Source organism: Pelobates fuscus, chromosome 3 (genome assembly GCF_036172605.1).
Source record: "Pelobates fuscus isolate aPelFus1 chromosome 3, aPelFus1.pri, whole genome shotgun sequence".
Lineage (NCBI taxonomy): Eukaryota > Metazoa > Chordata > Amphibia > Anura > Pelobatidae > Pelobates > Pelobates fuscus.
Window position 1 is genome coordinate 210,130,915 of NC_086319.1, and position 121,896 is coordinate 210,252,810.

Here is a 121,896-nt window from a genome sequence, read left to right on the forward strand (position 1 = left end):
GATAAGCCATGCCAAGAGACACAGAGTGATCCTCGGACGGAGGAGCACCCTGCGAAGTTCCTTGCGAATTGTCCGAATCTTGGAGGATGGAAGGCTTAATGATTCCTCCTCCGAATCTACAAGGAAACCCAGAAATTACATGAGCCTGATGGGTTCAGGTAGGATTTTTCCCTGTTGATGATGAACCCCAGATGACTGAGCAGGCCCACGGTCCATTGCAGATGGTGCATGAGGATGGAGCACTCCTGAGCCATGATCAGGATGTCGTCCATTTAGATGATTAGGCGAAAGCCTCGACTGTGTAGCCAGGCCATCACCAGGCGCAGCAGCTTTGTGAAACACCAGAGTGCTGAGGAAAGACCACAAGGTAGACATGTAAAGTGCCAAACTCTGTCCTTCCAACAGAATCGAAGTAGATCTAGAGAAGTTTCGGCTACCGGCACTGTCAGGTACGCGTCCTTCAAATCTAGTTTCACCAGCCAATCTCCGTGCAGGAGAAGGTCCTTCAGAAGATGGATGTCCTACATCTTGAAATGGCATTAGCGAACCATAGCATTGAGCGGGCGCAAGTTGATGACAGGGCGCATTTGCCCACCTATCTTTTCCACTAGGAATATATTGCTTAATATCCCTTTGGGGTCCAGAGGGACCAGCTCGATTGCCTCCTTGTTGTGAAGGGCAGACAATTCCTCGTTGATCAACTTGTGTTCTCTGAGTGAGAAACAGATTGGCTGAGGAGTTGGAATATTGCAAGGCGTGCTCATGTTGCGGTCGCCGGCCCGCCGCATCACACGGCCGTGCCCGACCAGCACAGCCTCGCCGACAACACGAGCTTACCTGCTCGTCGGCGAGCCGGCAACCGCTCCCCCAGGTCTTCCGGGCATCGCGCCCAAATCCAAGATGGCGCTGACGGCGTGGTCGCGTCCATCTCTAGCTACGCCCCCGAAAATTATACTAACGTGTGCGTGACGTCACAACGTCAACGCACACGCACGTTTTGGGGTCAGAGGTCGCCCTCTGACCAATCAGAGCATAGAGAGGGATATTTAAATCCCTAACTCACCCCAGTACCTTGCCCTGTCGTGGTTTCCTTTTCCTGGTTTCCTGAGAGTGCTTTATATTTGTTAATCTGATTTCCTGGTATCCTGATCTTGGCTTTTCCCTGGTTATTCTGAATTCTGGTTTCCCTGACTTGGCTTGTGTAAACGGTATTGTGTATTTTCTGGCTTCCTTGACCTCGGCTTTCCCTTTGACCATTCTCTATCTCTAGCGTATTAGTCCGGTCATTCTAAGGTCCGGTTTACGCTCTGTCCTTTTATTTTCCATTTCTTGTATATGTATATGTTTACATAGTTTCTGCGTGCTGGACCACACTAGTAGTCGTGACAGTTCATGAGTCCTGTATGAAAACCTCGAACTGCCCTGGTAGAGGCCCGCCCCTGAAACACCCTTCTCATGGAAGATTGGGCCTTGTCAAGGGCAGTAAATTCCTTACGAAGCAACCCAGATCCTTAATAAAGGAATCACCAAATTATAAGCCCTGGGCATCTTTACAAGCTTCAGTGAGGGCGAAATTGGCCAACTTGGGCTCTATTTTAAACAGGAGGGCTTTACACTGTTCCATGGACAGAGAGGTATTGACTGTCCCGGGGATGCAAATCGCTCTCTGGACCGAACCATGGAGTTCCACCAGTTCTACCATACGGTTTTCGTCTCTGGCGTCCTCCGCCAAGTCAAATGATTTTGCAAGGGGACCAAACACATCAAGGTGTTTGTCTTGGCACGATCTAAGTGTCGAATCCAGTCTTTTGTGTGGATTCCAACCCAATTTAGACAGAAACTGGGTCATCTCAGGATCTACCTCCAGGGTGACACATACCTTGTTAGGCACTACAGGCCTGGGACACTCTGCCCTAAGTTTGTTTTGGGCCGCCTTGCTAAGTGGGCGCCATACCCAGTTCTCAAGGTATTGGGCCACATGGTCCGCAGGGAGCCACTCAGCTGACCTCTAATGGAGGAGCTCATCTGGGTCGAATAAGGCCTCGCCCAATGGGTCCGTGAGGGCTGTCACCGTGTCTGCGGAAGGAGCAGCCCCCAGATCGCCTCCGGACATCCCAGTCTGAGCAGAAGACAAGAGGTCAAGGCCCAACTCAGCGGAATTACTCTCAGAGTTGCTCACAGACTCCTCACCAGCCTCCTCACTAGACCCGATTTCTGAATCGGAGTCGCTCTCTTTTTGTGCTTGCGCACATTTCCATCGCTGCTTCCGTTCTGCCTGATGCATAAAGGCTCTCTTGCGTGTATTGGACATGCTTTCTGGGTACATCAGTCATAGGGGCTCTGGAGGCAGTGGAGGAGGTATTTGCATAAAGCCTTCCTGGGTGCCACTCCTGAAGCATCCATTGCCTGACGAGTGCGGCACGCCGTGGAGCCAGTAAATGGAGCGTCCGCCTGACACGTGAGTAGGGTCTGTGAGATAGTTTGAGAGAGGCCTGATGACATGGATCCCATGGCCGCCATAATGGCCTCCAGACAGGTTCACCAACGGGGACGGGGAGCCCAAGGTAGCGGGGCTCGTGGGGTATCTATCTCCCCAGTGGTAGGTTAACAGGCAGGCACCCTAGGTTTAGGCATGATACAATGCCCCACACTGAAGAGTTATAAATATATATTAACTGACACTCCAACAGCTGTAAAGTAATCAGTACAGTAAGGGTTTTTCACCAAAACTAAGCAAACCAGGAAAAAATGGTAAATAGGAGAGATCTCACCAGGGCCCAGACCAGCAGTAACTACACGAGGCAGGCAAGGTAGAATGAAGGAAAAACACAATCCCTAAAGCTTGCGAGACTCGCAGGAGCAAAACACCTGTGAACGTGGCTAAAAACGATCCTCGAACGTGTGTGTTCGGCTCGTGAATGAAGCTCATTTGTGGGATGAAAGCATCCAGTAAGTCAAAACCCACTAACGGGTCCAAACAGTCGAACGTGCGGTTACAAGTCCGTGAATGCGAAATAGCATTTGCAAACGGAACGCATCCACGAAACAAGCGGTTCAGGCGTTCGTTCAAGCAAACGGCCGAATGCCAGCCCCACACTGGTTGAACAGAGCCAAACAGTGGGGCCAAAAAGGGCGCCAAAATGGTCCTGGACTTCCAGGGAGCCATAGAAACATAGGGAAAACATAGGGGCACCAAAAGAGAACCGAGCAGGACAAGACAAAGGCAGAAAAAAATTCAGACAGCAGGTACCAAAACAGAAAAACCGCAAATATAGATGAAAGGAAAAATAGAAAAATGAGAAGGTAAAAAGAGAGCCTTCAGCTGGTCTGGGACCCCTAATCTACCATAAACATAGTAAATACAAACTGAAAATACATGTAATATAACAGCAAATACTAACAAATCACCAAGTTAGCAAAAAAAACCACAGAACAGAGAAAATTAGATACTTATCTGACTGTGGAGCAGCAAATAAAGAGGGAGATCTGAGGGTGGTGCCTACTATTATACTGGGACTTGGCTGGAAGTGGCCTAGGTTATTATGTATGCATTATTTTTTCATTCTGTTTTGTATTCTTTGCTGCTATTGGTGGACAGTAAAGAAAGGGATATGCAATATAAGCCTTTGTGTCTTTTAATAAAATCAAGTATCCAACACACTGTTTTTTTTTTTTCAAAAAAGGTACCAATGGAATGCAAGGAAGTACGTCACAGAACACGCAAGAGATCCCGGCAAGTTACAAGTTAGATTCCAACTGGCGGTAAGGACAAACAGCTGTGAAAAGGATCCATCAATGAATCGGGAGCCGAGAGGGAGAAGACACCAACTATTCTACCAATGAACTTTGAGGGATTAGCCCTATTTAAAGAAGACTGAAAGAAGGGGGCTTTAGGTTGTTATTGCGGGTGGCATTTCAATATTATTTTTATGCAGTCTGGTCCCTCAGGAAGTTCTCAAAAGAGAATGAAACGCGTAGGACCTATGTACTTTTTTATACACTTGTTGTAATTTTTTATTACCTCTTATGTGTATAAACATTCATTTAGATCTTGGGATCTTTGAAATCAACATACCCGCCAAGGTGCCCCACGGTTATCACTCAAGGATGAGTTTCAGCCCCCTAACAACATTGAGGGTGGCACCCATAAAGCGCTTTGATCAGCTGAAATTTGTGAGTGCAACATAACATCTGATTAGTGATGTCCCGAACGGTTCGCTGGCGAATAGTTCCTGGCGAACATAGCATGTTCGCGTCCGCCACCGCGGGCGAACACATGCGATGTTCGGTCCGTCCCCTATTCTTTATCATTGAGTAAACTTTGACCCTGTACCTCACAGTCAGCAGACACATTCCAGCCAATCAGCACCCTCCCTAGCAGACCCTCCCACCTACTGGGCAGCATCCATTTTAGATTCATTCGGAAGCTGCAACCATTTTATTTTATTTTTTCAATTTATTATTTTATTTTTTTCAGTGCATATAAATGTTACAAGCAGATACTCCCCCCAGACACTCTGTATTACTGCAGATACTTCCCCCAGACACTCTGTGTTACTGCACATACTCCCTCCAGACTCTCTGTGTTCAGGGGCGGGCTGGGCCGGGGGGCAGGGAGGCAATTGCCCCCCAGGCCGCCCAAAATTATTTTAGGACCGGCCGCGGCGGGCCGGCCCTTTAAATGCTGCAGCCGCCGAGCGCTCTGTAAAGAGCGCTCGGACGGCTGCAGCTACTTTTCCCTCCCCTCCCCTGTAGGTGGCCGAGCTGCACTCCAGTCCGCGGTCCCGGCGGGAGTGATGGGAAGGTGCACACTGAGTGTGCACCTTCCTGTCAGTCCAGCCGGGTACAGGAAACAGAAACTCCTGTTCCGCGCGGAACAGGAGTTTCTGTTTCCTGTACCCGGCCGGACTGACAGGAAGGTGCACACTGAGCACCTTCCTATCACTCCGGCCGGGACCGCGGACTGGAGTGCAGCTCGGCCACCTACAGGGGAGGGGGTAAGAAGGGGGGGGGGAGAGAGAGAGTAAAAAGAGGGGAGGGGGGGAGAGTAAAAAGAGGGGAGGGGGGAGAGTAAAAAGAGGGGAGGGGGGAGAGTATAAAAGAGGGGAGGGGGGAGAGTATAAAAGAGGGGAGGGGGGAGAGTAAAAAGAGGGGGGAGAGTAAGAAGAGGGGAGGGGGGAGAGTAAGAAGCGGGGAGGGGGGAGAGTAAGAAGAGGGGGGAGAGTATAAAAGAGGGGAGGGGGGAGAGTAAAAAGAGGGGAGGGGGGAGAGTAAAAAGAGGGGAGGGGGGGAGAGTAAGAAGAGGGGACGGGGGAGAGTAAGAAGAGGGGAGGGGGGAGAGTAAGAAGAGGGGAGGGGGGAGAGTAAGAAGAGGGGAGGGGGGAGAGTAAGAAGAGGGGAGGGGGGAGAGTAAGAAGAGGGGAGGGGGGACTAAGAAGAGGGGAGGGGGGAGTAAGAAGAGGGAAGAGAGGGAGTAAGAAGAGGGAAGAGAGGGAGTAAGAAGAGGGGAGGGGGGATAATAAGAGGGGGGAGTAAGAAGAAGGGGGAAGTAAGAAGGAGGGGAGATAAGAAAAAGAGGGGGGTAAGAAGAAGAAGGGGGGAGTAAGAACAAGAGTGGGGAGTAATTAGAAGAAGGGGTAAGAAGAAGAGGGGGGTAAGAAGAAGAGGGGGGAGTAAGAAGAAGAGGGGGGAGTAAGAAGAAGAAGGGGGTAAGAAGAAGGGGGTAAGAAGAAGAAGGGGGTAAGAAGAAGAAGGGGTAAGAAGAAGAATGGGGTAAGAAGAAGAAGGAAGGGGTAAGAAGAAGAAGAGGGGGTAAGAAGAAGTAGGAGGGTTAAGAAGAAGAAGGGGGTAAGAAGAAGGGGGGAGTAATAAGAAGAACAAGGGGGGGGAGTAAGAAGAACACAGGGAGGAGGGGGGTAAGAAGAACACAGGGGGGGTGAGAACACACAGAGGGAGGAGTGAGAAGAACACAGGGAGGGTGGAGGGGGGGATGAGAAGAGCACAGGGAGGGTGGGTGAGTGTGAGAAGAGACCGCTAGGGGAGGGTGGGGGAGAGGAGAGACCACTAAGGGTCAGGGGAGAGCTCTAAGGGACAGAAGGGACAGCTCTATAGGACAGGGGGCAAGACAGGGAGCTCTTTAACACTACGCGCACACACACACACACAATGCATCCCTATACATACACAGAAACACACAATGCACCCCTATACATACACAGAAACACACAATGCATCCCTATACATACACAGAAACAGAACATGCTTCCCTTACACACAGAGAAACACACAATACATCCATTACACACCATAGGCGTGCGCACGGGGTATGCCGGGTGTGCCTGGGCACACCCTAATCCCCGCGGCACGCACTATGGATTGAGTCCTGCAGGAACAGCGTTCCTGCACTTTTCTTTTAGCAGGAACGCTGTTCATGCAGGCACTCAGCGCCCCAAATGCCCCCTTCCTCCCCGTGTTCCCCCGTCATCCCCCCTCTCTCCATATCAGCCGCGGAGAGGGAGCTGTGTGCTCTCTGCTTCCTCTCGCCGCGCGGGCTGTCTACAGATGCCGGGAGCCGGAATATGACGTCATATTCCGGCTCCCAGCTACAGCAGACAGCCCGCGCGGCGAGAGGAAGCAGAGAGCACACAGCTCCCTCGCCGCGGCTGATATGGAGAGAGGCACCCTCCCCACTGCACCCCAGGGACAAGTCCACACCAGCTCTCCAGGTAAGGAGGCTGGGTGGACATTTTTTTTATTAAAAAAATAATAATTTGTGAGTGTGTGTCTGTGAATGTGTGTGTGTGTGTGTCTGTATGTGAGTGTGTGTGTGTATGTGAGTGTGTGTGTGTGTATGTGAATGTGTGTGTGTGTATGTGAATTTGTGTGTAAGTGAGTGTGTGTGTATGTGTCAGTGTATGTGTGTCTGAATGTATGAGTGTGCGTCTATGAATGTGTCTGTGAGTGTGCGTGTGTGTGTACGCATGTATGTATATATGTATGTGTATATATGTGTGTGTGTGTGTGTGTGTGTATATATATATATATATATATATATATATATATATACACACACAAGTGTATATTATTTTTTTTGGGGGGTGGGAATCTTGGGAGAGTTCCCACACATTATTCCACAGCACTTGTACCCTTCCGATCTCCCCTGTCGGCTCACACAGAGCCGGCGCTATCTGAGTGCCGGCTCTGCTCTAAGCCTCCATGGGCCGGCAGGGAGATCAAAGATCTACCTCACCGGCCCACAGCAGCATGGAGGGAGGCAGGAGAGGACCCAGGGAGCTCTAGACAGCAGCTCCGCTAGGTTCCTCTCGCGATATCTGAGCTTTGCCGCAGCAACGCTCAGATCTTGCAAAAGTTAACTCTAGCCCCGCAGGCTAGAGTTCACTCTCCACTGGACCACCAGGGATGGCACATGGCAGCAAGGATCCCCCCTCCCTACATAAGGTCAGAAGGGAGGGGGGATATTTACTAATCTGCCCCCACCTCCACAATCCCTCCAAACATACAGCGCACACACACACACATACAGCACCTACACACATACAGCACCCTCACACACAGCACACTCACACATACAGTACACATACAGCACCCTCACACACACAGTACACTAACCGCACCCTCACAAACACACACAGCACCTTTACAAACACACAACACCCTTACACACAGCACACTAACAGCACCCTCACAAACACACACACAAACCGCACCCTCACAAATACACGACACTCACACAAACAGCACCCTCACAAACACACACACACAAACACCCTCACCCACACATTACACTAACAGCCCCCTCACACACACATCACACTAACAGCACTTGCACACACACACACACACACAGCAGTGTGTGTGTGTGTGTGTGTGTGTATATATATATATATATATACACACACACATATACATGCGGCGTGTGTTTGTGCTTTAGGGTGCACACCCCAATGCAATAGGCTGCGCACGCCTATGTTACACACACACACAATGCAACCCTTACACAAAGACAATGCATCATTTGCACACATACACAGAAACATACAATGCAAACCCTTACACACACATGCAAACACACACACTGTTTTTCTTACATACACACAGAAACACAATGCATCTCTTACACTCAATGCACACACATACAGACACACACCTTGCATCCCTTATGCATACAAACACAGATTCACACAATGCATCCCTCACACACAACCAGAAACACATAATACATCCCTTATACACAAATACACACTGCTTCCACTACACACAAACACACTGCATCACCTGCACAAACTGGTATCCCTATACACTACATACCATAAGCACACATATGAGATAACACATAAGACATCCCCTACACACTCCACTCCCTGTGAGCGAGCTCATGGGTGGGTGGAACAAATAAGTGGACTTATGAGTGGGCCTTATGGGCATACTCACCGTCAGGCACTGGGGCCCAGACCTTGAGCTGTGTAAGAGGCCCCCAAAAAATGGAGCTGCTTCCAATTCTCCCAGAACGTTGAATTTTGTGACCACAGTTGCAAACAGCCTCCAGAGGTCCTGTTCTACACCAGACCAGTGGAGCCAAACTGCAGCCCATCATCATCCTCATCTAATTGTAAGTAGGCAATCTAGTATATTATTAGTGACACTAATCTATAATTTACCTCACATTAAAGGGACACTATAGCTTAATGAAGTGGTTCTGGTGTCTATAGCTGGTCCCTGCAGGCTTTTTAATGTAAACACACACTGTGTGCAGCACTGGCGTTAGTTCATATGGCAGATCATATGGGTGGGGCATTGTGATGTCACATGGGGGGGGGCGGCAAATTTATATTTTGTCTAGTGCGGCAAAAATCCTTGCACCGGCTCTGATCCTGGGCAGGTGCACCAGTCTACTGGTGACCCACAGGAGGGGAGTGCACTGATTGCACTGCACTCTCCTCCTGCCCAGACCCGTCTTGACCGCAGTGCAAGTGCCCTCTGCCCCTAATTTACAGTGGCTCACACTCACAACAAGCAGTGCCTAGAGCCCTTTGCAGAGACGGAAACAAAGAGGTTCTGCGGCAGCTGGCCGTCCTGCAAGCATTACATTAAACAGCTGTTCCCCATGCAGCCACAGATGGCTTTGTGCTGGGAGACTGTGATTACTCTTCACTTCCTCCCAGCCTACAGAGCAGCGCATGGGGGAGAGAGGAGGAGGCATGATTTAATCTTGAATAAATCCTCTAAGCAAACCTTTATAAATTTGGGGGGATCAGCTCTGTTTCCACAGTTTATTGGTGTTTACTCTCATCTCTGTATTAATATTGAGGGATGTCTAAGTAGTAACATCAGTGTGTGTCAGCAGGGCGAGCCGTTAGGGTGGGCAAGCTGTGCGGTCACGCAGGGTGCCATGACAACAGAGGCGCCCGGCGGCCAACACAGCTCACAAGTTGGGTACACCAGCATATTTAATTTAAACGATTCGCTGGTGGTCCACTGGTGCGCACCAGCAGTAGGTGCAGTCAGATCATATCCTCTCCCTCGTGGTTCCGGCGCTCAGTTAGTGAGTCAGAGCACAGGCTCAGAGATTCTCAGCCTGTGCTCTGACAACATTGAAAGTCAGAGCCGTGAAGGAGCGGGTATGGCAAAGAGCTACTGATTAGCATAACATCAATATCCGTTATAAAACCAGAAAAAGGTGGGCATGGATGGTGAACTGATTTGGTGGCGCAATGGGCCACTTGACTGGTTTTGCCCCCTAGGCCTGAGGCTGTCAGCCCTCCCCTGTCTGTGTTACTGCACATACTCCCTCCAGACACTCTGTGTTACTGCAGATACTCCCTCCAGACACTCTGTGTTACTGCAGATACTCCCTCCAGACACTCTGTGTTACTGCAGATACTCCCTCCAGACACTCTGTGTTAATGCAAATACTCCCTCCAGATCTAACCAATCAGAGTGTTCTGTGTCATTTTACACAGCGTGGGAAAGTTCTTTGGAATTTTCCCACGCTATGTAAAATGACGAAGAGCACTCTGATTGGTGGGCTTGGAATCTAACCAATCAGAGTGCTCTGTGTCATTTTACACAGCGTGGGAAAGTTCTTTGGAATTTTCCCACGCTGTGTAAAATGACAAAGAGCACTCTGATTGGTGGGCTTGGAATCTAACCAAACAGAGTGCTCTGTGTCATTTTACAAAGTGTGGGAAAGTTCTTTGGAATTTTCCCACGCTGTGTAAAATGACAAAGAGCACTCTGATTGGTGGGCTTGGAATCTAACCAATCAGAGTGCTCTGTGTCATTTTACACAGCGTTTGAAAATTCCAAAGAACTTTCCCACGCTGTGTAAAATGACAAAGAGCACTCTGATTGGTGGGCTTTGAATCTAACCAATCAGAGTGTTCTGTGTCAATATTCTGTTCTGTGTCAGTGTGTATCAGGGTCTCTGAGGACAGGTGTCAATCCATATGTCAAGGTGTCAATTTGTCATATGTCAGGTGTCAATCAATATCCATTGTGATTTAGGAAAGTTAGGTGATTTCTGCCCTTTATGGATTAAAACCAGACTCTGCATCAACTGTGTAATTTTCCATGGAAGTTTTGCCATGGATCCCCCTCCGGCATGCCACAGTCCAGGTGTTAGTCCCCTTGAAACAACTTTTCCATCACTTTTGTGGCCAGAAAGAGTCCCTGTGGGTTTTAAAATTCGCCTGCCCATTGAAGTCAATGGCGGTTCGCCCGGTTCGCGAACATTTGCGGAAGTTCCCGCTCGCCGTTCGCGAACCGAAAATTTCGTGTTCGCGACATCACTACATCTGATTGTTGGCTATTTTCAGACAATATTGTCCTATGTTTTATCCTTGTTTTTCGGTAGATTAGCTGAATCCCAAAATTAGCCACGTTCTATAGCTGTATAGCTTGTATAGCTGCAGTGGCATCTCCAGCATTCATATTTAGGGGGGGAAAATGGGGGGAAAGGGATAGAAGTAGGGGGGCAATTACAAAACGTGTGTGTGTGTGTGTGTGTGCGTATGTATGTATATATATATATATATATACATACACACAAACGTGGAGAACATTTAAAAGTTAACAAAATTCAGATTTCCAGCACCTTGTTAAATATGCTAAAGTCTGCTTTAGATATGCAAGTGTAACAATATCTTATGATGCCAGAATTGTTACAAAACTACGGTAGTTGTTGTTTTTTTAAATATTTATTTTTAAAATAATTTACAACATGCAATTTGAAGGAAATGTAAATTAACACTTCTATATAAATATTTCACATACATAGAAAATGGTCACTTAACAGTGTATTCTCTACACTACAGTTTAAGCATTTTAAAGTGACACAAAGTTGTATTTTGAAATGCTAACTCAAATGAATTTTTCATGTAAGAAGAGCAGATTTAGCTCTACTTCCATGAACAACTAAAAATGGATGGCACTAAAGTTTGTGCCCTGACCTATAGTTGGTGAATACTATACCAACACAAACTAAAATGACTTGTTTCATTCTCACGCTCACAATATGGAATCCTGGGTACATACAAATAATTTACTCAAAAGCTTCAATTAAAGTTCACGTTACTTACAGTAGTAGTGCCACTGTCTGGAGTGTCCGCTCCGTTCACTCAGTCCCTCTGCAAATTGCACTCTTAGGTAGTTAAGGTTTCACACCTTACGTGGGGCCGCACTGCAAACTGTCTGCAATCTCTGGTAAGTAAGGTGACACTGTCACAACACTGTCTGCAATGTCAGGAGTAAGTGTCACTGTCATACCACTCACTGTTTGACACAAAGGTTACTTACCCCTGATTGCACTCACACCACTCGCTGTAATCACTGCAATTAATTCACTTTTCTCAGAACCTAGATGTGGCAGAGGCCGCGGGCCACAATACCTGCTCCTCTCTGCTTGCTCTGTTCTGCCTCATTTGCTCTTTCCCCTCTATGCTTGCTCTGCTCCTCTCTGCTTGCTCTGCTCTGCCTCCTCTCTGCATGCTGTGCTTCTATTTGCATGCTCTGCTTTGGCTCCTCTCTGCTTGCTCTGCTCCGCTACTCTCGACTTGCTCTGCTTCTCTCTGCTTGCTATGTGATGCTGCTCTCTACTCTGCCTCCTCTCTGCTTGCTCTGCTGTGCCTCCTCTCTGCATGCTGTGTTTCTATTTGCATGGTCTGCTTGCTCTGCTCCGCTACTCTCGGCTTGCTCTGCTCCCCTTTACTAGCTCTGCTCCTCTCTGCTTGCTCTGCTCCGCTACTCTCGACTTGCTCTGCTTTGCTCTACTTGCTCCTCTATGTTCCTCTCTGCTTGCTCTGCTCCGCTCCTCTCGACTTGCTCTGCTCCTCTCTGCTTGCTCTGCTCCGCTCCTCTTTACTTGCTCTGCTTTTCTCTACTTGCTCTGCTTCTCTGTGCTCCTCTCTGCTTGCTCTGCTCTTGTCCTCTATGCTTGCTCTGCTCCTCTCTACTTGCTTTGCGCTGCCTCTTCTCTGCTTGTTCTGCTCCTGTCTGTTTGCTCTGCTCCTGCACACATATTGCCCAATACATACACTGCCTAATACATCCATCCATACATTTATACACACATATTGCCTAATACATAGACCCATAAACGCACACTGCCTAACACATGCTCACTGATTAATACTTGCCTCCATACACACATACTGCCTAATACATCCATCTGCACACACGTATTGCACAATACATATATGGCCTAATACATACACCGATACACGCACACTGCCTAATACATACATCCATACACACATGCTGCCTAATATTCTACAACACCAGACATCCCAAGTCACTCTCACATGTTGAATGCGGCTCCCTGACACCCGCAGATCATACACAATATCCCGGAAATCACACTCACAATCAAATCTATAAAGTATGTCTTCTGTGCATGTCAATATGTGTGTGTTTCAGTGTGTGTATCTGTGTTTTAGTGTGTGTATCTGAATGTATGTGCTAGTGTGCGTTTCAATGTGTGTCAGAGTGTATGTGCCAGTACGTGTATCTGTGTTGGTGGGGGGAGGGGGATTAGCGCAAGCGTGTCAAAGGAAGGCGGAGTGAGCGCACATGTGCACAGGGGTGGCGTAGTAACTTGTGAAGCCACCTCCCTGAAATGCATTTTTGCATGTTGGGTTGTCTGTAATACATACATTTTACATGAAATATATACTGTTAAGACCTGCAGGGGTGATGGTACTGCGGTCTCCTGTTCCTGTCCCAGCTGCTGAGTATTAGTGATTATAGCTATAGCAGAGGGTAGAGATGAATACAGCTTCCCAGACAATCTTTCCCAGTAGATAGAATGTTCTTTCCCCAAACATGAGCCAAGACAGAACTGTAACAGAACTGAAGGGTGTAACAGAACTAAAGCTTTATTGAAACAGGCTGGATTTTATGGGGGATCCTCATGCAAGAGGACCTCCCACAACAAACAAACATTTCACCAATCACTGTACAATATTTTCTTAATACACGCACTCCCTCTGCCCGGGAGATATTGAGATAAGTTAAGGGGTAAATCAATTAACTCCAGGCAAAGGGCACACAGTTTCCCCAAACGTTGGAACACCCCTTTCCCCACAAGGTACCCCCACAAAATACATCTCCCTGGATAGCCCCGATCTGGGAGGTGAACATGTCCAAATTTCACCCAGATCGGTTCAGGGGTTCTTAAAAAGTGTGGAAGTCTTGTGTTACCGACTACACACGAGGCTCCTGCCCAAAATAGTTCCACGAATTCAGCGGGTGCGGTCGGTCGATTGGGAAAAAGACGAAAAACTGTCAAAATACCTAATATACCCTCCTGGCTCATAGTAGCGATTGTTCCCCTGGTCTGTACGAACATAACTACCGAATGCCGCTCTTCTGGCTGTTCGGTAAGTAGGGAAAGCGGGCGTTCGGTAGTTCTCAGCGGTACTTTGTGCGGTCGAGTGTCCGATTTTAGTTCCAGACACTCGGCGACCAAGTCCCGCTGACTCTCCTCGTGCGAACAAGATGGCCGCCGTTTTCTTTTCCACGTGGTGTTCGGCTATACGAACAGCAGCCACCCAGGGAACATTGGACTGACGGTGTTTTTGATCATACTAAGCCAGGAGGGAGGTCGAGGTTCGGTAGTTGCAAACTGCCGAACTAATAATCCATTGTAGGCAGGAAAAATGAAACAAAATACAATAAACCAGAAGAAAAGGTCGGATAGAGTCCCTTTTTCTTCACATATACTTTATAGCTGTGATAATATTTTCATTCATTTGGTGGGATTTTATTTATAATATTGTGGGATTTAATTTATAGTAATGGGTTTGCGTTAATTAATGTTACAGTGAACCTGTCTGACAGGTTCACTGTAAGAAACATTTTTTTCATTATAATCTATAAAATGTATTATGGATATAATTGGTCGCATGGTCACTCACACAGTCTTCAGTAAGCACACAATGTCACTTACGCACTCTAACACACACTCTGCTGAAGTATTCACTAACACACACTTATTAAGTATATACACAATGTCACTGACACACTCACTAACACTCACTATTATTAAGTATACACACAATGTCATACACTCTCGCTAACACACACTGTTAAGTATACACACAATGTCACTGACACTATTAATTACACACACAATGTCAAACACACACACTAAGTATACACACAATGTCACACACTCTCACTAACACACTCTTACTGAACTATACACACACACAATTTCACTCACACCAGTTTAGTCACACTTTATACATATACACACACACACACACATACACAAAATCAGCCCCCTTGGGCTCCATGTGGGCCATACCTGTGCTTGTGCTGTGGAGGAGGATTCTGTGAAGTCCATTCTGTACTTACTGCTCGCTGGGCTCCCTCCAGGTTACTGAGAGCCCAGCCCCTGAGAAGATGGATTCTGCAGGCGAAAATCCCCCTACCTGTAAACACAACCAGACATTGGAGGGAGGAGGGAGCAGGAAGCAGGCTGTGCTCTCTGTGCACTGCTCTCCTGCTCCCCCAGCAGAAACAAAGGGGAGACTTCCTGCAACCTGGAGTATGGTTCCTCCTCCACAGCACTAGAAGTCTCCCCTTCAGCCTGCTTCCTGCTCCCTCCTCCCTCCAGTGTCGTGTTTACAGGTAGGGGGATTCCCCTGCCTGCGGGATCCATCTGCTCATGGGCTGGGCTCTCAGTAACGGGAGCCCAGCGAGCAGTAACTTCACTTTCAATTGGGGGGGCACAGCCTGATCTAGGGGGGCCATGGCCCCCTCTGCCCCCCCCCCCCCCTAGTGACGCCACTGTATAGCTGTGTACCTAGAAGTTGTTTATTTAAAATTATTTTATTATTTGCACAATTCACTGAGTCACATATGGATTTGCTATCTCTTAGAAATTTGTTGTGTTCCCAATAAATTACATTAGTCTGCACTGTATCATTCCATGATTTGTGAACACATTTACATTATATTTACATTATATTGTAAATAAGGTACCCCATCTCACATTGATATTGCAATTCGCTGAAGCTGTCTGTGATCATTGTGAGTCATGAGGCCACAGAATGAGTATTTACATATTACATAACTGAAAAGAGACTTGCGTCCATCAAGTTCAAATAGTGAAAAGTGTTCTGTGTGTTCAATTAGGCACTTAAAAAGGATTGTTAGAAATGTCGTTATTTATGCTGCTGCAATACTGTTGTGCAACTCTCGCTTATCCACCAAGCGTAGGATATAATGTAAATAAGATGTTTGAAGAGGTAACAACCAACCACAAATCTTTAAGTGGAGCACTAAACTATATCAACTCACCCTTTAACTTAGGAGTATATAGAATCCAACGTACATGAAAAATGAAGTAGAGAGAATCTAATGATACAGTATGAATGATGGAAAAATGTGGTGATTGGTAGAGAACACACTCACAAGTAAAGAGCCAAATGAAGGACTGGCTCAGATTTCGATCACTTTGGTTGAGTTATTGAAACTCGTATACGCCCCCACCCCAAAAAAAAAGAGGGACTTCTAGTGTAGTATATAACACCAATTTTGAGAGGTAGAAGTAACAAAAACTTAGCCTATAAAGAACCTGGCTCTGGGTGTAAATGCTTATTACCCACTAAAGGGGGGTAGCCCTTCTTTGGCTGAAGTAGATGGAGTTGCAGCCAATAGGACTTAAAATCAATTTATTTAATCTAAACACGAAAATAATAAACAAAACCATTAAAACAATGTCCACAGTAGGGCTGATGCTTGCTTCGAGACGCGTTTTGCAGGTCGGCTTCCTCAATCAAAGTTCTCCATTTTTCTTCCGTTTTTTTCTTTTTAAATCCATCCTCTTTCTTCTGATTTGTCCACCTTTAATTGTCCAGCTGTCAGGGTTTCTATGCTGTTTTAAACAGCAACCCTTCCTTGTTCTGTTGCTGAGTTTTTAGCTGATATTAACGATCAGCTCCTTCGGTATGTTGCCACAGTCAGGGCCAGCGCTACCATAAGGCGGCCCAGGCGGACACCTTAGGGTGCACCAGCCCTGGGGGCGCAACATCAGGCTGACCGGAAGGAGGGAAGCGCACTGCGCTCCCCTCCAGCCGGTTAATACTTGTAGCGTGGCCGAGCCCAGAGATTCCCGCCCGCGGAGCCCAGCATCGGCCCGCCCACCTCCTACACTGGTGTCTGCCGACTGTCGCAGGCTGTGTGGAGGGGGCGGGGATATGACATCATATCCCTGCTCCCTGTGTACCGCACAGCGCGGCTGGCGCCCAGTGATGGGGCTGGGCTGCAGGACGGGACTCCACAGAGCCGGACAGCATGCACCCCAGGGACAAGATTGAACTGATGTAAGTATGAAATTATGTATGTATGTATGTCTATGTATGTCTGTCTCTGTATGTATGGATGTCTGTCTCTGTATGTCTATGTATGTATGTCTCTGTATGTATGTATGTATGTATGTCTGTCTGTCTGTATGTCTCTGTATGTATGTATGTCTCTGTATGTCTATGTATGTATGTCTCTGTATGTATTTATGTCTGTCTGTCTGTCTGTATGTCTCTGTATGTATGTATGTCACTGTATGTATGTATGTCTCTGTATGTATGTATGTCACTGTATGTAGGTATGTCTCTGTATCCATTTATGTATGTATGTATCTATCTGTATGCATGTATGTATGTTTGTCTCCGAATGTCTGTATATATGTCTCTGTATGCATGTGTGTAACTGTGTGCCTTTATGTCTCTGTATGTACGGATGTATGTACGTGTCTGTGTGTCTCTGTATGTCTTTGTATGCATGTTTCTGTATGTATGTATGTGTCTGTATCACGGTTTGCCTCTGTATGTATGTATGTATGTATGTTTGTATGGGTCTGTATGCCTGTATGTCTTGTATGTATGTTTATGTATGCCTGTATGTACATATGTATGTGTATGTATGCCTGTATGTCTTTGTATGTATGTTTCTGTATGCCTGTATATATGTATGTGTCTGTATGGCAGTATGTCTCTGTATGCATGCATGTCTTTGTATTCCTATATGTATGTATGCCTGCATGCCTGTATGTCTCTGTATGTATGTATGTGCCTGTATGTCTTTGTATGTATGTTTCTGTATGCCTGTATGTGTCTGTATGACGGTATGCCTCTGTATGTATGCATGTCTTTATAAGCCTTCATGTCTCTGTATGCATGTATGTCTCTGTGTCTGTATGTCTCTGTATGATTATTTCTGTGTTTGTATGACAGTGTACCTGAATGACTTTGACTGTGTGACTGAAAAATGATGGCTGTGGCTTGGGAGGAAATACACACAGGTGAATATGCATTTTTTTTTTTTTAAAGGAGGGTAAGGGCGCCAAAATGCAACTAAAAATCCTAGCACCGGCCCTGGCCACAGTTACTCACCTGATAGTAGTAACCGGCCCTGCTGCTAATCAGTGCAATGCAGTGCAGCAAATCCCAGTACCTCCTTGCCCTTGCACGGCTTCCTGTTCCCCAGAAGTCTCCTTGTTCCTGTGTTTCCTGTTTGTTCCTGGTTCCTGACTTTGGCCTTGTTCCTGACTCCGCTGCTCTCCGTTCTCCTGATCCTGGCTCGTCTGACTACCCGCTCTGGTGACTGACCCCTGCTTGCCTCCTGGACTTTGCTTTTGGTTATTTCTTTATTTGTTATTTATTAATAAAGGTGTTTTTGCATCTAGTTCTGTCTCTGTCTGGTTCCTGGTCCCTAACACCAGCCAATCATATCCGTTGAGAGTGTGGATGTTGTTCCCACAGTTGGTGCCATTTGTCAGTTGACGTGCTGGAAATGACGTAGTTTCGTTCGTTGCACGCTACTCCTCCGTTTTACTTTCTGGAGTTCATTCACTCTACCCTTGTAAGGGTTTGAACACATGTAAAGTGTCCGGAAGTTCGTATATTGCCATTTTGGGATAGGACAATGAATCGTTCTTGTTCAGATCACATTTAATCATATAAAAAACCAAAATATAATAGCAAGAGGTCAGTTTGATATAAAACTATGTCAATACATACATAAATTATAAAGAACATAGGAGTCCCCATTTTGCACATGATAGTACACTTGAAAATTTTCTATAAATATATATATATATTAAATTTAAAATATATTTAAACATTTTTGCATTTCTCTACATTGAATGTCATCTGCCATTTTAGTTTTGATATTAAAATATATATATTTATATCAAAATACACTTAGAATGAAATTGTATATATATCTATGTATATATAAATAAATAAAAATAATACGAAATATACATATGTCCATATACAAAATTACATAAATAATTATATAAATATACACGTAGACTTCAAATATATAAATATGCATATATATTTAAATTCTACGTGTGTATTTATGTAATATTTTTACATAATTAAGTCATTTTATTAATTGCAATTTGAGGGACCTGCCTGCCAACCCAGGCCGAAATTCCAGAGAATTTAATTTGCTAGCACTGTATTTTACCCTGTAACTTTCTGACATCCTAAAACCTGACACCCTAAAACCTGTACATGGGGGGTACCATTTTACTCAGGAGACATCACTGAACACAAATATTAGTGATTCAAAACAGTAAAACCTATCACAGCAATGATATTGTCAGTGAAAGTGACTTTTTTTTGCATTTTTCACACACAAACAGCACTTTTACTGATGATATAATTGTTGTGATACGTTTTCCTGTTTTGAACCACTAATATTTGTGCTCAGCAAAGTCTCCCGAGTATAACAGTACCCCCCATGTACAGATTTTATAGCGTTTTTGAAAGTTACAGGGTCAAATATATGGGTCAAATATTTTTACATTGAAAATGGCCAGATTGGTTACGTTGCCTTTGAGAGCGTATGGTAGCCCAGGAATGAGAATAACCCCCATGATGGCATACCATTTGCAAAAGAAAACAACCCAAGGTATTGCAAATGGGGTATGTCCAGTCTTTTTTAGTAGCCACTTAGTCACAAAGTCTGGCCAAAATTAGCGTTCAATTTCGTTTTTTACTTTTTTCACACACAAACAAATATGAACGCTAACTTTAGCCAGTGTTTGCGTCTAGGTGGCTACTAAAAAAGACTGGGCATACCCTATATTGAATACCCTGGGTTGTCTACTTTAAAAAAAAATATGTACATGTGGGGTGTTATTCAGAGATTTTTGACAGATAATAGTGTTACAATTTCACTATTGATAAATTTGAAAAAATGTATGTTTTGAAACCGCAATATCCTACTTGTACCTATAGCCCTATAACTTGCAAAAAAAAAGCAAAAAAGCATGTAAACACTGGGTATTTTAAAACTCAGGACAAAATTTTGAATCTATTTGGCAGTTTTTTTATTTGCTTTTGTAGATGAGTAAAAGATTTTTCAAGTAAAAGTCAAAAAACATGTATTTTTTAAAATTTTTCAGCATATTTTTTTTAAATTAAATTACATGAGATTATATAAATAATGGTATGTAAAGAAAGCCTTTTTTGCCCTGAAAAAAAATATATAGTTTGTATAGGAACAGTAAATGAGAGAGCGGAAAATTACAGCTAAACACAAACACCACAAAAGTGTAAAAAGAGGCCTGGTTGCAAATGTACAATATCGCAAAAACAGTCCAGTCCTTAAGGGGTTAATAATTATAATAACAATTGAATGAAAGCATAAAGAATTCATATTTAACTATGCAAGCAAAAACAGCCAAATGCAATGAGTCACCATTAATAAACTGCAGAATAGCAATATTGTTTAAATTTGCTGTGCTCTATTAGGATGAGGTAAAGAAAATTAAAGGGATACTCTAAGAACCAAAACAACTTAATAAAACAGCTTAATACAGCAGCTTTGCTATCTAGAACATGCCCTTGCAGTCTCACTGCTTAAGTTTAATTAACAAACCATTTATTTCAAAGTTCTTATCTCCTTCTCTATTAATTTAACTTTAATCACACACAGGAGACTGCTACATGCTCTTACAGGCAATTAACAGATCAGATAAGAAAGTCTAAATTTAAACACAAAACAATTGAAGGTTAAAAATCAAACCTTTTCAGAAGTTGTGTGGACAGGCTGTATGAATCACAGCCATGGTAGATTTAAAAAAAAAAGTGATTTAACTCTTAAATGGCAGATTATTGAGAAGTGAGACTGCAAGGGCAATAGAGACAAAGTTAGACAAAGTTGCTAAGGCTCACAATAGTATGGCCACCCAGATGCAGGAGATGGAAGCGCTATTGGAAACATATGAGCGAAAAATCATAGACCTGAAAGAACAGTTTGTGCAGAAATAACTTCCACTTAAGGGACCTCTCTGCATACACATTACAGAGAAGACATGCATTTAGAGACGTTTCAGCCATACTGAAACCACAGCACATCCAATACCACTGTGTATTAATAATCATCAGGAGTGGCACCATGACAGCAGCCTCTTCACTGGAGTTAGCCATGCGACTGCCCTACACCTGGGGATTCACCCAACAGAGGCTGGCTGGAGAATCTTTGCCACCGCTATGTCTTTCAGTGGAATGGAAGAGAGCAAAACAGATGGGACAACTTGAGTGGATCTCTGCAATCTACACTTGAAACTCAAATCCCAGGACTCATCAAGTATCTTCCTTTACTCAGATTCTTGTTATAGGTTATAGGTTATACATATTCTCCTGGACAGAGATTTTTATTGACCCAACCTAGTATATTTTGACCACTAAGTCTAATGCAAAATGCTAGGGAGTATTGAGTTGTAGAGTACTAGTTACAGCTTACAGTTGTAATCAAAATTATTCATCCCCCATGCGAAATCAGGTTTATTGACAATATTTAAAGACTTTCAGCTGTTTGCAATGAAAAAATCAAATGCAAATTAAATAGCTCGACACAACAAATGCTTCAAGTGGTTTTCCCAAATTCAACTGAAAAAGCAACTTATAAATTACTTCCATGGATGCGTAGAAGAGTTTTGACAGAGTAGGGTGGGACTTTTTGTTTGCAACTCTGACAGAGGTGGGGATGGGCCAACACATGCAACACTGGATGCCATCTCTATACTTATCACTCACAGTGTGGGTATGCATCAATGGGGCATATACAGAGTAATTCCCTATACATAACGGAGCCAGACAGGGTTGCTCCTTGTCACCATTTATCTTTTCCAAATCCATGATACTGATTGTGGGCACTCAGTGATGGTGTGCTGGCCCGATCAGCTAGAGCTTTCCATTTCAATGGAGTGATTCGGTAATTAAATACCTTGGATTTCACCTGTTTATACGAAACTAATTTTGTACCCTTACTGGGCACTATCCACAAAATACCTGATGAAGTGGGTATTACTCAATTTCTCCTGGTTGGGATGGGTTGGGATTCCACAAAAATGAATGAACTGCTGAGGGTTTTGTGCATTTTTCAAACACTTCCAATTGCAGTCCCCACAGCTTTCCTCACATATTCTCCAAATTCAGTACATATGGAAGGGCAATAGGCCCAAGCAGAGGTTCTAACAAATGACAGCCTAAATCCCCCCAACAACCTAATAGAGACCTTATTCCATTCAAATTATTGTGCCAGTATCTGGACCCCTTGGTCAATGGCATATCCTATCTGTACACAATTCTAAAACAACAGGGACTCCCTCCCCCTCCTTTTTCTCTAAATCGGAGCAGGCTTTAGGGGAGACATACACGGAAGCCCAATGGCACAAAATGTGTGTTCTGGTACAGTGCTATAGCCAATAAGAGCCAAAAAATGGCATATAAAATCCTCCCCTGGTGGTACATGACAAAGGAGAGTATCCAAAGGCTCCTTCCTATAATGTTGCCACTGTCACTGATGAAGGAACTGAGAATGACCTATCCTTTGAATATACTGTCCAAGCCACTACAGCTCAGTATAAGCACCTTAACATGCATACATGTAAAACTCTCACTGAACTCCTAACAGCTCACACATTATATGATATTTGGAGAATTCTACATCCCCAAATAGAGACTTTCCATACTTTAAGGTACACAATTCATATTCACGCATAGATATTTTTTTTTTATGTTCAGCAAAACATTTCGACGAGGTAATAGCCTGTACTATAGGGATGATGTCTTGGTCTGACCACGCTCTAGTTACTTTTACACTGAAAGATCATTATGACTAAACATAGGAACCCATGGAGATTAAATTAATCACGTCTGAAAGACTAGCCTATACAGCTAAAAGCCAAATGCCTAGAACTATAACTACTTCAAGGAGCTATAACCACTGCAAGGAGCTATGATCACGGCTGCTCGATCCAGGCCAGTGGTATCCAGATACCATTAGTCAAGTTTCAGCTACTGGGTCTGAAATACTCCTTATAATTTAAAATCAGATGCTCAAACTCGACACCTATCAACAGAAACGGAGCAGGCCCATAAATCCCAAAAGCAGAAGTCATCCTCCTGCTACCAAAATGTGGGAGACTGGAGGGTGGCTAAAATTTTAACTGGTATGTATGTTTTTGTGTGTCTGTATCTATGTCTGTATGTATGTGTATATGTGTGTGGCCAATTACCTCTTTTTCCTGGGTTTCACTCTGCTGCTGAGGAGGGAGACTAACTACCTCCCCTCCATGTACTCTAGTACTTGAACTCTTTCTGTCCTGATCATCTTCCTTCTCTTTTGCTCCCATCCACTCATACTTATCTAGTCCAAATGACATTCCCAATGTCCTTGTTGTATATCCTACTTATTGTCAAGAGGAAGTAAGTGTCATAACTATTTAGTATATATATATATACACAAACATACACCGTATGTTGCTGCATTACTAGAACATTGCCTCTTTGTACACACATACACGTATAGTTTCACATTTACAGACATACACATGTGTGAAAGCTGAATCCAAAGCTTCCCTAGTGCCCTGTTGTGGATTATGAACAGCTGTATTTTTATGTATGTATGTATGTATGTATTTAGGTGTGTGTTTCGGAGTCTGTGTGCATATGTGTGTTAAATTCCACAGAAAGTAAAATAGTAGGGATCAGAGAATGAATGGAACTTCAACTGCTATGGTGCAAACACTAAAATAATATTTTAAAATATATAAATAAATCCTGCAATTTTCAAAAAATAGAAATTTAACTAAAATAGAAATGTGTATTACATGGATTTTGTATATAAAATATATTATAAAACTATTATAATAAATAGAGAGAGAGAGAGAAAAGGTCTGATGGACGGATAAGCAAGCAGACAGTAGTCTACAAGGAAAATCTTGAAAACAGTTGTGGAGAATATAGTCAGCCTATAGAGGGCACCCACATTTCAAACATAACAACAGAGCCAAAACTATATAATAGCCACAAATATAACAATATGTTAGCTTTGTGTTCCTTTATATTTTAATATAATGGTTCCAGGGAAATTATGGACTATAATACTGAATCCCAATAGCACACATTTCAATACAATTTTTTTTTAACCTATACATTGCAAGTCAGACCTTGGATAAAAATCTGCATCAGACACAGCATCTCTGAGACATCCCTAATTCTTCCAGACTGGTCTTCTAAATATGCGAATACCGTTTACAATTTGTAAGTACCCTTAGCTATAGGAATTTTAAACACTGTCTTTTTTTTTTTAAACCAAAGGATTTACTAGAAAAGTGTTGGTTCCTGGGGTTGCATTTTTTTTCTAGGAACATTTAGCTTAGTATTGAAGAAAGTTGTGGTAAGCGCAAAAAATATTTAAAAAAACTCTCAACTGATTAATGTACATTTTTAACCCCTTAAGGACTGAGCCAAATGTACATGTTGTGAACAAAACAAAATGTAAACAAAACCTGGCATTTGCGCTACATGTCTTTCCAACCGTAATTCACCTCTTTCATATTAAATGCACCCACACTTATTATATATCATTTTATTCAGGGGAAACAGGGCTTTCATTTAATATCAAATATTTAGCTATGAAACATAATTTTATTAAGAGGCTCCTATTATGCTGCACTCTTTCTTTATTTACCTCAGCAGCAAAGAAAAATAACATTAAATCAGTATAAAAGAAACCAGTAAATAACATGAGGTATATCTTCCTAGCAACAGGAACAGCCAATCAGCATCCTCTTTGTAGCATAATAGGCAGTGTCCAGTATACTACTTCCTCTTTCTTTGCTGCTACCTCAGTTAAGTGACACTGGGTCCCATGGTTCTTAACTGTGGTATCTTTTACTTTATTCATATCATGACTGTGGTTAATATAGTTATTACATTTTAATTATAATATTTTCATGTTTATAAATATATTTAGCTACTTCATTTTTACTTAATTTGATGTATTTACTTCATTTGCTTCAGTTATATGCTTTATTGTATATCCTTTGATAATTTCTTTCCCCTCTGACCGCCCTGGCCCCAAGATTACCATCAATTGGGGCTCAGGGGCGTCTTTGAGGATCTTTATCCCCTGTAAAGTACTATTGTGCTGTTTTTTTTTTGTTTTTTTTCCTTCATTTATCTGTGTGGCTGCTGCTCTGCCACCAACTGCCAGAAATTCAAGTTGGGGTTTAGGTATAGTGGCAGCTCCTGAGTTTTTATATTACAATTGCTATTTTTTTTTCACTATTGTGAGTACTTTCATTTCTTTATCTTTAAATAAGAAATGTTATTGTTTTAGTTCTACATGACATTTTAACTGTCAGTGTCATAATACTGTTTGCTTTTACTGCAATAAAATACACATATTTGTACTCAGCGATGTCTCACGTGTAAAACAGTACCCCCTATGTACAGGTTTTATGGTGTTTTGGGAAGTTACAGGGTCAAATATAGCACGTTACATTTGAAATTGAAATTCGCCAGGTTGGTTACATTGCCTTTGAGACTGTATAGTAGCCCAGGAATTAAATTTACACCCAGAATGGCATACCATTTACAATAGTAGACAACCCAAGGTATTGCAAATGGGGTATGTCCAGTCTTTTTTAGTAGCCATTTGGTCACAAACACTGGCCAAAGTGAGCGTTAATATTTGTTTGTGTGTGAAAAATGCAAAAAATGCCAATTTTGGCCAGTGTTTGTGGCTACTAAAAAGACTGGACATACCCCATTTGCAATACCTTGGGTTGTCTACCCCGATTGCAAATGGTATGCCATCATAGGGGTAATTTTCATTCTTGGGCTACCATAGGGTCTCAAAGGCAACGTAACCAATCTGGCGAATTTTAATATGAAAAAAAATGAAACACAAGCCTTATATTTGACACTGTAACTTTTGAAAACACCATAAAACCTGTACATGAGGGGTACTGTTGTACTCGGGAGACTCCGCTGAATACAAATATTTGTGTTTCAAAACAGTAAAAAGTATCACAGCAATAATATCGTCTGTGTAAGTGCTGTTTGTGTGTGAAAAATGCAAAAAACTTCACTTTTACTGGCGTTATCATCGTTGTAATACATTTTACTGTTTTGAAACACTAATATTTGTGTTCAGCGAAGTCTCCCGAGTAAAACAGTACCCCCCCATGTACAGGTTTTATGGTGTCTTGGAAAGTTATATGGTTAAATATAGTGCTAGCAAATGAAACTCCCTATACTTTCGGCATGGGTTGTCAGGCAGGTCCCGCTAATTGTAATTAATTAAAATACCTAATTATGTAAAAATATTACAGAAATATATATGTAGAATTAATATATGTGTATATATATATATAAATATATATACGTATGTGTATATATATATATATATATATATAATGTTTTTAAAATACTTTTATTTATATATAGGTATACATATAGTGATATATACGTATATATTTATGTATATAGATATATATATATTATTTTGTTCTTTGTGTATTTTGATATAAATATATATATATATATATATATATGTATATATATATATATATATATATATATATTAATATAACAATACAAAATAGCACACCTATATATTTTTTTATTATTTATTTTTAATTTTAATTTTTTTACATATTTACATATTTATTTTTTATATTATATATAAATATATATATATAACAATAATTATATATATATTTAATCAGTGTCAGTCTACGTGTAATTTGATATTAACATAATTATATATATATATTAATAGTAAAATACACCTAGACAGTGTATGTATGTGTATGTATATGTGTATATATATATACTTAGATCATATATATATTATATATATATATATATATATATAATATAATATATATATATGATCTAAGTATATAATTTTTTTTTTACACTGATTTTAACTTTATTTTATTTCATTTCCAGCCAGCAAGGGGACTAACTGTCATTACAGGCAGTCCCCCTGCTGGCAATGCAGCAGCCAGCTAACCCGGCCATGTGATTGTGAGGTCCTCTCAAGGACCTCACCCTCACATGGCCGGTGGGGCCGGAGGAGGCAGGACCGGCCGCGGGGACTCCCTGGGATCCCAGGTGAGTCCCCCGACCGCGATCGCCGGCGTGGGATCGCCGGCGACCTGGTAAGTAAGAAATACCGTGAGGGCGTACTATTACGCCCTGCGCCGTTTAGAGACGCTTAGAATAGGGCTTAAAAGTACGCCCTCCAGTTTTAAGGGGTTAAATGTACTGTAAAAGGAGACTTATGCATGACTGCAAAAATTGTGTACAGTTTTTCTGTATATTGTAATTTATAGTTTTTCCTCCTTTAGTATGAAGTCTTAACACTGTTTGGAAAATATGCCCTTGTTTAGGATAAGAGTGTGATATGGAGCACAACTGCATATCTTCTCACTTTACTAGTGATTTTATGAATATTTTCATTGTGTTTATTGTTGACATGGTTACCCTCTGGTCATGTGATTTATTATGGACATTGTGCTGTCATGTGATTTGTCAAATGACCTGGAATTGATCATGTGAGCATTTTCAAATTTCCTGTATAGAGGTATTTATTGAGAACATTCTGTGTGTTGTATTAGCTTGATAAAGACCGTTGTAGTTCTCAAAGTGTAAGGGACAAGAGAAAAGGGAGCACTATGGGACTGGTGGAGAGGGGAGAGCACTGAGGGACAGGAGGGGAGGAAAGATCACTAAGGGATAGGAGGGGAGAGCACTAAGGTACAAGAGGGGAGACGATAGCACTAAGGGACAGGAGGGGAGGGGAGATCACTAAGGGATGGGAGGGGAGAGCACTAATGGACAGAAGGGAAGGGGATATCACTAAGGGACAGGGGGGCAAGGGAGAGGACAGGAGGGAGACCTCTAAGGTACAGGAGGGGAGTCCCTCTAAGGTACAGGGGGGGAAAGGAGACCACTAAGGGCCGGGGTGGAGAGGAGATGAGACCACTAAGGGACGGCAGTGGTGTATCCTGGTTTTGTGCTGCCCTAGGCAGGGCAAAACTCAGGTGCCCCCCACCCAACCCGTCATATTCCGGCTCCCAGCCTCACTCTGCGGCGCGCGAGGGAGCTGAGCAGACAGCTCAGAGGAAGTCCTCCCTCGCCAGCGCCGCCCGACCGCCCAGCAGCCCGACGGCATGTCTGTTAGCCGCAAGGCTAACAAGGCATTTGGGGGCAGCGTTTTTTAATGCCGCCCAAGGCAAATGCCTTGTTTGCCTCGCGGCTAAAACATCCCTGAGGGACGGGGGGAGTGTAAGACAAACAGAGAGGCTGAGGAAGGGGTGAAAGAGAAGCACAGAGGGGCTGGTAGGGGAGACAGACACGCAGAGGGGTTCAGGAGAGAGACACAGAGAGTTACTTGTGAGGGAGACACGCGGAGGAGCCTGGGCGGAAAAGAGACACACAAAGAAGCTTGGAAGAGTAAGACACAAAGGGGCTTGGGGGAATAAGACACACAAAGGGGTTGGGATGATGTAGGAGACATACAAAGGGGGGGAGTAAGAGACACAAGTGGCTTGTAAGAGATAAACTAAAGGGGGTGTAAGCAGGGCCGGATTTAGATGAAAAGAGGCCCTAGGCTATTCCACTTATGAGGCCCTTTCACCTCCCATTTTTAAGTTTCTAAATTACATGAGAGACAATAAAATACATAATTACTGTGATATATATCAATATGTTAAATGAAACATGTTGTGATTGGTACTAACCTTTATAAAAAATGTGGCACGGATAATAAATAAAAAAAAAAGTCGAGATGAGGAGGGGGGGTGATTGTGAGAGGGGGGGTGATGAGGAGAGGGGGGTGATTGTGAAAGGGGTGGTGATTGTGAGAGGGAGGGGGTGATGAGGAGAGGGGGGTGATTGTGAGAGGGAGGGGGTGATGAGGAGAGGGGGGTGATTGATTGTGAGAGGGAGGGGGGTGATGAGGAGAGGGGGGTGATTGTAAGAGGGAGGGGGTGATGAGTAGGGGGGGGTGATTGTGAGAAGGAGGGGGTGATGAGGAGAGGGGGGTTGATTGTGAGAGGGAGGGGGTGATGAGGAGAGGGGGGGGGTGACTAAACAAATTACCTTAAATCCCTGGTGGTCCAGTGGGGGCTGCCTGGTGGTCCGGTGGGGTCCTTGGTGGTCCGGTGGCCCTCATTTCTGGTCTGCAGCTCCGCAGAGCTGCAGACCATGGATCTCGCGAGACCCAATCAGAGCTTTACCGTGGTAACCCGCGGCAACGCTCTGATTGGGCAGTGCACGCGAGATCCATGGTCTGCAGCTCTGCACATTGCGGAGCTGCAGACCGCCGGTCTCGGCGATCGCGGCAGGAGGGGCATTGCAGTCTGCCCCGGGCACCCCCCTAGTAAGTGGCACCCGGGGCGGACCGTCCCCCCCCCCACCCCCCCTTAGTACGCCACTGGTCATATCATATGCGTAGAATTTCTCCTTATTTTCGGTTCAGTGTTTTAGTGTTCACTGTTTTTAGAATAGTGTAATTTTAATTTTGCTAACAATTTGAATGTAGGCCCCTCTTGATCTTGAGGCCCTAGGCTGAAGCCTAGTTAGCCTATAGGAAAATCCGGCCCTGGGTGTAAGACACAAAACTTAAAGAAAAAAATATACAAAACAAAGTATATTAACAAAATAAATATAATAATATAAATAAAGAGCTGCTCCCCTCTCAGCCCCTATCCTACCCCACAAACCCTCCCTTTCGCACTACACACATGCACAATGCATCCTTACACATACACAGATACACACAATGCATCCCTACTCACACAGAAACACACAATGCTTCACTTACACACAATGCATCCATTACACACAATGCATACTACAGAAAAACACACACAATGCATCCTTTATACACATAATACAACCCTTACGCACACACACTGCTTCTCTTGCACACACTCAATGCATTGCATTACATAGATACACAGAAACATACCCCTTGCATTTCTTACACATACAAACACAGATTCACATAACGCATCTCTTACACACACTCAATGCATTGCATTACATTTCATACATACACAGAAACATACCCCTTGCATTTCTTACACATACAAACACAGATTCACGTAATGCATCTCTCTCACACACACACACACACAGAAACACACAATGCATTCCTTACACACAAACACACATTGCATCCCCTATACACACACTACATCCCTTACACAAATTGGTATCCCTGTACACTACATTCCATAAGAACACAAACACATTACATCCTCTACAATAACACAAAACACATCCCCTACACACATACATTCTACTCCCTGTGAGCGAACTCATGGGTGGGCCATGTAGGTGGACTTATGGGTGAGCCTTGTCGGCATACTCATGGTCAGGCCCTGGGGGCCCAGGCATTGAGCTGTGTAAGGGGCCCCAAAAAATGGAGCTGCTTCCTGTTCGTTGATTTTTGTGAGCAGTGTTACAAACAGCCTCCAGAGAGCCTGTTCTACACTAAACCAGTGGAGACCGACCGACCTCTCAGCCTGAATTCATGGAACTAAGCCCATCATCAGCCTCTTGTCCTCATCTCTGTCACGGTAATATACCCCAACACGCAAGAATAGTCCAGATAGTCTAGAGGCAAGAAAACAAGATACGTCTTACCGGACCTTAGAATGGCCGGACTAGACGAGGACAAGAAAAGACAGCGTCCAGAACAAGCCGAGGTCAAGGGGACAGAGAGACAGCGTAAACTAGAACAAGCCAAGAACTGGTACACAGGAGAGCAAACCGGCAAACAAGACAAGCAAGGATAAAGAGAAAAACGGAGTCAGGAACAAAGCCAAGGTCTAGCACCAAAAAACCACAACTGAACGATACAAGCACTAAAGGGAACTGAACCAGAAACCACGATAGGGCAAGGTACTAAGGAAAAGGTGAGTATAAATACCCTAGATTTCAATTTCATTGGCCCCTGTCATAACCACGCCCCCAAAACGTGAGTGTATGGGGAATGTGGCATGACAGGGGCCAATGGGAGACCGTTTCATATTTCGGCTCCCACTGTCCCTTTAAGAGCTCGCCCAAGACACGCGGCGCGCTCTTAGAGTCAGGCGGGACACGTGACCGCTTCTCGTGGTCACTGCCCGCCTTTCTGATTTTGCCGTCGGATGAGCCGCGCGCGGCTCGTGCAGAAGCAGGACCGCACGCAGCGAGAACAGAGGACCCCGGCCGGCCCCTGGAGAGGGTAAGTACTGCTACAATCTGGTGGTAAGTTGGCAATCCAGTATATTATTATTGGCAGTAATCTTTAATTAAGCTTGGCTCATGTGTGGATTATTTGGCGATACCAGCGATATTTATTCCTGTGGATTATTGGGAATATTCTTTTATGGGGAAAAAGGGAATATTGGACGGTGATACAAACTACAACCGTCACACCCTGCACTCATTTTTCTTCTCCCTCTCTCCTACCCACAATCGATCTCATCCTAGACCCCATGCACATAAAACCCACACCTCACACCTCCTTTCAATATCTTCACACCTCACTACCTCCTTCTTCTAGCAGCTGGTGATGTCTCTCCTAACCCAGGGCCCTTCATCTACTCTGCACACACTAAGACAACCAGAAACCACACAAACCTCATAACAATACCCTGCCCTTTATCCTCATTTGGCAACATTCAGTGTGCACTCGGAACGCCCGTTCTGTCTGCAACAATCTGAAATCAACAGCCATACACAACCTTTTCATCTCAAACTCACTCACTCTACTAGCACTCACAGAGACCTGGCTTTCCCCCTCTGATAGTGCTACTCCTGCCTCTTTACGTTTTGGTGGGCAACAATTCTCCCACACTCCCAGACCCAACAACTGTAAAGGAAGTGGTGTAGGCATCCTTCTCTCCCATCAATGTACCTTTCAACCAATCTCCCCTGCCCCTGCCCTATGCTTTACTTCCTTTGAAGTTCACACGGTCTGCCTATTTAAACCTAATCCTTTAAGAATTGCTGTCATATATCGCCCCTCCCGGTCATTCTAGGCTATGTATTGAGCACTTTTATTCCTGGCTACCTCACTCCCTCTCCTCTAGCTCTCCTTCCCTTATACTTGGGGATTTCAATATTCCAATCAACAACCCCAACTGCATTGATGCCTCTCGTCTGCTCTCTGTAACCTCCTCCTTTGGCCTCACACAATGGTCTAATTCAGCAAGCAATACAGCGGGAAACAATCTTGACCTCGCCTTCACCAACCTTTGCACCGCCTCTAATCTCTCCAATATTCCTTTTCCTCTATCTGACCACCATTTGCTGACTTTTGACATTAGCACACCCAAGACCCAACTGACATCACCCTAGGCATATCAATATCACAGAAAACTCCAATGTCACGACCTAGAGTGCTTCTCCACTAACCTCCAAACTCTCCTTTTATCTATCTCAAACCTCACCTGCCCTAACTCTGCAATCTCCTTCTACAATTCCACCCTCTCTTCTCAACTAGACATCATGGTACCTCCTATATATAAATGCATCAAGCGCGCCCCAACTACAACCTTGGCACACCAAGCTGACTCGATACCTCCAAAAATGCTCCAGAACTGCTGAACGCTGCTGGAGAAAGTCTCACTACACATTTGACTTTCTCCACTATAAATTTATGCTGCGCTCTTACAGCTTGGCTCTTTCCTCTGCAAAATTAAATTACTTCAATACCCTCATAACCACACTCTCCTGTGAACCCACACAACTATTTCACACTTTTAACTCTCTTCTTCGCCCTGTTGCTCCTCATCCTCCTCCTACCGACTTAACCACCACAAACTTTGCATTCACTTCACTAACAAGATCTCTACACTCAGGGAAGAGATCTCTTATCTCTCTCTTTCCCCTTACAATACTTCCCCCAACCTTACTCCCTCCGCTGTTCTATGTTCATTCACACCCACTACAACGGAAGAGGTTTCTGATCTACTCTGGTTTTCCTGCCCCACCACCTGCTCCCTTTATCCTATTCCCTCGTATCTCATCCATACTTTGTCTCCTTCTCTTGCTTTGCCTCTCACTAAAATTATCAATCTCTCCCTCTCATCTGGCATATTTCCATTACCCTTCAAACATGCGACTGTAACCCTGATTCTAAAAAAGCCAAACCTTGACCCTAACTCCCCGTCCAACTACCGCCCTACCTCGCTACTGCTTTTTGCATCCAAGATCCTTGAAAGACTTATGTGTGTGAGATCGACAGACTTTCTCGAGTCCAATTCTCTACTCGATCCATTTCAGTTTTGTTTCCGCGCTCAGCAATCTATGGAAACAGCTCTGACCAAAGTATCAAACGATCTACTTGTTGCAAAATCTCATGGTCAGTACTCTATCCTAATTCTCCTTGACCTGTCTGCCGCTTTTGATACTGTTGATCATCAACAGCTTCTTCTCATCCTCCGTAATCTCGGTCTGCGAGATATTGCTGTCTCCTGGTACTCCTCCTGCCCAGCACTCTTTTAGTGTTTCTTTCTCTGGCTCTGCCTCTTTCTCCCAACCTCTCTCTGTTGGTGTCCCCCAAGGTTCAGTCCTTAGTCCCCTATGGTTCTCGATCTACACTGTCTCCCTTGGAAAACTCATCAGCACCTTTGGCTTCCACTATCACTTCTAGGCAGATGACACGCAAATCTATCTGTCCTCCCCTGATCTCTCCCCGCCCCTCTTGACTAGTGTCTCTGACTGCCTCTCTGCTATCTCTAACTGGATTGCTGCCCACTTCCTTAAACTCAACTTGTCCAAAACAGAACCTCTGGTCTTTCATCCCTCAAGTGTTTCTACTCCCATCTCTGACTCCCTCCACGTTAATGGTGCTACATCACCTCCACCATGCAGGCTCGCTGCCTAGGTGTTCTCTTTGTATCCAACCTCTCCTTCATCCCTCATGTCCAGTCTATCACCAAATCCTGCCGCTTCCATCATTGTGTGCATCTGCCCCTATTTAATGCCAGATGCAGCTAAGGTACTGGTCTATGCCACTGTCATCTCTCGACTTGACTACTGCAATCTGCTTCTCAGTGGTAAAATGTGCACCCAACTTGCCCCATTGCAGTCTATAATGAATGCTGCGCCGAGGCTCATCTTCTTGTCCAACCGCATCTTCCATGCCTTACCCTTCTGTCAGTCCCTGCATTGGCTTCCCGTAAGATATAGGGCTCAATATAAAATTCTGGCTCTTGCTTTCAAATCTCTACATAATGCTACTCCCACCTATCTATCCTCCCTAATACAAAAGTATGTCCTGTCTAGGCCCCTAAGCTCTGCCGAAGACCTGTGTCCATCGTCAGTTCGTACTCCCAATCTAGATTTTTCTAGGGCTGCAACGTTACCCCCCCCCCCCCTTAATTTAAATTTTCCCCACCCCTTCCAGTCAAGGTCGCACTTTGACTGACAGACGCACACACTCACTGATAGATTGATACACTCATTGACAGACACACACTCTCATATGCACTGACAAACAATGAAAAACACACACACTCACTGATTTGACACAATGATAGACAGACACACAATGACAGACGCACACTCTCACTGACAGATGCATGCTCTGACAGACGCACAAACTCACTGACAGACACATACACATTCACTCACAGACACACACACATTTACGTAGACACACACACTTACAGACACACACACATTCACTTAGACACACACTTACAGACATACACACATACATACACACACACTCATAGACACACACAACATACACACACTTTTAGACACACTCACAGATACACACACTCATTCACTCACAGACACACACACACACACACATTTACTCACAGACACACACACAGACATTACCACCAACACTCACAAATTATTTTTTATTTTTTTTATTACTGGATTACTTACCTGTCCAGTGGGGTTGCTGGGCGGGCAGGCCGGGGGCGGACTGGCGGCGAGGGAGCTCTGATTTTCCTGCTCAGCTCCCTCGCGCGCCACTTAGTGATGCTGGGAGCCGGTCTGACAAAATATTCCGGCTCCAGGCTTTATTAAGCGTCGTGGAGGGAGCTGAGCAGGAAGAGCTCAGGTGAGTATGCTCCCTCGCTGCCCGCTGCCCGACTCGAGGTGGAAATGTTTAAACCCACAGGGACTCTTTCTGGCCACAATAGTGATGGAAAAGTTGTTTCAAGGGGACTAACACCTGGACTGTGGCATGCCGGAGGGGGATCCATGGCAAAACTCCCATTGAAAATTACACAGTTGATGCAGAGTCTGGTTTTAATCCATAAAGGGCTAACATTCCTAAATTGTTTGGAATAACGTGCTTTAAAACATCAGGTATGATGTTGTATCGATCAGGTAGTGTAAGGGTTACGCCCGCTTCACAGTGACAGACCAAACTCCCCGTTTAACGCACCGTAAACAACCGCAAACAGTCCATTTGCAATACCGCAAACTCCCCATTTGCACAAGGTTGGATACCAAGCTAGCCATGTCCCGTTCCTTGTCCTCACTGATGTCATTGAAGGTCTCTTCCTCCTCCCAGCCACGTACAACACCAAGGGTCCCCGAAAGGTGACAACAAGCCCCCTGTATTTTTTTTTTTTTAAATGTACACTACTGTTACACCAGATAATATATAATAAACACAGGTTACTGGCTATGGGGGGGATAATGTATAATAAACACAGGTTACTGGCTATGGGAGGGATAATGTATAATAAACACAGGTTACTGGCTATGGGGGGATAATGTATAATAAACACAGGTTACTGGTTGTGGGGGGATACTGTATAATAAACACAGGTTAATGGCTATGGGGGGATAATGTATAATAAACACAGGTTACTGGCTATGGAGGATAATGTATAATAAACACAAAGACAAAAAAAATAATAATACAAAAAAAAAAAAGAATGCAGCTTCAGAATTTATCTAAATTGTATGCTGTCTAGGAGGTGGGAGGGTCTGGGAGGGAGGGTCTGCTGCTGATTGGCTGGAATGTGTCTGCTGACTGTGAGGTACAGGGTCAAAGTTTACTCAATGATGACGAATAGTGGGCGGACCGAACATCGCATATGTTCGCCATCTGTGGCGAACGCGACCATGCGATGTTCGCCAGGAACTATTCGCCATCGAACCGTTCGGGACATCACTAAAAATAAAAATAAAAATGCACTTGCGCTATAAAATTAGTTACTGTGGCACTGGTGGTCAGCAAGGAATTTTTTTTCATCAACAAAGATACAAAAGTGGGAGATAGGTATTAAAAGGTTGACTACTCCTTCTTTAACCCCTTAAACTGTGAATCGTTAGGAATTAACAAATTGAAGGCTAACATAACCAAACAGTCTGCATGTGTGAGTAGGAGATGTTTTCTAATTTAACTATTTTTCCTAAAGTTTAAAATTCTCACCAACTCCCACTGTATAAAATATATATATTTTTTCCATATCAGCTAATTACAATTCTCCTCTTCATGATTTCTGATTTATTGAATATACCACTTGGGATTTCTTTGTAAATGCTGCAATCATCAAACAAGGATTGTTGTTTATTTTAAACGAACCCTTCCAAATTTGAAATGAATACATTTATAAAGCAGCACTTTTATAAAGTGAAAGGAGGGGACACTCTAAACCCCTAAGCAGTCTGAAATATTTTGGGTGTTTGAAGTTCAAGTAAAGTGTTTTCTGAAATAGTATTCCTAAATAAATCCAATATTAAATTATTAATAAAGGAAATATTTATTTGACATTAGGAAAATTAATTCATGAGGGTTACTATCTTGAAATAATTTCTGTAAGTGCCTCTGAAACATAAAAACATGTAATGACCTTCAATGACATATTTATCACCCTGTAAACACAGTAGCAATAATCACAAGTGTTCTGCAGTAAGAGGTTACTGCACTGTGTACACTCTAGTGGAGTTTGTCTCATTCCTAGTGTGACAGAGATGCTTGCAGCCTGGGATAAGAATTCCATGAATAATTTTCATGCATAGTGGACATTTCACTTTAGACCAATCCAAGCCACTGCAACCAATATCATTTGAGCTAGAAATATTTTCATTTTTTTTTTGTTTTAATATTCTGATTTGAGTTTTAATCTTGATCTGCCCTCTGCAATGTTAGTGCAGTAAGAGCTAGTTTTAAAATATGCTGCAGTGCTCACGTCACACTATAAAAAGCATGATGTCCTCAGTCGTGCAATGGATCCACACAAGCCCTTTTAATGGATATGCTGCTAAACTTGGCTGGTGATCAGCTGCATCAACTGCTGCAAGATCATGTGGCGATTATTAAAGACAGAGGAAGCAACGAAAGGGGAGTGTGTTAAGAAAGAAAGAGGAGGGATGGGAGAGACATCTGAGACACCTGTGTGATGTTACCTACTGAATAATATAGGATTAGAGGGCTTATGTGAATGAAACAAGAGCCTACCCACAGTGCATCCTGGAGAAAACAAGACAAGCTTTTAGTGCAGTCCTGTGAGCTCAGAACCTGGCTACATCAGATATTGAAATATATTGTAAGAATTGAAAAATCTCTAAGAAGGCACGCAGCATAATACATAGAATCAACGTTATCAAAGATTTAAAAAAGGAAAGCAAAACTATAGTATCATTTAAAAATAATCTGGAAATGGCAAACCATAGAGTGTTTGTTTGCAGATTCTAAAGTGAGCCACGTCTACTTATCAGGTTATACCGCCCCCCGAGTGATATTCAACAATAACTAAGACAGGTTTGTGTTTTAGTTTCATACAAGTGAAGGCGAGCCTGCAATTTGGAGTGAAAACATGGTGCATATTCCAGATGATGCAGATTTTAACTCTTTTCGGGAGCTGTGCGAGAATCCCGATGGCTGGCAATGTCAGTACGATAAAGGAGGGACGACTGTATGGAGTCAGGAGCAGGACAGCATCAAGGCTGTAAAGAAACTCAAGGTAAGTGCTCATGGCACTTTTTATAAGTGCTGCAAATATAACCTGAAAGCTTGCAGCAAGGGCCCACTATTACTTTTGCATTAGTATCTCTAATTCTATATATCTCTTTTTATGGATCATTGTTCAGTTTTGTAAAGTACTCTGTCTGGATAATCCTGCTATGTCAGTGCTAGGTCGTTAAATAGGTAGTTCCTGCATTGCATTCTGCAGTTACTGTTTTATGCTTACTACTGTGGACTTGCTGTGCTATGGGACACTGCATTGCATCTGGATGTTATGCATACTGTAGCATTTCTTTGAGGGTTCAAATTTAGAACTCTTAATCCTCCACACAGGCATTCATAATTTGCTAAAGTACAAATTGTCTGTAATTTATTATGCTGCCTTGGACAATTATTTCTGTCTTAAAAATATTCCAGGTTTTATTAAACTATATTGATTCCATCTGCAAAGGTTAAGAACTAAAGAAACTTTATGGGCTAGAGGTGGCACAATGGGACTTATTTACTAAACACCAAATTGAAATGATCTGGAGACTGCTACGTTTTTTTTTTTTCTTGGGTAAAAATATTCCATCTCTAATATGGCTTTTTTTTTTTTTTTTTTTTTTTTCAATTGATCTTTAATTCAATATACAATGTTTTTAGTGAATGAACTCTAGAAAATTTGGAAGGAGAATAAGAATAGGTCTATTTATTTCAGTGGGATTTTTTTTTTTTGTTCAAAACATTTTTGCTTTTCCAGAAAAAGTATAGGAATGTATATTTGTTAATTTGATTCCGGCTCAATTGCATCTCGTCCAAATTAAGGCCAAATGTAGGTTCAGCCGAACTCTGTATCTTCAAAGCACCATGTGGACAGGTGCACTGGGGCCTGCTTACACAACCACTCACAAAACTAAAAATGTAAATTCTGAATAACTCTTTAAGCTTATATTTATTGGTTCCTCCAACAAAATCAGTGTTTAACCCCTTAACTCTGTTACGGCGTTCTTTGCCGTCCCCATTATAATGGGCTTTAAAGCCGTTGCGGCGGCATAGAACACTGTAACGACTTAAGCTGCATGGAGAAACGTACCCCTTCCGCGATCCTCTTCGGGAGGACTGCCTGACAGCCCAGGCAGCCCTCCTCTGGAAAATCAGGCCACTGGGGCCATGTGATCGCTCTCAAAGCGTGATCACATGGCCCCCTATAGCTGGCTGTGGATCTGCCAGCAGGGGGACTGTCTGGACTGTTAGACTGTCACCCTGCTGGTGGGTAGTGTAAAAAATAAAATAAAAAAATATTATTAAACATGTAACATTTAAAAGTGAAGTTTTTTTATTTTGCATTTTTCACACATGAACGGCACTCTTACTGACAATATTATTGTTGTAATATGTTTTGAAAACACTTATGTTTGTGTTCAGTGAAGTCTCCCAAGTATAACCCCCATGTACAGGTTTTATGGTGTTTTGGAAAGTTACAGAGTCAAATATAAGGCTTGCATTTCATTTTTTTTCACATTAAAATTTGCCAGATTGGTAATGTTGCTCTGGACCGTATGGTAGCCCAGGAATGAGAATTACCCCCATGAAGGTGTACCATTTGCAAAAGTAGACAACGCAACCCATTTTTAAAAAAATCTTAATTTCTCAGTTTTTTTTATTTTATTCATAATAATAAATTATGTTCCATATATGAATAGTTAATGAGAAATTAAAGCCCTGTTTCTCCTGAACAAAATGGTATATAATTGTGGATGCACTTAATATGAAAGAGGTGAATTACGGTTGAACAAATATATAGCGCAAATTCCAGTTTTTGTTTTGAACAGAACGTGCCCGATTGACTCTGTCCTGTAGGCGATAAACATTAAAAAAACATATTATTTATGTTTAGTAGGTAGCAGGGGGAGGCAACTGATATGGACTGTTAAAAATATTAGAAGAACTTTATTGTAGCTTTACGGCTTCAAGGAATTATGTGTTTGTCTTGCTTATGTCCAGTAGTACGTGCATGTTGTTTTTGTCAAGATATGTATTCGCAACAGCAAGTTCGCATGTACAGATAACCGCTGATACTGATGTGAGTAGTCCACCTAAACATTTTAATAAAGAGGGTTTGAAGGTTCTGAATAAATCTCCTGCAATAATATTTTAAATATTTTGGCAAGCCTATGGGGCCTTTATGCTTGTGGGACCCAGGGCAGCTGCCCAGCATGCTCATGCTTTACGACTTCTCTGCATACAGAATATAATGGAGAAAATGACTAGCAAGTTGGACAAGCACTTTTGATTTCTTGGGTATTAGGAGTTCTACCCATGGTGCAAAAAAAACATTATTTTTTAAAATTTTATTAAGGAGAAAAAGGATTATTGATGTCCAAGGGACTACACTTTGCTTTCAATGCACAGAACAAGTGAGAAATGACCCATAGAGGCAACAAAAAGGAGGAGCAGGATAGAAAAAAAAGTGTGTGTGTGTGTGTGTGTGTGTGTGTGTGCATGCGCACACAAACAGAGAAAGTGGTGTGCGTTTTTTTGTTGGGTTTTTTTGGTACGAAAACCTACACGTACTAGGAGATCCCTAACCAAATGTGATAAATAATACAAATATTACACACAGATAAGACGGTGGATATCCCAGCATATAAAAACACAAATTTGAGGGTAGAGTGCAATATACAGTGCTTATCGTGTAAAGTACGATTTGTCTTTTTATATGCTGGGATATCCACCGTCTTATCTGTGTGTAATATTTGTATTATTTATTACATTTGGTTAGGGATCTCCTAGTACGTGTAGGTTTTTGTACCTGCTTTATTTATATATTTATCCATTTTCTAGAGCTTTTATGTTGGCTCTACCTTACTAGTTGAGACCCTGTACCTATCCTTACTCTCTCCATTTTCTCCACTCTTTTGGGCTTTGTTTGGAATATCATGCAGTTTAACACATGTGCAGTTATATTAAGTATAATATAGTATAATATAATAGTAATAATATACTAGATTGCCTACTTACAACCAGATGAGGATGATGGTCTCTAGCTGCAGTCTGGCACCACTGGTCTGGTGTAGAACAGGATCTCTGGAGGCTGTTTGTAACTGTTTTACAAAATCAATGTTCTGGGAGAACGGGAAGCAGCTCCCTTTTTTGGGGGCCCTTTACACAGCTCAGGGTCCACCTTCATGTTCCACCAATGAATTTGTTCACAGGGGGTGGAGTGTGTAGGGGATGTCCTGATATGTGTGTAAGGAATGCATTGTGTTTGTATGTGTAAGGGCTGCAAGGTGTGTTTCTGTGTATGTACTGGATGCAGTTTGTGCGTCTATAAGGGGTGCATTGAGTGTGTGTAAGGAATGCATTGTGTGCTCTACCCTGATGGGGGCTTGTCTCTTGCAGGAGGTATGTAGATACTGACCTTGAGTGTTAGTTCTGTATATCTGGAAATTGCTCAGGCGACTTCTATATCTATATACTATATAACAATGTCCAAAAGCCTGCACTCCAGTGTAATCAGTTATGTGGCCCGGTGCTTGTCGGCATCAATAATACATAAAGTCCTGCTGTAGGACTGAAACGTCGATCACCTTTTGTTGTTGCTGAATAAAGCTAAGTTTATTTTCACTTATATGAAGTCCTTGGAGTGCTTTTCAAAACTACTACATATATATATTAGAATGAATCAGGACCAGTCCAGGAACCTAGGGGTAAGACAGACGCTAGTAGGCCAGAGGCATGCAATTGGTAATAAAAATGTACAACGTATGGAATGGTGTGTAACAGAAACACTGTATCATAAACGCTCGTGTAATGAGAGACCTGAACGTAGGTTCAAATTTTTTGAGACAAGCCCCTGGGATCCCACAATTGAGCAATATTATTTGACAGATATGAAGGCGAAGTGAGGCCTTAGAAGGACGTAATAGTAGTGAGTGAGATTAGGGATACCTACTACTGGAATGTCGGGAACCAGGTAGACTGATGGTCTTTGAAGGCGTAGTGAATCTGCGCAATGATGCAGGTCTACGTAAAGATATGTAGAAATTAAAACACAATATTTAACATTTAATATAATAGTGACCTGGAGAGTGAGGCATCTTTTAACCTGGTGTGTTTAATGTTTTGAGAGGTGGGAGGGTATTGTAAAAAAAGGCAGTGGAGGCTGAAATGAGGCCTCAGGGGAAACGTAAAATGTTTTAACCTTATTTACCTGAAACAGTGGTACTGGATACTGGAACCACCTCCTGGAGTCTTCTTGAGAAAATAAAGTAGTACAACCTAAAACATTTAAAAAAAAAAAAATTTTAAAAAAAATTAAGGAACCGGAGTATAGTGTTACAATTAAACAGATTTAAAAATAAGAGCTACTGGAAAAGTGAGCTTGGAGTTTGATAACTTTTTAGAGGTTTTTGTGGGGCTAGGCCCTTTAACCGTAAAAGGGGAAACTGTTCCTTTAAGAGAAAACGCCTGGGATATATACATCCTTTAAATGTGACAGTGTGGTGAAATAATGCCATTTAGACGAAGGAAAAAATTTAGGTAGTGTCGTGAACATAAATAAAACATACATAGAGGAACATATACTTCAATATATTTTTTTTTTTTTTTTTAATGCATAGAACCTTATGCATTCGGCTACCGAACGTGTGAGAGAGATATAATATGACTGGTGGGTTTAGATTAGATGAAATGAAATGTTAGTGACCCAGCCGTTCGTATGTGTTTCGTCTAACGAAAGTGAGTAACAGGCAAACGTAAGGTGAATATAAGCGTACGGTAAAATTTTAAAAACGTAAGAGAACGAAAATCATGTGTACTCTGCGGACGGCTAAAATTTGCCTTAACGGATACGTTGTATATCTAGGGAGCCTATCCCCGCGTTTTTAGGCCCGAACGTGGGAAATAGCCGAACGCTATTCCCCACGTTGAAGCTTACGTTTGCGTGCCGGCCTCGTGACCGGAAGCTCGACAGCCGGGTAGCGAGTCGGGAAAGCCGCGGGGCAGCTGGTGGATGAGCCCGGAAGTCTGCGGTAGGTGCTGCTGGAGGGAGACTGCTTGCTGCAGAATTTTGGCGGGAATGGCTGACCGGAAATGCAGGTAATTATGGTGACAGTCAAAACAGCTTGAACGGCAAAGGTAAGTAGTGGGGTAGGGTTTATATAGGGTCAAAACTCCTCCCACAAATTCAGGCCAATTGGCCTTCCAACACATACATATATATCTATATAATCTTTTTATTATTTTTTTTTTATTATTGCTCTTGTAACACAGCAAATATTTCATGGGTTTTCTTTTTAAAGATTTTTTTTTTCCAATTTTGATTTGTATATCTGCATCACTTCCTATGCATTTTGTTTTTCATATCCTACGTGAGAGAAGGTCATATGCACTTCAAAACACATTTTTATGGTCATTTTATATAATTGGGACACTGTAGCTCATCAGAAATTAATATTCCCCATCCACTTATGATGTAAAAGTCAAAAACAAGTGATGATTCTGAATATTTTTTATTTAATTTTTTTGCTCTAGTGTTCCTCTTAAATGCTACACGATATAGTATTTTTGTGCTTATTTTTCATTCCATATTTGCCCTACTATCGAGGAATACCCTGGGCGTTGTTCCCTCATTTTTGTATACATCTGTTTCCTGACAAGGGCAAGAGAAACCCTGGTTTGGGTTGTTTAATCTACTTTTCATAAACTTAATTGGTGCTAGAAACATATATTTCCTTATGAATGGTTCTATCAAGCTACTGCCATAACCATACAGTGTGCTCTTTGTGATAAAATTATCAATAAGGGGGGGGGGACCTACTGTTCCCCCCCCCCCCGGCCCCCACCCCTGAGCGGCGGGTGGGGGCCCTAAAATTATCAATAAGGGGGGGACCTTTTGTCCCCCCCCGGCCCCCACCCCTGAGCGGTGGGTGGGGGCCCTAAATACAAAGGGGGGGGGACCCTAGTTAACCCTTCCCCCCCCCCCCAAAAAAAAATTATCTCCCTACCTACCCCCCTCACCCTAAAAATAATGAGGGGGGACCATTAACTAAAAACCTGTAAAAAAAAAAGAAAAAATAAGATAAAATCAACTTACCATTCGATGTTTTCTTTCTTCTAAAATCTTCTTTCTTCAGCCCCAAAAAAGGCCAAATAAAAATCCATAATAACCGACGCAATAAAAAAAAAAAAAAAAAAACGAGCGCAAAAAAAAAATCCATCTTCACCCATGGAGGGCTCCGCGCAGACTGAGCTCCGCAGGGTGGGAAAGGCTTATAAAGCCTTGCCCCGCCCTGCAATTAGGCTAAGAACACTCTGATTGGTGGGTTTAAGCCAATCAGAGTGCTCTTTGTCATTTTACAAGCGTGGGAAAGTTCTTTGGAATTTTCCCACGCTTGTAAAATGACACAGAGCACTGTGATTGGATGGCTTGAAATCCATCCAATCACAGTGCTCTGTGTCATTTTACAAGCGTGGGAAAATTCCAAAGAACTTTCCCACGCTTGTAAAATGACAAAGAGCACTGTGATTGGATGGCTTGAAATCCATCCAATCACAGTGCTCTGTGTCATTTTACAAGCGTGGGAAAATTCCAAAGAACTTTCCCACGCTTGTAAAATGACAAAGAGCACTGTGATTGGATGGCTTGAAATCCATCCAATCACAGTGCTCTGTCATTTTACAAGCGTGGGAAAATTCCAAAGAACTTTCCCACGCTTGTAAAATGACAAAGAGCACTCTGATTGGTTTAAACCCACCAATCAGAGTGTTCTTAGCCTAATTGCAGGGCGGGGCAAGGCTTTATAAGCCTTTCCCACCCTGCGGAGCTCAGTCTGCGCGGAGCCCTCCATGGGTGAAGATGGATTATTTTTTTTGCGCTTTTTTTTTTTTTTTTTTTTTTTTTTTATTGCGTCGGTTATTATGGATTTTTATCTGGCCTTTTTTGGGGCTGAAGAAAGAAGATTTTAGAAGAAAGAAAACATCGAATGGCAAGTTTTTTTTTTTTTTATCTTTTTTTTTTTTTTTTTTTTTACAGGTTTTTAGTTAATGTTCCCCCCTCATTATTTTTAGGGTGAGGGGGGGTAGGTAGGGAGATATTTTTTTTTTGTGGGGGGGGGGAGGTTTAACTAGGGTCCCCCCCCCTCCTTTGTATTTAGGGCCCCCACCCACCGCTCAGGGGTGGGGGCCGGGGGGGGGACAGTAGGTCCCCCCCTCATTGATAATTTTAGGGCCCCCACCCGCCGCACAGGGGTGGGGGCCGGGGGGGGGGGACAGTAGGTCCCCCCCCCTTATTGATCATTTTAGGGCCCCCACCCGCCGCACAGGGGTGGGGGCCGGGGGGGGACAGTAGGTCCCCCCCTCATTGATAATTTTAGGGCCCCCACCTGCCGCACAGGGGTGGGGGCCGGGGGAGGGACTGTAGGTCCCCCCCTTATTGATAATTTTAGGGCCCCCACCCGCCGCACAGCGGTGGGGGCCGGGGGGGGAGGAGAGTAGGTCTCCCCCCCCCCCCCCTTCAACCACTATTGTGGACAGTAAGCGTCCCTGTGGGTTCGGGCTTCAGCTGTCAGCTGAAGCTGAAGCTGTCAGCTGAAGCCACGCCCACAGCAGTGCTGACAGGCTATCAGCACACAAAGCGCGTTCACAGTGCTTTGTGTGCTGATAGCCCGTCTGATGCATTCACCCAGAATGCATCGGACGAGAGGCCTTTTTAGGGCCTCTGAACTCGGAAGTCCCTCTGGTGGCCGTCTGACTGCAACAAGAGGTGTTCCAAGCTTCCAATGTAAACACTGCATTTTCTCAGAAAATACAGTGCTTACAAGAAAAAGGCTCCGGGTAGCTGTAGCACTCACCTGAACAACCTCATTAAGCTGAAGTTGTTCAGGTGACTATAGTGTCCCTTTAATGCTTTTTTCTCTTTACTGTCCAAAATAGCATCAACGAAAACACAAATGCATTTTAAAACCATTTAAAACATATCAACCAATCTCTTGCCACCGTAAAATACCCATCAATGCTTGTTTAAAATTAATAAATATAAAGTGGGTGGGGACACAGGAATACTTAAGACAATCTAAATCCTTCAGTAAAAACATACAACTATATTATTTAAAATCCCAAAGATATAAAGTAGACCGAACTAAGCATTTGTCTTACAAACCTATTATCTTCTTCTATCAATTGAATAGTCTTCAAACTAAAGAAGACTAAACATATAAAAGTTGTTATCCCGCCATTTGATTTCCTTCCTTTCACTCACCCCTTGTTTATAATGAATCTATACTTTTTGTCTATATTTGCGATATTTGATTGAGTTTTTAAGCCATAATGATCTACTAAAAATCATTACAATTAAATGCAACATAGAACAATATAAACTTTATATCACTGATATAGATACATGTTCTTGGCACTTAAAGGTATTTTATCGTGCCAGGAAGACAAACCCAATTTCCTGGCACAATAAGCTCCTACAGTGCCCCCTTCCTCATGCTCAAAGGGGTTAAAAACCCTTGTCACTTTCCTGAATCCAGTGCCAATGTCCCTTGACGATGGGTCAGGCACCACCCACACTCCTCCCCTGCCGTCAGCTGTCAGGGGGGACCGGATGCGTGGCAGTAGTCTAGCTCGCTTTAGGATTTCCCCATAAGAAAGCGTTATTCACTGCTTTAGGACGTTCAGCATCAGATAACCGACCAAAGGGCAGTTTCGATTCTGATCTGCATTTAAATAAAATTGAACATAAAAATAAAGATGGCAATTTCAATGAGATTTGTTTCAGAGACAATCAAATATGATCCCAAGATTTCAGTAAACTGCGCATTTTTAATCACATGTCAATATTTTCCACATTTAGGGAGATCTCTTTTTAAATTCTAAATGGCTTCTATCAATTTACAAATCAAAGGGTGTTTCCTGATCCAATTATAATCATTCTGTATATAACATGCTGATATGGCTGAACTATGTTGTTTTGTAATGTTTTCCATCTTTAAAACAAATGAATAATTTCTGTTGCTTGTACAGGACCCAAATCACATAAGGTGCACCAATCACTATCAGCCTATGTATCAGATTACAGATTTTGAGATGACTCCAAAGGTTCTCTGACAATTTCAGGATAGCCAAAACAAAGCTACTAAAATGTGGTTATTTGATATAATTAGGGGATGGACATTCTTGTAATCCTTCTGGCAACAGAGGGAGAATATATGGACTCTCTCTAAAGATTTATCCAGATGGTAAGAAAGCCAAAGTTGTGTAAGCCATAGTTGTGTAACAATACCATTGTTGCCATTTGAAATCTTGTCTATATTGGTCTCTACTAGTCCTTGCTGTGGAAACGCATAATTGGTCCATCCTGACCAATTATGGAGAAATGCATCTGCTGGGTCTGGTCTTCAACTGTAAAATGTTCTCAACTGGCACTATGAGGTACAAAAACATCTGTCTAATGGGCACCAAAGGTTTTGAAGGTGTTGACAAACTTGTCTTTTATAAAATAAATAAAAAGTTGAGAAGTATTTAAAAATAAATTTTGTTAGCCCAGAATGTACTCCAGGCCTAGTATATTAAAAATAACAAAACAAAGGGGGCTTGGCCTGACCATGGAGCACGCAGTGAAAAAGACCCTGTACTCCACCTACACCAGGGAATGGAGATGAGACCCTCTGAGAAGCACCCTAAGAGGGGCACTGAACCGGGGGAACCATTCCCGGCTTATTTGCAGTCGCGAGAGTGAGCCCAACAGCCACACAAGATGCCGGCAATCCAACAAAAAATGAAAGTGTGGGTACAATGGAAACAGAGATGGGTTTGTTAGCTAATGAAGACCAGGAAAAAGCAGAAATTTTAAATAACTATTTTTCTTCAGTATATATTAATGAGGATCCTGTGGCAAGAGATATGCAAATGATTGCTGCAAAAAAACTTGCAGATAACTTGATTGGATAACTCGACAAGGTGCTACAGCTATTAAAGAAAATTAATTTAAATAAAGCTCCAGGGCATGATGGTATTCACCCACAAGTACTTAAGGAGCTAAGTGGGGAAATAAGTGAACCTCTGTATTTAATTTTTCCAAGATTCTTTCAGGTATTGTACCGGAGGATTGGAGGAAGGCAGATGTTGTTCCTATATTTAAAAAGGGTTCAAAATCCTTGCCTGGAAATTATAGACCTGTGAGCTTAACTTCTGTGACTGGGAAATTATTTGAAGGGCTATTAAGGGATAATATTCAGGGATTCATTGGCAAGAACTTTGTTAGCAATAATCAGCATGGTTTTATGAAAAATGGGTCATGTCAAACTAACCTCATTGCATTCTACGAAGAAGTAAGTAGAAGTATTGATCAGGGTGTTGCAGTGGATGTGATCTACTTGGATTTTGTCAAGGCATTTGATACGGTTCCTCACAATAGGTTTGTCTTCAAACTAAAAGAAATTGGTCTAGATGATTATTCTTGTTCTTGGGTAGAACATTGGCTCAAGGATAGAGTACAACGAGTTTTCATTAATGGTACTTTTTAAGGCTGGACAAAAGTAGTAAGTGGTGTCCCTCAAGGTTCTGTTTTGGGACCGCTTCTATTTTAACATTTTTATAAATTATCTTGAAATAGGCATTGAAAGTCATGTATCAGTGTTTGCAGATGTTAGCACTCTTGTTTGAAAATAACCAAATTTCCATAAACAATGTGAATCTGCTTGCCTTCCATTGTAACATTTTTTTCTTTATAAAAAACAGACATTAGAATATATCCAAAATGTTAGAAAATGTTCAATATAGTAAAAACTCTTTTTTTTTTTTTTTTTTTTTTTTTCTCTCACTACCATAGCATCATTATGTTGATCCCTGCTGCTTTTGCCGTGGGAAGGAAAGACTGAAAGCTGTAGTCTATTACACAAACACATTTTCACTTTCAAATAGATTTTAAAAATCTGGCCAATTTAATCTGGCAAATCAGATCAAAGTTGTTTAATTTCTTATTTAGTTACTGTGGAGATGAGATTTTAATTACATTAGAATATGCACAGAATTGAGGTTTGCCAGCCCGGAACACCAGTGTCCCAATAATGTTGCTGAAGGTTAAGTTGCACATCAAGCAGCAGAGAGGTTAAACTCTGTATTTGCAGTGTTTGAAAGTGATGGTGCACATACAGACACCATGACCACTTCAAATCACTGAAGTGTTTATGGTGCTTGGAGTAATCTTTTAATCCTGAATGGAGTGAGATTGTCGCTTGGGGAGAGGACCGCTATACTGGAAAAGCGGCTAGAGGCCACAACTGCTGCATAGGTAAACCTACTGATGGCCAGGATGACAGCCGCTGAACTCGCCATTGAAGACATGGCTAACAGGTTGCACCGAAATAATGTACGCCTGCGAGGCCTACCTGAGCAAGCCGGGGAGGGCTCTGGCGGAGACCATCCTAACCATCTTTAAGCCCCTACTACCCAACCTCCCAGACCACATGTGGCATATCGAAAGTGCACACAGGGCCTGGCGCACTAGGCGGAACGATACCGACACGCCTAGGGATATTATCCGATTTCTCCACTTCCCTACGAAGTTAGCCCTGATGCAGAAAGGCAGGGAAGGACCAATAAAGCACCAGGAAAATTATCTTCTACTATTCCTGGATCTGGCTCCAAAGGAGACGCGACTGGAAGCCGGTAATAGATGCCCTACTGTGGGCTAATATCCACTATGCCTGGGGACAACCCTTCAAATTACTAGCATTCAAAGATGGGCGCACTCATGTGCTCCTACCAGGGGGGAGCCTGGGCCTTCAGCCTACCCTTAATTTGCCTTCCATGCCCTCTGAGCCAGGAGATCTGCCTCAACTTCACAGGGAATGGATACATGCTGGAAAATGAGGTGCCCATCCCTTTTCTCATTGAGCCAGATGACCTATCGTACGCTGAGGGACCTCCGGTGATTATGGTTCATTTATTGGGGGATGTTTATGTTTGGGGGTGAGGGGGTAATCGCTCAAGGGGCCTGGCTCTCCTTTGTGTATAGACATAAGACTGTTGCCCCGCCCATAATTGTCTCCTGATACCAGGGCCCCCCATCCATGTTACACCTCGGAGCATGTATCCTGCATTACGTCCCGACCTTGAGACTCTCTAGCCTGGGTCTTGCATAATTGAATTGCCTTTAGAGGACGGATGCGTCCTAATGCATTCGCTCCTTCTGTGTCCATATATCAATGGCTACTTCATTACCCCTGTTTTCTAGATGTGTTTTCTAGATGTGTACTGGGCATTCTCGCTCATGCCTATCCTACCACCTGCCTTGGGAGGTTCCTACAACTTCTTGCATGGACTATGGGGAGGAATGTCTCCTCGGATCTCCTTGGACACATGTGCTCGAATACCTAGTCGGTACATAAGTCTGTTATTTTTCACTATTTGTTTACGTCTCCCGTTAAATGTTTTACTTCATCAGTCAGCCTCTGACACTAAGGTCCCCTGGGGGACAGTTTCTCTGCCATTTAATTCATGGTCCTAGTGGAGATCCCTGATCACGAGACCTCACTTCCCATTCCCTCACTTATAGGCACGTTATCCTTATGCACGTTTAAATGTTCGCTGTATACTATATGCCTGCTCCTTGACAGCAAGGGAACTATACTGGCATTGCACAAATACCAGGGGGTTTGAAGTCTGGCTTCCACTCCCTGCCCAAACTCATTTAACAGAGAATCGCACCACAGAGTCTCTAGAGAGGGTCCATGGGGGATGGGGGCAGGACCTCCCTCCCTGATGTAATAAAGGATAATGACCATTTAGACAATGTTCAAGATTTCACTTTCTGTTTAGCATTGTGAAAGTGCACACTGACTAGGACCTATGACTCCTCATCTCCTGCACGAACTCTCTGGGCTGGAAGTGCGGAGGCATGCACCCCGCGATGGTCTGGCGGTTGGTAAGACCAGATGGTTACTACTGATCTTGATAAGTTCTCTTTCTTCCCTATTCACTTTGTCATCTTCTCTTTCTCTTCTTCTACTTTACCTCCATCTTCTTTTTTGGACTGGCTCTGGGTGGGGGGTACATCCAGGATGAGGCCGTGACAACAGTAACCTTTAGCAACCCCATACAAATCCTGGCATGGCTCTATCACTCACCTCTCAACGTCAAGAGCCTAAACACTTTCCAAAAAAGGCGCCTGATGTTTTGAGAGATGAAAAAATTGGGCTTGGACATATCATTTTTGCAAGAAACACACATTCTGAAACGCGAAAATCTACCTTAACCCCTTAAGGACCAAACTTCTGGAATAAAAGGGAATCATGACGTGTCAGACATGTCATGTGTCCTTAAGGGGTTAAAGACCATATACACAGCACAAGCTATGAAGCCAGATCTCATTGTAAACACAACGGGGTAGCTATTTTAATTCGCAGTACCTGCCCAATTAAGACCACAGGATCCAAGCTTGACCAGGGGAGAGGGGGTAGATACATGTTCTTATCTGAAATGATATATTTACACACTATCCACCTGACAAACATTTACACCCTGAACGAACCCATGGCAGATTTCTGGGACACTCTAGTGGCAAAAATCGAAGCACTCCCTCATGGTTTGCTCATAACGGGAGGGGACTTTAATGCAGTGCCGTGTCCTGCCATAGACCGGAGTGCATGCAGGGGACAACTGAGATCACAGGGATGGGGCGGACAGGATAAGCGGTAATCGGGGGTACATTTATCCGCCTTGCGACCTTAAGAGAAAAAAAAGAGCCCTCAGGCTTACCCAGTTACTAGATACCCTCCGAAGCTTGGAGCTTCGACATAAATCCAATCCTACCGACACCACCTTAGACTGCGGGAAATCCGGCCCACCATCAAAGAACTGCTCCTAGACGACACGGCAAGTCATGATCTTAGCGGAATTTTTACTAATCGGCCAACAAAATGGATCCAATACTGGCGAGAACTCTTCGCCCACGGCAATGACTAGCTGCCATAGCTATCAAGCACAACGATGGCTCCATAAACCAGCCCCAACAGACCATGCCAAATTATTCAGGGTATAACCAATCTTTATATAATCCCTGCCTAGTCGAGGCGAACCATCAGCCAGGAGAAGATGAGGCTATTTGCTCTTTCCTTGACACATTGGGACTCACAATATTGACTCACAATATGCTTGTAATATACTGAATGAGAAAATATCGCCTGACGAAATCGATAAAGCCACATCTGGGTTGAATGGGAACAAAGCACCGGACCCAGATGACTTCGACGGTGGGTATTATAAAATCTTTCAGGAAGAAAATATTCCTCGGTTAGAACTCCTTCTTTTCAATGACCTTCTAAATGGGGGGACACTGGATAGAGAGGTCATTGGCTAATATTATCCCTAAACCAGATCAAGATCGACTTTCGCCATCACTACAGGCCTATCTCCCTGATAAACCACGACTCCAAAATTCTCGCACAAATCTTGGCAGACCGTTTAAACCTGCTGCTGACTTTGCTTATACACGCATGCCAAGCAGGATTTATCCGGGGCCGACAACTGTTCGAGAATACCTGTCGAAACATTGACATCATATGGAGACAAACTACCACAAACACGCCCACCCTGGTAGTCTCGCTGGATGCCGGAAAGGCGTTTGATAGTCAGATTGCCCTATTTTTTTTTTCGCCTCCTGGCCTACCTGATTTCTCAGCTTCGCACATAACGTACATCAAGGCAATGTACACGAACGTCACAGCCCAAGTGAAAATTATGGGTGCGCCTCCGACACCCTTTGGGATCGGCAATGGGATGAGGCAGGGGTGTCCTCTGTCCCCCTTACTATTTGCGATTTCCCTTGAGCCACTCCTGCAAGCCTTCTGAACACATCCACACATTCAGGGGGTTAGGGTCGGATGGCAGGAATTCTTAGTCTCCGTGTAAGTGGATGATGTCCTTTTTGACACTGACTAACCTGGCTGACTCAATGGTAGCAGTTTAAAATGTGCTCACTTACTGCGGCTTAATCTTGGGATATAAAGCAAACCAAGAGAAATCAAGTGGCATGCCGGTTGGGCGGACGCGGCATCCATCCACACCACCCACATCATTCAATTGGCCTCTAGATCTATTAAGTATTTGGGGATCCAACTCACGGCAGACCCCCTAAAATTATATGAATCAAACTGCACTCGGCTTATAAAAACCCTTATATGAGTAATGGATAACTGGTTGGACAAACCTATTTCATGGGTGGGGAGGGTCCACTCGGTTAAGAGGAACATACTCCCATGTATCCTTTTAGCTCTTTCAGGCCCTTCCCATCCCAGTTTCAAGATCAGATCCCGCACCACTACAAAAAATAGGTTCCTTCATTTGGCAGAATAAACCCCACAGGGTCTCACGGAATATCCTCTATCGCCAGAAAACAAGGGGGGCTGGGGCTGCCACACCTCCACTTTTATTATCTGACGATTCTCCCCAGCAAATAGAATATCCCCCAAACATGAGCCTAGACTTAATGAAGGGTGTAACAGGAATGAAGTTTATTGAAAACACACTGGCTTTTATGAGAAATCCTCCTGCAAGAGGACCTCCCACAGCAAACAAAGACAATAACCAATCACCATACAGTTTTACAGTAATACCCACCTTCCCTCTGCCTGGGAGATATTGAGATAAGTTAAGGAGTAAATAAATTATCTCCAGGCAGAGGGCACACAATTTTCCCAAAAGTTGGAACACCCCTTCCCACACCAGGTATCCCCCACAAATTACATATCCCCTGATAGCCCCGATCTGAGGGACAAACCCGTAAGGACATGAAGGGGTGCTGCCCTGCAACAGCACTATCCCTTTAAGTGTGGGAACCAACTTAGCAGAGAAATAATGCTAGGACACGATAAATGGAGTAATAAAGAAAATGTATTAAGGAAAACCAAAAGGATATATATATATATATAATATATACAAAACAAAATATGACAATGCCACAAATATATACAATAACCCAATATATACAATAGAGCAGGCAGAGTCCACGATAGTCCTAGGCAAAGGTAAAGGCTTAGTCAGGGTAGTGCAGCCACCAAGTACTAAATGAACATCAAGGGGCAAAGCCCTAAGCAGGTCACACAGAAATAATGCAGCAAGGTCAGAATCACTGGAGAAGGAGTCTAGGCAGGAACACTGCAGGCGAACACTGGAACAGGAGGCACAGGACACAGGACCAGGCAGAGACAAGAACACAGGACCATAAGGACATCGGAACACCGGATCAGGAAACACAGGATACTCAGGATACACAGGAAACAAGACACAGGAGCAAGGAGCAAGGAGCCAGAATCGCGGGAACCAGGAAACAGCAGGTACAGGGTCAAGGATAGAGGAAAATGATCTGACATGGGAGTGAGGGGAGAAACCAGAATATATAGGTGCTAAACAAGGGCCAGGTGTAGTGCTTAACGAAAGGAAATGAGAAACAGTGCCAAACAGAAACAGTGGTGAGTGCGAGTACTGCACGAGGGCATATTAACTAAGGAGTGTTGTGACAGTACCCCCCCCTTAAGGAGCGACTCCCGGCGCTCCAAAACCCAAAGATCCCCCACGGGTGACAGAAGAAAATCAGGGCCACCCAACCAGTAGAGGAAAACAAGGAGGAGGCTTAGGAGGAATGAGAGGTGGACAATCCCATGGGAGAAACCAACGAGGCAGAATAGAAACATACAAAAGCAAGGACTGTAGAGTAACATTTAGCAATAGAAGGGCAGACACAGAAACAGAAGGTAAAGGCACATAAGATAAGAAACACTCCATACCAGTGACCGACAAATGTGCTAACCCACTAGATCTGGGACTATTGCTACTAACAGGTTCATCACTCAGAAGTCCTGGGTCTGACTTGGTTTCTGGCTTGTGGGATTCTCGGAACAAAGACTGCGATGCAACTTCAGTCGAAGGGAGAACAGTCTCTGCGTAATCTTGGGTAGGTACCACTGGAACCAAACGAGGAGAATCCCCTAAATTAACAGGTACAGGATCAAGAGCATTCTGCGAGCCCTCCTCCACAGACCGCAGATATGCATCAAGGAACGGTTCCCCCAATATCTCCGAGCACGGGTCCAACCGAAGCAGAGACGGCTCTCTCTCAAATGGAAAATTTTCAGTAGCGGCTAGAGATACCTGGTTACTGAAATCATTCTCTTCTTCCCTTGTGAGCTCAGCTTGAGGTTGTTCTTTACTTGTCGTAGAAGGACTCTCAACTGAAGGCAAGTCTTCATTTAAAACTTGCTGGAGTTTAGGTGGAGTGACAGACATCATGGCAACTGAAATGTCATAGAAGGAGCTTCCTTCATCATGGGAACAGGTACCTCCTTGTTCGGTTTCACTCCCTTCTTTTGGCGTTTGGTTAAGCGGCTGATTTGAATAATCTTCGGCGCTTGGTTCAGGTACAAGCGTGGTAGTTGGTGTTTCCTCTTGCAGCAGAGAAATTGTTCTACCAGAGCATGTAACTGGAAGAACTGTAGTCTTCTTCAGACTGTGGGTTCAGAACAAGCCTGGTCTCATTTAGATCCTTTTCTTGGGCTTGATCCATCACGGGTTTGTCACGTTGCACCCAGTCTGAGTCTTTGTCTTCTATTTGAAGATAACAGTCTTTTTTACTTGGCGACAACTCATTTTCCACAGTTGCGGTTGTGAGAGGGGTGCCAATCTTCGAACCCCCAGAGGTAGAAGGGTTAAAATTGGAATCATCAAGCCTCCCCACATCAAAGTCATGAGCTGCCTTTGGCACAATAGCCTCTTCTTCCACTGGTTGTTCTGAAGCTTTCACCTTTAGTTCTTCAGCATTCTCAGCCAGTGTCTTGAAAGAAGTAGGTCGTTTACCACGTTTCCTACGTGGTGACTTTTTGACAGGAGGATCATCTTCAACGAGATTGGTCCCCAATTTCAATGGTCCAGCCTTGTCGTCACTTGCATCACCCGGAGCACATTTTATAGGTGACTCTTCCAGTTCGGATGCATTGTCCTTTGTGGGACAGACCTTCAGATCAGATCCCGTCACCTGGTTAAGGTCACTGGTGGTCTCTTCAATTGGCGCGGTGAGGTAGGAATTCGTATCTCTGGTTGCAGACTCAGGGGAGTCCGTTTCTGCTTCGTGTACATCAGAAAAGGGAATACCATCATTATTAACAAGCATAAAGACAGTCATTCTTTCTTGTACTAGATCAATAATAAATTGCACTTCAGGTAACAATGCAACAAAATTATTGTGCATTACTCTTACTTGTCTCTGCAAATATGATAAAGATTTTTTATGTGATATCTCTTTAAGAGACATACGGATAAGTGTATACACCCTACTTATCACAGGAGGCTCTCTCAACCATATATCGCAATTAGGTAACTGAGAAAGCAATGAGTCACATATGTTTTTGTGAAAAGTTTGAAGTTCATAGATAAATCCACATAATACTGATTTCTGGATTTGACAGGAGACATCTATAGTAGATAAGCATAAATTAGAGGCCTTTCCAATCTGCCTCTGAATTTGTCTTAACTGATTACAACAAGTCTCAATGAGAGCACACTCTTGCTGTGAATCAGCGTGAATACCAACAAGGTTATCCATCGTGATCCTAGACATTATACTCTGCCGGTTCCAAGTGGTCAGATCATTCTGTAAGGACATGAAGGGGTGCTGCCCTGCAACAGCACTGTCCCTTTAAGTGTGGGAACCAACTTAGCAGAGAAATAATGCTAGGACACGATAAATGGAGTAATAAAGAAAATGTATTAAGGAAAACCAAAAGGAGATATATATATTATACAAAACAAAATATGACAATGCCATAAATATATACAATAACCCAATATATACAATAGAGCAGGCAGAGTCCACGATAGTCCTAGGCAAAGGTAAAGGCTTAGTCAGGGTAGTGCAGCCACCAAGTACTAAATGAACATCAAGGGGCAAAGCCCTAAGCAGGTCACACAGAAATAATGCAGCAAGGTCAGAATCACTGGAGAAGGAGTCTAGGCAGGAACACTGCAGGCGAACACTGGAACAGGAGGCACAGGACACAGGACCAGGCAGAGACAAGAACACAGGACCATAAGGACATCGGAACACCGGATCAGGAAACGCAGGATACACAGGAAACAAGACACAGGAGCAAGGAGCCAGAATCACGGGAACCAGGAAACAGCAGGTACAGGGTCAAGGATAGAGGAAAATGATCTGACAGGGAGTGAGGGGAGAAACCAGAATATATAGGTGCTAAACAAGGGCCAGGTGTAGTGCTTAACGAAAGGAAATGAGAAACAGTGCCAAACAGAAACAGTGGTGAGTGCGAGTACTGCACGAGGGCATATTAACTAAGGAGTGTCGTGACACAAACCTATCCAAATCTCATCGGTTCAGGGGTTCTTAAAAAGTACAGAAGTCACATTTCACCGACCACACACGAGGCTCCTGCCCAAAACAGTTCCACGAATTCAGCGTGTGCGGTCGGTCAATTCAGAAAAGGGTAAAAAACTAACAAAGTACCGAATGGATCCTCCTGGCTTATAGGAGCGATTGCTCCCCTTGTCCGTACGAACAAAACTACCGAATGGCGCTCTCCTGGCTGTTTGGCAACTAAAGGAAACAGGCGTTCGATAGTTTCAGCGGTGGTTCGTGAGGTCGAGTGTCAGATTTTGGTTCCAGACACTCGACGACCAAGTCCGCTGACTCCCCTCGTGCGAACAAGATGGCCGCAGTTTTCGATTCCACGTGGCGTTCGCCTATACGAACAGCGGCCGCCCTTGGAGCACTTAATAGTCAGTTCTTTTGAAGTTAATGAGCCAGGAGGGTTGTCGGTATTCGGTAGTTTCAAACTACCGAACCAATAGATTCAATATACATGCAATACTTATAGGAAAAAGCCAGAACAAAGAAGAAAATATTAAACAAAAGTCTATATTTTCTTCACAGGGACAAACTTCCCTCAATTCTATATGTGGGTACCCAGAGACTATCACATAATACTGCCGACCACTTGTCCTGCTATCTTGAACTCTTGAGAATTTGGGATGTGTCGGCCAATAAGTACTGACTGGCCTCCACCCCCTCACCTACGACACCTTTTCTGCGCAACAGGGCCTTCCCCACCCCTACCCCCTTGGTATTTCAGCACATAACTTTAAGAATCTCAAAAGAACAGGGCTTCAAAGATTCTGCCTCCTGTTCGTGAACGGGGAATTTGATAACCTAAAACAGAGAATACACTTAACCTCCACGGATTTCTTCCGTTATGTACCACTAGTGATGTCGCGAACATACAATTTTCCGTTCGCAAACGGCCATAGACTTCAATAGGCAGGTGAATTTTAAAACCTACAGGGACTCTTTCTGGCCACAATAGTGATGGAAAAGTTGTTTCAAGGGGATTAACACCTGGACTGTGGCATGCCGGAAGGGGATCCATGGCAAAACTCCCATGGAAAATTACATAGTTGATGCAGAGTCTGGTTTTAATCCATAAAGGGCATAAATCACCTAACATTCCTAAATTGTTTGGAATAACGTGCTTTAAAACATCAGGTATGATGTTGTATCGATCAGGTAGTGTAAGGGTTACACTATATATATATATATATATATATATATATATATATATATATATATATATATATATACTGTTAATTATACATATAAATCACTCTATGAGAGTCCACTTTACGCGTTTCACCTATGGAGGCTTCTTCAGAAGTGTGGATCGAGTCCTGGTAATGTCCAAATATATATGAAATAAAATTAAAACAATTAACTTCATATGATGAAAGAATTCACTGTTTCGTGCGCGCTGCCATACCGGAAATGACGCGGCGCCATCTTAGCCAATAGTAGGATTGAGGAAATGAACTGTTCTAACCACTGGTGGAACGCACACGTCATACCGGAAATGACGTGGCGTAACCGGACGGTGGTGCTCTATGCGTGTCATGCGTGGAACGCACGCTGAGAATGGCCGTTCCTGTAGTAAATGTGAGTACGATACTTTCTATTCACTTGTCACCCACAAAGTTATCAGTATTTACTACACTATGTGGATTCTTCTGTCTGTTTATATGTTCTTTGTTTGAGACCATCAAGACGTGGACCACCTCATATTTATCCTAGGACGGGGATTATTCCGTCTATGCGCAAGAACAGCATCGCTCTGTATTTAGCTCTGACAAATGTGAGTGTATATCTATATATTTTCTATTTCTTTACGGATTATTTACAGGGTTACGCTATTATTTTGTATATTCTTCTCTTTTTGAGGTATACTACTGAAATTGTATGACCATAAGGATTCGAGTACGTATGTTCGTATCACAATAAGGGTGCGGTTTCCTTTTCCTTTTTGTTCACTATTGTTCTATCACAAGGTGGGGAATCCTTGTGTTGGTTACTGCTGCCCATCTCATATTATTTATCACTATAGCGAGCGCCTATACTCTGTCTGTAGTGTAAGGGTTACGCCCGCTTCACAGTGACAGACCAAACTCCCCGTTTAACGCACCGCAAACAACTCAGTCCATTTGCACAACCGCAAACTCCCCATTTGCACAAGGTTGGATACCAAGCTAGCCATGTCCCGTTCATTGTCCTCACTGATGTCATTGAAGGTCTCTTCCTCCACCCAGCCACGTACAACACCAAGGGTCCCCGAAAGGTGACGACAAGCCTCCTTTATTTTGTATTTTTTTTTAAATGTACACTACTGTTACACCAGATATGAGTTGCACTGGTGTGACACTGTGCCCTGGCAGGCCCTGAAACGCACACGTGTGAAGGAAACTGACTGCTATTATATTACAGTCAAAAAAGTTTCGTTTTTGTTAAATGCAAGCTATTGTGACACCAGATATGCGTGGTGGCACTGAGCAAGTGGGCACAGTATACGCTGTGAGCCTGAAACACACGCTGGCAGGCAGGCAACTGCAATTAGATTACACAGTAAAAAAAAAGAAGACTGATGTTCTAGCCCTAAATAGGGCTTTTTGGGGTGCTGTCCTTACAGCAGAGATCAGGTGAGTCTTTCAGGACTGTAATGGACCCTGAATACACTAGCCTAGCTATCGATTTCCCTATTAAATCAGCAGCAGCTACACTGTCCCTCCTCTCACTAAGAATGCAGCTTCCGGGGGGCGGGGCCTAGCTGTCATGGAGGAAAGACGAACTTCGTGTGAGCTCCCTCAATATCTCACTTTAAGCAGCTATCAACAAGCAAATTTCACCCCAGAAGGGGATGACCCAGCAATGTTGCTCCTACCTGACCGACCCGACATGCTAATAGCGGTCAGCAACTCGACAGAGTCTTGCTTACCTCCGCGTGGCCTGGTGCTCACCGGGCGGGAGAGGCGGCCGATCTCCCGATCCTGGGATGCCCAGGAGCAGCTACTTCCCAGCAGGAGCTCAGTTACCCCCCCCCCCCCCCCTTGGACCGGGGGGGGTTATCCCGGTCCACCCCTGAGAGGCTGTCTGGAGCTAATGGACGCACAGAGCACAGCCGCCCAGGCTGACATACTCATCTGCGACTCTCCCAATATGGCGGCAGCAGTGTGTCCTCCTGGTACCAGCAAAGCATGGCAGGATTTGAGTCTAAGCTGGACAGACTCTTTAATCAATTTTGGAAGCAAATAACAAGCAGGAAGCTCCACCACAGCCCCAACAAGCTCCACCACAGCCCCAACAAGCTCCACCACAGCTAAGCGAAGCAGTCCCCAGTAAAATCCACCAACGCAAAAGGCTTCGAAGACGGGACCGGAGGCACAAACAGAAATGCAGAGCCTGCCCCAAGTCAAGCACTCGCCTCCACTTTAAGCCACCAAAATCCCGCACCGGACGTGAAGCACCACCGTGGCAGATCCGACCACCCGACAAAACAAGCTTCCACCACTTCAAGCCGCGAACCCGGTACTCAGCCAGAGACTTGCCTTTGTTGTTCCAGGTATCAGGGACTCCCAGGGTCTGCACCTGGCGCCCAGAAGGGATCGGATGAGCACAAGCAGTAAACAGCAGCCTGCCAAGCATGTCCCACTATAGCCGATCCTCCACACCATGCCTTTGACCACATGAACTGCTCTCTGCACATGAACTAATCGTAAAGTAGCAAGCGTTTAAACATGTCATTATTTCACCTCCTAAAGAGTTTATTGTCGTAGTTCCTTACATGCCTTTACTTTAACCGTTCATGTATTATGTTATTCACTAGTCTCATCTCATGGAGCAACTCACACTTGATTTATAACTATTGGTGGAGCTGCTGATATAAATACACAGTTGATAACGTGCAAGCTGCACCCTAAACATGACAGCCATCTTTCACAACAATGTACTGCTATACTCATACTCTCAGTGCAACTAGCCATGATATACGCACGTTCAGCCTAGCATGCTCAAATATAACACACTTCTGTCTAAAAAAAAAAAAAAAGGAATGCAGCTTCAGAATTATTCTAAATTGTATGCTGTCTAGGAGGTGGGAGGGTTTGCTGCTGATTGGCTGGAATGTGTCTGCTGACTGTGAGGTACAGGGTCAATGTTTACTCAATGATGACGAATAGGGGGCGGACCGAACATCGCATATGTTCGCCATCCGTGGCGAACGCAAACAAGCTATATTCGCCAGGAACTATTCGCCAGCGAACCGTTCGGGACATCACTATGTACCACTTAAAGACTATGCAACCCAGGCCCACGTCAAAGTTACCGCACAAACTCTGAAAGGATGTGTCTGAGCGAATCTATGCCGAAAGACTTAATTTCCTTACTATACAACCAACTTAGCACTGAGACAAAGGAATTGGGCCCTCTAACCTATACGGGGCTGTGGGAGAGGGATCTCTGGGAAGTTCTCGAGGATATAGCGTGGCAGGAGATTTGGGAAGCCAACAATGCCACTTCCATATCTGTTTCACTACAGGAACAGTCCCTACTAGACTCCACTTGCTGGAGGGGATGTGGGAATAGGGGCACCTATTTTCACATATGGTGGGAATGCCCCCATACCAAAGCATTCTAGAGCTCTATTAAGGGCCTCATAACCCAGTTCTTCCAGAGAGCACCAGACTTTGACCCCTGGGTATAGCTCCTGAACAGATTCGTAGAGGGGTGGACCAGGCATGAACAAACAGTGCATAAGATAACATTAGCAGCAAGGAGATCAGTAGCACAGACTTGGCTGAAACAAAAGGTCCCGCCTGTGGTGACCATCATAGTTAAAATGAAAGATACCTGCCTAATGGACGACTTAACGGCAAGAGTCAGGGGTTCGACAAAGAAGTTTGAAAAGATATGGGGGAGTGGAGGCGCGGACCAGCCCTTGTCTTGTTCTTCTTCTTTCCTTTCTCTACTCTCCTTCTCGTCTCCTTTTCATATGAAACAATACCTCCCCAAGACCTAAAGCTTTCTAAAAAAAATAGTGAAAACATGACTCAACAAGTAGACATGGCATCCCTACAATCGCATTTGCAAAAACAGAAGTTGACTGTTTGCTATTTCATATCTATGTGACCATGTGCCCACCACAACGACCATATTCCTTTCTTTGTTTTCTTGGTGGCTTGTTATTGTACCTATACAGATGTCCATGTATGACAAAAATGAAGATTACAAAAAACAAACAAGCACTGACACAAGATTACACATACCATTAGGCCTAACTCTAGTGTCTGTCACTGCAGCCAGAGCTCGCTCGGGATGCAGATACTGACCTGATGACACTTGGATCCATATGTGTTAATCTACTATAACATAAAACTGAGCACCTTCATACTCATTGTCTTGCACAGTGGTATTTGTTTTTCCTGACTTTTCTTTTATCTGTTCAAGTTTTTATACCAGTGGTTTATTAACATGTTGTTGTTTTTTGCCAACTGACCTTAACGAAGTGTAACCTTAACCACTAGATATATATGATGTGACCTCATAGTATTAATAATAAACTTGCACCTCACCGCAAACGCTTAAACATTTCACTGCTCACTCACACTTCCGTGCTAACGTATTGATCTACCAGATGTTAGTCATAACGTCGAGGCATGCCATTACTAATATATGTTGACCTTCTAACATGACCGTCACCATACCTTTTACAGTATTACTCCTGCTCACTCATCACCTGGCATACCCTGTGTTCTCCTATTTGCAGCTAAGCTTGTTGCATACTACTTTGCTGCCTAACATTCAGGGACACACCTAGACCTTTCCGGTTACCGCTTGTTCCAGGATCGAATGTTAAGCCTTGTTTTGAAATGTAATAATTTGGCCTGATATTTAATACTCAAACGCTTATGTCTTGAATCGTTACTTTTTTTTTATTATTTAAAAAATATATATGCGAACCCAACATGCCATAATACTGTTTTGCTATGACCATAAAAATCGAGCCTGCTGATGCTGTTGTGGCGATACAGGCACTGTTGTACTTACCTGCATATCAAAAATAAAGATTTATATAAAAAAAAAGCAAAACTTATTTGTGCTGCTAGAAAACTATTTTTGGGCAAGAAAGACTATCCGGTTTACTGTACTATATTCTTGTCTTGTATGTAAGTGGAAAAGTATCCAAAAGTGAATAATCTTGGTTCCTATTTGTAAGTCCATGTCTAGAATCCTTTATTTTATATAGTTGTCTTGCTGTTTTTCTAGTGCTGGTCCTGATTTTTTGTATTTGTCATGTGTAGATAGTACATTTTGTATGCTTGCGTAGCTGCACAGATATAATTTTATAACCGACCATGTACAAATATTACATTTGTGTTTGGGCTTGAAGTCTAAAATCTGTGTTTTGTGCCAGTGTCGAATGGCTACACAGTTGCCTTAGGGATAAGCTTAATTGCTTAAAGGCATTTAGAAGATTATCATAGGATAAAATATTGTTTCCCCCTCTGGCTTTGGCTGTACATGCTCTTTAAAAATGCATAAAGTTGCGCAAAAAAAAAAATCCCCCTTCTAATTTAAAGTTTAATCACGATCTGCTGTTGCATAAACTGTTACTGCCTGGTCAGAAAACATAATGCTACTCCTTTTGGATTGTCAGTAGAATACACTGTTGAAAGGATGAATATTTTTAACAGAGGAAAATTGGTAAATTTACATTTGAATTTCTCGTTTCCATATACCAATAGAGACTCTTATGGTCCATAAAGGAAAACTTAAATTTTAGTAATACAAACATGCGTTCCTAAAGCTATAGTGTGATCATCAGGAAGGATGGTCCAACCCCATGCTTCCTCACAGAAAAACATTTGGGACGTGTGCTGCACCAATCACATTTCCACATAGCAATGCATTGGCTCATCTCTATGCAGAGCATGGAGATGCTGAATGTAGGTCTTCTGAACATAAGGAATACCTCTAGAGGTGGTCATTGGCAGCATTGTAAACCTGCATTTTCTCAGTAAAGACAGTGTTTGTAAATTTCAACCTAAAAGGATAGGATAAAAATGTACTCCCCTTTTCATCTAGTAGCAAGTCCTTCTTCTTGCCTCTGTTATCCCCCAATCCCAGTAAGGTTCTGTGGCAAATGTGTCCCCTTCCTGTCTAGCAAAATTGGTCCATCAGATTGCATGATCCTGGTGATCACCCAATAGAATGATTCTCATTGGGAAACATTAATTGTGAGTGAATCGGGTAGTTTGACTTCCAGGGGGCTTTCACAAATTGTTCTTTATTCATAAAAACATTTCTCTTGAAATCTGCACTTTTATGAGTTGGGATGGCATGGGTGCATAAAGTTAACCCCTTAAGCAAGATTTAGCACTACAGCACTTAATTGTAAGTAAGCACTGTGTGACAGAATACCCCGTTACTTGTTATTCTCCTCCAGCCCAATTGACTTTGTTCCCCCCTCCATTCGCTTTTCGGTACCCCTTTGCTTCCCAAACAGGGAAACGTTCCCCTTTTTATAACCCCACCCCCTGGCTCATTAACTTCAAAAGAAGTCATTAAATAGAGTGCGCTCTCTGGGTGGCTGCCATTTGAATGACTGAGCACATGCTCTGTGTAATGTCGTCCATTTTGTCTGCCGAACACAGTCAGCGGTACTTAGTCTTCAAACATATGGAACTAATTTTGACTACTGCAACTCTTGAACACCGGTGAACTTGTACCGCTACCTGTTCCATTCACAGACAACCCAGAAGAGCGCTATTCAGTAAAGACTCATTCGTCTGAGAGGAGTATTCGCTCTGTAAGAGCCACAGGGAGCATTTGGTGTTATTTGCACAGGAACTCCTGAAAGTTGACTGTACGCTACCTCTTTCTTCCCGGAATGGGTTTGGGCTACAATCTCGTTGCTGGACGGTCATTACTCTACCTTGATGGCGAATCCGTTCTATATATAAATGGCAATAATAATCGAACAAATCTGAGCCAATTTGGACAACTTGGTTGCTCAGATCTGAGATAATCGGGGATATATTACATGTGGGGTTTCTGTGTAATTTGAATGTGGTTTTTGTGTTGTGTTTCTATATATGTAAGGTTACCAGTCTTTGACTCAATTATCTCCAAGACACAGGGATGCCTGAGAGCGGTTTGTGTTATTTTCTATTAAGACCCCGTGCTGGGGGTTTGTGTATAAATTCTGTCTGCTCATCCTGAATAAACCAGTCTCGACTCTTCGCTGCTATAATCCCTGAAGACGGTGCTGACGAAGATACTGGAAAGGGGAAAGGGCGACTTTGGCGGCAAGACTCGAGTACCTTCCCAAGTGACCGCCACACACTTGATTGTGCATTTGAGCAGATTGTATTTAGAAGCACATTTTTATCTTGGCTAATCTAACTTCATTTGCGCTATATGTCTGTTCACCCGTAGTTCCCCTCTTTCAAATTATATGCACCCACACTTATTATATATCATTTTACTTCAGGAGAAACAGGGCTTTAATTTATCATTAACTATTCATATATGGAACATAATTTATTATGAATAAAATTAAAAAAAAAAATGTGAGAAAATAAGATTTTTTTTACATTTGCATTTCCGTCTGACATTTTAACTGTGAATGTCATAATACTGTTTTTTGTTTTTTTTTAATGCACAAAAATGCACATATTTGTAATCAGCGATGTGTCACGAGTACAACAGTACCCCCCATTAACAGGTTTTATGTTGTTTTGGAAAGTTACTGGGTCAAATATAGAACGTTCCATTTTCAAATTGAAATTTGCCAGATTAGTAATGTTACCTTTGAGACGGTGTGGTAGCCAGGAATGAGCATTACCCCCATAATGGCATAGCATTTGAAAAAGTAGACAAGCCAAGGTATTGAAAGTGGGGTATGTTTAGTCTTTTTTAGTAGCCACTTAGTCACAAACACTGGCCAAAGTTAGCGTTCATATTTGTTTTTGTGTGAAAAAAGCAAAAAACGAATATTTGGCCAGTGTTTTTGACTAAGTGGCTACTAAGAAAGACTGGACATACCCCACTTGCAATACCTCGGGTTGTCTACTTTTGCAAATGGTATGTCATCATGGGGATAATTCTCATTCCTGGGCTACCATATGCTCTCAAAGGCAACATAACCAATCTGGCAAATTTCAATGTGAAAAAAATGAAATGCAAGCCTTATATGTGACGCTCTAACTTTCCAAAACACCATAAAACCTGTACATGGGGGGTACTGTTATTCTCGGGAGACTTCACTAAACACAAATATGTTTTAAAACTGTAAAACATTACAACAATAATATAGACCATAAAACCATAAAAGTGCCGTTCGCTTGTAAAAAATGCGAAAAACGTCACTTTTACTTAAAATATCATCGTTGTAATACAATTTACCAGTTTTAAACACTAATATTTGAGTTCAGCGAAGTCTCCTGAGTAAAACAGTACCCCCTATGTACAGGTTTTATGGTGTCTTGGAGAGTTACAGGGTCAAATATAGTGCTTGTGAATTAAATTCTCTGCACTTTCTCCCTGTGTTGTCAGGCATGTCAATCAAATTTTAATTCATCAAATCACATAATTACGTTAAAAGATTATTTAAATATACACGTAGAATTTTAATATATATACATTTATAGGTATTTAAATTCTACGTGTATACTAATGTAATCTTTTATGTAATTATATTTATTTATATATATATTTCTGTGCATGTATGTATATGTGTTTATGTATATGTACATGTGTTTATGCGTTCACATATACACATTTATGTGTGTGCGCATGTATAAAGTGTACCATCCTCTGCACTGTCTGCTTGTTTGTTTTTCTTTTCCCTCTCTTCCCCCTCACTCTGCTCTTCAGTAAGATATTTATGACCCTCTGCAAAGATGGTGTCTATTTTCTAACAAACCTGTGTCTTATCTACACTCATGTTGCTTTAACCCCTATATCACAACTCAACTTTGAATTCTATGTGTCCTCTTGCTCAGAAATGCTTCAGACTTGAGAAAGGGAGGTTATCCTGAAAGCTTGTCACTAAAAAATTCTGTTAGTCTAATAAAAAAGGTATTACAAGATACGGATTTTATCTGTTTTTTACATCTACATCACTGGACTAATACAGATACAATCTCTACATATATATATGTATATGTATGTATATGTATTTTGTTATTAATATATATATATATATATATATATATATATATATATATAAATAACAAAATACAGAATAAAATTACATATGCATATGTAATTTATATTAAATTTTGTTTCAATATTTGTATTTATTTTATTTTATTTATTATTTTAATTATACGTATTTACCGTATTTTTCGCTCCATAAGACGCACCTGACCATAAGACGCACCTAGTTTTTTGAGGAGGAAAACAAGAAAAAAAATATTCTGAATCAAATGTTGTACTAAACTATTTAATAAACTACCAGTATAAACTACCAGTATATCAGAATAATATTTCAACCATGTAAAGTGAACAGTGGCATTAAGTCAACAGTGGTATTAAGAACCATCATCACTGTCATTAACAAATGAAGAGAGACTTTAAGGTTTGAGTACTCTTCTAGTCTTCTGTGAACCCCAAGAACTCATCATTGCTAGAGTCAGAATTTAGGAAGCTCAGTTGCTCACAATCACTGACATCACTTTCTTCGCTATCTTCATATAAGATATCATCTTCATTTCCATCCAAAGCATTGCTAATGCCACATTTTTTGAATGACTGGACAACAATTTCCTCCTTCACAGAGTGCCATGAAGTTTTCACCCATTCACAAACTTGAGTGATAGTGGGCCTCTTCATTCGTCCAGCAGGTGTCAGATCATGATTGCCAGCAGCCATCCATTTGTTCCACTCTTCTCGCATAAAGATCTTAAATGGTTTGTTGATGGAAACGTCGAGAGGTTGCAACTGGCTGGTAAGACCTCCAGGAATTACAGCTAGATGAGTCTTCACTTCTTTAAAGCACTTTTTTGTAGTTTCACTAATATGTGCTCTAAACTGGTCAAGTACTAATAAGGCAGTTTTTTTCAGAAGCCCTCCAGGACGTTTGGACCACACTTTTTCAATCCATACTCTCATTCCATTTTCGTCCATCCATCCTTTCTCATGGACATGAACAACAACTCCTCTTGGAATCGCTTCTTTTGGAAACGTTTTCCTTTTGAAAATCAACATGGGTGGCAATTTGGTGCCGTCTGCACAGCAAGACAACACAACCGTGTAATGGGTTTTCTCATGTCCGGAGGTTTTCACGGTGATTGTTTTGGCACCTTTCAGATCAACAGTCCTATTAGATGGCACATCAAAGGTTAGCGGGACTTCATCCATATTCCCAATCTGGCCAATTTCATACCCATTTTTCTTCCTAGCATCAATGACAAATTTATGAAAAGAAAGAATCTTAGATTCATATTCTTTTGGCATTTTTTGCGCAATTCTGGTTTTGGTGCGCATAGCAAGGCCACATCGCTTCATAAATCTGTAGCACCACGATGGTGATCCAATAAAATCGTGAATGCCTTTCTCTACAGCAATGCGTTTGGCTTCATATATTATCATTTTTGTAGAGACTGAGAAGCCATTATTCCGGTGATTTGTGATCCATTCTTTCATGGCCACGTCTAACTGTGGCCACTTTGCAGCATGTACACGAAGAGTGTGCTTACTTTTATCCACTTTTTGCAGCTGATCCTCCTGTTTCCTCCACTCTCTTATCATTTTTTCAGTTGGAGGTGGCCCAAAATGTCTCTCCGCTGCTCTGTTTCCATGCTCCTTAGCATACTTTACTACCTCTAGTTTAAAAGGAATCTTATATGCTAGTCTTTTCTGCTTGCTCATTCTTGTACGTAGAATGGGGGAAGGTTTCTGCAAGAAAATACAGTATTGAAGGAACTGTCAGTAATGTACCGTATCTCCAATGTGTACCACTGAGTGCTGACCGTACCTTTAAATAATGGCATCATAGCAAACATACGTAGTACCGTAAGTGATATCTATAAAACTCCACAAGGAAAATAAATGTGCAAATTTGCACTTTTCAGAGAACTGCCCCATTAATCTGATCCCTGACAATTTAAATAAAATTAATATTATATTCAATATATATTAATGTACGGTAATTACTGTACATGTTGTAATATGTTGTAATATATTACAACATTTTGTGGGAATATAACAGTGTTTAATCAGCTATGGGTTTTGATCACTGCTAACAGTGCTGTTTAAGTGAGGAAAGCTAGGTGGCGATAGAGCTCTTACCTCAAATCCCAGCAAGACCACTGCTGTTGAAGTGAGGGAAGCTAGGTGGCGATAGATCCCAGCAAGACCACTGCTGTTCAAGTGAGGTAAGCTAGGTGGCGGTAGATCCCGGTTACGAGCGAGTGGGGAAGAAGCACGGTGCTGGACAGACGCAATACCGGAACCCCAGAAGCCTCTTCTCTTCCGCACGGAACCCCAGAAGCCTCTTCTCTTCCGCACGGAACCCCAGGAGCCTCTTCTCTTCCGCACGGAACCCCAGGAGCCTCCTCTCTGCAGCACGGAACCCCATGAGCCTCCTCTCAGCCGCACAGGAACCCCAGGAGCCTCCACGATCCACATTTCATCACTGCACTCTGGCGTTTTGACTCAAGGTACCACACATTCGCTCCATAAGACGCACATACATTTCCCCTCACTTTTGAGGGGAAAAAAAGTGCGTCTTATGGAGCGAAAAATACGGTATATATATATATATATAATACATATACATATTATATATGTAACGTCATTCTAAGTGTATTTTAATATTAAAATATCTACTTATATTAATATTAAAATACACTTTGTATGACGTTACATATATAATATGTGTGTGTATATATATATATATATATATATAAATGCATTTAATTTATTTTTAAACATGTTTAATTCTTTTTGTTTACACTACCTACCAGCAGGGGGACTGTCTGATATTTCAAACAGTCCCCCTGCTGGCAGATCCATAGCCAGCTATAGGGGGCCATGTGATCGCTCTTTGAGAGCGATCACATGGCCCCCGGGGGCCTCATTTGCCGGAGGGGGGCTGCCTGGGCTGTCAGGCAGCCCTCCAGAAGAGGATCGCGGCGGAGGTGAGTACACCTCTCCTCCTGGGGGCTTAAGTCGTTACGACGTACTATGCCGCCACAGCGGCTTTAAAGTCCTTTTAATGTGGGACGGCATGGTACGTCGTAACGGCGTTATGGGGTAAACTATTTTGTCTTCATGTTTTATAATGATTTTGCACTTCATCTTTGTTACATAAGGATCTCAATCAACCAGTTCCTGTGTCCCAGCACTTATGCAAAACTTCCTCTTACATCCTTTCTAGCATGCTACCCAAGACATCATATGCTTTTAACATCTTTTCATAATCTCGTCCATTGCTTGCCTGAAACTGGATGTTTACATATTGCCATGTTTATCCATCCAAATACCTTAGTCATGGAAATGGACACTAAGAATGGATGTACTAAAAAAGACATATTAGTAATTCTACACTAGCAATGATAGTCCTTGAGAAAGATGATTTCCAACATGAACATCCATGTTAATTCTGATTTGCTAAGATGTTCAACATTTTTCAAATTGCAAGTAATTATTCTGTATCTTGCTTTAATATGTCTGTTTTTTTTATTGTTTTTTTTTTTGTATAACTTTCTTTTAACAACCCACAATGACCATTAAAGCTGAAAATGCACCTGGCATTGTTACTCCACTATTTATATATATATATATATATATATATATATATATATATTTTTTTTTTTTTATTTATTTTTTTTAAGGAATTTTTTTCTCTTAAAAAAAAAAAAAAAAACACTTTAGTGGGCAAATGTATCATTACAATTTCACCTGATCTGTAAGAATGTATTAATGTCAACTTGTTTAAAGGTGCAAGTTTTCTACCACTAACATTTCAAAAGTGAACTTTACTCGAATTACTCCTATCTAATTTAATTTCCCACTTATCATTGCTCTAAAAATTATTCTAGAGTTTTCTGACCATCCTTCTCAGTAAAACATGTCAATGTATCTTTTTATAGAAGACCACGTTAGTCTCCCAGTTAATGTGAAAAATAAACCAATATTCTCAGAATGTCATAAACAAATTGGTGGAATTGGGCAAAACTTGGTTCCATGGCACTACCTTTTACTTGTAGAAAATATTTTTTATCAAACCAAAAAAAGTTTATATACGGTAATTGGGCAAATACCTCTTAAAATAAAATTGTTTTTGGTCCATCAGATACTTTTTTTTTTTTTTTTTTGGATTCTTTTTAAAAGGAATTCCACTGCCACACAACCACTATTCTGCTCAATCTACAAACTATGATAATCACTGGTGATATTTGGTATGTATGTATGTATGTATGTGTGTGTATGTATATGTATGTGTGTATATATATATATATATATATATATATATATATATATATATATATATATATATTCATCTTGCCATTAAAATCTTCAAAAATCTGCAGTCATTTTTTTTTTGGTTTTGTCCCCATTGGCACATTGATATACAAGGCGATAAAAATGAATCTGTCCTAGACACTGTAGGTCTTCCTGGTAGTGGACAGGGTCCTTGTGTATCTTTGGATATATACACAGTCATGGTGGGGGAAAGAAAGTACACTCTCCAAATTCTATGCTTTTCATGCTGTTGGTTAATAGTTGTCAATATTTCTCCCTAGACCTCCAATTTTTGCTTTGATCTGTTATAAGCCTTGTTAATCTTTTGAATCAACTACTTTGTATGGTCTCTCATTAACTGTTCCCAAGTATATGGTGCGTGGTATGATCTGGATGTAACTAAAAGTCCATTGCACTAGTCTGATGATCACGGTTCCTATAAATGATCATCTGCAAGTGTGATCACCTCTATAAAAGCCAAATTTTGAGCAGTTTTCTTGTCTGAAGCATTCAGTTGTGTGTTGACACAATGCCACAGAGGAATGACATCAGCAATTATCTTAGAGACGCAATTGTTGCTGACCATCAAACTAGGAAGGATTACAAGGCCATTTGTAAACCACTTAAGTCAATAATTCTACAGTGTGAAAGATTATTCAAAAGTGGAAAACATTCAAGACTGTTGCCAATTGTCCTAGGAGTGTTTTGTCACCGCAGATTACCTCAGGGTCTGACTGTGCAATGCTCAGAGAAATTGCAAAAACCCAAAAGTTACATCTCAGACTCTACAGGCCTCACTTACAGTACTTAACTGTACAATTGGAAAAAGACTAGACAAGTAGGGTTTGCTCGTAAGGGGTTCCATGAAAAAGCCTCTTCTCTCTAAAAGAACATGGCAGCACGACTTAGGATTACAAAGTTGCATCTAAACAAACCACAAACATCTGGAACCATGTCCTTTGGACAGACCAGATCAAAGTGGAAATGTTGGCCATAATGCTGATATGCTGTGTTCTGTTTTCGCAAAACCCCTGTCAAGCACAGTGGTAACCAAGATTTGTTTTGCAGCTACAGATCCTGGAAACCTTGCGGACATTGAGTTTACCATGAACTCCTTTTGTATACCAAAGTATTCTAGAGTCAAATGTGTGTCCATCTGTTCAAGCTTGGCTGAAATTGAGTCATGCAACAGAACAATGATCCCAAGCACACCAGCAAATCTACAACAGAATGACTGAAAAAGAATTACCGTATAAGCCGAGTTTTTCAGCCCATTTTTTGGGCTGAAAAACCCCAACTCGGCTTATACTCGAGTCAAGGTCTGTATTATGGCAATTTACATTGCCATAATACAGACTGGGGGGAGAGGAGGGCTGGCAGAGCTGTAACTTACCTGTTCTGCAGCTCCTGTCAGCTCTCTCCTCCTCTGCGCCGTCCGGTCAGCACCTCGGTCAGCTCCCAGTGTAAGTCTCTCGCGAGATTTACACTGGGAGCTGACAGAAGAGCTGACCGGACGGCGCAGAGGAGGAGAGAGCTGACAGGAGCTGCAGAACAGGTAAGTTACAGCTCTGCCAGCCCCCCTCTCCCCCCCACTGAACTGCCACTGGACCACCAGGGAAGGAGAGACCCCCTCCCTGCCATATATCAAGCAGGGAGGGGGGACGAAAAAAAAATATATAAATAAAATAAGAAGAAATAATAAAAAAATAATAATAATAAAAAAGGGGTATAAGGACCACTATGGGAGGGGGGGGTATAAGGACCACTATGGGAGGGTGGGGGTGGGTTAAGGACCACTATGGGAGGGAGGGGGGTATAAGGACCACTATGGGAGGGAGGGGGGTATAAGGACCGCTATGGGAGGGAGGGGGGTATAAGGACCGCTATGGGAGGGAGGGGGGTATAAGGACCGCTATGGGAGGGAGGGGGGGTATAAGGACCGCTATGGGAGGGAGGGGGGTATAAGGACCGCTATGGGAGGGAGGGGGGTATAAGGACCACTATGGGAGGGAGGGGGGTATAAGGACCACTATGGGAGGGAGGGGGGTATAAGGACCACTATGGGAGGGAGGGGGGTATAAGGACCACTATGGGAGGGAGGGGGGTATAAGGACCACTATGGGAGGGAGGGGGGTATAAGGACCACTATGGGAGGGAGGGGGGTATAAGGACCACTATGGGAGGGAGGGGGGTATAAGGACCACTATGGGAGGGAGGGGGGTATAAGGACCACTATGGGAGGGAGGGGGGTATAAGGACCACTATGGGAGGGAGGGGGGTATAAGGACCACTATGGGAGGGAGGGGGTGGGTTAAGGACCACTATGGGAGGGAGGGGGTGGGTTAAGGACCACTATGGGAGGGAGGGGGTGGGTTAAGGACCACTATGGGAGGGAGGGGGGGATAAGGACCACTATGGGAGGGAGGGGGGTATAAGGACCACTATGGGAGGGAGGGGGGTATAAGGACCACTATGGGAGGGAGAGGGGGATAAGGACCACTATGGGAGGGAGGGGGGCTATATGGACCACTATGGGAGGGATGGGGGGGTATATGGACCACTATGGGAGGGATGGGGGGTATATGGACCACTATGGGAGGGATGGGGGGGGATAAGGAACACTATGGGAGGGAGAAGGGGGATAAGGACCACTATGGGAGGGGAGGGGGAAGTAAGGACCACTAGGGGAGGGGAGGGTAAGGACCACTAGGGGAGGGGAGGGTAAGGACCACTAGGGGAGGGGAGGGTAAGGACCACTAGGGGAGGGGAGGGTAAGGACCACTAGGGGAGGGGAGGGTAAGGACCACTAGGGGAGGGGAGGGTAAGGACCACTAGGGGAGGGGAGGGTAAGGACCACTAGGGGAGGGGAGGGTAAGGACCACTGGGGGAGGGGTGAGTCAGGACCACGGGGGTGGGGAGGTAAGGACCACTGAGGGAGGAGGAGGGGAAGTCAGGACATATGGGGGGGGGGGGGGGCGGCAAATTTTTTTTTGCCTACGGCGGCAAATATCCTTGCACCGGCCCTGCACGCACTCATACACACACGCTGCACTCATACACACACGCTGCACTCATACACACACGCTGCACTCATACACACACACATACGCACACACTGCATATAAATATTCAATTAATATATTTTTTTTAGGATCTAATTTTATTTAGAAATTTACCAGTAGCTGCTGCATTTCCCACCCTAGTCTTATACTCGAGTCAATAAGTTTTCCCAGTTTTTTGGGATAAAATTAGGGGCCTCGGCTTATATTCGGGTCGGCTTATACTCGAGTGTATATACGGTAATCAAAGTCCAGACTTCAACCCAATTGACATGTGACAGGATCTTACGAGAGCTATGTATAAACAAATGCCAGCAAACCTCAATAAACTAAAGCAACATTGTAAAAAAGAGTGAGCCAAAATTCTTCCACAACAATGTGAGAGACTAATGGTCATACAGAAAACCATTACTTCAAGTTATTGCTGCTATTGGTGGTTCTACAAGCTATTGAATCATAAGGTGTGTTTAGTTTTCCACGCATTTTCTCACTTTTTGGCTTTATTTGTGTTAAAGGATCACTATACGGTCAGAAACACAAACCATTATTAGTGACCCTATAGTGTTAAAACCACCATCTAGCACCCCTGGGCCCATCATGCTTACATAAATATAGCAAAATCTTACTTTAACCCCTTAAGACCGCAGGACGTACTATGCCGTCCTTATTTTGGTGGCTCTAAAAGCCGCAGGACGGCATAGTACGTCCTGTGATCTTATGTACTTACGCGGTCGCCGGCGATCCCACGCCGGCGATCCCACGCCGGCGATCGCGGTATGGGGGACTTACCTGGGAGCCCAGGGAGTCCCCCTGCGTCCTCTTCAGCCGCCCAGGGCCATGTGATCGCGAGGACCCCGCGATCACATGGACGGCATAGCCGTCCAAGGCATTGCCAGCAGGGGGAGTGCCTGTAATGACAGGTACTCCCCCTGCTGTCTGAAAAAAAAATGTTAAAACAGTGTAAAAATAAATTATATATACTTAGATCATATATATATTTATTATATATATATATATGATCTAAGTATATATATATATATACACATATACACACACATAAATATGCATACACTGTCTACGTGTATTTTAATATTAATATATACATAATTATATATATATATATAAATATCAAAATACACGTACAATGATATTGATTAAATATATATATCATTTTCATTATATATATTTATATATAATAAAAAATAAATAAATATATAAATACGTTAAAAAAATAAATAAAAAAATAATTAAAAAAAATAGATAAATATATAAACATGCGTAATTTCGTTCTAACTGTATTTTAAAATTAATATATATATTGATATCAAAATACATGTAGAACGAAATAATATATATCTATATACATAAGTATATACGTATATATCACTATGTATATACCTATATATAAATAAAAATAATTAAAAAAAATTATATACATATATATACACACACATATATATATATATAATAATTCTACGCATATATTTATGTAATAATTTTACATAATTAGGTCATTTTATTAATTACAATTTGCAGGACCTGCCTGCCAACCCAGGCCAAAAGTTCAGGGAATTACATTGTCTAGCACTATATTTAACTCTGTAACTTTCCAAGACACCATGAAACCTGTACATGGGGGGTACTGTTTTACTCGGAAGACTTCGCTGAACACAAATATTAGTGTTTCAAAACCGTAAAATATATTACAACGACGATATCGTCAGTGACAGTGACATTTTTTGCATTTTTCACACACAAATGGCACTTACACTGACGATATAATTGTTGTGATACGTTTTACTGTTTTGAAACACTAATATTTGTGTTCAGCGAAGTCTCCTGAGTATAACAGTACCCCTCATGTACAGGTTTTATGGTGTTTTCAAAAGTTACAGAGTCAAATATAAGGTTTGCGTTTCAGTTTTATCACATTAAAATTCGTCAGGTTGCCTTTGAGACCGTATGGTAGCCCAGGAATGAAAATTATCCCCATGATGGCATACCATTTGCAATAGTAGACAACCCAGGGTATTGCAAATAGGGTATGTTCAGTTTTTTTAGTAGCCACTTAGTCACAAACACTGGCCAAAATTTGCGTTCAAATTAGTTTTTTGCATTTTCAAATATTAACACTAACTTTGGCCAGTGTTTGTGACCAAGTGGCTACTAAAAAAGACTGGACATACTCAATTTGCAATACCTTAGGTTGTCTACTTTTGCAAATGGTATGCCATCATGGGGGTAATTCTTATTTCTGGGCTACCATATGGTCTCAAAGGCAACGTAACCAATCTGGCGAATTTCAACGTAAAAAAACTGAAATATGTAACACGCTATATTTGACCCTGTAACTTCCCAAAACACCATAAAACCTGTACATAGGGGGTACTGTTTTACACGCGAGACATCGCTGAATACAAATATGTCTATTGTATTGCAGTAAAAGCAAACAGTATTGTGACATTCACAGTTAGAAAGTCACGTAGAACTAAAAAAATTTAAAAAATTCTTATTTTCTCCCATTTTTTAAATATTTTTTTCATATTAAATTATGTTCCATACCTAAATATTTGATGTTAAACGAAAGCCCCGTTTCCCCTGAATAAAATGATATATAATAATGGGGGGTGCATTTAATATGAAAGAGGTGAATTATGGTTGGACAGACATATAGCGCAAATGCCAGGTTTTGTTTACGTTTTTTTGGATCACAACTTGTACATTTGGCTGCGGTCTTATGGGGTTAAGCCTGAAGCTTTAACTCTGCATGCTGTTTGCCTCAGAATAGCAAGCTGTCTGCTGACATCATCAGAAGTGGTAGCCTGATCCAATCACAGTGCTTCTCCATAGGATTGGCTGAGACTGACAAAAAGCAGATCAGGGGCAGAGCCAGCATGATTCAAACACAGCCCTGGCCAATCATCATCTCCTCATCGAGCTGAATTGAATCAATGAATCTCTATGAGGAAAGTTCAGTGTCTGCATGCAGAGGGAGGAGATACTGAATGTTTGGATGCATTTTCAGGCAGCCATGTCCCAGGAAGGATCTCTAACCGCTATCTGAGGAGTGGCCAGTGAAGTTATCACTAGGCTGTAATGTAAACACTGCATTTTCTTTGAAAACAGTGTTTACCGCAAAAGGCCTGAAGGTATTGATTCTACTCCCCAGAACAAATTCAATAAGCTGTAGTTGTTCTGGTGACTATAGTGTCCCTTTAAATCATCACACTGTGTAATATGCCATGTGTTCATCTGAGGTTGCATTTACCCAACTTAAAGGACCACTATAGACACCCAGACCACTTCAGCTCAAAAGTGGTCTGGGTGCCAGGTCCATCTAGGGTGGATTTTCACAGTGAGAAGACTCTGCCGTCCATAGGAAAGCATTGAGAAAGGGAGCCGGGGGGCTCACGGCTGCACCTATATATAGCGATTATTGCTATATATAGGTGCAGAGAGTAATTGTTGGGCCCTGGACTGCCAAAGTAGTCCGGGCCCCCCAGGACCGCTGGGCCCGTGACAACCGTAATGGTTGTCACCCCCTGATGGCGGCCCTGCCAATCAGAGCACCTTTTGGCTGTATTTTACTTGGTTTAAGTGACTCAGAGTTGAACATGTATTTGTGTGGGAAACCTGTTTTGTTTTGGCCTTCTTCACTTGGAACAACAAAAGTTAAAACAAACAAAACCTGTGTATGCTGTGTTAGACTTAGAAAAGCATTCTGTTATTTATGTCCATTAGAATGGTAGTGGTTTACCTTACAGGTTGTCTAATAATTTCTCCCTGTTGCATATATATTGACTTGCAATAAACAATACTATCTTCCCCTCTAATAACTCCCTTACAATTTGTGAAATACCTGCCATGTCATGACTAGTTTGACACTGTATCTAAAATTTAGAGTAGCATTTATAATGTTAATAATGTAAATTAACATAGTCTAAGACGTTTCTCTCTCATCTATGTAAAGAGGCAGTATCTTTCACTTGGCTGTGACTAATTGTGTTCGACACTGCATGGGCCTTCAAAGCATTCACGTTGATTATAATGCATTATGAATGAACGATAATGAGATGACAAGATTTAATTCACTCTGTCCTGCAACAAAGTTATATCTTGGTTGAGCACGGAACAGCCCTGACAATTTGTTGTCAACACATTGCAGGTTTCAACGTGGCTAATTACTTAAATATTTTATTGTTTTACTGATCATTGATCTGTGTGTGTATGTGTATGTATGTGTGTGTATATATATATATATATATATATCATTTTTTTGTTAAGTTAATTTTTATTATACCATTAATAAAAAAAAAGTTGAATTCCATTGTAATCTAGTATTGAAGGGCAGTAACCCCATGTATGCTGAGGTTTCCCTCTCCCCATTTCCTTTCTTCACTTTTTCATCTTAATACATATGGAGGGGTATGATTACCCTCTAACCTGATTTGTCTGTGATTCAGAGGCAGATTAAGATGACCTATTGTGTTAATGGTGGTGGATGAGTGTTTGTTTGTGTGAGTGATTAGAGTGGTGTGTGTATGCAGTATTACGGGGAGGACTGAATGTCTGTCTGTGGTTTTATGGTGGTTTTAGTGTGTGTGCCTGTAGCATTGCAGAACACTATACCAAAGGTGGCTGTTTTGATTTAAAAATGATGGGGGGGGGGGGGGGGGGTGTATTGGAGGAGAGCGAGAGCCAGTATATTCCTGGGATTATAGGTAATCTTCCATCATTGCGACCACTGTTCACCTGCCCTTTGCTTAGGAAAGAGAAAGTTACATTTGCAGAGACTCCTCAACTGCATCTGCCCATCTGTGTTTGTACAAACGGCAAAGTTTTACATTGAGGGTTAAACTGACCATTGCATCCAGACCATGTCATTGAGATAAAGTGGTCTGGATTACTTCAGTGGTCCTTCTAAGTGAGTCTAGCCTCATCACAACACACACACACACAATATTTAAAGGTGGTCCACCTATTCTGAATAAAAACGCAATTATTTTTATTTTTTTGCTCAGTGGAAAGTACATGATATGTGTATTTCCTTTTGCTTTGACCTTGAGAAAAAAATTGTAATGAAGTCAATTGTTCTCATAATAGCCAAATTAACCTTTTGCTAATTGTTATGCTTGGGGAAAAGAAAAATGTTCTTAATATTTTTGTGGTTAAAGTATGAGCGTACTTGGTATTTTATCTAGGCAGAAACTTTTTAATTCTTCTTCATATAAATGTCGGCTTTTTTTTTATTTTTTTATTTTTTTTCAAAAAGGGTAGAACATTCTAAGATTAAAAACTCAACGTGCAGTAGTTTATTTCTGCAGTTTTTCCATTTCACCTGGGTTTGTTAAAGCAGGATTAAGTACAAACTGTTTGGTGTAGAAGATCAAAAAAGCAGCACAAGCTGCTTTACTACAATACATTGTGATTGTTGGATAGCATCCCAAAAGTGAGTTTCCTTAGCCATCATGCTGTGCCTGGCCATGTAGGTCTTCAGTAACCACAGTTTATTTGTTTGTTTTATTTTCATCATTTTGAGCCAGCCATGATCTCGGAGAGACTAATATATGCTCAAAGAGCTCTTCAAGCATCTGATTTCTAAGCTTTTTCCATAGCTGCTCACCCACTGAGATTAAACTGCTGCATTAATAAAAGTGAGAAATAATCAAAACAAAGAAGTTGCAGGCAAAATAAAGGGCAAGTCTCTAATTACTCCTCTTTAGAGCTCAGTTCTCATCAAATATTCAGGTGACCCTAAAGAAGGACCGATGACATTCTATTCAATGCGGAAGTTGTTGCTTCCTGCACAGAGGGATAAAGCGACAAAGTGGAGGATGGTTTCATGAATAATGCACCTTGTTTCTGCAGACTTGATACCACAGGTCAGTTTGGGTTTCGAGGTGCAGGTCTCCAGTTACTGTGAAACAAACAACCTTTGCATGTGCTATGGTGCTGATGGCATATGAAGAGTTGAGTTTAACGGACATTTGACCTGCATTTGAACCAGTAATTTGACTAAAATATACGGAATATTTTTCTTTATTTAGAGTAGTAGAATTTCATGTTACAATTCTGTTAAAAATATGCTGTCAGATCATGTAATGCAAATTAAGCCTGAATTCTGAGTCCCTTGTCAATATGGATTCCACCTTGAGTAGGTATGACCTTTTGAGTATGAAGAAAAAAAATTGAGATTAAGGGAAATTTTACTTGAAGGACAATAAATGTGGACATAGATAAAAGGGTTGGCAAACAATAGTCTCCTGCTTGCTTTCTGGTAAAAGTGCACTGCAATATCTAAGAAAGAATTCACTGTTAAAAATATATGATCTTGGAACTTCCGGTCTGCGGTCGGAGCGAGCTGGACGTACCTGCGTGAAGCTCCGCCGGGATCGCCGGACCAACAGCGAATTTCAGCAATCAGACCGTGAGTTTACCGGCAGCTGCCTGCGGGGGAACCCGAGATGGACAAGCGGGCCCCTAAGAAGCAGACGAAAAAACACGCTGAGCAGGGAGCGACGGTGTCGGATCTCTTTGCAGCCTCCCGCGTCATGAGGAATTCCACCCAAGATGGCGGACGGGAGAGCACAGGAGGGCCTCGATCTCCGTCCAGTCCTGGCTCCAGCGCGACACCCGGACCCCAAGAGCCAGATACTAAGCAGATACTGGCTACCTTGGCAGAGGTAAGGTCCTTCCTGGCAACGGAAATAGCCAGGAATACCGCTGAGGTCAAGGCGGAAATTCATGCCCTGGGGACCAGAACTGCAGTCTTAGAACAGCGTGTAGAGTCCATGGTGGGAGCCCACGCCGCGGCCCAAATTAACCTCTTAACGTCCAGGTTAGCGGCGGCTGAATCTGCGTTAGATGACCTGGGTAACCGCTCGCGCAGGAATAACATTAGGCTGCGGGGTCTGCCAGAACAGGAGGGGGAAGGCTCCCTGATTGAGGTGGTCTCCTCCATATTTAAACCGCTCCTCCCAAATATACCTGAAAATCACTGGCACATAGAGAGAGCGCACCGCGCATTGAGAGCCCGCCGGGCAAACGATAACAGGCCCAGAGATGTCATCATCAAGTTTAAATTTTTTCAAACGAAAGAAGCTTTGAGACGCGGGAGAGAGGGCCACATTAAGTATAAAGGAGCGGAATTGGCCTTATATCAAGACCTGACGCCGGACACCCTGAGGCAGCGGCGGGAATGGCGGCCTATAACGGAATTGCTCCAGCGGCATTCTATTAAATATGCATGGGGATATCCGTTTCGGCTGATGGCGTTTAAGGACGGCCGCCCTAAGATTTTACACCCGGGGGGCGACCCGGTGTAATTTCTGCACTAGCTAGGGGTGCAAGAAACAGGAGGAATTACGATCCCAGATGCAGCGATGGCAAGTTCTTCAGGTTTTTTTTAATCTTTTTTTGGGGGTTTGGGGGCTCTTATACCCGCTAAAATTGGGCCCTCTACACTCTGCCTGAGGCTCTCTTACGGGGAGCTCCGATTTGCCATGGGGAGGGTTAGGGTTTCTATCTCCTGGCAGGAACTACCTAAGGCGAAGTTGAGGGTAGTATCCCCCTTTTTTGGGCCCTTTTGGGGACTTCGGGTCAGTGCTCATCCATGCCCGCACCTAGGTTTTGACTGAAACACAGTGCAGATGCTTGCAGGTGCATGGATGATTTTCGGGACCTGAACTTAATTTTTTCAAAATAGCCGTCGGGTGGCGGGAAGGTTATGGAGGGCGCAGGGGTGGATTGCGGCAGGGAGAACTTGGTTTTTCTTTTTTCTGTTCCACAACTATTGCTTTATTTTAATGCATTGCCTGTTTTCATATCCTTCTATGTATTTATATGTTGGATTGTTGCCATCTAGCTTAAACCAAGGCTAACTACCAAGATACGTAGTGGTGGGTGGCGGGGGGATACCATTGTTCCTCGCTATCTTTTTGTCAGTGTCACTCGAGCCACCTAGTAGAGCATTGTCTCAGGGGGCCCCTTAACCCCTTGAGGACCGAACTTAAGGAAGGAAAGGCAATTATGACATGTATCACACGTCATGTGTCCTTGGGGGTTAAACACGTTGTAAGGTGCGGGATTTGCGATTTTGTGATGGGAGGGGGGTTCTCGTGAGTCTCAGCTGCTCCAATCCTCATTTTCGATTACGGGGACTGTACCATACTTTTTTGGGCTCTACATTTTTCCTGAAGTGTGAGCTGGGGCTACGCTGTACTCGCCATAGCTCTCCTGGCCGGGCTTTCTTAGGGGTTTATGTCACAGCTCTCATCTTTGGTGGCAACATTATGCTTTTTAGGGGATCAGGAGGGCGGGAATATCGCGGGATGGGCGGCTGGATGGGGGAAGGGGAGAGCCCAGAATGGTGTACAAGTATACTGACCCTCGGCAGATTGTGGTGAGATGCCCCTACTAGGCGACTGTAATGGCAATGGAGGCTTACGATGCTTTACTATGAGAATGCGGTCTCATTTATATTTAAAATTTAGGTTGGTCTGAGTCCCTGCTCCTATAGGACCTTTAAGGAATACTGTCGCTCCGACCACGACAGCAGAGGACCCACATCACACAAATCAAGGATGCCTCGGGTCAAAGCCGCACAGACCCAACAGACATAGCAACGGTATTTACAGGATTTTTCACTCAATTATACAATCATTCCACAACAGACCCGGCCAGAGTACAAAGTGAGAGGGACAGATTACACGCTTTTCTTACCGGGCTGGACTTGCCAAAACTAAAAGAGGCGGGTGTTGAATACTTGAGGAAACCTATCTCGACAGAGGAAGTGGACGTAGCAATCTCTGCCTTGAAGAGCAATAAGGCACCAGGACCGGATGGTTTTGATGGCTCTTATTATAAAATTTTTAGGGAAGAACTACTGGAGGGAGGACCTCCTGATAGAGACATGTCACTAGCCGATATTGTATTACTGCCGAAACCAGGTCGGGATCTGTCGTTCCCGGAAAACTTAAGCCCGATATCCCTGATCAACCACGATTCCAAACTACTGGCGAAAATTCTGGCCGCCAGGATTAACCCAATGCTGTCTCGATTAGTTCACCCAGATCAGGTGGGGTTTATACCAAATAGACAGCTTTTTGAGAATACCAGGCGTAATGTGGATCTCATATGGAGACAAAACATCAGGAAAATACCGACAATGCTACTGTCGTTGGACGCTGAAAAGGCGTTCGACAGGGTTAAATGGCCTTATTTATTTACATTGCTGGATCATTTTGGCTTCCCAGCCCAGTTTACGACGGCAGTGCGAGCCATGGACACCAACGTCAGGGTGCAAATTCGCATTTCGGGCGCAAGGATACAGCCATTCGATCTGAGCAACGGTACTAGACAGGGCTGCCCGTTGTCCCCCTTGTTATTTGCTTTATCGTTAGAACCACTCCTTCAGGCAATATGCGTAGCTTCGGACATTAAAGGGATAGATGTAGGTGGGCAAAAATATGTGGTATCGGCATTTGCGGACGACTTATTATTGACTCTGACTGAACCGAGAGACTCTATGGCGGCATTAACGACTGTACTGAAGGATTTTGGGGAGTTGGCCGGATACAAAGTGAATATGGACAAGTCCTAGCGTACTGCCTATAGGTATGCCAGAGACGGACGTCACTTACATAAGGATGACACATAGCCTACGAATAGCGAGGGATTACATAAAATATTTAGGCATCCGATTAACGGCAGACCCATCTCAAATGTTTCAACAGAATTACACCCTGTTGATAGCGGACATGGAGAACTGGACTGATAAGGCGATTTCTTGGATAGGGAGGATCCATTCTGTTAAAATGAATGTACTCCCCAGAATATTATTCCTGTTTCAGGCACTCCCGATTAAAGTAACTAGGTCTGACTTAGGGCCACTTCAACAAACGATAGGCAAATTCATATGGCAAAACAAAAAACAGTCTCTCGCAACATCCTCTACCGAGCTAGGGACAGGGGCGGACTGGGCCTTCCACACTTACATTTCTATTATGAGGCAGCCCAACTGGCCCAGGTGGCAATGTGGCACTCTCCACCGGAAGAAAGGAGATGGGTAGACCTGGAAGCATCCCTTATGGGACTGGATATGCCTCAGTTCTATATGTGGACCCCTAGAGAGCACAGACCACACATCACAGTGCCCTGTCCTGCGATTATCAACTCTGAGGATATGGGACGCGGCCGCTCCTAAGTATGGCCTGGCGTCCTCCCCCTCTCCGATGACCCCTCTCTTGAGGAACACGGCATTCCTACCAGGAATGACGGCCCGGGATTTTAGAGGCATAGAACGGGCGGGGTTGCAGAGATTATACCAGTTGTATGAGGGAGGGTCGTTGGTGACATTTGAGGATTTGAGCAACAAAACATCTCTGCGAACCTTTGTTTTTTTTTGTTTTTTTTTTTTATATACCTCCAGATTAGAGCTTACGCCCAAGACACTCAGGTTAAAAAAGCCGCAGTAGCAAAGATGACATTCTTTGAAAGAATGTGCGCGAAAGAACAATTCCCGAGCAAACTGATTTCGCTTCTATACTCACAGTTGTGCAATAACACTTTAGAATGGGGAGGACTTACATATATAGATCAATGGGAGGCAGACTTGGGGGAGACACTGGAAGGAGTGGAATGGCATTAAATGTGGGAGGCGGCCGCGCAGTCCTCTATGTGTGTCTCAATACAAGAACAAGCATACAAGACGCTGTTTCGATGGTATGTTACCCCAGTTAAGTTGAGCCGTATGAACCAAACTACTACGGACTTATGCTGGCGGGGGTGTGGCCTCAGGGGCACTTACGTTCACATGTGGTGGGAATGCCCAATAGCACAGGTCTTTTGGCGGCAGGTTGCGCAATTGATACAAGACATATTTGAGAGAGAGGTTAAGCTGGACCCGTGGGTGTTCTTGCTGGCTAGATCTATGGAGAACTGGACAAAAGCGGAACAGACCCTGTTTCATAAGGTGAACCTAGCCGCTAGGAGAGCATTGGCACAGGTGTGGCTGCGGAGCGAGGCTCCGGAAATTGATATGGTAATTCGGAAGATTAGAGATCATTATCTGATGGATGACCTAACAGCCAGGGTTAGAGGCTCGACAAAAAAGTTTGAAACAATTTGGGGCCCTTGGGAAGCCAGCGCAGCGAATGCCTGAGGTACACGCTAACGATACTACCAAGGCTGGGATTAGATAGATTGGATATGAACTGGCCGGTTCTTCCCTGCACCCTCCCCCCCCCCCTCCTTCCCCCCCCCCACTCGTACTCCCTTTTTCTTTCTTCCTACTTACCCCTCTTATCTTTTTTTCTTCTATTTTCTTTTTACCGTGAGCATTCACCGCAAATGTTGAAATATAACCACTCAATATGTAACTAACATGCATTACGATGGGACATGGACCTGTACGCACAGAAACAGACGGATTGCAATTCTTCGGTGATTCAGAGGCGGATTTTTGGAACCCGCATATGAAAACCTGAGAAAGAATAGGGCATGTCCTATCGACTAAAGAAATGTATATGTGGTGATTTATAGTTTATTCACGTCTTATGATTTTACTTTTATGTTATAAATTAAAATATACCAGGGAGGACAGTGTGTCCACGCTATATTGTTTGATCTACTCACTCCGTGATATGTCGGTGTAGGAAAAGTATGTAAGGAGTGTCACTCTTTTGTTTTTAAAGATGCACTGGAGACATGGCATACAAACTGTTACTATATGTTCCAATGTTTCGATGTAATGTGTTTTCACTGTACTGTTTTTACCTTGGCATAAATAATTTAAAATATATATATATATATATATATATATATATATATGATCTTACAATATGAGCTCCCCTTTACGGCTTCAGATGCTCACTTCTTACATGTTTAATATCGTACTTTATGAGGAAACTAACATAAATTGTGTTATGGGCTCCAGAATTGCTCTATTCTTTAGAGCAAGTGTTTTTTGGGTACACAGATGAAGATGCATTTTGCCACACCTCCCACTTTTCACACTTGTTACACCTGCCTACTTTTCCAACTTTACAAACCCCTGTGAAGAGTTCCATTCCCATTCTTCTATATTTCTGTAGTGTGTGTCACGAACGCACCCTACTCCAAGAGTGTGCGTGACGTAGTTGTGGTGATGAAAAGGTTAAAGTACACTATTTGTCTTCACTAGACCAGAAATAATGACAAAATCCCCCTTTTTAACACCACCCACACTTAACCATAATAATATAACTAGGACTATTTTAACGCTGCCACCACCAAGACAATTTATAAATGGGATGCCTTGGTCCCCCAGGTAAATCAACAATAAAACCCACCAAATATTACTTAGTACAATATTTAAGGAATTACAAAAATACTAACTAGTCTCTTCAAGTAACGTGATTCTTAACCAGACAAAGGCCGAACTTAATAAATGAATGTTTATTATGAACAAAGAATAGTCACAGTGCATATAACAGTATATGATAAACAAGTTATTTACACCAACAACAGATAAAATCAAAAAGGATAAAATACAGAAGTCCTAATTACTCACTGTAGCGGAGTAGCAGTATAATCACGGTATCTCCGCTGGTAGTCAGGATAAAGCAGGTAAAACAGAGGCAGCGTAATAATAATCCCTCTTCCCCAAGGGCTAGACGACACATAGTCTGGGAGCCAACTGTCAACTGACCTCTGTGGGGGTCCCAGCTTTAAAAGATGTAACCCCTGTTGACCTCAGCAATAACGTATCTGTAATTTGTGCCATTTACTACACAAATGACATTAAAGGATAATATTCCAAGGGTGTAATAATAAGTTATACACCCTTGCCGTGACAGTGTGGTCAAGCTTTTCACACTCCGTACTCCTGGTCATCCTCAACACTTCGTCTCCATCCAGCTGGAGGTCACGATGTGACAGGTGGATGTGGGGACATGGCATAACATCAAAACCCAGCATATTTATCTGGGAGCTGAGGCGGGGAAAGTGCAGCTTAGCTATACTATAGGAAATGATAAAGGACCATCCTGTGCCACCTTAAGTAGATCCAGACCTGGTTCTTCAGCAAGAGAGGTACCAAACAAAGCTATATACTCTAACACTTTTTTAAATGTTTTTGTCAATTACTGTTTTTTTTGTTTTTTTTTTTGTATTTTTGCAGTGCATATGCCGATTACAAACAAGCTAGAGGTACCCCAACGGCATTCCTCAAGCATAGTGTCACATGTTACAATTGGGGTATTTAGAAAGGACTTGCACTATTTTATAATATAATAGAAACAGGATAAACATCAAGCTAATCAATCATGTCTTACTACGAGAGTAAACAAAGGAGGGTCATAATATTAGCTAGTACAGTGAATTGAACTAGATATGCTCATTATATGTTGATAACCTGGTATCTAGGCAGACATGGTGATACATCAAAGTGTTACGCTAGGTAAACATGCTAATAAGATCACTGTTAATGTACCCCTGGGTGCAGTGTCAGTAGTAAGCTGTACTGCAGTGATATTAGACAGTGTATGGGGAGGTAACATAAATGAAAAGCAAATCATAAGAAAAGGCATAATACGCAAGGCTTAGTGCATGGCATGTAAAACGCAAAAATAGCTTCTCTGGTTGTTAAGGAGAAGATATGTCTAGGTATCAGTCCCAGAAGCTAGTTTAGCTGATTCCTCTAGGGGGGGGGCAGGGTTGCTGCGTTACTTGGGCCAGTGGTACTCTGGAGCATGGTGCCTCTTTGGCCCCAGGCCTGCAGGAGAGCCGGCAGCTGTAAACCACAGACTTGGGTTCATTGAAGGACCAAGTCTATCCCCATCACAGGGGGGGCAACGGTGGTAAGGAATCTTCTCTGCTGGTATGCGGTTCTCCGACGATGCTTGGAGGTCTTGCCTCGTGCTGGCTGCCTGGTGAGTCCGGTAGCTTCCTCTCGGGGCCGCTGTGTTTCATGGCGTGTGTGGGGAGTGCTCGAGACCAGCCCCGTTGTGGGAGCACCTGGCTCGGCTGCTGGGTCGGTGGTCGTTGGCGAGGATAATTGTTGTGTGGTGTGGCAGGTCGTCGAAGCTGCTGTTTGTGGGGTCACAGTGCAGGACAGGCAAGTTCTGGGTTCTTTTAGCCCTCTGGGGGCCTTGTTGGTTTCTCTGACCTGTGACTGAAAGCCTCCGCCGATTCCAGCGCACATGTCGTCCGCCATTTTGGGCGCCTTGGCCAGCGGCAGCTTTGGGCTCGGGTTGCAAAGCCTCTGAGTGGGTGAGGACCGGGATCACCCCCCCGGTCCAAAGGGGGGGGGGGAACGGGGCCAGGTCCACCTGAGTCTCGCTCCCAACTGGGCACCATGTGGCAGGATAGTGGGGCGGCGGCCGTCCGCCCCTCTCACCGCCGGCGGCGGCCTCAACTTGGTCGTCGAGAGCTGCGCCTCCTGGGGACTGTAGCTCATGGAGCCAGCCTCTCCCTGGAACCGGTATCCCTGTGGCGCCGAAGACCCGCTCAGCCGGTCAGTAATTCGTTTATTTTCTTTATTTAATGCGGTCTGGATTGTAGGAGCTGCTCTTGTATGCGGCCGGCCAGCTCGGCGGTCCGGCCCCGCCCCCCAATTACTGTTTTATTGAGGCAAGCGAGTAATTGACAACAATCAAGGAGTCAGAACAAATATAAAGAGATGTGAACGAAGCCTTGCATACACCGGTATATAAACATGGATATTGCAGTAATAAGAAGCTCATTATCATAAAACTTCACGTAAAAAAAATTCTGCCTCACTTTTTAAATTATAGACGAAATAAATTAAGCTATTCCATCTAGATCATTGATACCCACCAAGATTTGCACATATACATTCTATCTTAACTATGAGAATGCTAGGTAAGCAGTAGTGATAAAAAATAAAACTTGCTAGGCTGACATGTTTATGCAAAAAACTTAGACTAAATTAAAGATGCTAATGAGGCCTGCTGGCTGTAGCTAGATTATGGTAGATAAGCATGCTTAGTGAGCCACTGAGACTGGACACACCCACTGTGCTGTTCTATATACAGTATAAATAAAAATGAAGGCATATCAAATAAAAATAACCATGAGCATCAGATAGCGACTCCCACAGATGGTGCCCATTACTGGGCAGGAGAATGTTAGAACTTGGAGGTAGCCAAGGGTAATGTTACCCATATATTCCCATATAGAGTGCGACAGAAGGCCCGGGTTTTCTGCCAGCGGCAGACGGTCTTTCGTTGATTTGACTAATGCTTCGGTGGCAATCCCTTGATTGTGTTTTGGAATATTTTGTCCAACTATGTGAGAGATTGCTCCATCGTACCACGATGATCTGCAGAGAATAGGGGGGGGAGATGATATCATTGAGGTGGAGTGGGACACACACACACTCTTTCTCTCTCCCCGCAAGAACTGGAGTGGATCTTCAGCCTGGGGTCCAGTGGCTTGCCGCTGTGCTCCTCTGAGGGCACTCTGAACCATATCCACATTTCCTGTATAGCTCCCTTGCACATCCCACAGTGGTGCCTGGGAGTCAGAATGTGAAATCACATTCCGGCTCCCAGGACCTCTACAGGGCGCATGATGGAGCTATACTGAAAATACAGAGCTCCCTCGCTGGCACTTTCCTACTGCACCGGACAGCCGAGTTACTGGCGCTCAGCCACGCTACAGGCAGGGCCGTCTTTAACAAGAAGCAAATGGTGCAGCTGCCCCAGGCCCAGTTACTCATGGGGGGCTCAAAGCAGCTGCCCTGTGGGTCCCGCTGCCCTTAATTATTTTTTTCCCTGATGGGCCCGCCAGTGTGACTGCAGCCGGGGGCCCACACACTAAGGAGGCTCCTCACCGGATGGCTCATGCACTTAGGGCCATCCGGTGGGCATTTGTCAGCTGGGGCCTGGTCCAGCACTGTGGCCCTTTAACAGCGTGACTGGTCCCCCTTGATTACCGGCAGAATGGGAGGTAGTGATAGCCGCGAATCACTTCCTCCCAGAGAGAGCACTCGCGTGGGAGAGATGGAGGAGGGGGACTGTGAGAGCCAGAGCAGCCTCCCAGCATCCTCAGCCACCATACTGGACGGCAGGAAAACCAGCCTACAAGGTAGGAAAGGATGGGTTATGTGCCAGTATGTCTGAGTGTGTAAATATGTCCATTTTGTTTCCAGCACATATCTATGTACTGCTGCCATAAGTGTCCCTTTTGAAAATGCAATTATAGGAATAAAGAAAATGTGGATTAGAAAGATAATCTAAAATACCGTATATACTCGAGTATAAGACGAGTTTTTCAGCACATTTTTTGTGCTGAAAAACCCCCACTTGTCTTATGCTCGAGTCAATTGTCTGTATTATGGCAATTTACATTGCCATAATACAGACAAGGACAGGGGGCTGGCAGGAAGCTGTTACTTACCTTCACAGCAGCTCCTGTGAGCTCCCTTCTCTCTCCTCCGGTCTGTGCAGCTCCCAGGTCAGCTCTCTCTGCAAGTCTCGCGAGAGCCGCGGGGTCACGGTAACCCGTGGCAACGCTCCGCGCGGCCGCGAGACTTGCAGAGGGAGCTGACCTGGGAGCTGCACAGACCGGAGGAGAGAGAAGGGAGCTGACAGGAGCTGCTGTGAAGGTAAGTAACAGCTTCCTGCCATCCCCCTCCTACAGCCCATCCACTGGACCACCAGGGAGTGAGAGCCCCCCTCCCTGGCCAGGTAACAAGCAGGGAGGGGGGGACGAAAAAAAAAAAGCAAATAATTATAATAAAATAAAAAAAATCAGAAAAAAAATATTAAAAGAATAATAATTAAATAATAATTAAAAAATGCCCACCCCCCCACCAATACTCTCCTTCACACACACTGCATACACATACACACACATGGACAACCATGACTGGTACACTTCTCTGTACACTATAACATCTTCTAACCGGCACAGTGCTTACAGTCAAGCTTGCAATCTGCAAAAAAGACACACACACACACACACACACACACACACACTTACCTCTAATGTCTAAAGGCAGCAGTCCTCTGTAGGAATACATATAATCTAATTGGTAAAATTATAAACAAAGTACGGTTTAAAGGCCCCCCTCCCGCCGGGCTGAAGTTGGAGGAAGGGGTTAAACACCTTTCTCCAGCGCCGGACTCCCTCGGTGCTGGGGACTCTCCTCCTCCTTCAGGTTTCATCGGCTGAATGCGCATCAAGAGCCACACACGCATTTGGCCAGTCCATAGGAAAGCATTCTCACTTCACTGAAAATTTACAGTAAGAAGCGCGGAAGCGCCTCTAGCAGCTGTCAATGAGACAGCCACTAGAGGCTGGATTAACCCATATGTAAACATAGCAGTTTCTCTGAAACGGCTATGTTCACAGCAGGCAGGGTTAACCCTAGAGGGACCTGGCACCCAGACCACTTCATTGAGCTGAAGTGGTCTGGGTGCCTATAGTGGTCCTTTAAGGCTGCACAGGGCCCTTTAAAATAAGGACATAATTAATTTGAGAAAATGTTCTTTTATTTCATGCTCATTGTCTTTAGTTACCATCTTACAAATAAAAGTCAAGTGCAAGCAAGCATTCACCTTTTCTGGCACATAGAAAACCTGGAAACCCAGAAACTTTAAAGAGACATTGTCAACAAAACAACTTTAGCTTAACCCCTTCAGGACCGGCCTGTTTTTGTGATGTTTGTACGTTAAGGACCAGAGCAGTTTTAACACTTTTGTGGTGTTTGTGTTTAGCTGTAATTTTCCGCTCTCTCATTTACGGTTCCCATACAAGTTATATATTGTTTTTTTCACGACGAGAAGGGCTTTCTTTACATACCATTATTTGTATTATGTCATATATTGTATTTAAAAATTTTTTTTAAAAAAATGGTGAAAAATTAAAAAAAAAAACATGTTTTTGGACTTTTACTTGAAAAATCTTTTACTTATCTACAAAAGCTAATGAAAAAAACTGCTAAATAGATTCAAAATTTTGTCCCGAGTTTAAAAACACCCAGTGTTTACATGCTTTATTGCTTTTTTTTGCAAGTTATAGGCCTATAAATACAAGTAGGAAATTGCTGTTTCAATATATATATATTTTAAATGTATCAATAGTGACCTTGTAACACCGTTATCTGTCATAAATCCCCGAAACACACCTAACATGTACATATTTTTTTAAAGTAGACAACCCAGGGTATTCAAAATTGGGTATGTCCAGTTTTTTTTAGTAGCCACTTAGTCACAAACACTGGCCAAAGTTAGCATTTATATTTGTTTGTGTGTTAAAAATGCAAGAAACGCTAACTTTGGCCGGTGTTTGTGACTAAGTGGCTACTAAAAAAGGCTGAACATACCCCATTTGCAATACCTTGGGTTGTCTTCTTTTGCAAATGGTATGCCATCATGGGGCTAATTCTCATTCCTTGGCTACCATACGCTCTCAAAGGCAACCTAACCAATCCGACAAATTTCAATAAAAAAAAAAAGTAAAATCAAGCCTTATATTTGACCCTGTAACTTTCACAAACACTATAAAACCTCTACATGTGGGGTACTGTTATATCCAGGATACTTCGCTGAACACAAATATTAGTGTATCAGAACAGTAAAATGTATCACAGCAATAATATCCTCAGTGAAAGTGCTGTTTGTGTGTGAAAAATGCAAAAAACTTCACTTTCACTGACAATATCATTGCTGTGATATGTTTTACTGTTTTGAAACACTAATATTTGTGTTCAGCGAAGTCTCCCGAGTAAAACAGTACCCCCATGTACAGGTTTTAGGGTGTCATAGAAAGTTACAGGGTTAAACACAGTGCTAGCAAATTAAATTATCTGGACTTTCGGCCTGGGTTGGCAGGCAGGTCCCTCAAATTGCAATCATTAAAATTACTCAATTAGGTAAAAATATTACATAAATACACATGTAGAATTTTAATATATATACATATTTATATATTTGACGTCTACGTGTATATTTATGAAATTATTTATGTAATTATGTATATGGACATATGTATATTTCGTATTGTTTTTATTTATTTATTAATACATAGATATATATATCATTACATTCTAAGTATATTTTGATATAAATATATATATATATATATATCAAAATACTGTTAGAATAAAATTGCATATATATTTTTTATAATTATTAAAAATTATTTTTATTTTTTGTTATTTATTTTTATTAACATATTATTTGTATTTTATAATATATATATACCATATATATAGCAATTATATATTGTATATATTCGTGTGTAATTTAAATATAAGTGTATTTTTATATTAATATACGTATATATATATATATAAAAATACACTTAATATGACATTATATATATGATACATATACATATATTATATATAGATATAATACATGTGTGTATATATATATATATATATATATATATACACATATTATTATTTTTTTACACTTATTTTACACTGTGTTTTTTTAACTTTATTTTTTTGATTTTTCACTTGCAGGGAGACTGCCTGTCAGCACAGACAGTCCCCCTGCAGGCAGATACACAGACACCTATTGCGGTCATGTGATCGAGTGATCACATGGCCGTGGGGTCCTGATCTGCCGAGGGGGGACTGCCCGGGCAGACAGGCAACCCCCCTGGACCGGGTGGAGCACTGATCGCCGCCGTGGGACCGACGGCGATCAGGTAAGTAGCCCCAGACCGTTATGACGGTTCAGGACCGTCAGCGGTCCAAACGCACGTTTTACCGCTGACGGTCCTGAACCGTCAGCGGTCCTGAAAGGGTTAATGATCATTATTGTGTATAGATAATGCCGCTGCAGTCTCACTTCTTAATTCTCTGCCATTTAGAAGTTAATTTGTTTATGTAGCTGTAGAGACACCTCCCTGCATATGATTTGCTCAGCTTGCCTAAATACTTCCTGTGCATAGTTACATAGGCTGAAAAGAGACACGTGTCCAAGTATAGCCTTCCTCACATTTGTTTTTTGCTGTTGATCCAAAAGAAGGCACAAAAAAAAAAAACAGTTTAAAGCACTTTCAATTTTGCAATAAACTCTTGTTCCCAGAATGGCAGTAAGGTTTATCCTTGGATCAAGAAGCTATTATTCTTGAGTATTCTGTTTTTGCAAGTATGCATCTAGTTGCTGTTTGAACATTTGTATGGACTCTGATAAAACCACTTGTTCAGGCAGACAATTTCAAATTGTTATTGTTCTTACAGTAAAAAATAAAAACTTTCCTTTGCCCTAGACAAAATCTTATTTCTTCCAGACTAAACGCATGATCTTGTCCTATATAAAGTCAAGTTTGTGAATAGATTTCCACACAATGGTTTGTATCGGCCCCGACTATATCTGTATAATGTTATCATATCCCCTCTCAGGAAACGTTTTTCTAAACTAAAGAGGTTTACATTTGTTAACCTTAAACTGTAATGTAAGAACTAATGTACACTTCCTTTATTGCAAATTCTGTTTAGGCTTTATTATCCCCTAGTCTGTTAATAGCTTGCTAGACCTTGCAGGAGCCTCCCGTGTGTGATTTTAAAGTTCAATTTACAGAGCAATAGATAAAATTAAGAACAAGTAACCTAACCTCTTTTGTTTCCAATAATTTGTTATTTTTCCCTGTATATTGTGTCCTGGAATTAATAAGGTGAAATGCTTGTACATCAAGGCTGGAGAACAGAAAAAGTTGATCTCTGAAACATCCACCACATTTTTCCATCTTTAAGCAACTAAGTCTGAGCCAGCTACCTAAGTGGCTCAGGACCATGTGAGGGGGACTATTTGTGTGTGTATTAATGTTCAAGTCCATACTATATTACCCTATGGTCTCCTTATTGTTTCTTTTTCTCTCTTCTAATTGACAAGTCAAATTATTTATTTGCAGAATGTCGTAACCACAAAAAAAAGGAGAATGTTGTGTGCTCTTATAATTGTCTATTGATCTTTTTTGTCACTATACCCCACTCCCTCTAGCCTGTATGCTCATTGAGCAGGACATTCAATCCCTCTGTTCCGTCTGGTCACAAATACTTGTTTGTTAGTCCACCTATTGTACAGTGCTTCAGAATTTGTTGGTGACTTATAAATGGTTATATACTGTTACATAGGCCGAAAAGAGACAGGTGTCCAAGTTCAGCCTTCCTCACATTTGTTTTTGTTGTTGATCTTTACATAGTTACATAGGAAACAGTAATTATTAAAGTACCACTATAGGCACGCAGACCACTTCAGTTTAATGAAGTGGTCTGGATGCCAGGTCCATCAAGGGTTATCCCTGCCTGCTGTAAACATAGCAGTTTCATCGAAACTGCAATGTTTACTTATGGGTTAATCCAGCCTCTAGTGGCTGTCTCATTGACAGCCGCTAGAGGCGCTTCCGCGCTTCTCACTGTGATTTTCACAGTGAGAAGACGCTGACGTCCATGGACTGATTGAATGCGCGCATGGCTCTTGCCACGCATGTGCATTCGGCGGAAAAGGGAGAAGAGTCCCCAGCGCCGAGGGAGCCCGGCGCTGGAGAAAGGTAAGACTTTAACCCCCTTTCTCCCCCTAGAGCCCGCGGGAAAGGGGGGCCATGAGGGTGGGGGGGACCTATTAATACAGTAGTGCCAGGAGAAAGTTTGTTTTCTTGGCACTATAGTGGTCCTTTAAGCAGTAATTTGTATTTATATGGGCACTGTAGTGTCCCTTTAATGTTGTAGGTGTTAGAATTTCAAAAATGTGTCTGCAGTCTGCCTGCAATCACTCTAGTGTCTCAAAGCAAGAGGCCTTCATCAAAATGGATTTCCCTCAGTGGCTGATTGGCAACCTTTTGAGCCATGGAAAGCCTGTGGTGCAGCAACTTTGCTCCCCAAATCTCATCTCCCCACCAGCCGTGGCATCACTCTCCTGCCTGTTGCCTTGAGGCTGTGACCTTATGGCAATGCATTTATGCAACTAATTTGTGGTACGATTGGTGAATGTGACTAAGTGGGACAGAGCTGGGAGAGACTGTATATGTGTGGATGCTGCTTGTGGGGTTGCATGTCTGGAGGTGACTGCTTGCTGTGTGTTGCATTTAGTGGGGTTATATAGACTTTATTGGGGAATTATTAGAGGCTATGGTGGCTATAGTGGGGTGGATCGTTTTGGAGGTATAGTGTCTATAGTGGGGTGGGTAGGGGCTGTAGTTGAAGAATAGGGCTTGCAGCGGAGGAATTGGGGATGCAGTGACTATTGAGGCGTAGGGACTATTGAGGGGTAACTGGCTGTCGTGGAAATAGGGGCTACTATGAAGTGGATAGTGGGTATGTTTTGGAGTGACATGAGCTATAGTAAGGGAAAAGAGACTGTAGTGGGAGGATAGGGAGCATTGTGGGGTGGATGGTATGTATAGTCAGGAGACAGACTATACTTCTATTTTGTTGGTCATCCCGGCCTTTAGGATGTTGCTTCTTTGTCTCTGACACAGTAATACAGATACTGGTCTGTGCATCACTTTCATACCGTGCCGATGATGTTGCAATTCTTGTTTTCAGTAAACAAAATCGAAATTAAAACCTCTAAGCCTGTGTTACAAAATTGCAATATACAAAGAACACTATATAAATACATGCCAAGCTTGTTAATGGGACATGGGAATGCTAAGCTATTGACTTTTCTTTCATACATTGGTTTGTTCTATGTTTTTCATCTAATAAACTTAATGATTTAGTTGTTGCCCTGTGCAAAACCTACACGTGACACATTGATTGTAGACAACAAGCTAGATAAATGTACAAAATTATTAAAAATCCATGTAGTGCATGTGTGAGCACTCATAATAGAATATCCTAAACAAGTATTGATTTATTGTTCCTGATCTACAGTTTGACTTTATTTTGTTAAATAATTATTTTCTTTCTTTTTAGATGCGTATAGTTTGCAAAGATGTATCAGCTGAAGTCCTTTATGATGTACTCCATGATACCAGCTATCGCAAAAAATGGGATTCCAACATGATAGAGACCTATGACATTGGAAGGCTAACCGTTAATGCAGATGTTGGATACTACTCCTGTAAGGTTATTAATCTTCTGTGGTGTATGCTAAAGGACATCGTGATAACTGCGTTTTAAAAATACATATTTGGCCAAAATGTTGGTCAAAGCTAAACAAGACAAATTGTGGCTACTAATTATGAAGCTACAACGGCAAACTCTTTCTACCACTTACGTAGGCAGTTAATTATACATGGACTATTATGTTATGCAGTTTATCACAACAAAGCAATTTGCTAAATCTTCTAAATTGATCATAAATAACTAGAAATGTGTATTCTCCTATGTTTCTACATGGTAATAGGCAAATATAGAGAATTTGTTGGGTATTCTAGGATTAGCATTCAATTATAATATATGGAGTTAGATGAGTTAATGATTAGTAAAATATACAAAAAAAAAAACTGCTTCCATGCAGATGTTTTTTTCATCAATGATGTTTTAGGTTACATGGAGGGGTAGGCATGGCTATTAGCAAACACACAAAAAGGCAAAGTGCAACAATGATGATTTCTTAAACCGTAGATCATATAAACACCAAAATTACTTCAGTTGAATGAAGATATTTTGTTGCATAGATGCTGCCCCTCCAGCCCTGTAAAGGAAAACTGTATTTCCAAGAAACAGCACTGTTTTTTACATTTTGCAATTTCAACACCTCTAGTTTCGGTCAATCAGAAACCACTAGGAGCTTATGACAAAAGGAGATCTAGTTACATGTTTGAATCCAATTGACATCTGACATGTAAAGTATGCTGATGTTGCATGCACCCTGTGCTTCTGTATGATAGGATTGCTGCGCATGTGCCATGTGTGCTTCATAATTTTCTATAAGTAATATGTCTAATCGTAATGTTTAGCCATATACCATTCTGAAAAATTGATTTTCGTGGCAGTACAATAGGGATGTACTCTTCCCTCAGGTCAAGCATCTGAAAGAAATTAACATAAAAAGTTCCTCCCCTTACCAGGTATAAGAGACCCTTGCAGCCACAGGACCTCCGTTCTCTTTCTTGTTCCAACAGGAACGGACGGCATCTGGAAGATGGAGTGAGTGGTGAGGCACATGGGTTGCTGCCAGGGGGAACCGGCCTGATAGCCTCCCGGGTGGAGCGCTGAGTGGCCATGGAACTTCCTGCTGTTACAGAGCAGGTATGAAAAGCCGGCGTTTTATGCCGCGTGAGTCACCGGCTACGCATGGAGGCGGTACATTTGGGCAGCGAATCCCTGTCCGCCGGAGGAGCATGCGCACAGCAGTGGAACGCACGCCCGGGTGGTTTTGCGTTCCACCGGAGTTCCGACCGCTCTATCATGCATGCGCGGTCTGAACTCCCAAGAAATGGCGCCAGATTTGAATCAATTCTGCCTATATATGCTGTGCGGATTTTTCTGTCAGCATGGATGCTTGACAGTAAAGATCTCCCGTGTCACCAGCCCCCCCACACGGGTCAGAGGTTTTAGAGGTAGGATCCTAATCTGGTTTCTATTTTTTAAAACTCTCTGTGTTTTGGAATTTTCTTAAAGGAATACAAATATGGTTCATGTTTTATGTATTACAGATATGTCTAGCCCTGTTTATACTGACAATATGGATAAAGACAAGGTCCCTACTCCTGCTTCGAAGAAAGCCAGTTCCAAGTCTAAACATCTCTGTTGTAGTGAATGTTCCACTCCTTTACCAGATGGGTTTAAGAGAAAAATCTGTAATATTTGCTCCTCGTTATCGCTAGAAAAATCCAAGCAACAAGAAATTAAGTCTTTTTTGTCTTGGTTTCAGGATAATCTAGCCCAGACCTTTGAGTCCTTTAAAGAAACAACTCAGACTTCTCCAGTTAAAGACTACTAAACAGAAAGCTAAAAGGAAAAGGGCACCTTCAGATTCAGAATTCTCTTTGGGGGAATGTTCTTTATCGGATTCAGAGTCCTCTAGCGAATCCTCTGATGAAGGTGTCTATGGCCCTTTCTAACGAGAAGGTAGATAAAACCAGGAGTAAAAATCTGCCAACCATACAGTATATGCTGGATTTAATTGCCAGGGAGTGGAAGAACCCAGAAAAGAGGGCCTTTATCTCCAGGCATTTTAAGAGTATTGTAAAAATACAGGAGGAAGATAAATGGGAAGATTTACCAGCTGTTGATGTACACATTGCTCAATTGTCTAAAATAACTACCTTGCCTATTGGGGAAGTTTTGGGTCTGAAAGACCCTATGGATAAAAGAGCGGAAACTTCCAGCAGACGGGCCTATCAGGCAGCAGGTTTTCAGGCTAAAGCTGCATTAGCCGGGGCTTCAGTGGCAAGAGCCCAGAATCTTTGGCTGAATTCCTTGGAAGAAGGTCTGGGTGATATCCAGGATAAAGACCTGTCCCTCCTATTCCAAAATTTGACGTTGTCCAATGAGTATCTTATGGATATTATTACAGAGGTGATTAAACTGTCAGCTCGTGTCATGGGTTTGTCATCTGTAACCCGTAGGGCACTGTGGCTTAAGGCTTGGGCAGCAGACACTGCTTCAAAGTCTGCATTATGTGAACTTTCCTTGGAGAAGAAAAAATAGTTTGGCTCTCCCCTGGAAGAGTTAGTCCGACAGTCCGACAGTCCGACAGATATCGGAAACCAAGAAGGCCTTGCCGCAAGAAAGGAAATTCCTGGAAGCCCAGGTACAGGAATTTCCAAGCTAGACCTCAGAGGGGTTTTCAAGACAAACCCAGAGGGTTTCGCCAGCAAAGGAAAAATCCAAGGTTCGACACGCAAAGAGATAAATCTGACAGACAAGCGTTTCTGACGCCATCAGAGTGGGTGGAAGGTTGCAGAACTTTTTTCACAGATGGAGAGAGACGACTGCAGATCCATGGATTTTGAATATAGTCCAAAATGGTTACCAAATAGATATCTCGGATACCCCAAGGTCAAATTTCCTTGTCTCCTCCTACCGTTCAAGAGTAAAAAACCAAGCCCTTTTTTCCGCCACCGTCTCCCTTTTAAGAAAGGGTGTTATCGAAAAGGTTCCAAAATATCAAGCTTATAAAGGGGTATACTCCCGTTTGTTCCTTGTTGCAAAACCAGACTTGACTTTTCGTCCTATCTTGGATCTAAAATCCCTAAACAAACTCATTCCTTATCAACATTTCAGAATGGAGACGATAGAGTCGGTCACACATATCCTCCGGAAAGGAGATTTTATGGCCACCTTGGATCTCAAGGATGCCTATCTGCATGTCCCTATGAATGTGACTTCGAGAAGATACCTCAGGTTTGCTATAAGGAAAGGGAAAAGCATCCATCATTTCCAATTCAGAGCTCTCCCGTTTGGGTTGGCATCGGCACCCAGGATTTTTACAAAGATCCTCACGCCTATAACAGCACACCTACGGCTACAAGGTATCACAATCGTGCCCTATTTGGACGACTGGTTGATAAAAGCAGGTTCAAGGACCTTGCTGAACTCAGAAGTGACATAAACTCTAAAAGTTCTGAAAGACCATGGCTGGATTATAAATCTAGAAAAGTCACACCTTACTCCGTCCGGTTTCTGGGGTTCTGGATCAAGTCAGACACACTGTCAATTCATCTTTCAAGCAGAAGAAAAAGATAAAAGGTTTGATAACAGAACTGCTTCGAGTATCAGAATGTTCCGTAAGAAAAGCTATGCAGGTTTTGGGTCCTCTGACCTCTACGATTCCAGCAGTAAAATAAGCCAGAGCAGAATCAAGGCCATTACAATGGGAAATCCTTTCGCAGTGGTCAAAAAGGGAAGTAGACCTAGATGCACTAATGCGTATTTCAGATCATACAAAAGCAAGAATCTCGTGGTGGCTGGAAGAGAAGTTCCTTACAAAAGTACCGGTCTTTTCGTCTAAAGTCTTGGATAGTAATTTCAACAGACGCCTCAAAAACAGGTTGGGGAGCGCATCTAGGATATCACTTAAGACAGGGGGTTTGGTCAAAAGACGAAACAAAGGAATCTTCGAATTTCAGAGAAATGCTGTCAGGATTCTACGCCCTTCAACAATTCAAAAATTTAATTTTGGGGAAAGCTGTGAAGATCCAGTCAGACAATCAGACGACTGTGTCATACCTGAACAAACAAGGCGGTACATGGGTAATAAGATTGCATCTCCTTTGCTCAAGGATCATGTCTTGGGCTCAGTACCACCTGGACGACATTTCAGCAGTTCACGTTCGTGGGATAGACAACGTGATTGCGGACGATTTGAGCAGATCAAGATGGTCCCAGAACGAGTGGTCTCTCAATCAAAAGGTTTTTGCTCAACTGGTGGAGAGATTCGGTCTCCCAGTTATAGACCTTATGGCAAGAAGGTCCAATGCAAAAGTGAGTTCATTTGCCTCCCTTTTCAAGGCAGACGGACCTCTGGTAATGGTCTTTCTATCCGGTGGGAGTTTCCTCTGGCGTACATCTTTCCCCCGGTAAGCCTAATCCCGAGAATTCTGCACAAAGTAGCATCAGATCAGTCACGGCTCCTGGCCATACTACCATACTGGCCAAATCGCAGCTGGTTCTCGGTTTTGAAGATTATGGCTTTGGAGTACTGGACTCTTCCGGTGACGCCGGATCTCCTGGAAAACGCAGAGGTCCCAGTGGGAGTGTTGAAGATGTTCAAATTGACAGCTTGGCTGCTGCAAGGCTGATTCTACATCATAAGGGTATTAAGAAAGAGAGGTTTCAATTGCTGTTGAATTCCACCAGGAGCTCTACCTCTTCTATATACTTGAAGATTTGGACAAGATTTCTTCACTGGTGCATTGCTAAAGAGTGCTTTAATTCTCATCCGTCGGCTGACACAATCCTTCATTTTTTTGCAAGATGGTCTTGAACAGGGTTTTGGTCTTTCTACCCTTAAGGTTCAAGTCTCCGCTTTAAGTCATTTTTGGTGAAGAATTGGGCTTCTAATCCTCTCATTAGGAGATTTTTTTTAAAGCTGTTAGGCTTTTAAAGCCTCCTATTAAAAGCCGTTTTCCATCTTGGGATTTGTCATTAGTTTTAAATTTTCTGTGTTCTCAGACATTTGAGCCTTTAGAAGAGTCCTCTTTAAAGCATGTGTCCCTAAAATCTGTATTTTTGGTGGCTGTTACTTCAGCTAAAAGAGTTGGGGAACTACAGGCACTGTCTTCCTCTCCTGACTTTACTAAGTTTTATCAGGATAAAGTGGTTTTGTTCCCAAAACCTTCTTTTCTTCCTAAAGTCATCTCCGCCAAGGCTATCAATCAACCTATTTGTCTGCCTTCTTTCTTTGGTCCGGCCCAGACTAATGGGGATTTTAATTGGAACCTACTGGACATAGGTAGGTCGCTAAAAATCTACTTAGAACGCTCCTCGGCATATAGGAAGTCGGACCACCTTTTTGTAAATTTTTTGGGGAAATTCAAAGGTCAGGTGGCGTCAAAAGCCACTTTGTCAAGATGGCTTATAGAGGTTATAAAGTTGGCTTATTCCTCATCGAACCTTCCTATACCTGCTTCCTTGAAGGCACATTCCACTAGAGCCATGGCTACGTCTTGGGCCGAGAAAGCATGTGCATCTCCGGAAGAGATTTGTAAAGCGGCTTCCTGGTCTTCTTTCAACACATTTGTGAAGCATTACAGGCTAGACGTATTCTCTGCCTCTGACGCTGATTTCGGGCACAGGGTGTTACAAGCTGCTGTGTCTTAATTTCCCGCCCTTTCTATGGGATCTCGATATATCCCTATTGTACTGCCACCATATGCCAGGAAAAACTGCAATTTTACTCACCGTAAATTCCTTTTTCCTTAATATGGTGGCAGTACAGCACACCCTCCCTTTATCTAATTAATAAAAAGTTTTCTGTGGTTCCACTGTGGTGTTATTGTTACGTACTGAGGTCCTGTGGCTGCAAGGGTCTCTTATACCTGGTAAGGGGAGGAACTTTTTATGTTAATTTCTTTCAGATGCTTGACCTGAGGGAAGAGTACATCCCTATTGTACTGCCACCATATTAAGGAAAAAGGAATTTACGGTGAGTAAAATTGCAGTTTTCTTTACCCTGGCAACTGAAGAGTTAGCTACGGCTAGCAAAGATTTTCACAGGTACTCCTTTGGTACTCCAGATGTTGTGAACTACATCTCCCTAAAGGCTCTTAAAGCCATAATGCTGACAAAGCAGGGGAGGTGTAATCCACATCTGGAGTGCTGTAGGTTGCCTACTATTTTTATCACATTAAACACATGTATTTGTGAATGGCAATGCAATTGTGATATGACAAAATAACTTGGTGACTGAATATGACACCGCTATCAAAAGAAACCATTTGCCGGTTTGAAAAAAAATCTAGGTAATTTTCATATTGCACTACAATGTCAGAAATTTCAGCATTTAACATCCAACTGCTGGACTAAATTTCAAATATAAATATGAATGTTCTTTCTTACACTTGGAGAACCAGGTAGACACCCCTGCTCTACATACAGTACATTTAAGACTAGATAGCACATGCAAGATTTCTAGCTTAGGTTAACATAATGGAAACTATTTTAACAAAGCACTTGTAATGCAAATAATTAAGATTTTTGTCCATATATTCTGCAGAATGTTCTAGTGCTATTAAAATGTACATCTAGTTACTTCTGTGTTTTATTGGAGGATTTTTTTGTGTGTTTATTGCAGGGAAGTGCCCAAGTCCACTTAAAAACAGAGATTTTGTTACACTGCGGTCTTGGCTACCTCTTGGCAGTGACTATATGATAATCAATTATTCTGTGAAGCACCCGGTAAGGATACTCTTTTTTTGAATTTTCTTAAACTAAATGTCATGGTTTTCATGGAGCAAACACATTATTCAAATATATAACTGATATTCTATTTTATAGAAGCATGCAGGTTTATCACTTTATAATCATTTAGATGGTGGGGGTGGGGGCAGGGAGGGGGAATGATGAAAAAAAAAAACAGAGATGGACTTTCCTGTCCTGGGTAAAGTCCCGACCGGGAACTAAAATGTTGGCGCTGTTTAGCATCACATTCTATTTTTTTTTTAAATCTGTAAATATTAAAAGCTACGTTTTAGGAAGACCGAGAATACGGATCATCTCTATCATTTTTGTATGGCCAATGCACACAATGGATGTGGCAACCTGAAAAAAGACCCACTGCCAACCCACTGCAGCATTGAAGGCTCCCTACCTACTAAAGTTTTCCTGCTAAAATCTCTGCAGAGTACTGGTGTCTATGCACAGCACAAGCTTATCTTATGATTCAAAGCTGCTAGATGCAGGACACCAGGGGACTAAGGCCTTAATTTAATGTTTTTCAAAAAATTTAACACGGTTGGGAAAACTTTCCAAATTCTTTGGAAATGTAATTTCGCTATAACCATGATTCCAATTATCTTAAAGGAACACTATAGGGTCAGGAACACAAACATTGGCTAAAATCGGCAAGGAGGCGGAGCCAGACGCCATTTTGGCCAGTCTGCACCACCTCATAGTGATGCATTGAATCAATGCATCTCTGAGGGAAAACTCAGCTTCCCCATGAAATGCGTGGGGACGCTGAACGGCAGAGCTGCCTACTGTGCAGTACCGAGACAGAAAGCACCTCCAGTGGCCATCTGAGGAGGGGCCACTTGGAGTTCTCCTTAGGGGCAATGTAAACACTGCCTTTTCTCTGAAAAGACAGTTTGAATTAAAATGCCTGAAGGCAATTATTATACTCACCAGAACAACTACAGTAAGCTATAGTTGTTCTTGTGACTATAGTGTCCCTTTAAACACCCCTTATACCGCAACTGTAAACACTCTCAAGCATTTAATACAGTGTATAGATTTTGTGGTATTTTTAAATACTAAATGCCTGTTATTACTTTCCAGAAACACCCTGCTCGCAAAGACTATGTGAGAGCAGTTTCCTTGCAGACTGGATATTTTGTTAAAGCCAATGGGGCCAATAGCTGTGTCCTCTACTATCTGACGCAGGTGGATCCAAAAGGTAAGCCTTCAAGTCTTGTTTAGTGTTACTTCATATTCTAGACAGACTCCTCAACAAGACAATGATAAATAAGGGTATTATCTTTTTATATGTAGTCAATTTATTCCATTATGTGGCTAAATCATGCATCCAAATGTCTAGTGCTAGATCGTCGTAGGAGACAAACTTTGCATGCTATAGTACATTATTTAGCAGTAATTATTTATAGCTTCCTCATTAAAGTGTGAATAACCTATAATTACCAGATTTTACTAATTTATGATGTAAAGTCATGATTTTATTAAGGACACGAAGGCCATTATTATGCTTAATCTCTTTCTTTATTCCTCAGCAGCAAAGAAAGGATATTGTAGATATTCAAAGGAAAAAAGAAAAACCGCATGTACCCTAATAGGTTAACAACATATAACATGTTATCCAATGAGAATGTTCCTAGCACAATGTCCCATGCGACCTTAAGCCACTCCTTTTCTTGATGGTGCCAACGTACATCCGAACAGACTGAAGAACATATGACCAACAAGATGTGTAGAACAGGGACTCCCGGAAAATATAACAAGGGAACTCCAAAGAAACTGTCAATCATCTGCTTGAAATTGGTGTGGACCGGTGTGCAAAAACAATTAGGAGACTGTAAGAGACAGAGAAATAAGTTTTAAAATATGTTCCTGGATATTAAAATCTACATTCACAGTGTATTAGTAACCATAACAGTATGTCCAATTAGACAAAATATTAATATCATCAGGTGATTTAACATTACCATGAAGACTGTACACCGATTACGTGAAAATATACACCTTAGGGAGGGCGCAACGTACATGGATCAGATGCGATAATAATTGCCTCCGTGTCCTTAATAAAATCATGACTTTACGTCATGAAATGGGTCAAATCGGGTAATTTTATTGAAGGATACGGAGGCTCATATTATGCTATTTCAAAGCTGTGTGACGCCATGATCAATTTAACCCAACAAGATAAGGTAACTGTAGAAACTGGATGATGTGGATGTCGAATCGCCAGAAACAAATCTGGATACATGGGATCTTGAACTAAAGAGGTCCTCGCTTCATATTCCTTGACAGGCCACTGGACATAGATTAGTGTTATGTGGGAAGCTGGATAAAAAAAAAATGATGTAATGGATGTCTTCATATGTTTAAAAATATCAAAGGAAATTAGATCAAATACCAGTTTAGACGTGAGTTGCTTAAGCGAAAGGTCCTCATTCTTTGGCCAGTTTTCAAAAAGTCAGCGAACGAGGCCAGCATCCCATAGGGAGGAATATTTAGGACATGGACGTGCAAATCTGATGCCCTGCAGGCGGTAGAAACCCATCTTCAGGATGCTATACCACCACAATGAAGAGAAGCATCTGTCGCTAGAGCTACCGGATCTGGCCTCCAGCTGAAGAACTTCAGTAGTTGGGAGTTCAAACATGATGCGAACAGGTTGATACTTAGGGGGCCCCAAAGTGACTGTAAATTGCTGAAGATGGAAAGGTTCAGTCACCAATCCCTGGTATCTCATAGGTGTCTGGAATTCCAATCCGCCACCGAAATATTGTGATCCAGGCAGAATTGCTAGAATTCCTTCGGTAGGTCCACTAAGACTGTTAACTTCGTGCCCCCGAGTTAGTTGATGTAACGAACCACTGATACATTGTGTAAGTGTTACAGGATGGAGCAGTTGGTCGATACACCTGAGAGGCTCCGTAAGGCAAACGAGCCTGCCAGCAGTTCGAGGCAATTGATATGTAGTCCCTGTTCCTCCAGGGACCATTTTTCTTCCTGTAGAGAGAGGCCGCAGTACGCGCCTTAGCTAAGCATGCTTGCATCTAAATCCAAAATGAAGTCAGGAGTGGTTCCAAAGATCGCTCACCCGTTCCATGCCTCCATGTGTTGTAGCCACAACGTGAGTTTTTTTTTTTTTGGCTGTGCAGTCGAGAGGAACAGTCTGAATAAGAGTGACCCAAACTAAGGCATTTGGCCTTCAGACTTTTAAGTGCTCTGTAGTGCAGCGGGCCGGGAAATATGGCTTGGATCAATGCTGAGAGACGGCTGATAATCTTGGCCAGCTGCCTCAGGGTAAGAACAGGACATGCCAGCGTCCAGAATATTTCCTTCTTGATGGACTTGACTTTGTATTTTGGTAGTAGGAGTGCTCCACACACAGAATCTATGGTGAATCCCAGAAATTATATGGATTGAGAGGGTTCGAGGCCAACTTTTCCCAATTGATTAGGAAGCCTAGGTTGCCCAGCAGAGTCCTCGTCCAAGACAGGTGTTTGTGGAGCAGGTGATGAGGATATCGTCCAAGTATGTTATGAGGCGAACTCCTCTGCTGCGTAGAAGGGCAACCACTGGTGCCGAAGAGAGGTCGAACAGAAGGCATTTGAATCGCCACATGGTCTCCTCCCACCGGAATTGTAGGAATTGTTGGCAATCTTCGGCCATCAGAACAGTGAGGTATGCGTCCTTCAGGTAGAGTTTGACCATCCAGTCCCCTGAAAGGAGAAGGTCCCAAAGAGAGTGAATACCTTCCGTCTTTAAATGGTGGTATCTGACAAGAGCATTTAGAGCAGGGTCTTAAGTTAATGACCGGTCAAATGCACCCACCTTTCTTGGGGACCAGGAAGAGGTTTCTTAGGAAACCTGTGCGAGTGCGCGGGTAAATTGCTGAAATTGCACCCTTGGAGGCTACGGACTGGGGCTGGGTAAATGCTTTTAACCCCTTAAGGACACGTGACATGTCATGATTCCCTTTTATTCCAGAAGTTTGGTCCTTAAGGGGTTAAACAGGGTTTGCACAAAATATATAGAGTAACCCAGGGCAGTGTTGAGGACCCAAGTGTGACGAGACCAATCTCGCCACATTGCATTGGAGGAGCCTGGTTGCCCGCCTGCTGCCTTTGGACTATGGCCCTGGGAGATTGGGCCCTTTTTAAAAAACGTATTCGGCCCTAACAGAGTGCATGTCACTCATTCTGGCCCTTTAAACACAGTGGGGCCATTCGGTACTTGCCCTGTGTGAGCAGTGATACCCCCAGATAGCTCTGATATCAGATATAATGAAAGACTTTGGCTCCATGGCAATTAAACTGTATTTGTGTGGTCTGCGTGCCATTCACCTAATAATGTGCACCCAGACCTGAGCTATCTGGGGATATGTTACATGTCTGTGTTTAATGTATAAAAAGTAACTTTATGTATTTTAAAGTGTTTTACTGTCTTTGTGTAACAATGTGCTCAATGGAGTCTGCCTCTATCCCTGGATAATTGGATTACTTCCCCCCCATTGTCTCTAGGATAGAGGCCCCTGTAAAACCGGTCTGAGCCAGATTGCTATGCCGACAGCCAGGGCCCAAAAGATACTTTTACTAACTTTTGAACCCCTGGTCTGATTCATCCATTTTTTAATATGTTGTTCCCCTGAATGGATTGATTGTGGATATGTATTTTTGTGTGAATGTGATGTATGGTTTTAAAGTTACAGAGTATATGTTGAAACTGTATTTTTACTGTATGTAATAATTATGTTAACTGCTTATCTGAGGGGAGGGGATGTGTGGGTTGTACTGTTACTTGATTGGTTATTTTATGCCTCCCCCTGGGTGTGTCCTGTATGTGCACAACCGTAATAAAAACCAGGCTGGGTGTGCCAGCACCTCAGACCACTGCTTGACCCTCAACACGGAGCCTTGTCTCGTTCTTGGGGGGATTCACTGTATGCTGCTGGAGATTGATTGCTAGGAGTGTAAGCTGATGTCTGCTTTTCCTGTTCGTCTGCTAGCAGCTATTCGTGAGGTTCCAGTTTGGAGTGCTATTTTGTATCCAGTTCGAGAGTTTGGTGTTCTGCAGTAGCTGTGCCTGTCTCTCGGAAAGGGGCATATCGCCTAAATGGATTTTAACCCCTTGTCTGCTGAAACGGTCCGTTACACCAAGCATCTAAAGTGAGTCTGCGCCAGGCATCAACAAAATGATAGTCTGCCCCCCCACCGTTGTTATTGAAGACAGGTGGTATGGAATTAAACTTACCATAAGGTCGTCGGCCATTGGAAGAACCTCTGGGTCCATGAGACTGCCAAGGCCTACCTCTAACTGGGAAGAACGGTGAGGCGGACTTGTATTTAGGCGCTGGAAGCGTGGAGTGGATGGATCCTCGAGATGCCCGGTATGGACCCCAGGATGAACGGCTGGGAAGACGATCCTGATATCTGCTGGCCCCACCAAAAACTCTCTGGGAGAACACTCATTTTATGTTGGCTTGCGCCTTATCAAGTGACTTAAAGATTCCTACACATGTACCCAATTCTTTCACAAAGTTGACTCCAAACAGGAGCCTGTGGCCCAGACTCAGATAGCTAGGTTCACCAGCTTTTGTTCTATTTTTATTAGAATTGACTTGCATCTTTCAGTGGCTAATGCCATGTTGGCATTGCCCAGCAAACATACTGATCGCTGGATCCACCCCCTGATGGCTAACAAATCTGCATGTGTACCACCTGCCAATTCGGTTTCAACCATGCTGAATATTTTCGTACTCCATCCAAGGACATCTAGGATTTTATCCTGGCAGTTCCACAAGGAAAAATCCTGGCCTTTCTTTGCCTTCCATCCCTGATTTGCCTAAAAATTGGGCGATTTTGTTTGGGTCCACATCAGGGGTAATGCAGGCCGTATCAGGAATTGTGGGATGCGGGCATTCTGCCCTGAGCTTGTTCCATGCCACCTTATCAAGCAGTTTCCTAATGCGTGCGTGTATTTTGCCATGTGATCTAAGCGGTACCACTCTGAGGATCTCTGATGCTGCAGGGTATCCGGGTCAAAGAGCAGGTCAATAAGGGTGGAGCCATCCACTCCATCCTCAGGGTCATCTCTAGGCATGGGCAAGGAGCCTTGCTCAGGAAAATAAACACTGGAATCATAAGAGTCCTCCTCATTGCACTCGCTCAGTGCCCTCCTCTTGTTCAGACTCAGAAGATTCAGTTAGGGCTTTTGCCCTCTTCCAATTCATCACTGATTTTGCCCAGTGGGGAGCTCTTAGTTGTGGTGCAACCAAATTCTTTGTTACGGAACATACCTTATCCATCTGTAAATTTTTGGAGGCATCCCCGTCCAAATGGCAAGATGTTTTTGGCTGACTTACGCCCACTGAGAGCCTCCAGCTTACTCTCTGGGGGTTAGAAATGAGAGTAGCTGGTCGTTGGGTGGACATAATTGAATAAGTTATCGAGTGGGGCACATTACCTGACATGGCCCCCATAGCAGCTTGTGTCACAGACTTGGCCATTGTAGCATCTAGGAGTGAATGAAACTCATCAGTGTTAATTTTCTGTACACCACTAGGGGAGTAAGTGGTTTTGGTGGCACTGATAGAGCCGGTAGCGGAAGCTTCCACCTCTTTACCTGACAGCATGGCACAGTAATTATACTCCCAAGTGTAAAACAGAAAATGGCCTATAGGAGACCCAGGAACTATAAGGATCACAGAATAGGGAGATCCTACACAGTAACAGTACTGGGAAGTGCAGTGAAAAAGAAGTATTACAGGCACAGAATTATGTAAAATATTAAGGCACAGTGGTAAAACAAGGCAAGCTCACAGAGTGTTCCCTCAGGAATGATCTCCTGGGGAGCACTGGTAAGCTACCCAGCAACCCAGCAGTACAACTGTCTTAATCCCGCCCCCAAATGAGCGGTATTGGCTATGCAACAAAAAGCACGGCAAATCTGCCAACCCCAAGATGGCCACCGTGATGCACGAATGCGTGAGCAGTGCCTGCATTAGCGAGCCGCCAGGACAGCAGAAAAAGTGTTACCATGTATAAGGAAGGAGCCTCAGACCTGAGGCTACAACAAAGAGCAAGGGGGAACAAAAACTGTTGGAAAATAACCAACCAGATAACTGAGGGAGGTGGGGGGGGGTGGGGGAGTTGAGTGAGAGATGGAGGTTGCAGGGAGGGAGAAAAGAGGAGCAACAATGCTCCACTAAGGAGAACATCAAAGGGGGGGGGGGAGGGGAAAGGTGGAAAGAAGGTATTCATATACTATAAATAATTACAGGAATTAGAAATTGCTCAAAATTAAGACAGAGATATGAAAATTGTACTTGGCTGAGGAGGCAGCAGCAAAGAAGGAGTGGCTTACGGTCACATGGGACATTATTGTGCTAGAAACATTCTTATTGGATAACATGTTATATGTGGTTAACCCGATAGGGCAGGGGTTCTCAAACTCCGGCCCCCCAGATGTTGCTGAACTACAACTCCCATGATTCTCTGGCTATCTATGTAATTCAAAGAATCATGGGAGTTGTAGTTCAGCAACATCTGGGGGGCCGGAGTTTGAGGACCCATGCTTTAGGGTACATGCGTTTTTTGTTTTTTTCTTTGAATATCTACAATATCCTTTCTTTGCTTCTGAGGAATAAAGAGATTACGCATAATATGAGCCTCTGTGTCCTTTAATTAGATTCTAGTTGCATATCTAACTGTAGATAAAGATAAATTGCTTAGAATTTGACAGTTAACACTTTAGGAATGGGAAACGTAACTGCTATTTCAACTGTCTTATTCATTATAGTATTGGCATGCCTTTGCAACCAGCTTATTTATCAGTATAAAGTTTGACATAATTCCCAGATTTTACTATTAACATGACGTAAAGTCATGATTTTATTAAAGACACGGAGGCGAGTATTATGCATATCTCTTTCTTTATTACTCTTAGCAGCAAAGAAATAGAGATAAATAAATAACTGAAATGAACAAAAAAATACAGTGCTCAAGCAACCAATCATATAACACAGGAAGTGACTATATAATATGCTTGAAGCACCCACAATCCCCCTCTTTCTTGCGGTTAACAAAGACCAAAACGTAGAACATCCAACTTCAGCTAACGTAGTCAACAGCATCTCCAACATCACGAGAAATTCAGGCTAAAGGAGACATAGAAAAAAATATGGTAATATCTGGGCTCCAACTGTATGTGCATAACGACAAACGAGTAAATCACTAAGTCAAGCCCAACTCTTCACACCCAAAATATGTTAATATATCAAGTGGTAGCATAAACTCAATTCTCCAATACATAGAATGTCAGATACCGAAACATAAAGATCAAAACTTCCAATAGAGAACTTACCATACTTACCCACCATACCAGCCAATGTCCAACCACAACCGGGTGGGTGGGTGTGAATAATACTCGCCTCCGTGTCTTTAATAAAATCATGACTTTACGTCATGTTAATAGTAAAATCTGGGAATTTTATCAAAGACACGGAGGCTCCTATTATGCAAGTTCAAAGCTTAGAAACCACTTAAGATGCAAAATGGTCAATCGGCTTGAAGTAGAAATCACGAAAAGTCGATTCCCGTGACCAATCCGCTGCACGTAGAATAACTTCCAAGCGGCAGCCCATAGCTCCACGGACTGAATGAGGGGTGAATCTGTACGTTTTGATCCCGGCCAGAGTCAACAACTCTCGTACTCATCTTGCCAACGTAGGGGTAGACACCGGAAGGTGTGGGGCTCGAAATGAACAAGGGGCATAAATCCGGGGATCGTAATGGTCGAGTAACCTCTAGATAGGCCTGAAGGCATTCGACCGGACAGAGAGCAGGATTATCTTGGAATCTAGGGTAAACAAACACTTTTGAAGCTGACTTCGTCCTTCTGGAGATGTTAAAGGAGATGCCTTCCGGGGTAAACGCAATGGCATTCCAGTCAAGTGCTCGAACATCCGACACCCTCTTACAAGAAATCAGACATAACAGCATGACCACCTTAGCCGACAGCTGTTTCAGTGTCAGATCTTGATTTGGATACCAAGATGACAAAAATCGTAGAACCACATTCACGTCCCAAAAGGTGAATCTCGCACGGGGTGGTCTAGTGAGACAAATCCCTTTGAGCAGCCTGCATACGAAGGGGTGACGCCCTACAGGCGAAGCATCCAAACCTTGATGCCCAGCTGATATAGCGGATCGGCATAGATTAATGGTGCGATACGCCTTCCCAGATTAAAACATCCCAGTAAGGAATTCCATGATCATATGCAATGGGGCAGATACGGGATCCACTGACCATCCAACGCACCAACTAGACCAGATTCGCCAGGCGGATCGGTATGCCACTCAAGTACCCGGTGCCCATGCATTGTCGAGGAGATCGAGAGTTGATTGCGGCACTCCCGCGATAGTCCAGGGTCCCCTGAAAGGGGCCATGCCATCAGATGTAGAAGGCCGCGGTCCACTAACTCGTGCGAGTTGCCATCCGGATCCCTCGGGAAGGTTGGTATTAGACGTGGGTAATCTGCGGTCAACTCCAGTAACCGAGGGAACCAAGGTCGAGACCGCCACAGTGGCGTGATCAGCACCATCGAGCAGCCGTGTCGAGTCAGTTTCGACAGCGTGCGAGCTATCAGATTGAACGGGGGAAAGGCGTAAAGCCGAGCATTCGGCCAATCCTGAAGGAACGCATCCGTCGCCACTGTTGCCAGATCTGGTCTCCAACTGAAAAACTTGGGCACTTGCGTGTTGAGACGGGACACGAAAAGGTCCACTTCGAATGGGCCCCAAATCAGATCCAATCCCTGGAAGGCCGCAGCGTATAAGTGCCAATCTCAGTCTTTCAAGTAGCGTGAGTTCCAATCGGCCGTTGAGTTGTCTAGTCCCGGGAATATGTTCCGCCTGCATGGAAATGTTGTTGTGAAGGCAGAACCGCCAGAAGTCCTTCGCCATGAAAGCTAGCATGCGCGATTTCGTGCCTCCTAGGTGGTTGATGTAGCGCACCTCTGACACGTTGTCCATCCTGAGCATCACGCAACAATTTGCACGTTCCGGTGCAAGGCTGCAAATAGCGAATGCTCCTGCCAATAGCTCCAGGCAATTGATGTGGAGTGTTTGCTCTTGATCTGACCATCTGCCTCCGGTAGACGCGGTACCACAACGTGCACCCCAGCCGTGTAAGCTGGCTTCGGACTCTATCACGAAGTCCGGGATGGATTCGAATATGGCTCTCCCGTTCCAGGCGTCCATGTGGGCCATCGACCAGGTCACTTTGTCTCTGGACTCGTCGTCCAGCCTCACCCTCATCTCGTAAGATTGGCCTGCACGCAGGTGAGAACTCTTTAATCGCTGAAGGGCCCGATAATGGAGAGGCCCAGGAAATATTGCCTGTATTGAAGCGGCCAAGAGGCCGATTACTCTAGCCAGATGCCGAATAGAGAGGTCGTCTGCACGTAACGTACGTCTGATCTCTCTTTCTTGATAGCCTTCATCTTGGACTCCGGAAGGAATAGGAACTGTTGGATGGAATCCACTGTAAACCCCAGGAATTCTATCGATTTGGGTGGGATTCAACAACGATTTCTCAATTGATGAGAACCTAGATTCTGGAGTAAGGACGTAGTCCATGAGACATGAACTTGTAATTGCTCTTCTGATTGGGCCATCAGTAAGATGTCGTCTAAATATATGATCAAACGCACTCCACGGCTCCGGAGGAAGGACACTACCGGCTTCATGACCTTGGTGAAGCGCCAGGGGGCCGAGGAGAGTCCGAATGGCAGACAAGTAAACTTCCATCGTCTCCCTTTCCAGGTGAACTGGAGGAAATCTCTGTGGTCCGTGGTTATAGGAACCGTAAAATAAACGTCCTTGAGGTCCAGTTTGGCCAACCAGTCAGACTCCTGAAGGAGGTCTCGAAGACAATGGATGCCTTCCATCTGGAAATGACAATACTGAAGAAAGGCGTTGAGGAGGCGGAGGTTGATGACTGGACGCACACCCCATCCTTTATCCATGACCAAAAATAGGTTGCTCGTAAACCCCGGTTGAGTAAACGGGACCTCTTGTATTGCACCCTTGGTGTGAAGTTACATGATCTCCGAGGAGATCAATTCTTCTTGATCTCGAGGGAGTGACAGTTCCCTGGGGACAAAGAGCTGAACAGGCATGGACACAAAATCTATGTGGTAACCCCACACTGTTTGGAGAACCCAAGCATCTGTTGTCAAGGTAGCCCACGCCTCGTAAAACTGGGCCAATCTGCCCGCCACCCGCTCTTGCATATGAGGGGGAAAAAGGGGTACTCACCATAAGGGCGTCTGCCCGACGAGGCACCTCTCGGATAGCGGGAATTCCAGGGTCTCCCTCTGGAGGGGAAGAACGGAGCCGGTCTGGGCTCTTGGAAATTCCTGGTAGGGAAGAAGGAGCCTCTCTAGGCTCGAGACGAACCCCGGAATCCACGGCCGGGTGGAGAGCTCCTGTTGCGCCCGGCCCCTCCAAAAACACTAGGGGAAAACGCCCTCTTCATGTTAGCCTGGGCCTTATCAATGGCTGTGAAAGTCTTCACGTAAGACCCCAGGTCTCTGACAAAATTATCGCCAAACAGCATCCCCTCGGCCGAGGGACCAGGTTCTGATATGGCCATGGTAGCCAACTTCGGGTCAATCTTTAGCAGGATTGCTTTCCTGCGCTCAGCGGATACGGCCATGTTGGCATTACCTAGTGGGCAAATGGCACGTTGTACCCAGCCAATCGCCACATCTATATCAAGCTCAGTCTCACCTGCTTTGGCGGCTTCCAAAACCTCATAGGCCTTAGACAGAGGACCAAGGGTGTCCATTATCTTGTCCTGACAGTTTCTCAGGGAAAAATCTAGGCCCTACTTCTGTTTCCAGACCGATTTTATTAAGAAATTGAGCAATCTGAGGATCGACCTCTGGCGTCTTACACGCCGATCCTGGGACTGAAGGTCTAGGGCATTCAGCCCGTAGCTTACTGCGACTCTCCTTAGAGGGTGGCGTGCGCATCCTCTGTGCAATATAGCGGGCGATATGCTCGGGTGGTTCCCACTCAGCTGAACGAGGATGACGCAGGTCGTCCGGATCAAACAGGGGGTTACCCTGCGGATCCAGCAGCCCCGTCGCCGCTCGCCCCCTGGGCAGTAACACCCTTAGCAGGGATAGCGCCCCCAGGACGGGATGCTACAGCAGGGGGAGCTCCCTCCTCCGAGCCGGCTTCATCGAAAGCATATTCCATTTCCTCAGTCATCCTCCTCACTCCGGTCGCTCTCCGACCTTTCCTCACGGGATCTAGCCCGTTTCCATAATCTGGCCGTTTTTGCCCGACCAGGGGCTCTTTTGCGCGGTGGAAGCGCGCCATCTGTGACTGCCTCAGGCGAGTCTGTCAGGGCAGGTATAACCTGCGTCATGGAGTGGGAGGAGAGGTGTTTGGCCTTCACCTTGGCCTTACGGGCAACGGGTGAAGCAGGGGCAGGGACAGGACCTGCTCCCAGTAGGGTACAGGTAGCTACCTGGGGCAACAAAAGACTGCGCTAAAGTCTGGGAGAAGGAGGAGGACATAGCCCCCATAGCGGAGGTGAGCGCTCTCTGGAGAGAGGACACCATGGTGGAGTCCATCAAGGCTTGGAACTCCTCAGATACGGCCTGTCCCTCAGGGAGCCCCTGATGGAATTCATCAATGTGGCCCTCAGGACCATCACCCTTATCCTGCATGATTGCAGGTGATGACTAAAAGCAGTTGCAAAAACGACCGGCAATCTGAAAGCAAAGAGATTAAGAATAATATAAGTATTCAGGAGAAAAAATTCAAGGAAAAAAGTTCAGGGTTTATTAACCCAAAAGGGAAATAGAACAGAAAAAGGAAGGAGCAGCAACAAAAGAAAATCAAGGAAAAGGAATATAAACAGCTAGAATGAAAATTTACACGGCACAGAGTAAATGATTACAGTACAAAAACTAGACCTACCCCACAGTGGTGTGTTCAGAGGGAGAAAAAACAGGCACTGGGTGTCCGCAGAAGCAAATCACCAGAAGAATAAGGTCGGGAGGAGAAAAAGATGGCCGCCGCACGAGGAGAGGTGAGGCAGCTGGCTAGAGCGGGGGAGGGGGCGCGCGCGCAGTAGAAGCGCGGCCCGACCTTCACACGCTCGGGAGCCGCCGCAGAGCTAAGCAGAGGCTCACCGGCGTGTAACCGAAAGGCACTGAGGCAGGGGATACCCCGTGGCCACCCGCAGTCTGCGGTAGGGAGGGGAGAGGGCGGGTGGCGGCGCTGCCGCACGCGGCAGCAAACAGCCTCCAGGGGAGCACACCACAGGGGTAGACAGAAAAATCACAGTAAAAATGAGAAACTATAGTAAAATAAAGTAACAGGCTTCTAATAAGCCCTAAGGCTAAAACTAGGAGCACAAATAATAACATAACAATTCTGTACAAGGTAATTCAATATCAGCACAGAGCAGAAAAATGTGTACTTAACTGGTCTGAGAGCAGCAAAGAAAGAGGGGGAATGGTGGGTGCTTCAAGCATATTATAGTCACTTCCTGCGTTATGATTGGTTGCTTGAGCACTGTGTTTTTTTGTTCATTTCAGTTATTTATTTATTTATCTCTATTTCTTTGCTGCTGAGAGTAATAAAGAAAGAGATATGCACAATAGGAGCCTCCGTGTCTTTAATAAAATCAGATGCTACTTTCTCTGAAATTAAATATGGCGTGAATAATTCGCTGATCATCCTTGTGAATTCTATAATTATACAACATTAGGAAGCAACCTCAATATTATAAGTAAATGGCTTTGGGAAGTTAACCAAGTGGTGATTACCAAGAACCTTAGCTTGTGTTTGACCATTACTTTGAGAAAACCAAATGTATATGTAATCCAGAGAGAAGGGGGTGGGTGTATTACTGTTGTAGTAATTTTCAGTGCTAAAATAAATGCAGGACTATAGGAACTTGGTATCTTCTTGCACTATAGACTATTATGGAGTTTGGAGTGTTTAGTTATAGTGTAGGTTCCTTTTAAGTTTTGTATGACAACTGATCTGCAATGGATATATGAGAACATTAGATGGTGCTGTTGCTTGAAGGAAAAAAAACATTTTTTTGCAATATATTCTGTTAACAGAGCAGAGGTAAAAGTTAAATATGCATGTATTTCATGCTATATAACGTGACAAACTTGAACTATGTTAAACATTTGTTATGTTCTGGGTTTAGGCATATTACATATACAAATTCATGTGCTTTAATTTAGTGAGATTGTATGCACATTTTTATCTTTTTGATTTATGACATTTGTCTATGAAAAATGTTATTCATTTGACTGGAGTAAAGCACATACAATATATTTTGTATGCTGATATTATTTAAGTTGGTCATGCTCTTTACAGCAATTGACAAATGTGTGTACTAATGTGCACTATAACTCATTCATTGCAGTTTAAGTAGCCAAGTTAATCCAGAAATGCAATGCATTTAATTGAACACAAGCAGCAACTCCCAAAAGCTCAATGCACATGAAACAATTCCCTCAGAATATGCACTACTTAGTTGAGCTGTCTCTGAAATGATGCATACAATTAAATTACCACAAAACACACTTTCTTTCATGTCTTGGTAACAATGTTAAATATTTTATCACACTATATGGCCATATTTTGCTTTTGTGTCCAGCTACCTATATGCTTTTGAGGTCTAACATTGTTTTATACAATGCTTACTAGCAATATTTTATATTTATATATGAACACTTACCGACAATTATTTTATCAACCTCTACTACATTTATTCACAAATTCATAGATTTATCCCTTTTCTGTTTTGACTATGACCTTCTCCTGTCTACTGCTCATACCCATACTTCTAGCACTCACTTACAAGACTTCTCGTGGGCAGGTCCATTCCTATAGAACAGCCCACTTTGTCATATCAAATTTCCCCATAATTTCCCATCCTTTAAGAAGACTCTCAACCCCCATGTCTTCAGAATACCCTATGGTTTTCTTGGGTAAATGTCATCCCTCAAATCTATTTTTTACTACTCTCTAAACTTAGTAGGTCCACACTTCACTCACTCATTCCAATTTTGCTGCTTTCCTATACACCTACTTGGTTATACCCCAAGAGGCCCGTGACGTTTGTATACTCCACTTCCTCTAGATTGGAAGCTTGTTCAAGTCGCAACCTCTTTCTCCAGTTAAAGATTGTAATAGTTTGTTGAATTTATTATAAAAGGGACACTACAGGCACCCATCCCTCTTCATTCTAAATGTTATGGTCTGGGTGCAGTATCAATGTCCTCTTAGCCGTGCACTAACCACTAGAGGTGATTCCTGGCCTTTCAAAGAGCACCCAAAACCCACCACCTCATCCTGGGATGTTATATGAAAAGTTTCAATTTTCTTAGTTTAATGATAAGTATTTTAAAGTTTGTCACTATGTACACTTACATATAGTACTTAGTATATTTAATGTGGATAACAATGCCCTGGTTCATGGTTTGTCTAGCAAATATATTACATTTTGTTGTTGATAGTGTGTTGATAGGTTTATTTATTTTTCTCCATATGCTTATGCCTTATTTGTGATGTATTTTAATGCAACTTTAAAACTGTAACAATATTACATTTTCTTTCTTTAATATATTTTTCGTAGGCTCCTTACCAAAGTGGGTGGTAAACAAAGTTTCACAGTTTGTAGCCCCAAAGGTATGTCTATTACACCAATGTATATCAAGAGACCTTGACTTGATTAATGATAAACAGATGGTTTTAAATGAAGGTGTTTGAGTATTGAAAGAAATGTGTACAGTTATGCTCAAAAGTTTGCATACCCTGGCAGAAATTTTGGCATTGCTTTTGAAAATATGAATGATCTTAGTGATCATATGAAGCCATTTATCAATGTTTCAATATGCCCAACGACACCTTGACACGCCTCACAGCTTTTGGCACACTGTGATTTTAGTGACTAGACCAAAATAGAGCTTTTATGATCACAATCATGAGCACAATGTTTAGCGAGGGGTCAACAAGACCTATAGTGAAAATAATACCATCCCCACTGTGAAACATGGTGGTGGCTTACTGATGTTTAGGGGTGGGGAGGGGAGTAGGAAGCTCTACAGGCACAGGGCATCTTGTGAAAATTGATGGCAAGATAATTGCAGCATGTTATCAGAAAATACTGGCCGACCGTTTGCATTCTTCTGCACGAAGGCTGCACATGGGATGCACTTCATCTTTTCAGCGTGACAATGACCCTAAGCACAAAGCCAAGTGGACCCTCCAGTGGATACAGCAGAGCAAGGTGAAGGTTCTAGAGTGGCCATTAGAGTCTCCTGACCTTGATATCATCGAGCCACCCTGGGGAGATCCCATGCAAGACAGTCAAAGACTTTGGATGATCTGGAGGCATTTTACCAAGATGAATGGGCAGCTATACCATCTGCAAGAATTAGGTATGTATTAAGAACCAAGGGTATGCAGACTTGAACATGGGTCATTTATTTTTTTTCTTTGTTGCCATGTTCTGTTTTATGATTGTGCCATTCTGTTATAACATACAGTTGAATATGAATCCCATAAGAAAAAAAGAAATGTGTTTTGCCTGCTCACTCATGTTTTAAAAAATGGTACATATATTACCAATAATCCAAGGGTATGCAAACTTTTAAACACAACTGTATGTTTAATACTCTCATGAAAAATACAAATCAAACAGTTCATTTTTAAAATCTAATCACTTTATGATGCCTCTTATATAGGCCATGAAGAAGATCTACAAAGCTGGGCTAAAGTATCCTGAATGGAAACGGAAACATGAACCAGATTTTAAGCCCTGGGTCTATCCAGAGCAAAATACGCTACCTAGTGTTAATTTGGAAGACTTGTCCATTCAGCGAGCTGATGAATTGGAAAATATAGATGAGAGTGGTGTTTCTGAACATATCAGTGAAGATGAAGATGGTTTGTCGAAAGATTCTTAAGATTGTTATCCTTGAGGGTCACTTAAATAATGTTTAATCCCATATTTTATTTAGTTTGAACATCTAATTTACTTTACAGTTACAAATCTAATTTTACCTTGTTTGCCATTGTTTTGACCTACCCTGTTCTATTAACTCCTGACCTAAATCCTGCACATGCTTTACTGCAGAGAATATTTCTGACAATTTTCTACAAAATAACCATATTTTACATATTGTAGTGACCACTTTGAGATAGCAAGTTAAAAAAATATATATATAGTTCATGATTGACTTTTCCATAAGTATGTAGATATTTATAAAATTAAAAAGAAAACCTAAACAAGAACATTTTACTATGTTTGTATCATTCTGTAGTATGACCTGTTTAATTGGTTTATTTCAAACATCTCCCATTTCAGTCACTTTTCTTGTTCTTGAAGGCACAATACCT

The 121,896-nt window shown here is 42.9% G+C and overlaps 1 protein-coding gene across 2 annotated transcripts; it reads left to right on the forward strand.

Annotated features, from left to right (window-relative positions):
* Positions 1–37,200: 37,200 nt before the first annotated feature.
* LOC134601006 (START domain-containing protein 10-like) lies at positions 37,201–121,695 on the forward strand. 2 transcript variants are annotated; one of them, XM_063445419.1, is made up of 7 exons: positions 37,201–37,366; positions 37,595–37,783; positions 97,568–97,715; positions 104,340–104,443; positions 105,542–105,659; positions 120,131–120,183; positions 121,242–121,695. In XM_063445419.1, exons 1-7 carry the CDS (start codon positions 37,262–37,264, stop codon positions 121,461–121,463), a joined length of 939 nt encoding a protein of 312 aa, XP_063301489.1. In that variant the 5' UTR covers positions 37,201–37,261; the 3' UTR covers positions 121,464–121,695. The 2 variants fall into 2 exon arrangements, with proteins under 2 accessions (XP_063301489.1, XP_063301490.1); XM_063445420.1 differs by having other exon boundaries at positions 37,290–37,516.
* The last annotated feature ends 201 nt before the right edge of the window (positions 121,696–121,896 follow it).

Bases quoted from the DNA above. Each gene is read 5' to 3' on its own strand.
- LOC134601006 (XM_063445419.1), top strand. From the start codon at position 37,262: ATGAAACAAGAGCCTACCCACAGTGCATCCTGGAGAAAACAAGACAAG. The intron at 37,784-97,567 runs GTAAGTGCTCAT...CTTTCTTTTTAG, and splicing joins AGGCTGTAAAGAAACTCAAG to ATGCGTATAGTTTGCAAAGA. The intron at 120,184-121,241 runs GTATGTCTATTA...CCTCTTATATAG, and splicing joins CACAGTTTGTAGCCCCAAAG to GCCATGAAGAAGATCTACAA.